At 47.2% G+C, this 142,924-nt stretch overlaps 2 protein-coding genes and 1 non-coding gene across 8 annotated transcripts in view; 2 read left to right on the top strand and 1 right to left on the bottom strand.

Moving 5' to 3' along the window:
- The window catches only part of HMGN3 (high mobility group nucleosomal binding domain 3), a 7,063-nt gene extending 6,283 nt beyond the window's left edge, over positions 1-780 (top strand). For all 4 annotated transcript variants that reach the window (XM_029047336.2, XM_039914854.1, XM_039914853.1 and 1 more), the window contains one exon: positions 296-780. In XM_029047336.2, coding sequence (XP_028903169.1) covers positions 296-309 — 14 coding nt within the window. In that variant the 3' untranslated portion in view covers positions 310-780. The remainder of the gene's footprint in view (positions 1-295) is intronic.
- Positions 781-26,342: 25,562 nt separating this feature from the next.
- On the top strand, positions 26,343-128,575 carry LOC100079646 (pleckstrin homology domain interacting protein). Of its 3 annotated transcripts, none has more exons than XM_029046921.1 (40): positions 26,343-26,594; positions 26,747-26,805; positions 26,932-26,961; positions 27,084-27,143; positions 40,930-41,080; positions 41,195-41,293; positions 54,204-54,364; positions 57,655-57,876; positions 59,815-59,915; positions 67,952-68,022; positions 69,262-69,362; positions 69,456-69,496; positions 70,782-70,880; positions 74,305-74,458; positions 74,805-74,939; positions 86,850-86,978; positions 91,054-91,279; positions 92,378-92,515; positions 93,613-93,796; positions 95,694-95,811; positions 98,149-98,289; positions 98,916-98,992; positions 99,631-99,862; positions 101,697-101,816; positions 104,710-104,817; positions 106,078-106,202; positions 106,403-106,485; positions 108,207-108,318; positions 108,518-108,579; positions 109,442-109,597; positions 111,877-111,997; positions 114,163-114,288; positions 116,571-116,640; positions 117,350-117,400; positions 117,981-118,130; positions 119,491-119,643; positions 120,490-120,653; positions 121,148-121,434; positions 122,191-122,385; positions 122,996-128,575. In XM_029046921.1, exons 1-40 carry the CDS (start codon positions 26,474-26,476, stop codon positions 123,688-123,690), a joined length of 5,628 nt encoding a protein of 1,875 aa, XP_028902754.1. In that variant the 5' UTR covers positions 26,343-26,473; the 3' UTR covers positions 123,691-128,575. The 3 variants fall into 3 exon arrangements, with proteins under 3 accessions (XP_028902754.1, XP_028902753.1, XP_028902752.1); XM_029046920.1 differs by having other exon boundaries at positions 99,631-99,898; positions 122,999-128,575; XM_029046919.1 differs by having other exon boundaries at positions 99,631-99,898.
- Positions 127,711-130,745, bottom strand: LOC100079537. The gene is made up of 2 exons (XR_003753606.1): positions 130,480-130,745; positions 127,711-128,013 (listed from the first exon to the last, which is right to left on the bottom strand). It is a non-coding gene; the product is annotated as an uncharacterized LOC100079537 (transcript).
- Between the last annotated feature and the right edge of the window lie 12,179 nt (positions 130,746-142,924).

Here is a 142,924-nt window from a genome sequence, read left to right as displayed (position 1 = left end):
AATCCCCATTTTACAGACGAGGGAATTTAGAAGTGAAGCGACCCGCCCGAGGTCCCCCAGCAGACACGTGGCGGGAGCCGGGATTAGAACCCAGGTCCTTCTGACGCCCAGGCCCGGGTTTTATCCCGCTAGGCCACGCTGATTCCACGGAGTCGGTCTCCCCACGGGGTGAAACCGAAGAAACGCCTCCTCCAGAGGAACGTCGCTGCTTCGGAAGGCGGCGGGGGTCGCGGGAGAGAAGGAATCGTCGAGTCTTAACCACCTGCCTTGGTTTTTCTCCCTTCCCATCCCTCAGGCACCGAAGACTGACTCCGGCGGGAGCCCGAGGCAAAGAGATCGAGGCAAAGAAATGGACGCGGAAATCTCGGGTGGATTTTGTGTACCTCCCGGATGACTTTTCAAAGCTATTTTTCTCGAGTGTTTTGTAAATGCTGATTTTTTTAGGACCGACAGTAGCGGATGTAGAAATGTCAAGGAGTGAACGTCTCCCCTCTCGCGATCGTGCTCTTGGAAAAGCCCAATTCCCCACATCCTGTCGGTGTGTGTGACTAGCGATGGGATATCAGAAGGGATGGGCAAAACCGGCCCCAAATCCCACCGTTCGCATTTAATAGCGTTTTTACCGGGCGGATTGGAGTTTTTCCAGAGCGGTGATAATCGGTGGTGCTTTTGTACTTAGATTTTCTGTGGTCTTAATGAGACGTGGACAGTTGTGGCCGCCCGCTGATTATTTTAGGTTCTCCTCGTGGTTTAAAATAAAGGTTTTCTTGCCCGCAAAACTCCAAGACTCAGCACCGTCTCTGAATTTTGGGGAGTCTGTTGCCGTTTTCTTCGGAGCAGGCCGCCACTCTCAGTCTTCTGAGCCCGGATATTCCCGGTAATGAGCCAATTGTTCGCGCTTCAAAATGGCAACCTGTGAGGCAAAATATCCTCCGGGAAAGTGGCCCGAGAACAACACGGGAATCGATTGGAATGCAGAAAAATCAATGAAAAATCCAATTAATAAAGTCTTCCCAAATCCCGATAATAATAGTTATGGTACTCATCAAGCGCTTACTATGTGCCAAGCACTGGTCTAAGCGCTGGGGTAGATACGAGATAATCAGGCTGGACCCAACCCCTTTCCCTCATGGGGCTCACGCTCTTCGGCGTGGCCTATTGGCGAGAGCGGGGGCTTGGGAGTCAGAGGTCGTGGGTTCTGATCCCGGCCCTGCCGCTTGTCAGCTGGGTGACTTTGGGCGAGTCACTTCACTTCTCTGTGCCTCAGTTGCCCTCTCTGTATAATGGCGATGAAGACTGTGAGCCCCATGCGGGACAACCCGATTACCCTATATCTACCCCAGTGCTTAGAGAAGCAGCGTGGCTCAGTGGAAAGAGCACGGGCTTTGGAGTCAGAGGTCATGGGTTCGAATCCCGGCTCGGCCACTTGTCAGCCGTGTGTCTTCGGGCGAGTCGCTTCACTTCTCGGTGCCTCAGTGACCTCATCTGTAAAATGGGGATGAAGACCGTGAGCCCCACGTGGGACAACCCGATTCCCCTGTGTCTACCCCAGCGCTTAGAACAGTGCTCGGCACGTAGTGAGCGCTTAACAAATACCGACATTATTATTATTATTATTATTATTATTAGAACAGTGCTTGACATATGGTAAACACATGCCGTTATTTTTTTTTCATCCCCATTTTACAGATGAGGGAACCGAGGCCCAGAGAGGTGAGGTGACTCGCCCAAGGTCACACAACAGGCAAGGGGCAAAGCCAGAAGTAGAACCCGGGTCCTTCCGCCTCCCAGGCCCGTGCTCCGCCCACCAGGCCGTGAGGTAACCGAGGCACGGAGATGTGAACCGACCTGCCCAGGGTCACGCAGCAGACAAGTGGCAGAGCCGGGATTAGAACCCAGATCTTTCCGACTCCCAGGCCCGGGGCTTCTACCCACGAGGCCGCCCTGAGGACCGTGGCCAGAGGCCAAACCGGGGTGCGGGGGAGTGGAATACGTCGAACTCCGGAAGAGAGAAGAAAGGAACAGCGCGCCCCGGTCGTGGTCTCCTGCGAAGAGGGCCGAGTTTTCTCTGAGAAGCGCTGTCGGTTCCGGACGGAACTGGCTTAGAACGGGACGTTTGGCATTAGCCACGGGCCAGTGGAAGTCACGGGGGCGGGCGGGGCGGACCCCGACCGGCTAAAGGAAGGCTTTCGAAGGCTCTAATCCTTTCTCCCAGATTCGACGTCGCCGAGAAAAGTTACACCGGGGGGCCGTCGGGTTAGCCGACGGGTCGGCTACCGCCGGGCTGGCCTCGGCCTGCCCCTCTAGCCCGGAGAATTGCAATTCCTCCTTGTGGGCAGGGAATGGGTCTGCTTACTGTTTTCCTGTCCTCTCCCGAGCGCTCAGTGTAGTGCTCCGCACCGGTAAGCGCTCAAGTGAATACCATCGAATGAATGAATCGATGAACGAAAGAACGCAGGCGGTGATTCTCCTCTCGGACTCTCAACCTCCGGCCGCTTCTCTGCTGCGTGAGCTTGGGCAAGTCGCTCGGCTTCTCTGTGCCTCAGTTACCTCATCTGGAAAAAGGGGATCGAGGTGACGATCCCCGGGAGGGACGGACCGTGTCCGACCCCATTCGCTTGTGTCCACCCCGGTGCTCAATACGGTGCCTGGCACGTAGTAAGCGCTTAACAAATACCATCATCATCGTTATTATTATTATTGTTAGGGACGGATCAACCGCATCTCCAACTTTCCCTCTACTTCCCTAAATTTCCCTCTAACGGTACAGCACGGACCGCTCGGTCATGACTCTGCCCCGGATCCCCTCTCCAAACCGGCTCCACCCCTCGTCTGCTGTGTGACCTCAGGCAAGGCACTTCACTTCTCTGTACCTCATTTATCTCATCTGTAAAATGGGGATTAAGATGACGAGCCTCGTGCGGAAAAGGGACTGCGTTCAGCCTGACTGGCTGCTATCGACCCCAGCGCTTAGTCCAGTGCTTGGTACACAGTAAGCGCTTAACAGATACCTTAAAAATAAACAAAAAACAAAAAATCTCTATCGATTATTATCATTATAGTAATTGTTAAGCCCTTACAATTGTCAAGCCCTGGGGTAGATACAAGTTAATCAGGTCAGACACGGTCCCTGTTCCACACGGTGCTCAGAGTTTAAATAGGGAGGAGGGAGGAGAGGAGCAGCGTGGCTCAGTGGAAAGAGCCCGGGCTTGGGAGCCAGAGGTCATGGGTTCGACTCCCCGATCTGCCACTCGGCAGCTGTGTGACTGTGGGCGAGTCGCTTCACTTCTCTGGGCCTCAGTTCCCTCATCTGGAAAATGGGGATGAAGACTGTGAGCCTCACGTGGGACAACCTGATTACCCTGTATCCACCCCCACGCTTAGAACAGTGCTCTGCACGTAGTAAGTGCTCAACAAATACCAACATTTTTATTATTATTATTATCATTATTATTAGGCATCCAATCTTCATTTTACAGAAGAGAAAACTGAGGCACAGGGAAGGTAATAATAATAATAATAATAATAATAATAATAATGTTGGTATTTGTTAAGCACTCACTATGTGCCGAGCACTGTTCTAAGCGCTGGGGTAGACACAGGGGAATCGGGTTGTCTCACGTGGGGCTCACAGTCTTCATCCCCATTTTACAGATGAGGTAACTGAGGCACCGAGAAGTGAAGTGACTTGCCCAAAGTCACACGGCTGACAAGTGGCCGAGCCGGGATTTGAACCCAGGACCTCTGACTCCAAAGCCCGTGCTCTTTCCACCGAGCCACGCCGCTTCTCTAAGGTAAGTGACTCGCCCGAGGTCTTAGAGCATGTAAAGGACAGAAGCGGGAGTATGTACATATTGTATTCGCTTACGCTTCCTTCTCTTACCATCGTCATCCTCGGTGGTTTTTAAGTGCTTTACTGTGTGCAGAGCACTGTATTTAGCACTTGGGAGAGCACAGTGTGACAGAAATGGTAACATTTCCCCGCCCACAACGAGCTTACGGTCTTGGGGGTGGTGGTCAGACATTAATATAAACAACATTTACAGTATATCATTTATAGATACGTAATTTATATCTCTGGAATTTATTTACGCGTTTCCCTCCCCTTCTACCCAGTAAACTCCTTAAGGGCAAGGATCACTGCATTCACTAAGCGCTAAGAACACGGTAGGTTTTCAGTGATCGCTACCGATTCTTTGATTCTTCGTTCTGCGCTTCCCAGGTACTTAGTACAGTGCATCGCACCCAACGGGTGCTCCATAAGTACTCCAAGCAACACAGTTTCTTAGGGGGAGAGTTGCTGGGGAGAGGAGGCTGAGAAAGAAGGCAAGTTTGTATTCATTTCTCATTGCGGTTATTTTCCTTTTCTTGAGGATGTCTGCATGACTATGAGAAGTTATTTTTACTGACTTCAGATTCATAAAAAAATTGGCAGGATTTTTGAGCTTTCCTCCCTCTTGGTAAATGCTCCCCGTTTGCTTCACGCTTTCCCGTTTGCAATGTTGAATCCCCAATCCTATTTCTCTCTCTCGCTGAATGATCATCGGTGGTGTTATCGCCGAGCGCTCACTGTGCGGCAAACGCCGTACTAAGCGCTGCGGAAGATGCAAGATAACCGGGATCTACGGGCTAAAGCAGAGAAGCAGCGTGGCTCAGTGGCAAGAGCCCGGGCTCGGGAGTCGGAGGTCATGGGTTCGAATCCCGGCTCGGCCACTTGTCTGCTGTGTGACTGTGGGCGAGTCACTTCACTTCTCTGTGCCTCAGTTCCCTCATCTGTAAAATGGGGATGAAGACTGTGAGCCTCACGTGGGACGACCCGATTACCCTGTATCTCCCCCAGCGCTTAGAACAGTGCTCTGCCCATAGTGAGCGCTTAACAAATACCAACATTATTATTATTATTATTATTATTATTATTATTATTATTAAAGGCCGTCCACAAACATTTCTGGGCAAATAGCGCCAAGCCTGAATTCGTCCGGGCGAGGGAGCGGAGACGAAGCCGGCCACCTGGAGCCCTGACAGCGGCCGAGAGGGAGCCCCAGCAGCAGAGAAAAATATTAGAGGAGATCGCCTGGCTTCTCGTACAGAGGGTCTATGATGAGGCCCGGACAATTAGGGGAAAAGGAGGGTCTGGAGAGGGGGGGCAAGTCACTTCACTTCTCTGTGCCTCAGTTCCCTCATCTGTCAAATGGGGATTAACTGTGAGCCTCCCGTGGGACAACCTGATGACCCTGTATCTGCCCCAGCGCTTAGAACGGTGCCCCGCACAAAGTAAGCGCTTAACAAATACCGACATTATTACCGAGGGGCAGAGACAGCGTTAAAACAGCGATCCAGTTGGAAGCCGGGAATGGAGAGATCGAAAAGGCCAAGGGCAGAGAGAGGTAGACGTAAGAAGAGGAAGACACGACCACGGGAACAGAAAAACCCCAACACGGGAAGACGGAGAGAGGAATCCGTCGGCACGGACAATCTGGTTCCCGACCCAAAGGCCGAGAGAGACGCGACGCGCGGAAAGTCAATAACGTCGCGGGATTCGTTAAGCGCTGCTAGGGAAGCGGCGTGGTCTGGCGGAAAGGGCGCCGGTCTGGGAATCTAATCCTGGCTTTCCCCCCTGCCTGCTGTATGATCTTGGGCAAGTCCATTTCTCTGTGCCTCAGTTTCCTCATCTGTAAACCGGGGATTCGATACTTAGATGGAGAGCCCCACGAGGGACGGGGATTGTGGCCAACCCGATAAATCCGTATCTACCCCGGCGCTTAAAAGGGCGCTTGACCCAGAGTAAGCGCGTAACAAATAACATTGAAAAATGCTTATGTCCCGAGAGCCGTACTAAGTGCCGGGAGAGAAGATGATCGGTCCCCATAACGTAAAAAAAACGCTTACTGCGTTCCGAGCGCTGTACTAAACGTTGGGATAGATAGAAGAAGATCAGGTCTAAGGCGGAGAGAGAACAGGTACTGCATCCCCATTCTGCAGATGAGGGAATTGGGGCACAGAGAAGCGAAGTGCCTTGCCCGAGGTCACGCAGCAGGTGCACGGCGGAGGCAGGATTAGAACGCAGGTCCCCTGACTCTTAGTCCCGTGCTCTGCCCAGTAGGCCACGCTCCAGCTGGAGTCAACCGGAGAAAGACGCACACCCCCAGATACAGTCAGGCACAGAGACGGAGGGATAAATAGACCGTCGCCGATATAGAGAAAAAGGAGCAAAATGACAGAGAGAAAGACAGGTAGAGGCAGAAAAATCAAGAGAAAACAAGACTCTGCAGAGACCCAGAGAGGCAGACGCTTCAACCTGTTGCTGTCATCAGAATTTCGGTAACGAACAGTTAGGCCAGCGCTGATGTGGACGGCAGGGTCTCGATTGTTATCTTCTTCCCGTTCTCTTTAATGTGGAAAGATTTACTTATCTCCGTTTCATATCACCCCGGGGAGCTATTACACCGGGTTAAAGCGATCCGGTTAAAAGGGGTAAATTGAACGCCTCCGGCCCCTCCTCCAAACCGTCCTCCGCTTCTCCTCCGCTCGCATCCCCGCTCTCCACCTCACCGGCTACAAACCCAAGCGGACGGTGGCTTGGGCGACGGCCATAACCTCTCCCCCGAGCACTGGCCTTTCATGCAATCAGAGAGACATCTGTAGTCGCCCCCTGAGAATGCGCACGAGCGGGTGTGCGCGCGCTCGTGTCCGTGAAATGCGCCTGGGTGCCTCTGACCCGGTGGCTCCACCGCTTGCCTGCTGGGTGACCTTGGGCGAGTCACTTGGCTTCCCCTGTGCCGCAGCTTTCCAGGCTACGCAACGGGGATCGAGAAGCAGCGTGGCTCGGTGGAAAGAGCCCGGGCTTGGGAGTCAGAGGTCGTGAGTTCGACTCCCGGCTCTGTCGCTTGTCAGCTGCGGGACCGTGGGCGAGTCACTTCACTTCTCTGGGCCTCAGTGACCTCATCTGGAAAATGAGCCTCACGTGGGACAACCTGATTACCCTGTATCTACTCCAGCGCTTAGGACAGTGCTCGGCCCACAGTGAGCGCTTAACAAATACCAACGTTATTATTATTATTATTATTATTGCCTGCTCTCCCTCCTGCCAAAACTGGGAGCCGCATGCGGGACCCTAGGATATTGTATCTACCCAAGAGAGCGGTGCTTAGAGCGGTGCTTGACACATAGTAAGCCGTCAAAGGGGACCCTAAAAAAAAAATCGTGGGTGAAACTGTGTCTGTGTGTGTTGGTGGGGTGGGGGGGGGGCGAGGAAGGTTTGAATGGTTTGAGTTTGCACGTGTGAGCGTATCACTTCACCGGCCACTGAAACAGCTCCGGTGACATCCCTCATCCTTCACTCAGGACCTTAGATTCAATCAATCAATCAATCAATCAATCAGTGGGCTTTAATGAGCAACGACTACGTGCGGAGCGCTGTATTAAACGCTTGTACAACAGCGTTGGCAGGCGTGTTCCCTAAGGGAGAGGTGAACGAACCCAAGTAATGTTAATAATAATGATATCTGTTAAGCGCTTACTATAATGATAATGGTATTTGTTAAGCGCCTACCGTGTTCATTCAATTGCATTTATTGAGCGCTTACTGTGTGCGGAGCACTGTACTAGCGCTTGGAAAGTACAATTCGGCAACGGATAGAGACAATCCCTACCCAACAGAGGGCTCACAGTCTAGGAGGGGCGAGACAGACAACAAAACAAGTAGACAGGCATCGATAGCATCAATATAAATAGAATTATAGATATATACACATCATTAAATAAAGCAAATAGAATGATAAATATGCACATAAATACACAAGTGCTTTGCTAAGAGCTGGGGTAGATACAAACAAGGAAATCAGGTTGTCCCACGTGGGGCTCACAGCCTCAGTCCCCATTTTACAGATGAGGTCACTGAGGCACAGAGGAAGTGAAGTGACTGGCCCAAAGTCACACCCCCGACAAAGGGCAGAGCCGGGATTAGAACCCACGTCCTGTGACTCCCACGTCTGGGCTCTTTCCGCTAAGCCACGCTGCTTCTGAATGTACTTGTCGGCTGTGTGACTGTGGGCAGGTCATCTCAACTGTATATATTTTCGTTACCCTATTTATTTTGTTAATGAATTGTACATCGCCTTGATTCTATTTAGTTGCCATTGTTTTCACGAGATGTTCTTCCCCTTGACGCTTAGTGCCATTGTTCTTGTCTGTCCGCCTCCCCCGATTAGACCGTAAGCCCGTCAAACGGCAGGGACTGTGTCTATCTGTTGCCGACCTGTTCATCCCAAGCGCTTAGTACAGTGCTCTGCACATAGTAAGCGCTCAATAAATACTATTGAATGAATGAATGAATGAACTTTTCGGTGCCTCAGTGACCTCATCTGTAAAATGGGGATGAAGACTGGGCGCCTCCCGTGGGACGACCGGATGACCCTGTATCTCCCCCAGCGCTTAGAACAGTGCTCTGCACCTAGTAAGCACTTCACAAAAACCAACATTACAGCGTGGCTCAGTGGAAAGAGCCCGGGCTCTGGAGTCAGAGGTCATGAGTTCGACTCCCGGCTCGGCCACTCGTCGGCTGTGTGACTGTGGGCGAGTCACTTCACTTCTCTGGGCCTCAGTGACCTCATCTGTAAAATGGGGATTAACCGCGAGCCTCCCGTGGGACGACCTCATTACCCTGTATCTACCCCAGCGCTTAGAACGGTGCTCTGCACGGAGTAAGCGCTTAATAAAAACCAACATTACTTTATACCCTTGGAAGGATCTCCGGTGATCTCCAAGCACCCTCTCCGACTCTTCCACTTGTGGATTCCCCTCAGAGGCTGGACTTTTCTCCCTCTCTCTCCCCCCCGCATAACCCCTCCTGCGTCCGCGGTTCAGCAGCAGCCCGGCCTAGCGGATGGAGCGCGGGCCTGGGGGGCAGAGGACCTGTGTCCTAATCTCGGCTCCTCCGCCTCCTTGCCGTGCGTGACCTGGGGTAAGTCCCTTAACTTCTCTGTGCCTCTGTTTCCTCGTCTGTGAAACGGTGAGTCGACGCTTGTAATGAGATGTACATCACCCTGATTCTATTTATTTGCCATTGTTTTCATGGGATGTTCTTCTCCTGGACTCTATTTATTGCTATTGTTTTTGGCCCTCTGTCTCCCCCAGTTAAACTGTAAACCCGTCAAAGGGCAGGGACCGTCTCTAGCTGTTGCCAATTTGTCCATTCCAAGCGCTTAGTACCGTGCTCTGCACATAGTAAGCGCTCAATAAATACTAATGAACTTGAACCCTCCCTTAGACGTGGGCCCCGTGGTACACGGGGACCGTATCTACCGCCTTGCTCTCGGCACATAGCAAGTGCTTAAAAACACTATTTGTTATTATTATTTTTATTATTAGAATCCACCATCTCTTTCTTCTACTATCCTGCACGTATCATTGCTGCCACCTAAAGGTATCCGGGCGACTACAGCTCCTCATTTCTTCCTCAACACGGCTCCTCCGCCCCGATGCTTTATCTGTAAAACTGGGGGAGAAATCAAGTGATTTTATAATGTTGGTATTTGTTAAGCGCTTACTAGGTGCAGAGCACTGTTCTAAGCCCTGGGGTAGATACAGGGTCATCAGGTTGTCCCACATGAGGCTCCCAGGCTTCATCCCCATTTTACAGATGAGGCCCAGATAAGTGGAGTGACTTGCCCACAGTCACCCAGCTGAGTGGCAGAGCTGGAATTCGAACCCATGACCTCTGACTCCCAAGCCCGGGCTTCTTCCACTGAGCCACGCTGCTTCTCTAACTCCCACCATCCCATCGACTACCTCTCCTCCATTCTCTCCTTCGGTCGTATTTACCGACCTCCTTTTCGCCCCCGTTCAGCCTCACCCCGACCCCCGGCTCGGCTTTCTCAGTAACTCTGCCAAAGTGCATCGGGACTATCTCGTAGCGACCGCTAAGGGGAAAGACCCCCCAGAAGACCCTGCCCGACCCAGCCAAATCCAAGGAAACGAGAGCGAGAGAGGTGAGATCGAGGGAGGGCGGGCGGGTTGGCGTTAGAGGAGCGAGGCGCGTGGGCCGCGACGGAGAAGGAGAGGAGGGAGGCGAGGGGATGGGGGGCTTCAAAGCCACGGCTGAGGAGTTTCTGTTCGCTGCAGAGGTGGGTGGGCAACCCCTGGAGCTGCTCGGGGAGTCGGGGAGACGCGGCCCCACTGCTTTTTTGTAGAAAACTCCTCCGGGCCGCAGAGCGGAGCGTGGACCGGAGCCGGGAAGAGACGGGAGGCAGGGAGGCCGGAGAGGAGGCTGACGCGGGAGAGGAGGAACGCTCGGATTAACGTGGATGGATGGAGATGGAAGGATGGATTTTAGGGATGGCGTGAAGGCTGAAGGTTCTCCTCAGCGGGACCCCGTTCACCTTCCCCCGTGTTATTCATTCATTCAATAGTATTTATTGAGCGCTTACTATGGGCAGAGCGCTGTCCTAAGCGATTGGAATTTACAAATTGGTAACAGATACAGTCCCTGCCCTTTGACGGGCTTACGGTTATCTACTAGAGGTCACGGGTTTGAATCCCAGTTCTGCCACTCGTCAGCTGGGTGACTGTGGGCAAGTCACTTCCCTTCTCCGGGCCTCAGTTCCCTCATCTGGAAAATGGGGATTAACTGTGAGCCTCACATGGGACCACCTGATGACCCTGTATCTACCCCAGCGCTTAGAACGGTGCTCTGCACATAGTAAGCGCTCAATAAGTACTAATGAATGACTCACCGGAGCCCAGAGGCTCAGGAATGGAGTTGGACGAAGGGGAGAAGCTCTCGACCGGCCTCGTGGCTGCAGCCTGGGAGTCAGAAGGACCTGGGTTCTAATCCTGCCTCTGCCACGATTGGGATAACGATAAAAATGAAAATGATATTTGTAAAGCGCTTACTGTGTGCTATGCACTGGATAATCAGGTCCCACATGGGGCTCACAGTAGAAGTAGGAGGGAGAACGGGTACTGAATCCCCATTTTGCAGATGAGGGAACTCAGGTAACCTTGTCTTCTCCGTGCCTCAGTTTTCCCAAGGGGGAGATGGGGATTATGACTGTGAATCCCATGCGGGACAGGGACTGTGTCCAACCTGATGAGCTTATACCTACCCCAGTGCTTAGTACAGTGCCTGGCACACAGTAAGCGCTTAACAAATACCCCAGTAAAAAATTAAAAAAAACTGAGGTCGGGGACTGACTCTATCTGTTGCCAATTTGTCCATTCCAAGCATTTAGTACAGTGCTCTGCACATAGTAAGCGCTCAATAAATACCGTTGAATGAATGAATGAGTTATCAAAATTCACTAAAATCATCTACCGTTCTTATGATTTATACCGATTCATTAAACTAAGTCTCTCGGAACAACTTAATTTCTTTCTATCTGTGTTGTACAAGTCAGATAAATGTTTCCTTCCAAGGACGGAGATATTTTACACAACACTGAGAATCCCTACGTACAAACACGAAACTTGATTTAAGGTTATTGCATAAGAAATAACCGTGAACATCTTTCAAGGCTTATTTGTCACAAAGATGAGGCTTTGCTAAAAGGAAGTAAGACTCTCAAAAGCCATTTATTATCCCCAGACGACTGACAAATCACATCCACTCCCCAAAATCAGATGTAGCGGCAGAGCCGTGCACGGCAGAGGAGCAACGGAGTCCTCCCCGTGAGCCCGAAGCCTCTTGAATCGCCATATATTTCATCCGGTCCACCGCAGGTGAATGAAGCAGCGTGGCTCAGTGGAAAGAGCCCGGGCTTTGGAGTCAGAGGTCATGGGTTCGAATTCCGGCTCTGCCACTTGTCAGCTGTGGGACTGTGGCCGAGTCACTTCACTTCTCTGTGCCTCAATTCCCTCATCTGTAAAATGGGGATTAAGACGGTGAGCCCCACGTGGGACAACCCGATTCCCCTGTGTCTACCCCAGCGCTTAGAACAGTGCTCTGCACATAGTAAGCGCTAAACAAATACCAACATTATTATATCGGACCGAAGAAACGCGTACCGAGGAACGGGGCGAGGTCCAGCGGATAGAACACGGGCCTAGGAGGCAGAGGTCCCGGGTTCCGATCCCGCTCTGCCCCTCGCCCGCTGTGTGTGGCCTTGGGCGAGTCACTTCGGTTCTCCGGGTCTCGGTTTCCTCAACTGTAAAATGGGATTGCAATACTCAAGACTGTGAGCCCCACGTGGGACAGGGCATCTGACACGATTATCTCGAATCTACCCCGGGGCTTAGAAGAGTGCTTGTCCACATAGTAAGTGCTTAAGAAATTCCATTTAAAAAAAAAAAGGAAAAAAAAGATTGTGGTTGATGATGATAATAATAACGATTATGGTACTTGTTAAGCACTTACTATGTGTCAAGCACTATTCTAAGGGTGGATGGAATTTAATCAGGTTGGCCACAGGCCCCGTGGGAATGTTACTCAAACGGGAAAGTCACTCAATTCAAACTCTTCATCTTATCGGAGATCTGACGTAGACTTTAGCGTTTTTCAGGCGTCGTGCTAGAATCGATTTGCTCTTTAGCTTCCAGTACCTCAAAAACCTCTACCTTTCAGGTCTGCGTTCCATTTCAAAAGTCACCCCAGTGGTATTAAACGGACAAGAATCGGAACGCGGCCGAAGTCCACGCATTTTTGTAAAGAATGGTTCGGTGCGCGACGATTAAGCCCGGGAGTTAAATCTTTTTTCTTAAATTCTTCTGGACAATTAGGGAACTTTCCATCTTGCGAAACCTAACCGTCACACTGCTTCGAGAACTTAAACTGAAGACCTTTTTATGAAATTGATACGTATAAATTACGCGAAGCAAGGCCAAGCTCGAATCAAACAGCAGAAGCCTTTTATTCTGAGAAAATGATTCCATTTTTTTTAAGACCTGCAAAGTTTGTGAGCAGGGACGTTTAAAAAAGCGAGTGAAAGAGGAGGCCGAATTAAAGGGAATATCTGGAATGGAAGGGGGGTGGTCAAAAACGCTGAATGGGTAACTTACGGGAAACGGAGAATATACCAAAAGCGAGGTGGCTTGGGAGGGGGAGGAGGGAGGGTCAGGACACAGCCGAGCTACCCCTCACAATTCCCGGCCCTGTGGGATTTTCCCAAGCAGCGTGGTCAAGTGAAAAGAGGTCACGCCTGGGAGTCGGGAGCCCTGGGTTCTAATTCCCGCTCTTCCCGTCTCCGTCCCTCCCTTTCCGCTCCTGTGGAAGGGGGATTCAACACCTGTTCTTCCTCCCGCTTAGACCGTGAGGCCCATGTGGGACAGGGACCGTGTCTGACTTGATTGCATTATAGCCGATACAGTGCTTGGCACATTGTGGGTGCTTGACAAATGACATAATTATTCCCTTCCTCTGGACTGTAAATGATAATAATATTAATCATGGCATTTATTAAGCTCTTCCTAAGCGCCAGGCACTCTACTAAGCGCTGGGGTGGATACGAGAAAATCAGGTTGGATGCAGTCTCTGTCCCCCTTGGGGCTCCCAGTCTCAATTTCCATTTTATAGATGAGGGAACCGGAGCCCAGAAAAGTGAAGTGACTTGCCCAAGGTCACACAGCAGACAAGTGGCGGAGCCGGGATTAGAACCCAGAGCCTCTGACTTCCAGGCCGGGACTTTTTCCGCTATGGGTATGTCTCGGAGCCACGGAGAGGGCTTGTTCCGACTGGATTATCTCGTATCTACCCCTGCGCTTTGTACGGTGCTTGACACATCGAAAGCACTTAATAAATACCACAGTTTTTATCAGTGTTTATGCTGGGTGAGTAGTAAATCAATTAATCAATCACTCAGTGGCATTTATTGAGCCCTTATTGTGCGCAGGACACTGTACTGAGCTTTTGGGAGCGTACAGTACAACAGAATAAGTAGACACGTTCCCCGCCCGCAACCAATTTACAGTTTCGACCGGCTTAACGGTCTAGTAAAGAGCGATTCTCTTAATATTTTGGGATGGGGCTGGAGCGGCGGACAAGACGGAGCCTCCGTTGCTTTTGCGTCCGTTTTCAAGACCGAAATCGGGTCCTCATTCTTTCCTTTAAAATGGATCAAGGTCAAATTCTTTGCGCCTGGCCAAAAATGAAATCCAAATTCGTTTATTTGTTTCCCTAATCTCTTCCCAGTCATTCCTTGGATGCCAGCTGTTCTTTCTGACCCTCCGGTCCTTTAACGGTCCTTCTCATGACCGCCTTGGGCTTCCCGGTCTTCCCGGGCCGGGTCCCCCGATCCAAAAGGTCCCACGGACGTCTCAACCTTGGCCTCTCCGACTCGTTCATTCATTCGCTCAGTCGTATTATGGAGCGCTTACTGGGTGCAGAGCACTGTACTAAGCGCTTGGGAGAGTACAGTAGGACAATAGAACAGGCACGTTCCCTGCCCACAATGAGTTTGCAGTCTGGGGGTGAGACAGACATTAATAAAAAAAAAAATACATTATAAATACTTAAATGCTGTGGGGCGGGGAGCGGGGGTGAATAAAGGGAGCAAATCAGGGTGACGCAGAAAGGGGCGGGAGAAGAGGAAAGGAGGGCTCGGTCCTCTTGGAGGACAGGCGCCTTCGATTCGGCTTGGAAGGGGAGAGAGAATAATAATGTTAATAATGTTGGTATTTATTAAGCGCTTACTATGTGCAGAGCACTGTTCTAAGCGCTGGGATATACAGGGTAATCAGGTCGCCCCACATGAGGCTCACAGACTTAATCCCCATTTTACAGATGAGGTCACTGAGGCACAGCGAAGTTAAGTGACATGCCCACAGTCACACAGCTGACAAGTGGCAGAGCCGGGAATCGAACTCATGACCTCTGACTCCCAAGCCCATGCTCTTTCCACTGAGCCACGCTGCTTCTCTAATATCTGTCCCTTCTAGAGTGTGAGACCGTCGTGGGCAGGGATCGTCTCTGAGGTAATCGGGGCACAGAGAGGTGAAGTGGCTTGTCCCAGGTCACACAGCAGACGAGTGGTGCAGCCGGGATTAAAACCCAGGTCCTCTGACTCCCAGGCCCGGGATCTCTCTACTAGGCCATGCCGCACCTCCCTCACTTCCTTCCCTTTCTTCACGCCAACGGAACAGAATCCTGCTGTTCCCCTAACACTAGCAAGTAAAACAAGAAAAGCTGAAAGGATTGCGACGAATTTCAACGTGCCACTTCTCGACTATAAAAGCCAATCAGTCGATGGCTCGATCCTATTTACTGAGCACTTACTATGTGCAGAGACCTGTTCTAAGCGCTTAGGAGAGCACAAGAGAATTAACAGAAACATTTCCTGCCCATAATGAGCTAAGTCAAGACTGATTGTGTTTTTCCAGTTCGCCAAAAAATCCAATTTTCCAAAGCAAATTATAGACCTGAGGTCATTACCCAGGCTTTTTTAAAAAAAAAAATTTTGAATTTTGGGGGAATTATCCTAATTTTCTCCTCTGCAGCCCTGGAAGCTTGCCCTGCAAGTGTGACAGAGAACAGGCTTGTGGAGAAGGAGGGGAAATCCGCAGGAAGAAGACAATTCCAAAGAAAAATCCTGGGTGAATACCAATAGGTCCGAACAGCCCGAAAGTAGAGAAAGCCACAATTCAGAGCTAGAGGACGGGGGAGAAATCAGAGCGTTGGGGCACAACAAAAAATGGAGGAATAAAGAAGGGAGTTTCTGTTTCCTCTGGGGAGAGATGAGTTTTAATTAGTGCAGAGAGTCATGCTTCCTTCCAGACCACCTGCTTTAAAATGTCTTGTGAAAGTGATGGATCTGTGGTATTTATTGAGCTCTTACTCTGTGTCTGTTAAGTGCTAATTCTGTGTCAAGCACTGTTCTAAGCGCTGGGGTAGGTACAAGCTAATTAGGTTGGACAGAGTCCCCGCCCTGCATGGGACTCACTGTCTAAATAAGAGGGAGACCAGGCACTGAATTCCCATTTTAGAGTTGAGGAAACTGAGGCCCAGAGAAGTTTAGGGCCTTGCCCAAGGTCATAAGGGAGGCATCTGGCAGGGCTGGGATTAGAACCCAGGTCCTTCGACTTTCCGCTAGGCCTCTAGCTTACAGACTGGAGGAGGAGATAGATAGTAAAATTACGAATGGATTTCTTTTCCCTTCTGGTATTTATCTTTCAGTAATTGATTTATTTCTATTAATGTCTGTCTCTCCCTCTAGACTGTAAGCTCGTTGCGGGCAGAGAACGTGTCCGCTTATCGTTATATTGTACCCTCCCAAGCACAGTGCCGAGTCGTTTCCGATCCGTAGCGACCCTACGGGTCTATTTTCTCCGGAACGTCCCGTCTTCTGCCACGATCCATAACCTTGCTAACGGCTCTTCCGTTATCGTTACGGTTTCTACCCAGCCTGCTGCCGGTCTGCCTCTTCCCCGTTTTCCCCGGACTTTTCCTAGCATTAGCGCCTTCTCCAGAGGATCAGTCCTCCTCATTATGTCTGCACACAGTCAGCGCTCCACAAATACCGTCGACTGACTGACCGACCAAAAGCCTGCTCTCGCACAAAGCAGAAATTCATTCAATCGTATTTATTGAGCGCTTACTATGTGCAGAGCACTGTACTGAGCGCTTGGATTGGACAATTCGGCAACAGGTGGAGACGATCCCTGCCCAACGACGGGCTGGATCTGACTTTAGCGTCTGTCTTCCCGGCTAGACCCTAAGCTCCTTGAGGGCAGGGATCTACTAACTCTGTTGTACTCTCCCAAGTGCTCAGTACAGCGCTCTGCACAGAGTGCTCACTACATACTATCCGATATTATCAATATGAAAATATTGATTAAAATATTTTCAATCCCCCATGTCTCCATTTGAACTTTATTGGATCGTTTGGGGAGGGATGGTCGAAGCGATTTAAAAGTACTACTTAATGTACTTTATGCAAGAGACTCTAAAGGAGTGAATGGGATGTTTATTATCCTCCCACCCTGAGGCTTAGCACTTGTATATTTTTACATATATATATATAAAGTATATAAGTATATATATTTCATGTATATCTAGAGTACAGATATACATATATATATTTTCTGTCTCTCTCTACATATATATTCTCTCTATACGTACACTCTAGCTTTATATACTGTAATTGCAAGGCACTTATTTATTCCCTTATCCATTTCATCGTTCGTTTTCCTCCTGACAGTAAATGATTCATTCGTTCATTCATTCGACCGTATTTATTGAGCGCTCACTGTGTCCTGAGCACTGTACTAAGCGCTTGGAAAGTCCAATTCAGCAATAGAGACAATCCCTGCCCACAACGGGCTCCCGGTCTAGAAGGGGGGGAGACAGACATCAAAACTAGGAAACAGGCGTCGATAGCATCAATATAAATAAATAGAATTCTAGCTATCTACACATCAAACCAAGCAAACGGGCATTAATGTAAATAAATAAAATTATAGATAGGGACATATAGAGAGAGGTGCTGAGGGGCGGGGGGACGGGTTAGAGCAAAGGGAGAGGGTCGGGGCGACGGAGAAGGAGCTGAGGAAAAGGGGGGGCTCAGGCTGGGAAGGCCTCTTGGAGGAGGTGAACCTTCAGTAGGGCTTTGAAGGGGGGAAGTGTGATCGTTTGACGGATTTGACGGATTTCCCCCGATTAGACCGTAAGCCCGTCAAACGGCAGGGACCGTCTCTATCTGTTGCCGACTTGTTCATCCCAAGCGCTTAGTACAGTGCTCTGCATATAGTAAGCGCTCAATAAATACTATTGAATGAATGAATGAATGAATTTGAGGAAGGAGGGCGTTCCAGGCCAGGGGAATTATTTTGTGTCCGTCTCCCTCGCTGTAAGTAAGAACCTTGGGGGTAGGAAGTGAGGTTCCCCAGAGCTTTAATAGAGTGCTGTGCAAGCGGTTGGCCTTCAAAAAATATTTTTGATTGATTGTTGTCAGGTTGGCTAGAGTGGGTTAGTCAGCTCTCCTCATTCCAGTCCCGCGCTCTTTTCCACTGGGCTTCGCTACCTCTTCATCTCTGCTTGCCCCATTAAACCGAAAGGAATTTCAGCTCTCTTCCCTTGAAGCAAATCTGATTTAATCACGTAACCCAAAATAATATCATAACACACTGCGCTGATTTTTAAGATCACTGTTTCAAGCGCAACTGGGTTAAAAAAACAACAACTAAACTCCTTACAGACCTCTCAACATTTCAGGAGAAATATAAAAATAACATTGCAGACCACGTCCAAAAGGTTTTTTAGAGGGGAGTTAAAAGAATGGGAATAAGTGGCCCTTTTTTGACATTATTACTACTACCACTACTACTGATGATGATGATGATGGCATTTGTGAAGCACTTACTATGTGCCCAAGCACTGTTCTAAGCGCTGGTAGTGTGGTACTTTTTTTGTTTGGAATCTAAGTGCTGGGATGCTTAAATGGAGAGGTAGACCTAAAATTACCAATCGTTTTTAAAGTTCCCTCATTACCAAAAATGCAAATATGGCCCGCTTATTCTGAATATTTTCATATGCTGTTTTGCTTTTTCGACAGAGGTATTTGGCATCTGCATGCATTACTCAAATACAAAATAAACATTTCTAAACGGAAAACTCACCAGTACTTTGAAAAAGTCTTCATTTTTCTTTTAAAGGTATTGGTTAAGTGTTTCCTATGGGCCATGCACTGTGCTAAGCGCTGGGGTAGGTACATGATAATAGGGTGATTTAGATCAAATTAGTTGAGCAAGTATTACTGAAAAATGCATCGTCTTAAGCATTATTAAAAATTATGAGTGCCTTAAAGATTTTAAATCAAAGGTATAAGGTACCACAATGGCCCAGTAAATGGCTAATTTCTTCAAGCTTCATCGCCCAGTTTGAAGCTGGCTAAAACTATCGACTGTAGCAACTGAAACGGTCCAGCGGAAAGAACGCGGGACCGGGAGTCAGAAGACCCTGATTCGAATTACGACCTGCTGTGTGGCCCAGGATCAATCACTTAACCTCTCTGGGCCTCACCTTCCTCATCTGTAAGATGAGAAGGAGTCAGATGTGAGCCTCATGTAGAACAGGGTCTGGGTTCCAGTCTGTAACCTTGCATCTACCTCAGCTCATAATAAGTGCTGAGTAAATGCCATTATCATTAGATCATTAATATTAATAATATATAATAATATATCCACACGGTGTAATATGAATGATATTAATGTAATGTAATGTAATGTTGGTATTTGTTAAGCGCTTACTATGTGCCGAGCACCGTTCTAAGCGCTGGGGTAGACACAGGGGAATCAGGTTGTCCCACGTGGGGCTCACGGTCTTCATCCCCATTTTACAGATGAGGGAACTGAGGCACCGAGAAGTTAAGTGACTTGCCCAAAGTCACACAGCTGGCAAGTGGCAGAGCTGGGGTTCGAACCCATGACCTCTGACTCCAAAGCCCGTGCTCTTTCCAGTGAGCCACGCTGCTTCTCTGATATTAGTAACAAGGGGTCTAAGACGAGGTAAATAACATAATAATATAGTCATACTATGTAATTAACAACTAAGTTCAGCATGGGCAGGGAATGTGTCTAGTGTTTGGCACATAGTAAGCGCTTACCAAATGCCGTTATTGTTATTTATCGTTATATTGTAGTAATAATAATGACGGTATTTATTAAGCACTTATTATGTGCCAGGCACTGTACTAAGCCCTGGGGCGGTTACAGGCAAACTGAGTTGGACCCAGTCCCCGTCCCGTGTGGGGCTCCCAGTCTCAATCCCCCTTTTACAGATGAGGCAACTGAGGCCCAGAGAAGTGAAGTGGCTTCCCCAAGACCACACAGCAGACGGAGCGGCGGAGCCGGGATTAGAACCCATGACCTCTGACTCCCAGGCCCGGGCTCTACCCGCTGCACCACGCTGCTTCTCTAAACTCCCCAGCGCCTGTCCTCTCCCAAACGCTTAGTACGGTCCTTTGCACACAGTAGGCGCTCAATAAATCCGACCAAAGGAACGAATAACACTAATTCCGCCTACGTGCCGCTTCGACACGTCTTCCTTACACGATGAGGCCACGCCGACAGAGGAGACATCAACCTACTGATCGATAGCATTTCCCGAGCGCCGTCCCAATGCCATCCATTCATGCAGTCTTATTTATTTAGAGAAGGCAGCGTGGCGCAGTGGAAAGAGCACGGGCTTTGGAGTCGGGGCTCATGAGTTCGAATCCCAGCTCTGCCACTTGTCGGCTGTGTGACTGTGGGAGAGTCACTTCACTTCTCTGTGCTTCAGTTCCCTCATCTGTAAAACGGGGACTAAGACTGTGAGCCCCACGTGGGACAACCTGATTCCCCTGTGTTCACCCCAGCGCTTAGAACAGTGCTCTGCACATAGTAAGCGCTTAACAAATACCAACATCATTATTATTATTATTGAGCGCGTACCATGCGCAAAGCTCTGCACCGAGCGCTCGGGAAGTAAACTTCAGCAACAAAGGGAGACGATCCCACACCGGGCTGCCCACGAGGGACTTACAATCTAGAGGACTAAGGAACAGGGAATGGCGCAAGGAGATTTGGTGGAGGAAGGAATAGTTGTACACGTGCAGGAAGGGTACGCAGCACGCCCGGCCGAGGTGTGAGGCCGCTTGGCAACGCTGCCTGACTTTGTATCGTACCGCGCAGCGTCGGGTCCTGGCGACACTATGAAGTTTTGACCCCGGAGGATGTAAAAAATTCTGCCCGAAGCGGTGGCCCTAACGACGACGAAAGGAATCCGTAGGGAAAAATAGCAGCCGTGGCGGTCGCTTCACGCCATCTACCCCCAAGCTATTAATGCCTACGGAATCGACGCTTACTCTAATTCCGTTTTCTCCCAACGCGACGTTCCCTAAGAAGACGACCCCGCCGTTCCAGAACTCCTTGTTATTCTGGGGGGATTTGAAGAAGGGATATTTTGTATCAATAAAGAGTCGTTACCCTGGTAACAACTACCGGAACGTCTTAGCGGGCTAGGAAGACACGGTCGCAGACGACCGCTGCATCCCGTTCCTCGCTCGCCTCCCTCCTCCGGCCCAAAAGCTTCATTTTTCCCCCTCCGACGACTAATTCTGGAGGTCTCGCAGGGGAGCGACCCCATTGCGTTCGTGGGTCTGCAGAAGCAGCGTGGCTTAGTGGAAAGAGCCCGGGCTGGGGGGTCAGGGGTCATGGGTTCTAATCCCGGCTCCGCCACGCGTCTGCTGTGTGACCTTGGGTAAGTCACTTCACTTCCCTGGGCCTCAGTTCCCTCATCTGTAAAATGGGGATGAAGACGGTGAGCCCCACGTGGGGCAACCCGATGACCTTGTATCCAGTGCTTAGAAGACTGCTTGGCACAGAGTAAGCACTTAGCAAACACCATCATCATACGTTTCTTATTATTAGAGGCAGTACTTTCGCCTGGAATCTGAAACAAGAATCGTTTCTACAAAGTGACTTTTGACTGAGTTTTTCCTCGGTTTAGGGAACCGTCGCCGTTCGGAACTGTTCTCGCCGGTGAAAACGTTGCCGTGATTTTCCCCCACTGCCCCCCACGCTTCCCGGGCTTAAGGCCCCCGTCGTCTTCAGGAAGATATACGGATTTGGAGGCGGCGAAGCAGAGGTGCGTCTTGGGCGCGTTTCACAGCAGACCCTCTGGTCGCGGCCGCTGGCATGATTCAGTTCACTTCCAGGTAGACTCAGAACTTAAATAACCCTCAGTCGCTGGTATTTACTGAGCGCTTACTGTGCGCAGAGCACTTGCGCTAAGCTCTTGGGAAAGGACATATTGGTGGACACAACCTTGTTAGGGAGAAGTCACTTAACTTCTCTGTGCCTCAGTGACCTCATCTGTAAAATGGGGATGAAGACTGTGAGCCCCACGTGGGACGACCTGATTCCCCTGTGCCAACCCCTGCGCTTAGAATAGTGCTCGGCACATAGTAAGCGCTTAACAAATACCAACATTATTATTATTATTATTGTTACCTCTAGACTGTAAGCTCCTTGTGGGCCGGGAACGTCTCTATCAGCTGTTTGCATTGTACTCGAGTGCTTGGAATGGTGCTTGGCACACAGTAAGCGCTTAACAATTACCGTCATCATTATCATTACTCTCCCAAGCGCTTAGTACAGTGCTCTGAACACAGTAAGGGCTCGATAAATACGACTGAATGAATGAACGAATGAATAATTTACTGTCAGGAGGAAAACGAATGATGAAATGGATTAGGGAATGAATAAGTGTCTTGCAATTAGAGTATATAAATCTAGATATATAGAGAGAGCGCTCAATAAATAACACTGATTGATCTCTCACCCTTCCAACTTGGACTGTGTAAACCCCATAAAAAACCCCTCCGAAACACCTGATTATCTTGAAGCAGTGTGGCTCAGTGGAAAGAGTCCGGCCTTGGGAGTCAGAGGGCATGGATTCGAATCCCAGCTCTGCCACTTGGCAGCTGTGTGACTGTGGGCAAGTCACTTCACTTCTCTGTACCTCAGTTACCTCATCTGTAAAATGGGGATTAGCTGTGAGCCTCACGTGGGACAACTTGATTACCCCGTATCTACCCCAGCGCTTAGGACAGTGCTCTGCACATAGTCAGCGCTTAACAAATACAACACATATATATACCCCAGCACTAATGGGCGTGCTTAGAGAAGCAGCGTGGCTCAGTGGAAAGAGCACGGGCTTTAATAATAATAATGTTGGTATTTGTTAAGCGCTTACTATGTGCCGAGCACTGTTCTAAGCGCTGGGGTAGACATAGGGGAATCAGGTTGTCCCACATGGGGCTCACAGTCTTAATCCCCATTTTACAGATGAGGGAACTGAGGCACAGAGAAGTTAAGTGACTTGCCCACAGTCACACAGCCGACAAGTGGCAGAGCTGGGATTCGAACTCATGAGCCCTGACTCCAAAGCCCATGCTCTTTCCACTGAGCCACGCTGCTTCTCAGCATGGGCTTTGGAGTCAGAGGTCATGGGTTCGAATCCCGGATCGGCCACTTGTCAGCTGGGTGACTTTGGGCGAGTCACTTAACTTCTCGGTGCCTCAGTTCCCTCATCTGTAAAATGGGGATTAAGACTGTGAGCCCCAAGTGGGACAACCTGATTCCCCTGTGTCTACCCCAGCGCTTAGAACAGTGCTCGGCACATAGTAAGTGCTTAACAAATACCAACATTATTATTATTATTGACACGGAGTAAACTTAACAACTACCCTAATAATTCTTCAAAATTGTTAAGGCACTTACTATGGTATCAATCACATTTGCCCAACCTGGCGAGGGCTTGGTTAGCTCTTCTCTACATCCCCTCCAAATCCCGTCTTCCTGCACATTCCTAGTATTCATTCATGTCCACCAGCTGTTATATTGTGCTCTCCCAAGCGCTTAGTACAGCCCTCTGGACTATAAGCTCGTTGTGGGCAGGGAAGGTGTCTGTTTACTGTCCTACTATACTCTCCCAAGAGCTTAGTACAGTGCTTTGCACATAGGGTTCAAAATATATGATTGAAGGAATGAATGAAAGTAATGATAATGTTGGTATTTGTTAAGCGCTTACTATGTGCAGAGCACTGTTCTAAGCGCTGGGGTAGATACAGGGTCATCGGGTCGTCCCACGTGAGGCTCACAGTTAATCCCCATTTTACAGATGAGGGAACTGAGGCACAGAGAAGTGAAGCGACTCGCCCACAGTCACACAGCTGACAAGTGGCAGAGCCTGGAGTCGAACCAGTGACCTCTCACTCCGAAGCCCAGGCTCTTTCCACTGAGCCACGCTGCTTCCGTTCAGTACCATTGATGATGTTGATCGACCAGTGGTATTTATGAAACACTACGTGCAGAGTGTTTATGACAACAAAATTAGCCGACACATTCCTTGCCCATCCCCGTCTCACAGTCTAGAGGGATGATTTATTCCTTCCCGGCGATAATGCAAGAAGCAGTGAGGCCTAGTGGAAGGAGCCCGGGTTCGGGGGACAGAGGGCTTGGGTTCTAATCCTGCCTCTGTGTGTGTCTGCAATGTGACCTTGGGCAGGTCACTTTGGCTCCCCCACCACCAGACTGCAAGCTCTTTGTGAGAGGAATGTGTCTGTTTCTTGTAGTCTTCTAAACGCTTAATACATTGCTCTGCACACAATAAAACCTCGATAAATAAGATTGAATGTCTTTTTATTGTAGTTTTGCACGTGCTTAGTACAGTGCTCTGTCCACAGGAAGCCCTCAATAGATTGAACGCATGTCTGTCCTCTCCTAAGCGCTTAGTACAGTGCTCTGCCCAGAGTAAGCCCTCAGTAAATACGATTGAATGTGTATGTCCTCTCCCAAGCGCTCAGTACAGTCCCCTGCCCACAGGGTGTCAAGAACGACGATTGAATATCTGTCCTTTCCCAAGCGCTTAGTACGGCGCCCTGCCCACAGGAAACCCTCAATAAAGACGACTGAACGTCTGTCCTCTCCCAAGCGCTTAGCACAGTGTCCTGCCCACAGGTTGCCCTTGAGACGACTGAATGAACGTGTCTGTCCTCTCCCAAGTGCTTACTACAGTGTCCTGCCCACAGGAAGCCCTCGAGAAAGACGACTGAATGTCTGTCCTCTCGTAAGCGCTTAGTACAGTGCCCTGCCCGGCCCGCAGAAACTGGTGACTTAGCGCTTAGAAGAGCGCTTGGCAGAGAGTAAGCGCTTAGGAGATACTATCGTTATTAGGGGCGGTGAGGGAAAGAGACGGGCGGGCTGCGGCCCTGAGGGGAGACCGGGGTTTGGCTCGCCTCAGGCCTCGGGCGGCCGTATCCGGGGGAGGCCCCAGACAATGCCAACGTCGCCCTCACGGCATAACGGATCGGGGTGCGGGACCCCCTCATTTGCCCCCCAGGATGGCCCGTCCTGTCCAGTCTTGCCCTGACGAGGCCTCTCAATGGAGACGAGGCCGCGAGCCTCCTCGGAGTCACCACGGCGCAACGGACCAGGGTGTGGGATCCCCTCAGAGGCCCCCTAGGACGGCCCATCCCGTCACGTCTCGCCCTGTCCCGTTTTGCCCCGTCGAGGCCGCGCGCCTCCTCGCCGTCGCCACGGCGCAACGGAGCGGGGTGCGGGATCCCCTCAGAGGCGCCCAAGATGGCCCGTCCTGTCCTATCCTGCCGTGACGGGGCCTCTCGATGGAGATGAGGCCGCGCGGCTCCTCGCCGCCGCCACGGCACAACGGATCGGGGTGCGGATCAGGGGTGGGGGATGCCCTCAGTCGCCCCCCAGGACGGCTCGTCCTGTCCCGTCTTGCCCTGACAAGGCCTCTCAACGGAGATGAGGAAGCCAGCCCCCTCGGCGTCACCACGGCGCAACGGATCGGGGTGCGGGATCCGCTCAGAGGCCCCCTAGGACGGCCCATCCCGTCACGTCTCGCCCTGTCCCGTTTTGCCCCGACGAGGCCTCTCGACGGAGCCGAGGCCGGGCGCCTCCTCGCCGCCGCCACGGCCCAACGGATCGGGGTGCGGGATCCCCTCAGAGTCCCCTCAGTTGCCCCCCCCAGGACGGCCCGTCCCGTCTTGCCCTGACAGGCCTCTCAATGGAAACGAGGCCGGGCGCCTCCTCGCCGCCGCCACGGCCCAACGGATCGGGGTGCGAATTCGGAGTGCGGGACCCCCTCAGCGTCCCGTCCCGTCCCGCCCTGACGAGGCCTCTCGATGGAGACGAGGCCGGGCGCCTCCTCGCCGCCGCCACGGCCCAACGGACCCCCTCAGTTGCCCCCCAGGACGGCCCCTCCCGTGGAGGCCTCTCAATGGAGATGAGCCTCCTGGCCGCCTCCATGGCCCGACGGCTCGGGGTGCGAATTCGGGGTGCGGGACCCCCTCGGTCGCCCCCCAGGACGGTGGGTTCTGTCCCGCCGAGGCCTCTCAGTGGAGACGAGGCCGCGCGCCTCTTTGGCGTCGCCACGGCCCAAGGGATGGGGGGGCGGGACCCCCCTCAGTCGCCCCCCAGGGCGGCCCGTCCTGTCTTGTCCTGTGCCATTGAGGCCTCTCAAAGGAGCCGAGGCCTAGCGCCTCCTGCCCGCCGCCATGGCTCCCCGGCGGGGGGTGCGAGACCCCCTCAGTTGCCCCCTTTTCTTGCCCCGTCCCGCCTTGCCCCTCCGAGGCCTCTCAATGGAGACGAGGCCGCGCGCCTCGGGGCCGCCGCCGTATCACCGCGTGCGTCAGATCCCTCCGCCGGGACCCCTCCAGCCCCGGATCCCCCCCGTCCGGGACCCCCAAATCGGTCCCCCTCCCTCCCTCCCGCCCCTCCGGGCCCCTCCCCCCCTCCCCCGGGCACCGGCGGGCAGCGACGGCCGGGGAAAGCGGGCGGTTGTGGGGGGACTCTTTTCTCCGGCGGAGGGATCGGGCGGCGGCGGCGGCGCAGGCGGAGGGAGGGGAGAGGAGGAGGAGGAGGAGGAGGGGGGCCGTTGCCGCCGCTGCTGCCGGTCCTGCCTGGGAGTTGTTGTTGGCGCCTCCTTCTCCTTTTCCTCCTCCTTCTTTTTCCGCCGCCGCTGCCGAGCGGGCGGCCGAATCCGATGGTGGAGCCCAGGCCGCGGGCGCCGCCGCCCACCGCCCCCAGGCCCGGGGCGGCCCCGGCCCGGCCTCCCCGCGCCGACATGGCCTGCGACAGGAAAGGCCTGACGGAGCTGCGGGCCGGTAAGGGCGGCCGCCCCCGGCCCCTCCGGGGGTCCCTCTCCCCACCCCGGGGGCGGGCTGTGTGGGATGGCGGGGCGGGGGGGGGGGGATGTCCTCGGCCCGACGTCCTGTGTCATGTCTGTCTCCTTTTCCTCCCCCCAACCCCCGGCCAGAGCTGTACTTCCTCATCGCGCGGTTCCTGGAGGACGGTCCCTGTCAGCAGGCGGCTCAGGTAAGACCCGGAGATGGGGGGGGAGGGGGGAGGATGAAGACGGGGGGGCGGGGGTGAAGATGGGGGGGGGCGGTGAAGATGGAAGGGGGGGGATTTGGATTTTGCCCACCCTCCTTGCCTTTGCAGGTGCTGATCCGGGAGGTGGCCGAGAAGGAGGTGAGGAAGGGGGGGGCGCGAAGAAACCGGGGGGTCGGGAGGATGACGGTGATGACCTCGGTCCTGATTTTGGGGGGGGGGGGTCCCCCCGTCCCCCCACCTTGTCCCTCTCTCCCCCGCAGCTGCTGCCCCGCCGCACGGACTGGACGGGCAAGGACCATCCCCGCACCTACCAGAACCTGGTGAGCGCCCCCGCCCCCCCAAAAAAACAAAAGGGGAGGGGGACCCAAAAACCACAATTAAAAAAACTTTTTTTTTCCTCCCCCCTCTCCCCCCGTGTCGGGTGAAAATTGAATTTCCCGCAATTTCGGAGAGGCTGCATCCACCCGGCCCGCTGCGAAGGGAAGGGAAGGGAAAAAAAAAAAAACCCCACAAAACCCCGGGCCGGCCCCCGGCGGGCGGGAAAAGGGCCGGTCGCCGCAGGGGGGGACGACGACGACACCTCCCGAAACCGCGCTTTGGGGGCGTCTAGTAGAGTGCTGGGAAACGTCATGAACGTGGGACCGCGGGGGAGGGACCGGGGCGCGCCCCCGACGGCGAGAGCGCGCCCGCGCGCGCCCCCGAGGCGGGCGGGAGCCGCCGCCGCCGCCGCCGCCGCGGCTCCTTCGCTCCCATCCGTCGGTTCGGGCGGATTTCTGCGGCGCCCACCCTGCGCTAAGCGCCCCGGAGAGCAGGAGAGGGCGACGGGGTCGGCGCCAGCCCCCCTCTCCTCGCCCCAATAGCCCCCCCCCGGGGGCATAATCATAATTGCGGTGTTTAAGCCCTTACTATGCGCTAAGCGCTCGGGGAGGTACGGTATATTAGGTTGGACCCAGTCCCCGTGCCCACGTGGGGCTCACAGATTCAGCCCCCCATTTTACAGACGAGGGAACTGAGGCCCAGGGAAGTGAAGCGACCGGCCCGAGGGCACCCAGCGGACAATAATAATGATAATGACGCGCGTAATCTGACCGAGAAATTTGTCGTGCCCGCCTCCGAGAGCTCGACGGTGGCCTTTTTGGGGGGCGAATTCATTAATTGATGGCACTTGTTGAGCGCTTACTATGTGCAAAGCGTCGTTGTAAGCGCTGGGAGGGATATAAGGTAATCAGGCTGTCCCACGCGGGGCGCACGGTCTTAATCCCCATTTTCATTCAGTCGTATTTATGGAGCGCTTACTATGTGCCGAGCACCGAACTTTACAGATGAGCCAACGGAGGGAGAGAGAAGTGAAGTGACTTGCACAAAGTTACACAGCTGACAAGTGGCTGAGGCGGGATTAGAACCCAAATCCTCTGACTCCCAAACCCGGGCTCTTCCCGCTGAGCCACGCCGAGCATCTCCCCCCAGGGAAGGCAGAGTGAGACGCTGCACCCTGCGATAAAGGCGCTTCCTCTTCCCAGCCAGGGCCCCGGCGGGGTTCAGAGCGGGGTGGCGGACGGTGGCGGGGGCGCGCCCAGGTGGGATGCCCCACTCGGATGCCACTGGGCATCCGTGCCTGGCACTGGGAGGGAGCTTGGGCGGATTCTCGGCCGGTGGAGGGCCGGTTTCCCGCCATGGAGCGTCTTGGGGTTTACATCTGAAGCCGTGGCCCCTCACCCTCCCGACCTTTGGTTGAGAAGGATTTGACCGAGAACTCTGTCGTGCCCGCCTCCGAGAGCTCGACGGTGGCCTTTTTGGAGGGGAATTAATTAATGATGGCATTTAAGTGTTTACTCTGTGCCTAACACTGTTCTAAGCGCTGATTGATGGTATCGGTTAGGCGCTTCCTGTGTACCAAGCACCGTCCTAAGCGCTGGGGGAGATACGAGGCCACTAGGTTGTCCCACACGGCGCTCACAGTCTTCATCCCCAATTTACAGAAGAGGTCACTGAGGTCCAGGGAAATGACTTGCCTAAAGATCGGTGGTGGAAGTGGGATTAGAACCCATGACCTCTGACTCCCAAGCCCGGGCTCTTTCACTCAGCCACGAATTAAAAGTCCGTTTTAGATTCGGCTCGGAGGTTCCAGGTTTCACGTCTGCATCATGGGGTGAAGCGCCGGTTGGGAGCAGGTAGGGCGGTGGTGCGATGAAAACGTTTCACGGGATGCTCCTGCTGATCTTTCCGTTTCCGCCGATTTGCGTCTTAAGCGGGTGCGGGCAAATGGTTACACGAGGCCCCTTTGACTTTTAGATCCAGTTACGGTGGGTTCGAGACGCTACTTTTGGGAAACCGTTCCGAGGTTTCAGCTGGTTCGGAGCGGATCGGCCCCGCCGCTCAAGGGGTTGGGCCGGTGATGGCCAAGAAGACCCTCTTGCGCTAGCCGCTCTCTTGGGTCTAGGTCAGATACCGATTCCCGCCTATAGGGATGAATGATGAGCGGGGCCAATTTGGGTTAGTGGTGGAAATCCCGGTCCCTGGGGTGAAATTTATGGGGACTAAGAAGAGTATTTATTTCCTCTAATGGTTTGTTTGCTAGGCCTTCAGGGCCCGCTCGGTTCATCCAACCCCTTGCGGGGAAATGACCGAAAGAGGTTACAAGGAGAAGTGAGGAAGGGACAAAGTTAGGATAAGTGATACCTCCGTGATCGAATACCCGTAAGTAGGTTCGTCAGATGGGAAATTTTGTTTCACAGATTCTTCACCATAACGTTACTGGCACCTTTCAGATTTGTAAAGCGGTTTGCAGTTAACGGTGCCATTACCCCAGAAAAATCCACTGCTCAGAAGTTTCTGGTTTTTTGAATTTCATGAAATTCACATTCATCTGGCACGGAAAACCTTTTCAGGTAGAATGCCAGTTTGACCTGAACATTTAATTCACTGAAGTCTTCCTTGTTCTAAATCAATCTGTAATATTGAGTGCTTACTGTGCGCAGAGCCCTGTACTAAACACTTGGGAAAGTTCAACAGGAATGGTAAACGCCACCCCTGCCCGTATGGAGTACCTAGTACAGTCTCTTTCCCATATAGTGGGTACTCTTCACTAGGCAGTTTTGTGCCTGATTATCGAGGTATTTATTTTTTTCCCCACAAAGGGACCGAAAAGCAGGAGGAGGGAGGGGATTTTGATTGGGAAAAACTAGGGTTTTGAGGATCAGATGGGAATTGAAATGCCAAGAGAACGATGTTCGGCCAAAGCGCCTGTCTCCGGATAGAACGTGAGGCGACGGAGGAAGAAGTGGCCGTGTGCGAGATGGGTGGAGGTGCACGAACTGGTCGTGCGTGAGATTGGGCGAGGTGTAGAAACTGCGATGTGAGTTTTCCGTGAATGGCAAGCTTCCTCAGGAACTCCTTCTAGTGTCCACGTTCTAGGAGAGCAGCACGCGCTCGATGCTAGGACGGCCTTTGAAAAAGGCCAGCTCTAGAGCTGACTATTCTGCAAGCTTTAAAGAGGACCATCTTGGTTTTCTTGGCATTTTGATGTGCTCAGAGGACAAGGAACGCATAGGGATGCCTAAAATCCACGTGTCGGACGGTGGTTAGCGGCGGGCGAACGTGTGTGGACGAGTAACGTTCCCCTTGGCCCAGGTCTTGCTACTTCATCCGAGGAAACGAGTCGGATTAGGCAAATAGAGTAATTCTAATAATTGCAGATGTTCCATAGTTAGGCCTGAATTATGTACATGTTGAGGGGGGAAAGGTCACACTTCAGGCTGGGCAGTTTTTACAGGATCTGGAGTCATAATGGCATTGCCCGTCACCCAGATTGAGAGAACTTGTTTTAGGATGTCATCCAGTATGGTTTTGAACAGGCTTGTTTATTTGCTTACATGAATGTTAAAAATCCTGCCTTAAAGCCTATTTTATGCTCATTTTGAACAAGTGAATATGAAATTTGAGGTCAGAGAAGTCGATGGCAAATTCCAGTTTTTTGGGTTTTTTTTTTTTTTGAGCTCTTCTAATGGAATGTGGAAACGCCAAGAATATTATAGCATTTGAAAAGGAGCACAATACGCAGAGCAGGTTCCTTTTATAGGCATAATTGAGGGCAGTTAGGCTTTGCATATTGTTTTTTAAAAAAGGATGGGAGGGTGATGGTTATAGAAACGGGAAAATTTGTCCGTGCTTTTGGTGAAAGAATTTAAAATAGCATTTTATCGTTCACAATTAGTGTTTGATTTGGACAGCAAAACTGGATGGCTTAAATACCATCCTCTGGTTCTTGTCATTTAGCCTTTAACTTTCAAATACATCTTGAAAGCTTTTGAGCTCCCTAGCTTCTCTATTATTTTCTTTTAATATGTTTGTTCTTAGCCAATTAAACAATTTCCTTCAGAGCATCAACTGTAGTATTAAAGTATTTCAAGGTAGTTCTTTTTATGGAGCCATTGAGGGTTTTGAAAAGATTCCCCTGCTATTGTTAATATTAATTACTGGACTTATATCTAAGTTCTTTGTTTCATCATTTGCAAAAAGCCTTACATCCCCCCCCAAAACCAGCACCATGCACTTTGAGCCAGAATATTTATTTTTATAACTTGGTCAAAATCTCAACCTCATTTGAGGCCTGAAGTGTTAGTTGTTCATTTGCAATAAAAGGAAGGGTCCAGAGAAAGTTCTCTGCGGAAAGTGAGAGATTAAGAAGTTTATCTGATATTTCTGAACATAAAATGATTTGGGTCTGTGGAGTCATTTCAAATTATGAAGACAGTTACTGTGGCCCTTTCTCACCACGCACCATCTCTCCAAAGTTGAATGAAATTTTTTCCACCTGCCTTTGACGGATTTGAAGTAGAGGGAAGAGCTCCAGTGTGTAGGATTCGTGGATAAATTAGAAATTTCTTTTCCATCTAAGGTTCATTTATACATAAGATAATTTTTCAGGTTTTTCTTTTGCAGAGGTTTTTTGTTTTGAAAATGAACCTGGAGATCTAAGGAAAAAAATGTCAAATTCAGAAATAAAATTCTGAAAAGTCATTTAAACAGTTGCGAGATTCCAGGCAAGCGTGAAACATTTTTGGGCCACTTGGCAATCAGGATTTTAATGAAAGCAGATGATTAATGGACTCAGTTTCTTCATTCTCTATTACTAGCGATATGACATTTTGTCTTTGGCATAGCTTCCGTTTGGGCAGTTTTCTATCTGTTCATTGGTGGTGTCAATGAAGAATGTTAGGCTTGAATTTTAATATGATTTTCAAATAAATCTGGGCCTGTTAGTCTTACCTTCTTGCCCCAGTTACGAAGTGGCCTATGTTGAGAGTGGGACTAGTAAAACGGGAGATGAATTGAGACACTTTGTACTTTAATTCAAGATTATTCCTCTGATTCATCTGAAACAAAGACTTGGTTTTCAGTAAGTCTTTTAAATGATTAGAACGAAAAGGGCTGATTTTGGAATTTAGGGATTGCCTGCAATTAGTGTTGTGAAGTGGCATGTGGGGGAAAAAAATGACTAAACAATATAGCAATTTCATAACACCGTAATTATTATAATTTATGATTATTAAATCATGACAACTCTGAGCTTTTTAGTAAGAGAGTCGAGAAGTTCCTCCTTTTCAAAAGGTTTAATAATTCACCCTCCACAAATCTTGCTAAAGAACAAAGAATTCTGATCCACAGCATTTCAGGAAGCATCCTGAAAATCAAAGGTGAGGTGAAGATGAAGACCCGAAGGAAAGTTTCCAACCTCAAATGAGAGACGTGATAGTTAGAAATCTTCCAGAAAAGTCTGGCCGACAAACATAATAGAAACTCTGCATGCCTGTTTTTATCGAATGATTTTCAACAATTTGCTGGAGGGCTGGCACCCTTTTTTTTTCTTTTGGTAATCTCAAAAGCTTTTACCAACAAGTGACAATTTTTTGCTTGTCTAAAACAAGTTGGTTGTTGTAGTCTCTTCTCTGACCAGCGATTCAAGTAATAAAGTTACAAAAGCTAATAAAGTCGGATGAGCTTTTGGGAACATCTCAAAGGTTTTATTTTGTTTTTTTTTAAATCTAGAACTTTTTTTTTAAAAACCAACAACAAAACTATATTCATTTCACTTCACTTTCTGCCACTGGACCAATTACTTGGTAAGTTAATATTTTTTTGTCACCTTTCTCCCCCGCCCCACACATTTGTGACTGTACATGGAAATAACCTCGATTTAAAGTTGTCAGTCACAAAGATGAAAAATGATAATTACACTTCATTCCTGGAAGTAAAAGCGGATCTCTAAGAGGAGGCTGTTTCCTTGACTCCACTCCAGGGTTATGCAAATCAGATAAAGTGTAGGTATTCTTATGTAAATTTGGAAAAGTAACTTGATTCTATCCAGGAGTATCCGATTGTTTTAACATTTTTAAAGGAGAATTCACATCGAGGTATTCGGGTCTCTCTTTTTTATTTTTTCCCCCGCCCCAGGGGAATCAAGTATTAGGTACAGATGACTAAAAAAGATATTTGATGTAGTAAATGAGAAATTTCCAGGCATTTTTTTTTCTTTCCAGGAAAATCTTTATTGTCTTCAGTTTACTAGAAGAACTATCATTTGGTCGGGAAATGATAAATTACGAGGTTGACTTCTGGTTGTGTTCTTACAGCTTTTTCTAATCCAAACTCAGGCAGAGATGTGGAGAGATTAAGGGAATTGCTGATAATGCTTACTGCTTGAAGCCCGTAGCCCCAAATTGTGTCAGAAATCACATGATTAGGTATTCTTGAAGATTTTCAGGTAGCTAAATTATTTAGCCTGTGGCTGCTGGTGAAATTTAATGGCACATGAAGTGATTTAGTGAATTTTGGAAACGTTTTGCTCGTTGGTTATTTATTCTTGGAATAAATTAGGGGGCCACCCTGAAAGAAAAGGTGACTGGCTTATTGAAACATTGTAGGAAATGTATTTGTCACTGCGAATGTGTAGGAGACTAGATAATCTTTTAGTGTCATTTGAGATTAGAAATCTGGGAATTCTCTTGATAATATCTGTAAAGAATCAGTGTGATGCAGAGTGATTTAGTGGAAAGAACGTGGGCCTGGGAGTCGGAGGATCTGGGTTCTAATCCCTGCTTGCTCTGGCCTGCTGGGTGGCCTTGGGAGAGTCACTTAACTTGTCTGTGCCTCAGTTTCCTCATCTATAAAATGGAGGTTCACTATCTGCCTTTGCCCTCCTACTTTGACCGTGAGCCTGATGAGGAACCGGGATTGTGCTCCATATGATTTATCTCATTCATTCATTCAATCCTATTTATTGAGCGCTTACTGTGTGCCAAGCACCTACCCCAGGGCTCAAGTACTCTACTCGACACATAGAAAGCATTTAACAGGTATCGTTGTGATGATGATGATGATTATAAACCGTGGATTGCAAGGGTCCTCTTTCCTTTTTGCCTATCTAATGTCGAAGTCTCCTGCTCTTGCAATAGAGCATGAAAACTGGTAAAGTTGGGATTTGGGGGGAACAGAAAAAGGAAACTCGGCTAGGTCTTGCCTCGAGGCCGAGCCTCGAGGCGTCCTTTCTTGCCTTATGTAGTTGCTCCCAAGCGAGGTCTTGTTACCCCCAAACGGGTGGTTATTGAAGAGGGAGCCCTGTTATGTTGTCCTGACCCTTTAGTTCTTTCTCTGGCCAGCAACTGAGGGGACTAACACCCTTTCAGTTTTTTGTGGGCAGCGGACGTGCCTACCGGCTCCGTTGTATCGGTCTCTCCCAGCTGCTTAGTACGGTGCTCTGCCCGCAGTAAGCGCCCAGTAAATGCGCTTGATAAATTAATGGAGTTCTCTGTTGGGGAGGAGTTGTGCCTTGCGAGGTCCAAGGGGTTGCAGATTTCACACAAGAAGGTTTTGGATTTCTGCCTTGGGTAGCAGTCACGCCAAAGCCTGGAGAAAGTGCTCGCTTTGGTCCTTGTTCTTTATTAAAGCTCAAAATGTGGAACTACATTCTTAACTGTTAAGGGTTCTTAGTCCACAAGTTCGACTCATGATGAAGTCCCGTTAACTGTCTATTTTAAGGGGAAATTGTCTACCGTCCAAAATCTCCATGTTCTTTTTTTCTTTTATCTAGTTACGTACTCATCATTAGAAATCGAATGAGCAGGACAGGAACGAGCACCTTTATTACACGTCAAGGTTGTTGTGCTTTGGTTGGTGGGAAAGATCGCAGAGCTTTTGTTAACAATAACATAATAATAATTGTGGCTTACTGTGTGCCAACCACTGTTCTTAGCACTGAGGTAGATACAAGTTAATCAGGTTGGACACAGCCCTTATCCCACATGGGTCTCACGGTCTTAATCTCCATTTCCCAGATGAGAGAACCGAGGCCCAGGGAAGTTAACTTTACTGTAGTTGTTAGCCTTTGCTTATAGAAGTGCCCAATCTACCGCGAGATGAGTTTGAGCATAGTTTACATCAAGCATCAGTCTGCAACCATTTTCTGCCCTAGCATATGAGGTGCTTGTTTACAACCAAATATCTGGAACAGGTTTACCAACTCTCTTCTCCCAAGCGCTTAAGGACAGTGCTCTGCACCCAAAGACTCAAGAAATTGCATTGACGGAGTGAACGTTTCAGGGGCAGAAGGTCAAACAGTTTTAAATCTATTTTAATTCTAAGGTGATTTTAGGAAAAAAAAGTAAAAATTAGCCACATGCCATCCAGTTTGTTTTAGGACAAATTTTTATAAAATTTAAATGAGGCTTTTGTTTTCAAACTCAGGGTAGGAAAAATTACTGGTAAAACTAAGAGGGCTTCCTCTATAGGAAGTCTGATGTAGAGAGATTGGCCTCTAGAGATCTTTGCTTCTAAATTGACTTGTTTTATATTTTTATTTTTAGATTTCTTGTCTTGGTCACATTTTCCTTTTTCTCAGTGATGGAGAAAGTTTGTCAGTATGCTTTTTTCAATTTGGCTAAATCTTTAGGAATTGTTACTGGCTCCCGAAAGTGGCGATCTGTATCAAAATCAAAGATTTAGTTTTGCGACGGGGAGTTTTGAAAAGTAACATATCTTACTTAGGTTTCCTTTATATGCTGCTGAGAGGAATTTAAATTGGCTAGCTTTTAAAAATTCTGTTACAGTTCTGTGTGGTTGGCCTTTTTCTCTGAACCAGTTCCTAAAGCTTAATAGTATTCTGAGGTCAAGATGGGAATTTTTTTTGAAAAGCCATTTAAATGCTTCCATCAATGAGTTTTAAGTTAGATGATGTATCCTGGTTCATGCGAGCAGCTCACTGATTCACAATAGACGGGGCCAATATTAGATTTCTTAAATGACAGTGATATAGGTAGTGGGGAGATCACACCACACCATGGGTAGAAAGCGGGCCTAGGAGTCAGTCCTGGGTTCTAATCCCTGCTCTGCCACTTGTGTGCTCTGTCAGTCCGTATTTCTTGAGCGATTACTGTGTGCAGAGCACTGTACTATGCGCTTAGGAGAGTACAGCATAACAATTAACAGACTCGCTCCCCACCCACAACGAGGGCAAGTCAGTTCACTTCTCCGTGCCTCCGTTATCTCCTCTGAAAAATGGGGATTAAGATGGTGATCCCCTTGTGGTACAGTGGACTGTGTCCAACCTGAATACTTTGTATCCACCCCAGCGCTTAGAACAGTGCCTGGCACATAGTAAGCACTTAGATACTGTTAAAAAAACAAAACACAAAAAACCTCAGAGAAGGCTTACATGGAGTAGTGAGTACTGAACTTGACTTTGGATTTTACTTAGTTTTTATTCCATGCTTTGCCCTGAAGCATTGAGAAACCGGGTGAACTGACGTAATTTCGCTTTGTCTGTAAAGAAGGAAAATGTTTGCCATATAGGGGAAATTTTTGGAGGCCTGTGGAAGACAAGAAAAATGGGGAAAAAAGTAAATCAAATATTTTGAGTTGGTGCAGCTTAATATTTTTTGGTATATTTCAAAAACAACAAGCTAAGTCATTTAGAGAGCATGTCACCTTCATAAGTTGAGTAATAGGTTTGAGGCTTCTCCCTGAAGTGAGAATTGGTCAGTTGGTTTTGTTAGAGACAAAATGCTATTTGTTTTTGAACTCAAAAGTGTACACAGAGGCAAGATTTTAAACCCAGTGAGGAGGTCTATTACCATTTTAGAGATAAGGAGAAATGAATATCTGAAGAGACAGGATGTTTTGTACATAGGAATATTCTGGAAAAAAAAAATCCTCAAACTATTATGCTCTCTCAGCTACAGAGTAGTCTGCACCATGTAGATGCCCAATAAATATTGTTGGTTGTTTGACTGAAACTCAGTTGAAGGAAGGGGAAAAGGAGACTGGCAAGTTGGAAAGGATTTAAAAGAGTGATATTGCAAAACTTAGAATCAATATTAGATTGGAAAGTGAGACAAAGTGTAGAGTTTTTTTTTTAAAAAAGGTTTTGTGTGAGATAAGTATGAGTAGTTGTTTTTGAAGATCATGCTTTTTACCCCGAGTCTATTCACGTGTATGGATGGGGCTGAAAAGAGTCATCAGCTCGTGACTCACAATCCCCACTGCGTACAGAGATTGGGCTCTTCTGCTTCAGTGTTTGCCAGTTGCCATACCTGCTGCTGCTTTCATATCTGCTGCTCGGCTTCTCGGTCTCCCCGGAATTTCTCCTCCAGGAGCGGCCACTGCCGGCTGGCCGGTCCGCTTGGCACTGGAGCGTCCAGTCCTCCCCTGCTCCCTTCCAATGCCTGGGATTCTGCATCCCCGGGTTTTTAAAACACGTGCCTCGCCCATCCCGGTGCGTGACTCTCTTTAGTTCACGCTTCCTCCGTCCGACGCCGCTCATCTCGCTCTCCTCCGTTCCCTTGGACGAACCCTGGCACGTCGCCCTGCGCGTCGCTGGTGACGTGACGGCTCCTGAGGATCTCGCCCGTGATTCCGTCCCAGCGGTGATCGTGCGGCGATGACGATTACGCGACGATAACCCTCGTGGTTCTGGTTAAGCGCAGACTGAGTGCCAAGCCCAGGGCTAGCGACGGGGCAGTTGGAGTGGAAACGATCCCTGCCCCACACAGGCTCCCAGTTTGAGACGGTGGGAGAATGGGGATTTAATCCCTATTTTAAAGATGAGGAAACTGAGGCGCGGAGAAGTTACGGGACTCGGCCAAGGCCATCCAGCAGGCGAGTGGCGGAGTCGGGATCGGAATCTAGCTCTTCTGACTCGGTTGTGTGCCCTTGGTCGGATTTGGCCGATCGATGAGATCTGAGAGCTGATGGGCCTTCCCTTTGCGGACCTTGAGTGTGCTGTGTAGCGTGATGTCCCGTTGACATCAGATTAGGTCGGTCTCCTATTGGAGTTGCTGGCCTCGATTTTTATTTTCTACTTCTCTGCATCATTGGATAATGAACCGCGAATGTGGTGGAATTAAATTACAGCATTAAGCTCCCTGTTGTCAGATGGATTCTGGGGTTGGGTGTAACGTTGCCCTGCCGTGTCACTGTTTATGTGGTTTTGGGTTCTCCGTCGGTCCGTATTTATTTAAAGGAAGAGCTTTTCCTCGAATGTGAATTTTCAGAAAATCTACAGGGGATGGGAGTGGGATGTTTCACACTTCCTTTCTGGGAACAATTGATTGTTTAGCTCAGGTTCGGAAGATTAATTTTTTGCGGTTAATTTCTCACCGCAGATTAATGTCGCTCTCACCACTGGAAATCAGAGTTCATATTCATTTAAGGTAGCAGAAGAAAGGGATCTCAAACAACCACACAATAGACTGTTTTTGCACAGAACGGAAGTTTGAAAGTCTTGTATAAAGGAACCAGAAAAGTGATTAATTAGGGGGAAGCAGAGTATTAGGATCAATAAAGCCAAGTTCACTAGACTCGGAGAGAAAAAAGGAATATTTAGTGAACACCAAACGTGAACAACAACAACTATGAAAGTTGTTCCAGTTTACGTTTTATTTTGGGCCTCTGTGTTAAAGATACCAATTAAATCTTTCCTTTCTAGTCATGCTTTTAGGACCTTTGGCTGGGCCCTAAAATTTGCAGAATTTGTTGATGCATGTTTGGGTGTAAGTATGTGCTACGTAAACTTAAAAAATAGGGTAGATTTTTCAACTAAGGTGACGTCAGTGTCCTCAGAGCAGGAGACTAGACCGTGTATCTATGTATACATCTATATATGTGTGCCTGTATATTTATATTCTTGTGGGTTGCTTAAACTCTCTAGTTTAGTCAGGGATGTTTGTCGGTAAATGGGTATTTTTGGAATCTTCTTATATGTACAGAGCATTCAGTGAGGGCATTAAAGCATTAGCTTTTGAGTTTCACGTCCGATAGCCAGGCAGCCAGAAGTCAAGCGTATGCCGTGAGTAAGATCAGAAGAATAAGTCCTTTTCCTGTGGTAACAAAAACGTAAGATGGTGAGTTAATCTTTGCGCTGAAAATCCGGAGTTCTTCGGTTACGTAGTTCACTCCTCATACTGGAAATTACTCCAGAACCAAATGTGATAACAGCATGTCTGCAAGACAGGAGCACATTTTGATGAACAATAGGGCCTACTCCCCCCTAATTGGGAACAGCGAGATGTATGAACCATATCCAGCTTCCTTAAAATGTCAGTCAGACCTTCTGCAGTTCAGTAAAACACGGCAAGCTTCCACTGTAAGATGTAATGTGGGGGGGGGGGGGTTGAAGTCAGAAGAATCACCCTGTCATTACCACTCTCAGATAGATCTAGTTCAGTAGGTTTCGCGGCAGAAAAAATGCACTTGTTGAGGGAAGAATGAAGTGTTTTTTTTCCTTCTAATTTGACTTCAGATTCTCAGGCTCGCAGCAGTTGTTTACACATTGAAATACCTCATTAATTGGCATTGAAAGTAATAGATTTCTTGATGAGATTTTTTTGCAATCTGTTTAGAATGATTTGAAGGTTTTTGGATAAAAGGGCTAAACTCTTCGGGTACTCAGTAGACCTAGTAATCCTAATCTTCACGTACCTGCTTTGTGCAGAATTCTCTAGTAGACACCATCATTTAAGCCAGTAAAATAACTCATTTTTGCTTTTCCCTTTTGAACGCCGTTTGAAGCTCGTTTATTACTAGAGTCAAACGAGGGACATCCTTAATTTAGACGGTCGTTTTTAGTTATGCTCCTATTGTACAATTAATACGTGCTCTCTTAACCCAGTCCTTTTGGTTTTCCTCGGCTTTTTCCCCCAGAGGCAGAGATTTAAGATGAAACGGATAATTATATAATTTACTTTGTCAAAATAACCTGTGGCTTTAAAATTTCACTAGATGAAAATTTTAAGTAAAAACGAATGGAGTCGTATAGTACCGCAATCTTTACAGTTGCCCTCTCATTCAAATTTATACTGTCTATGGTATAATTACTGTATTTACATACATCATACCTCCGTGATCGAATACCCGTAAATAGGTTCGTCAAATGGAAAATTTTGTTGCACAGATTTTCACAGTAACGTTACTGACACCTTTCAGATTTGTAAATTATTTTGCATTTCATGGTGCCTTTACCCCTGAAAAATCCACCGCTCATTTTACTACCAGAAGTTTCTGGTTTTCAAACAGAAGTCAACCTCGTGATTTATCATTTCCCACACCAAACGATAGTTATTCTAGTAAACTGTAGATAATACTGAAATTCCTGGAAAGAAAAAAACAAACAAAAAAAAGACTGTAAATTTCTCATTTACTACATCAAATATTTTTTCTAGTAAAGTGTACCTAATACTTGATTCTTCTGGGGGTGGGAAAAAAATAAGACCAGAATACCTTGATGTGAATCCTCCTTTAAAAATGCTTAAAAATGTCAGAGATGTTTTATTTGAAGATCAAGCTGGGCGTTGGGTGTGCTCATTCGAGCTATTCTCCAGGCCCTTTAAGATTATTGGGAAAACGAGCGATTTCACAAAACATAAACATGTAAAGTGTGTCAAGCAGCTATTGTTGAATCGACAGAAAGACTAACCAGGGCCAATAGTTGGCCTTCAAAATGTCGTCCCCAAAAAGGTCTAAACTTTTTTTTTTTAAGAGGGAATTGCACCAGCAATGTGGTTCACCGTCCTCTGAGCGATTTTGTTTATCATGTTTGTCTGTTTGGTATAACAGGTGAAGTATTACAGACATTTGGCACCCGATCACTTGCTGCAAATATGCCATCGACTAGGACCGCTTCTGGAGCAAGAAATTCCTCAGAGCGTCCCCGGAGTGCAAACGTTATTAGGAGCGGGAAGACAGTCCTTGCTTCGCACAAATAAAAGTACGGCAACTTTACAAGTGGGCCTGAAGACCCTTTTCACTCTTTTTGGGCGCGTGTGGCTAATACGTAACTACGTCTGTGCGCGTGTCTTGATCTCTTTAATTCTCCCAACAGGCTGCAAGCATGTCGTATGGAAGGGATCGGCTCTCGCCGCCTTACACTGCGGAAGGCCTCCGGAGTCTCCAGTTAATTATGGGAGCCCGCCCAGTATAGGTAAGTCCATTTGTTGACTTGGGTCATCGTGGGGGAAAACAGAAGTCGCCGGTGCCGGTTGAACAGAGATGGTCGTCGTGTTCCGGGAGGTTCCGAAGCTTCCTGGCTTGCCTAAGGTTTTCGGGGAGCCGTATCTCAAGTATTGTCAGTGCTTAGTACAGTGCCTGGCACCTAGTAAGTGCTTCACAAATACCATAGCTATTAGTCGTATCCCACCAACAATTTGTGGACATTTAAGGCGTGGTCTCATTAATCGCTCGTGGGACATTCTTTGGGTATTTCACATTTTCTCTTTTAAGAGACTCTGAGTGATGATGAACAAAATCCAGATAGACCAAAATCTGTCTCGAAGTTCTCGGTGATAAAAATGAATCTAATAACTTGAAATGCATGTTGTTGTGTATTTTTTTTGGGGGGGAAACTAGTTTTGCTCCCCATTCAGAGCAAAATGATGCTGTGAGCTCATTTAGAGCAGGAAATGTGTCTGTTTATTGTTAAAATGTACTCTCCCTAGCATTTAGAACAGTGATCTGCACACAGTAAGCGCTCAATCAATACGATTGACTGGTGCTACCTGGCTCTCTTTTTGAGTGAAATGCAGTTGGGACTCCTATTTATTCATTCATTCATTCAATAGTATTTATTGAGCGCTTACTATGTGCAGAGCACTGTACTAAGCGCTTGGGATGAACAAGTCGGCAACAGATAGAGACAGTCCCTGCCGTTTGATGGGCTTACAGTCTAATCGGGGGAGACGGACAGACAAGAACAATGGCAATAAACAGCGTCAAGGGGAAGAACATCTCGTAAAAACAATGGCAACTAAATGCAACACATGTCCTACTGTAGTTTCAGGCAAACCCTCCCCCCCCCCCAAAAAAAAACCAACTAAAAACCAGAAACCACTAATAGTTGTGTAATATTTAAAATGCAGATGACTTCAGTAACAGTTTGTGTTGCTTTTAATGCATAGAAAAACCTTTTCCCGATGCTTGCTCTAGAAGGGAGATGTGGTTTGTCTTGAGCCAAATCCACAAGCAAGAATTGGAGAATATTTGTCTAAAGCTGAGTAGAAATGGACCAGTAGAGAAGCTCTTGGTTGTCTTTCACCATTCAGCTACTCCCTTTTTCCCCCCCTTCTTTCTCCATTAATTTCTCCTCTAGTAGGAAACTCACAGTCGAAGTTTTTTTCCCCCTGTCCATAAGTATTGTTTGAGCTAGTTCTGCATGGTTTGGTTTTATTTTTTCTTTGAAAGAAATCTAAGTAGTCTTGCAAGAACATTGTAGACATGTAGGGAACCAAATTATAGTGTTCTAGTTAGGCAATCTTCTATGCCTGTCTACAGTAAATATTTGTTTTTTAATTGCATTTCACTGGGCATCTGCTTATAGGACAAAACTCTCCATAGCTACCCTTAAATAGCGTGAGTGAGTCACTATTATGAATGCCTTTCAGGATTGTGGGTTCTTTAGATCTCCCTAAAAAGTGGCAGTGTGTTTGGTTTTTTGGGCTTTGAAAACAACTCCAAAAAACTACCTTCGATTAGGTAGTCATATGAACAGATCCATCAGCCTTCTTGCCAGTATTGTCTGCCTACATTGTGGGGCAATGTGGCATTTTAGGCCGTTGATGCAGTGTCAGAAGGTTACGTGAACATATGTAGGCTAGGATTTTATTTCTTTTTACTCGTTTGGCATTTTCAACTTGTTTCCCACCTCAGGGTCTTATCATCATTGCCATTCCAAATATAATGGTATTCCCGGAATGCCACTGATCTCAGAAAAATATTGGGGGTGGTCGGGTGGGGGAGGACTAGAAAATTTTTTAAAAATTTCAGTTGGGTACCTTAAATAATGTCTAAACATGATTTCAGCACAGTGCCCTACTAAGAGAAACTTGGTTAAAGGACTGCAAAAGATTATAAAGGGTTTTCTGTTTTTGGTTGTTTGACTTCTAGAGGCCAATATAAATATACATATAGTAAATCTAATGTTGTAAGAATACAAGCCTGTTGCCTGTGTAACTATCTCATCACCACTGACAATACCCCCAGCCTTCCTGTCTCCGAAACCCACAGCCAAAGTGTGAGCATTAAGTTCTTGATCTCTTTCCATTGTCAAATTCAGTCTGTCACTAAATCCTGTCAATTTTCCCCTCTCAAACATTTCGCGAATGCACCCCTTCACCCCCTCCAAATGGCCACCACCCGAGTCCTCGTCTTATCCTAGCTTAACTACTCTAGCTGTCTCACTGGCCTCTCTGCCTTTAATCCCCCCCCCCCCCCCCAGTTCTTTACTTCTTTCCCCACATCAGTTTTCCACAAGATCGTTTCACACACCTCCCCGCTCTCCAAGAACCTTCAATCGTTGCTCATTCGTCTCTGATTAAAGCAGAAGCTCCTGGCTTTTGACTTGAAGGCACCCTATCATTCCCTTCCTCCTACACTCATCCGCTTTCTTCTTCCAGGACAACCCAGCTCCCATTCATCATAACCGTCAAGCTAACCCAACTACTGTCTGTGCCTTAGTCTCGCATCTCCCGCCTCCGCCCTCTTGCGCCGTCTTTTCTCCTTCTTGGAACTCCCTGCCCTTTGAGATCCACAAAATCACTGCTCTCTCGGACATTCGAATCAATCAGTGGTATTTCAAAGGCCTTCTGAAGTCATATCTTCCCCCAGGAGGCCTTGAACCTCTCCCCATTACTGGCTCCCCAACTACCCCCTTAGCACCTGGGCTTTTTTACACTTAAGGACTCACACATCATCCGTTTTTCTTTCCTTCCTTTTTGAATGTTAGGTAGTTTGGGGTGGCACCTTGCTAGATGGTAAATTCCCGAGGGCAGGGATCAGTCTTCGAACTCTGTCAAAGCCTTAGTTCAGTGTTTTAAACACAGTAGGTGCTCAATAAATCACATTGATTCATGGGTTGAAAAACATAAAGATGCATTATTCTCTCCAGCTTTTTAGACCTACTGTCTTTTTAGACCTACTGTGGCGTAGAATACATTCAGTTCTTCCATAATTTGTGTTTTCACTCTATATCTGGGAAGGAAGTTTGTTGGGGGGAAAGAAATTCTTTCGATGTTGTGTTAATCTAGGATGAAATGTGTTAGATGCTTTTTTTTCATGGTATTTAAGTGCTTACTATGTGCCAGGCACTGTACTAAGTGCTGGAGTAGTTGCAAACTAATCAGGTTGGACACACTCCGTGTCGTACATGTGGCTCACAGTCTTAATCCCCATTTTACAAATGAGGTAACTGAGGCCCAGAGAAGTCAAGGGACTTGCCAGAGGTCACACAGTGGACAAGTGGAAGAGCCAGGATTAGAACCCGGGTCTTTCTGTCTCCCAGGCCCGGGCTACTTTCACTAAGCCACGCTGTGTTGTTAGAAGAATCGGTTATGCACCCATCAAGGTGTATGTGTTATAATGCACATTTTTCTTAATGTAGGGCTTACTAGGGATGTAACCCTCACTTTTATAGGAAGAGCACTATACTGAATTGACATGTAGTGTTCAGCAAAAAATTGGGAGAAATCTCCGTCGCTCTTGATTTCCAGGGGTCCTTTGAAGTTTTCATTTGTATCTAAGGATGGCAGATGGTTTCCCAGTAACTTTTGAGACTGTGAAAGCTAAGGTTTGGGTTTAGTATGCAGGGTTATTTGCTGAGAATTCTCAGGGAAATCAAGAATCGGCTTCTATCCGTTCATGTTCCAAAGATAGCTTTTATTTAATCGCACTCAGTTTTTGAATTTGATGGCATTCAGCTCAGTCGGTGGTATTTTTTGAGAGCTTATTGTGTGCCGAGCACTCTACTGAATGCTTGGTAGAGTACAATACAGTAGAGGTGGTAGACATGATCGCTGCCCTCAAAGAAATTACAAACTAGCGGGGAAGAGAAAACATCAAAATGACGGATAGGGAAAGCGGCAGAGTAGAAGGAGATGTCTGTTGATTGTTCTGTTGTCCTCTCTCAAGCGTGTAGTACAGTGATTTACACACAGTAAGCACTCAATAAATACGATTGAATGAATGTACATTAGTGCTGTGGGGCAGGGGGTGGGTTGAATATCAAAGTGCTAAAGGAGTGATCAGAAGAGAAGGGTCTAAATCTTTTCTCCCTTGGCTGCTAATACCACCTGTCCTCCTTCGCCAGCCTCAGCCCCCCCCAGTTTTGGAGCTCTGGTTCTGGTGGGTAAGGTAAAGAAAGGATAGTCGTGCTGTGGTGATGTTGGTGCTCTGTTGCCTTAAAGCTCTGAAGGGGAAAAGGGAATCTAAAGGAGTAGATTTGAAATGGGAAGGGTGGAAGGAGTAGGGGAGGGTTGGATAGGAGGGAGGGGGAGTGAGTTCGAGTTAGAGGAGGAGGGCCCAGGAAAAACTGAAAGCCGTGGGACCCTGAAACTGGGAGGGGTGGGGAGGAGACGGGGCCGAGAAGAGGTGTGGTCAGGTTTTGCTATTCACGGCAAGGCAGAAAAAACTGTCAAAAACATAACCTCTCATTCCAGTCCCCAAAAAACCAGAATTACTTTCAAATTCCGGGCCATACTCTTCTTTCTGGGATTGCATTCTAATCATTTTATTGACTGAGAATAAAGTTAGTTCTCGTTCCAATGCGGGATCGTGTTTTCGAAGAACTCGGCCTTCCGGAGAGCTCACCTTCTCTAGTGCGCTCACCTTGACCTTCTGCCGTTTCATCGGGTTCTATTCGAACAGATGTGCGGACAATCTAATAGAGACATTTAATCGGAATATCCTATTGAACGGCTACCTGTTTCTCCCTTAGGTTTTCTTAATTAGGATTTTCTGGTTTCGGTGGGAATGTAATCAGGCACTCTGTGGGCAGGTCCTGCTGTGACCGAAACCGACCAGGAAGTTTTTCTGCGTGACCCAGTTGACAAGTTGTATTGAAATCCTTGTCTCGGTCAGTGCTGTTTATGGAGCTTTTACTGTGTGCAGAGCGATGTGCTGAGCGCTTGGGAGAGTACAGTGCAGCAGAGTTGGCAGGCACATTCTCTGCCCCTAACTAGTTTACAGTCCAGAGAATACCTGCACAGATTGTTTTAGGAAGGTATGTTATGTCCTGGAAAAATGAGAGAACCGGATTAGAGGTGGGGGAGGAGTGGGTGGCACTAATGGAAACAGTGTGTATTTTGGGTTGGATTATAAGCAAGGTTTGGTCAAATATATTTTTCTGGGGAGGCTTCTTTTCACGCCAGGAAAAATGTTTGGAATTTTCTTTTGGTAACCGGCCACCGTAGTCAGCTTTTGTGGGGATTTTTTTTTTTTTTTTTTGGGAGATGGGGAGGTTGTGGGGCTGGCGTGATTTTTGTTACGCCTCAGAACAGTGATTAATCTTAAGTAACCCCGAAGTTACCTTGGTATGCCAACAGGAACGTATTCCAACAGCTGTGATGTGTGTTTAGCTATTTGTGTCATTTATGGATACCAGAAGAGTCATTTTGATTCACTCGTTGGTATTTATTGAGCATTTACCATGTGTAGTGGAGTGAACTTAGCTCGGGGGAAAAATACAATAGAGAATAAATCAGCAACAGCCCCAATGTTCGTAATCTAAGAGGGCTGGGTTGGCAGCCATGCATAAAGAAAGATGTAATTAATAACAACAGCAGAATAACACTAGACAAGGACATCGATAACTAAGAAGAGCAACAGAAGATTTCAGAAAAGGGAGCGGGATCCACCATTCAGGAAGACTCCAGAGTCTTAGCAGTTATATAACAGCCAGTCAGTCAATCAGTGGTATTTATCGAGCACTTACTGGGGGCAGAACGTTGTACAAAGCATTTGGGAGGGCGCAATACAAAAGAGTCGGTTTAGTTGATTCCTGCCCACAAGGAGCTTACGGGCTAGAGGGTTAGACAGACGTGAAAATAAATTCCAAATGGACAAAAGGGCTTTGGGTCTTGGGGCGGGATGAGAATCAAAGGACTTAAGGAGAACAGACCCAAATGTAGTCGCAGGAGGAAGGGCTCAGTCAGGGAAGGCTTTGTGGATGCGATGTGATTTTAGTTGGATTTTGAAGGTGGGGAGAGAGGTGATCAGTTTGCTGTGAAGAGGGAGGGCGTTCCAAATCAGAAAGAGAAGCCGGACAAGGGATCGGTGGTGAGGAAGCCAGTAATAATAATAATTGTGGTATTGGTTAAGCCCTTACTGTGTACGAGGTATGGCGTAGTGGATAGGGCAACGGCCTGGGAGTCAGAGGGTCATGGGTTCTAATCCTGGCTCTGCCACTTCTCTGCTGTGTGGCTTTGGGCAAGTCACTTCTTTGTGCCTCAGGTTCCCTCATCTGTAAAATGGAGATGAGGACTGAGCGCCACGCGGACAGGGACTAGATCCAACCCAATTTGCTTGCGTCCTTTCCAGAATTTAGCACAGTGCCTGGCAAACAGTAACTGCTTAACAAATACCACAATTATCATCATTATTATTATTATTAATAACAATAATAATAAGTACTGTACTAAGCGTTGGGGTAGATACACGATAATCGTGTTGGAGTCGGGCCCTGTCCCAATAGGGCTGACAGTCTTAAGCCCCATTTTCCAGATGAGGGAACTGAGGCACAGAGAAGTGACTTGCCCAAGTGGGTGAGAGGTTGGTGGTGAGATAGACGAGATTGAGGTACAGTGAGTAGGTTGACAGTGGTGAAGTGTGCAGGCTGGGTTGTGTAGTAAAGGTGTGAGGTGATGTAGGATAGGGCAAGGTAATCGAGTGCTTTAAAGCCAAGGGTAAGGTGTCTGATGCGGAGGTGGGTGGACAACCACTGGAGGTTCTTGAGAAGTGGGGAAACGTGGACTGAATGTTTTTGTAGAAAAATGATCAGGGCAGCGGAGTGAAGTGTGGACTGGAGAGGGGAGAGACAGGCGACAAGGGAGGTCAGCAAGGAAGCTGATACAGTAATCAAGGGGGGATGGGAGAAGTGTTTGGATGGAGAGGAAAGGGTGGATTTTAGCCGCGTGAAGGTTGAACTTGACAGGGATTTAGTGACTGGAATACGTGAATTGACAGGAAGAGTAGTCAAGGATACTGCCAAGGTTACGGGCTTGTGAGAAAGGGAGGATGCAGGTGCTGTCTCCAGGGGTGGGAAAGTCGGGGAGGACAGGCTTTGCCGGGGGAAGATAGGGAGTTCTGTTTTGGATGTGTTAAGTTTGAGGTGTCTGCTGGCCATCTGAGTAGAGCTGTCCTGAAGGCAGAAGATGGTAGAAGACTGTGAGCTCATCTCTAGACTGTGAATTCACTGTGGGCATAGAATGTGTCTCTGGCTGTATTGCCCTCTCCCAAGCGCTTAGCGTACAGTGCTCCGCATGCAGTAAGCGCTCGATAAATACGATTGAAGGGAGGAAATGCGAGACTGCAGAGAAGAGAGAGAACAGGGCTGGAGATGTAGGTTTGAGATAGAGTTGGTAGTCGAAGCCTTTGGGAGCGAATGATTTCTCCAAGGGAGAGGGTGAAGATGGAGAAAAGAGGGGACTCAGAACTGAATCCTGAAGGACACTGACAGTTAGGGGGTAGGAAAAGGGGAGGAGGAGCCCAAGAAAGAGTTTAGCGGGCAGAGGAAGAGGAAATCTGCCGGCTACTTTCTCTACGCCGTGGTTTCAAGAGAAGATGTCTTTGGAGGAAGCCAGTCATTACGTGAACTCCTCCTGGGCCGAGGGCAGCGTCCCTGAAGCACGAGGGGTCTCGTGGCAGAGATAAGGCGTGATTCCCGCTCTTGGACATTCGCGACGATCGGGTCTGACAAGTGGACGCTAATAATGAAACCAAATAAATTAATAACAATTCTCCCTCACTCTTGGACTCTTAGGGGACAGGGATCAAATCTGGTGGAATGATCTTGTTTCTGCCTCAGTGCTTGGTCCCTAGTAAATGTTGAGGAAATAGCCGTCATTATTAGTATGAAACAGATTAAGAGGAAAGTAAGCGATTAAACCAGGTAAACGGATATACACGGCAACTGATGACTAGTCTGTTCTTCCCGGAGAATCACCCTCAGTGACACAGGGTGAGTTTAGGAGAGGACTGAATAGCTTTTTTAAGTTTTCCTCCTAGAAACGAGGACAGACAGCCCACCTTTGTAAGCAAACGTTGTGGCACTTTATATATTGGCCCCCAAATACACTTTATTATATCAGTGCCTGTCTCCCCCGTAGACCGTGAGTTCCTTGTGAGCAGAGAACGTGTTTGCCAACACTTTGGTATTGCACTCTCCCACGTGCTGAGTCCAGCGCTCTGCACACTGTTAGCGCTCGATACGTGCCATCGATTGTTATGTAGACGTTCTTAGGTCAATAGCGAGTGTGGGGAAAAGCCTGGGTCTGGGAGTCGAGAGGTTTCTGGTTTTAGTCTCAGTTCTGCCCCTGGACTGCTCTGTGTATGGCCTTAGGCAAGTCACTCATAATAATAAGGATGGTATTTGTTAAGCGCTTACTATGTTCCGGGCACTGTTCTAAGCGCTGGGCCTCCATTTCCTCGTCTGTAAATGGGGATAAAATACCTGCTGTGTATTTTGGGACAGGACTGTGACCTGATTTCTTTATCTACCTCAGTGCTTAGCATGTTTCCTTTTTCACATAATGATGATCATGGACTTTTTAAAGTGTTTACTGTCATTTGTGTGATTTCTCTTCAACCTTGGCGTCGTAACATTTGGCCCTAGCGTAGTTAGAGGATCGCTGCTTTGATATAAATACCTCTTATTTTCTAAAAAAAACTTTTGGTTAAAACGTCCAGACCCTTGGATAATATTAAGAGCCAGTCAGAATGTCCATCGATGACCCCGAATTGAGCTTGATTTTTGAACGCCCATCGCATTATTATCCCTGCAAGAAAAATGAAGGCTGGTACCGTGTCATTATTTGTAATATGTTTCTTGTTTTAGGCAGTAATGAACACAGCGTGTCTCCCAACTCTGATACATTTTACTTCCTCAAGCATTTAGGACAGGGCTCCGCACACAATAAGCGCTCAGTAAATACGACGGATTGGTCTCTCTTTATTCTCTCTCTCGGGGCATTCGACTGGTTCCACAGCTTCAAGCCACCACCTCTGTGCATCCTGCTCCCAAATTTTATCTCACTAGCCCCAAACTCTACCCCCGACCTGGAGTCTTGCATTTTCCCCTTGCCTTTAAGAGTTCTTTCATAAATGGCACTCTCCTTTTTTTCTTTTATGATATTTGCTAAGCGCTTACTAGGTGCCAGACACTGTATTAAGCACTTGGGTAGATAGAAGCTAATCAGGTCTCGTCCAGTCCGTGTCCCACATGGGGCTCATGGTTTTAGTCCCCATTTTACAGATGAGGGAACTGAGGCCCAGGGAAGCGAAGTGACTTGCCCGAGGTCACACGGCAGACAAGTGGAGGAGCGGGGATTAGAACCCAGGTCTTTATGACTCCCGGGCCCGTGGCATATCCACTAGGAACACGGTTTCTCCTCTCTCCCACTCGCTCTCCTCCACCTAACCATCTCATCCCACCCCAGGGTGTTGAGAAAGTTTGTCTTTCCAAAACCTGCCCATCGCCGTGGAATTGTCCCTGATTCCTCACTCTGTTTCATCTTTCACATTCAGTCTGTTGTTGCATCCTGTTAGTGTTTTTCCATCACAACAGCAGCCAGGCTTAGGGGACAGAGCCCAGGCTTGGGCGTCAGAAGGACCTGGGTTCTAATCCTGGCTCCGCCACTTGTCTGCTGTGCGACTTTGGGCAAGTCACTTTGCTTCTCTTGCCTCAGTTCCCCCTTCTGTAAAATGGGGATTGAGTCTGTGAGCCCCATGTGGGACAGGGACTGTGTCCAACCTGATTACTTGGATCTTCCCCAGTGCTTAGAACAGTGCTTGGCACACAGTAAGCACTTAACAAGTACCATAATTATCTGCCCTTTTCTCTCCATCCCAATGACCACTTTTCAGTTCCAGTAGGTACGCCTATTTTTTTTTTTTCTCGACTGCTTTTTTTCTTTCACTGCTCTCCCAGCCTCCAGCCTCACCGGTCTCTCCGGTCTGTACTTCACTCTGCTCCGCGATTATCTTTCCGAAATATCTCCTATGCACAGGTCCCGAAGTTTTTCAAGAGTTTGGGACCTGTGCGTAGGAGATATTTCGGAAAGATAATATCCTGAAAAACTTCCGACGGTTCCTCCTTCCCCTTAGCGTCACGGAGAGACTCCTAAGCTCAGTGGAAAGAGCCCGGGCTTTGGAGTCAGAGGTCATGGGTTCGAATCCCGGCTCTGCCACTTGTCAGCTGTGTGACTGTGAGCAAGTCACTTCACTTCTCTGGGCCTCAGTTCCCTCATCTGTAAAATGGGGATTAAGACCGTGAGCCCCACGTGGGACAACCTGATTCCCCTGTGTCCACCCCAGCGCTTAGAACAGTGCTCTGCACATAGTAAGCGCTTAACAAGTACCAACATTATTATTATTATTATTATTATTGTTACTCCCTCAGCGTGCTTCCTTCTCAACTGTCTGCTCGCTTCGATTTTAGCTCAGGTGCCACTTTTCGGCCCGCCCAAGATTCTCCTCCAGGGGCTTGGTTCTTGGTGGGGTTTCTAGAAATGCTGTCGATTGAGTGATTGTGAATCGACGGACCGCTTTGAGCCTGTGCAGCAACAAGTCTGTTGGGCCGCTGTGTTTTCGGGGAGAGGAGCGAAGAGGAGGGAGAACTCGGAAGAGGAAAAGACTCCCTAAGGGGTCGGGGTCTCACAAGAAGGTAGAGGGAATTTATTGCTCCTAAACAAGAACCAGATGCGGGGGTGAAACAAAGACACCTTTCTAGAGATTTACATCTCGAGCACTTCCTGCCTACCCAGGTAAAGCTAGCCATGTGCCTTCTCTGTTTTTGCTTATGGTTTGCCTCATCCCCCCTGTGACTTTTTGTCCGGGGTTGGGGAGAAAACCTCTTAAGGTCTGTTTGCCCTACTTGGTTAAATCGGTAGCTCTCAAGTGTTTTCTCAGAGGAATTTTAAACTAGGGGTAGGCGGTTTGTAACTTGAATGTTGGTTTTCCCCATTTTTGCTCTTTTCCATTTTCTGTAATTAAACATGTGTATGTGTAAGGGGGGAAAGGGAAGGGGTGAGGTGTGTAATGATCCTGACTTGTTAATTAGAACCCCATTAGAGAGCTATTTTGAGTATTCCTCAGATTTCTTTTAGCACCTCAGTTATTTTTTAATGGCCTTTGTTAAGTGCTTACAGTGTGTCAGTCTTTGTACTAAGCGCTGGGGTAGATACAAGACAAGGTGGACACAATCCCTGTCCCGCGTGGGGCTCGCAGTTTTAATCCTCAGTTTACAAGATGAGGTACCCGAGGCCAGAGAAATGAAGTGACTTGCCCAGGGTCACCCAGTTGACAACAAGCGGATTAGAACCCAGATCTCTCCGACTCTAAGGCCCGTGCTCTGTTGGCTCCGTTCTTATGATTAAGACCTAGAAACGTGCAGGAGAGCCGGTGGATCAGTCTGGGTGAGAGCCTTCGCCGGGGCAGGACCGAGACCATCCTGCCACCAATTCCTGAGGCGGCAGCAAGTTGGCTGCCAACTTGGAAATTTGATCATAATGGAATATGTCCAATCGGGAGTGCTTGGACCACGTGTTAAAAGTGAGCCTAATAGGCTAATTAAGTATTTATCTTGCCTCCAGACCGAGAGAAAGTCAGTTTCAGTCGGAAATATAAATGAGTGACCGTGCTCCAGAAAGAAAAAATAGTGGATATTTATATGCACACCCTCTGTCCTTCATGATTGGAGGTAGCTGTATTGACAGTGAGTCGATATCTGTGTGTGGACATGGTCGAAAAGACGGCCTAATCGGCGGTTCTACACTGCGCAAGTACAAGGATTGTCTTCTGTCCCGAACAGTTATATCTGCTGTCGGCATTGGTTGGCAGAGTTTTTAATTCTCCGTCTCAGGGTCATCTTCTCAAAGTCACCCCAATTTCATCTGTTGCATGCCAGCTGTGTCTTTCGCTTGCCATTGTCTCTCGGTATTTCATAGTTTGTGCTGATTCATTTGAGATTATCCTTCCAGGAACCTTGGTCTGTCTATCAGTGGCATTTACTGAGTGCTTACTATTTGCAGAGCACCGTCATTTTCTTCTGTCCCTCTCTACCTGATTTCTCTTCTTCGTACACGCCCCCTGTGTCCCACAGAGAAGCAACGTGGCTTAGTGAATAGAGCACGGGCCTGGGAGTCAGGAGGACCTGGGTTCAGATTCCGGCTCTGACACGTGTCTGCTGTATCATCTTGGGCAAGTCACTTGACTTCTCTGTGTCCGTTCCCTCTTCTATAAAATGGGGATGAAGACAGCGAGCCCTTATTTAGGACAGGGACTGTGTCCAACCCAATTAGCTTGTCTCTACCCCTACTCTTAGGACAGTGCCTGGCACATAAGTAATAAATGCTTAACAAATGCCGCTATTATTATTATTATTATTGCCCTAATAGACCTTTATTTGTTCCCACAAAGAAATGGAGGCTTCAGAGCTAGTTCCTTGAAGTGAATCACCCAAATGGGGCTAGACAGAGTTTCACTGGATCGACTGATCACATAGCGAGGGGATTCGTTGATCTTTGGATGGGTTTCCCATGTAGGGATGTATTTTTCTCTTTAATCTCACTGGAAAGTTTGCGATGAGAATTCTGCAAATATGTAGTATCTTAGAACCGGCGTTTGCCAGATTCCGAAAATCAGATGACTCTTTTAACTACCTTGATAATTGGATGATCCGACAGAGGGAACCAGTCCATGATGTGGTTAAAAATAGAACCCGAATTGCCTTTGCCGTAGTAACTAATTCATTCTGAGTCGGTTTTTTGCCTCCAGTGAACACAGTCAGACTCTAGTTGTAAATCGAAGGACTGACAGAGCCCCCTCCCCACCCCTTCCTCTCTTTGTAGCGGATACTCTGTTCTCAAGGAGACTGAATGGAAAGTACCGTCTGGAGCGACTTGTCCCAACGGCAGTCTATCAGCATATGAAAATGCACAAGAGGATCCTTGGGCATTTATCTTCGGTCTACTGTGTAACTTTTGATCGCACCGGCAGGCGAATCTTTACCGTAAGTACCTTTGAATTCATTTATTCAGAGAGCGGAGTACTCCCGCGTTATGTTTAGTTGTAACCTAGCTCGGGTGATAGAGAAACCAGAGTTATTTTTTTTAATCACAGTTAACGCTGAAGAAGTGGAGATTGGGAAAAGCAGTTCAGAGTTGGGCAAGGACACTGAGCTGAACCAAGATAGAACCCAAAATAATCTTTGAAAGGGCTATCGTTCGAACAGCAGCAGCGTCAACCGCGTTGTATTTAAGGGCTGAGAGCCATACTAAACAAGGATAGTATGTGATCCTTTTTTTAAAAATGTGGTTTAAGTGCTTACTATGTGCCAGGCCCTGTGATCCTGGTCTCCGATTGCAGACTGATACGCCTGGCATCTTGTCTGAGATTTTAAAGCAGTTTTCATTTCAGACCTGCAGATTTTGCTTTCAGTAGACGTAGCAATATTTCGGGAGCAGTCGATGGTCCTAGAGCGCTTACCGTGTAAAATCTCATAGTCTTACCCCCACATTTTACAGATGTTCTTTCTACTGACCCCAACCACGTGGAGGTAATTTGGCTATCTTCCCTCCCCACCCCCTCCAGCCAACCCTGCATTAGATTGTTTCTTGAAGGCAGGGACTGTCTTTGGTCCTCTCTCCAATGCTCAGTTCCTGCGTTTTGCACACGCTAGTTTCTCAATTATTGGTATTTATCGAGCCCTTACTTGGAGAGTACTATGTAGCAGAGCTGGTAGACAGGTTCCCTGCTCACAAGGAACTGGTTATAAAACTTTTTCAGGCAATGACAATGAGTTCCATCTAGATCTAAAGACTTGCTACTTTCTTCCTGCATTTCATTATTGTAACACCGTTTCTAGTCAGTCATTAATATTTATTGAGCTCCTTGTGCATCACCGAGCTTCGGGAAAAGCACAGTAGTAAACGGTAACGTCCTCACCCACAAGGAGCTTTACGGATTATAAGGGGAGACCGACATTAAAAGGAATCGTAGCTAAATATGTACAGAAATGCTGTAGGCCCGAGAGTGGGGTGAATATCAGAAACGTAAGGGGAGTTGATACAAGGGTTTAGCTAAGCAGAGTGGGGAAATAAGGTTTTAGTGGGGAAGACCTCTTGGAGGAGATGGGATTTCAGTAGGGCTTTGACGATGGGGGAGAGAGGTGGTCTGTTGGATAACGTTCAATCAGTGGTGTCTATTGAGTGCTTAATGCGGGCGGAGCACTCTGCCGAGTGCTTGGGAGAATACGATGCAAGGTGATTACTCCGACAGCGGCTTCCAGACACCACCGGACTTGTCCTTGAAGAGTTAGAGGGTTTGCCTTCCCCTAAAGGGCAGCCGAACTAGAACGAGGTCAAGCTCTGCCTCTCCCGTGATCCCACGGGACAGGACGTGGGTTCTTGTTTCCGCCCCGACGCACTGCTGTGCGGAACCTACGAGGCCCAGGAGGTCCGATTTGCTAAGCAGTGTGTCGAGCCCAGATCTGCCGAGGGTATCGCGTAAGGTCCGTGGAAGTTGGAGAGCCGTCTTAATGTTGCTGCCTGCACTATCCATAATTGATTTAACCGGCAAGATAGTAACAGTTGGTCGCTCTGTGACATTCCAAACTAGTTATCCAGAAAAGGAACGATCAGCAATGATGCTCTCAATCAAATAACGTAATAAAAAAAAAAGTAGGCTCTTTCTACTGCGCACTTGAGGGAGGTGTTAGTAATAATAATAACATTCATCAAAGACATCCTGTGGGCAGAGCGTTTGTATTTAAACCCTGGGAGAGAATACCCAAGTTGGAATTAGAAACTGTCGGGGGGAGGGGGAAGAGGCTCACAATGCTGGTAAAATCTTTCTGAAACGGTTTCAAAATTAAGAATGAAATAATCAGGAAACTCACGAAATCCAGCTGTGTTTATAATCCATTATTGAAGCAACAAGTATTTGTATGGGGGATTTAACTGGGCTCTCCCTTTTTGAGAGTCAGTCAATCAGTCGGTGGCATTTGAGGGTGTATTGTGCACAGAGCACAGAGCGCTTGGGAGAGTCCAGTATAACAGAGTTGGTATATACGCTTCCTGCCCACAAGGAGCTGAAAGTCTGGAGGAGGAGACCGGCATGAATGTAAATAAAATACAGTTTATATGTACATATCTTTAAATTATGTATCGTAAATTATTCACATTTGTGTCCGTCTCCCCCCTAGCCTGTCAGCTCATTAAGGGCAGGGAATATGTCCGCTAGTTCTGTTGTATTGTACCCTCCCAGCCGCTTAGTACAGAGCTCTGCACGTAGAAAGCACTCGGTAAATGCCTTCGATCAATACTGTGGGGCGGACAACTCAGGGCTGCTCCTCAACTCCCCTGCATCAACCTCCAGGGTCTCTCCCTCTCTCCTCCAAGAGCCATCTCTAATCATTTCCTGGATCTTTACCGATGGGGCCTGGCAGAGCTCTGATGGATCTCGGGAACAGGGCAGTAAATAGTTCACAGGGGCGCGGAAGAGATAGGGGGACTCTCCAGATGGGGAGAGAGGCTTACATGAGAAGGGATTACCTCACTCGAGAGATCTTAATCTCACCACCGGTGAAGAGTAGTTGTCTTGGCTGCCACGTCGATCCAGGCCGGAGTTGTCATTTTCGCAGAAACCGAAGAGGGGAAAAGGGAGGGGACACGAAGATGAGAAGAGAGTCCCGAGTAGAAGCGGAACCTAGATGATTTATTGGGAAGAGCACGGGCCTGGGAATCGGAGGACCTGGGTGCTAATCCCGGCTCCACCACTTGTCTGCTCGGTGACCTTGGGCAGGTCACTTCACTTCTCCAGGCCTCATCTGTAAAATTGGGTTTGATTGTGAGCCCCATGTGGGACAGACTCTGTGTCCAACCTGATTTGCGTGTATCCACCCCAGCGCTTAGAACAGTGCTCGGCACAGAGTAGGTGCTTAACAAATACCACTATTATTATTATTATGAGCCAGGGCAGTACAAGCTGCAAGAATATTGAGGAAGAGGGAGGTACTGGTAGAATATAAATCTTTCCCTCAGTCTCCAAAATACAGCTTACTTTTTTGTGGTCTTTAAGTAAGATAAACTTGTATCGTCTGGTACGGTGACCTCTACATTGGGCTGGTTGGCCTTATGTGGAGGTATCACATTCTTCCTCCCACTCCCCGCTTCAAGGCCTTCTTACAAAGAGAAGCAGCTCTTGAGAGGTTGTTCCTTAAGCATAGTGGCTAATTACCTTTGATTAACCCAAACTGTAATATTCATCTGGCGAACACTCAACACGGTTTCCTGTTTTTAGGGTTCTGACGATTGCCTGGTGAAAATCTGGGCCACGGACGACGGTAGGTTACTGGCTACCTTAAGAGGACATGCGGCGGAAATCTCCGACATGGCTGTGAACTATGAGAACACCATGATCGCCGCCGGGAGTTGTGATAAAATGATCCGCGTTTGGTGTCTGCGAACGTGTGCGCCGCTAGCTGTTCTTCAAGGGCACAGTGCGTCCATAACGTCGCTTCAGGTAACTGTTTTAAGCCCGCCATGGGATGGGCCCTTAGCATCTCTCTGCCGGGCCATTTCCCTCTCTTTACCTTTTTAATGGCTGACACGGATACCCATTGGGAAATGAAGGCTACAGTCTTTCACAGTTTATCTATCCCCAGTGCTCCGTTCTTCCTTTTGGAGAGAGTCTCTCTCCAAGTTTTTTTTCACTTTTCTTGAGCTGATTTATTTTCTCGTGTGTGGGAGGGGTTGGTCGTCATCTGGCTTTTTCCTCCAATTTTTTTCTTTTCATATTCCCCAAACTCCCCCATCACCCCTCCGATACTTCTTTTGCTCCTCGTCAGCTAAGAATCTCTAAGCAGTAGCTGCGTATCCTCCGTCTTTTACTTTAGTTTTATTTTTTCCCCTCCCTGTCTGTTTCTCCCTTTCTCCTCATCTTTCTGGACCTTCTACTTCCCTTCTTCCTTCTCCTTCTCGCCTACGCTACCTTTCCGTGTCTTCTCCGGGGCTTTTCTCAGTGAGATTTTAATACCCCTGGAGTCCCTCCCCACCTCCATTTTTATGTGGGCATTTTGTTCCGTTGGCTTCTCGTTCTCTCATCCCTGCCTCCGTATTCAGTCATGGAGGGGTGGGATGCTTCTCACTTCTCCAGAGCTAGCTCTCACTCCCTCTTTCTCCCCCAAGGCCTCTGCTCTCGAAAGATAGTTCTCCCTCCCCCAGGCTCCCATGTACAACTCTCCCAGGAAATCCCTCCCTCCCCTCCCCTGGGCTCCTCTCCCTGACCCTGCCCTAGTAATAATAATGATAATTACGATGTTTGTGAAGCGCTTACCATGTGTCAGCCTCTGTAAACTAAAAGCTAGGGTGGAGACAAGTAAATCAGGTTGGGCACAGTCCCTGCCCCACATGGGGCTCACAGTCTCCGTCCCCATTTTACAGGTGAGGGAAATGAGGCCCAGAGAAGTCCAACCCACTTCATGCTCCTCTTTGTCTGTGGTTCACAGCCCTCGGCTCCTTTTCCCAGAGGACTCTTCTAATCCATTCCCTTCCTTTCTTTGGGTTCCTCTCTTCCTTCTTCTGCCCCCTCCCCGCAGCCTCCCTCCACACTCCTGGGCGGGATCCCGCTGGTCCCAGAGGCAGACGGAGCTTTGTAGCAGGGGTCTTAGAAGGGTGATGGGAGAGTTGACCCCCCCCCCCCCCCCCCCAGTTTGTCCGTCGAGCCTTCTCACACGTGTCAGTAGAGGTCTAGGACTCTCCGCGGGACCTCTTGGGGCCGAAGAGCCGGTCCTGGGCATCGGCCTTGGCTGCCCAGGATCTGGAATGCCTGCTGGCTCTGCTGTGACACGGGCGTTTCGGGGGGCTTTGCCACCCCTTATCCCCCTTTTCCGCCACAGCTGCGTTTTGAGCAGCTGTTCTGTAGCACAGCTCGGAAAGGGGTGCCCACCCTCCTTTATTCGGTAAAAGCTGAGAACATATTTCTTCCTTCTGTCTCTTTCCAGCATTGGGGATCATCTCGTTCCAGGCTTTATGCTTCTTCCTCTCCACTCTTGTTTTCTTTAGTTTACTCTTCCCACCTCTCTTATCCTTTTTGGTTTGCATGTGTCCCCTAGCCTCTGGACTGTTTACTTTTTCCTTTTCCCTTTTCCTCCTCCTTCTCCTCTTCCTCCTCCTCCTTCTCTTCCTTCTCCTCCTCCGTCTCCTCCTCCTTTCTTTTTATTTGCCTAACTTGCCCGCGGGGGAAAGATGCAGTTTTTTCCCCTCATTTGTTCACACCTTGGTAAACACAGTTGGTTGTATGTTAGATTTCACACGAAGAGTGTACTAAATGAGGTTACGCAGTTTTATTTTCTGGATGGCACTAATATGTCGGCGAATGTATAGGGCCATTTGGTTTGTAATATTTGTTAACATTTGAGTATTTTAGCAAAGACTTTTTTTTCCCTTTCTTGTGTTGCAGTTTTCTCCACTGTGCAGCGGCTCCAAGAGATATCTATCTTCTACTGGGGCAGATGGCACCATATGTTTTTGGCTGTGGGATGCTGGAACCCTTAAAATAAAGTCAGTTGTTGTTTTATTTTATGTAGAATAAAAATGGGTTTATTTTGTACAGTTGGGATTTCCACGGACTGTATGGCTCATAAACTTTTCTAATTATGGTCAGGTTTTTTTGGGGGGGGGCATTTGGTTACATTTCCCGAACCCACAACAGTATTTGACTAGATTTGACAGAAGACTGCACGTGGCAAATGACAGAGTAGGAAAAAAATGGTTTCTTCTGCAATCTGAGGGAGATGGTCTGGAGGTACAGATTTTGGCATCGTGGGCGTACCTGAAGGGTGAACGCCATTCTCTTCAACCAGTTTGTGTCTTTCTTATTTTCATAATAGTCGTAATTTGAGTGCCCTACCCTTCCCATTATATATCCTCCCCAAAGGGAGGATGGATATATGCACTCTATTGCCTTAACTGCCATATCTTTGTGGACGGCCCTCAAGTTTATTTTGCTTATCCTGACCTCTCCCCTGGCCCCACTGTCTGCTGGCTCACATTTCTTCTTTCCCATGGCTCAGTATGCCTAAAACTGAACTCCTCATCTTCCCTCCCAAATCCTCTCCTTCCCTGCCTCACAGTGGACACCACCACCGCCATCTTTCATATCCCTGGCAATAGTCTTGACTGCTTTCTCTCGTTGGCTCTCTCGCTCCGTCTCTCTCTTTTTCTCGTGCTCTGTCTTGCACTCTCACTCTCTCCCCTTCCCTCCCGGATTCAGTCTGTCGCTGAATTGATGTCGGTTTTCCTCCATAACATTTCCTCCCCCGACCTACTACAGCTTCTCGGGAAGACTCATCTGAGAACTTTTGCAAATGCCTTAGTGAAGTAGCTGAAGCTGCCCGAAGAGGCTAATTTTTCTAAAGGTTGGAAATCGGCTCCTTAGCACCAAAGCACCGTCTGAATTCCAACCAGCTAGGTTGCACACGCATAACAAGGAATAATCTGGAGAATATTCTTGGGAGGGAGTAAACGATTTCAACTCTATATAGCTCTGTTAGTCGGTTTTCGTGTTGTCTGATTTTAGGCTTCGCCGCCGAGGAACATGTTATTTTTCTTAAAGCTCTCTTGCTCATTTTAACCGAAAACTGTTTTGTAACATGCATCACATGTTTCATGCCTCAATCTCAAGCACATCCTCTGAGTATGAATCACCAGATTTCATAGCGATGCCGTTGTCTGTCAAATGGTGCTAAATTGAATAAGTGAATGAAGAGGGCTTTAGATGCAAGTTAGAAAGTTGCAGTAACTCATCAAGGATGCATTTGGAAGGGAACTATTTTTAGAAGGCAACTTATGACTGATTGAATAATAAAGCAGTCCTTTGAGGAAGTCGCTTTGGTTGAAGTGTTCTTAGTTATTCTTGTAATGGTATTTATCATCTACTTGCCAAGAGCTCCTTAATATCCCATTTGGGGTTTACAGTCTAAGAGGGAGAATGAGGAAATCACGGCACGGGAAGAATAAATGACATGCGCTTGGGCCAGTAGAGTATACTAGGGTTGGCAGATGTGTTCCCTGGCCACGAGGAGCTAGAACCTACGTCTTCTGACTCTTTTCCATGTTCTTTCCACTATGAGTTCTGTTATATTGTACTCTTCCAAGTGCTCAGTACAATGCTCTGCACCTAAGTGCTCAATAAATACCAGCGATCGATAATAATGTATTAATAATGTTGGTATTTGTTAAGCGCTTACTATGTGCAGAGCACTGTTCTAAGCGCTGGGGTAAACACAGGGGAATCAGGTCGTCCCACGTGGGGCTCACAGTCTTCATCCCTATTTTACAGATGAGGGAACTGAGGCACAGAGAAGTTAAGTGACTTGCCCACAGTCACACAGCTGACAGGTGGCAGAGCTGGGATTCGAACTCATGAGCCCTGACTCCAAAGCCCATGCTCTTTCCACTGCGCCACGATCGACTGATGGATCAAACAAGCAAAAGTATTGATTATTGGCATTTTCAGTGTGCACAGCACTCTGCTAAGTGCTCGGGAGAGTACAACAGAACAGAGTTCCAGAGGAGGAAATCAGGTCCTGCTACCTCCCACTGGAAGAGATTACTTGCCTTTGAAAAAGCTAACTTTATTTGCGGGATGTCCTTTGCTTTTTGTTTTAAAAAAAATTTCCTTGTGCTTTTTCTAAGAAAAACTGCTCTTTAAGTCCCCTTTGGAAATATCAAGCGAGAGCCACACAGCATATCAATTGCCCGGCGCTTCGTCACGGATCCGGCCTCGGCCTGCTTTGCCGTGTGACGCTCTAAACGCGAAACCCTTGCTTCCCACAGATCCCCCTGTTTTAAAGAAATAATTCATTCAGGATGAATCGATTTTGCGAAGTTGGTTAGCCACAGTCCCTCCTCTCCCCTCTCCACCCCGGCTCCGGCAGCGGTGTCACCGGGGTACTGTCGTTTGGATGAGCCGGGGGGATTGGACCAGATAGTTTGACTGCTCTCTTCTTGGAAAGCAGAGAGAGGAGAGACAGATTCTGTGTTTTTCTGGGCAGCCACTGTTAGCAGATTGTCGAGAACCGGTGCTCCGTTTGATTCGTTCATTCAGCTGTATTCATTGAGTGCTTATTGTGTGCAGAGAACTGTGCTGAGCGCTTGGAAAGTACAATTGGGTAACAGATAGAGACAATCCCTACCCAACAGCGGGCTCTCAGTCTAGAAGGGGGCACACAAGTTCGATGACCTCAGATGGTCTGGTATGTCAGATAATAGTTACGGAAGTCATTAGGTACTTCTGGTAGTTATGGAAGTCATTAAGTACTTTGGGTTAAGAACTGTTATAAGATGATCAGAGAGTCCCAGTCCCTCATGAGCCTCAGAGTCTAAAGCGGAGGAGGAATAGGCATTGAATCCCCGTTTTGCAGACGAGGAGACTGAGGCACAGAGAAGTGCCTCGCCCGGGGTCACCCAGCAGGCAAGCGGCAGCACCGGGACTAGAACTTGGGTCTCCTGAGTCCCAGGCTCATGCTCTCAACTAGACCACGTTATGTGTAGACGGCCTTTCATTCGTTCATTTATTCAATAGGATTTATTGAGCGCTTACTATGTGCAGGGCACTGTACTAAGCGCTTGGCCTTTCCTGAATGTCACCTGCCTGCAGCAAGGAGGTGTAACTGGGGTGGCTCACTGCCCCATCTCCGTTGTCGTGGTGGCTGGGCATGGACCCTGCCGCCTCTAGGTTCTGAGACATCAACCCGTCGATGGATCAGTGGTACTTATTGAGTGCTTACTATGTGCAGAGCACTGTTCTAAGCACTTGGGAGAGTACAGTAGAAGCAGCGTGGCTCAGTGGAAAGAGCCCGGGCTTTGGAACTAGAGGTCATGGGTTCGAATCCCGGCTCGGCCACTTGTCAGCTGTGTGACTGTGGGCAAGTCCCTTCACTTCTCGGTGCCTCAGTGACCTCATCTGTAAAATGGGGATGAAGACTGTGAGCCCCACGTGGGACAACCTGATTCCCCTGTGTCTACCCCAGCGCTTAGAACAGTGCTCTGCACATAGTAAGCTATTATTACAGTACAACAGTTAGCTGAAGCAGCTAACTACTCGGAGAAGCAGTATGGTGTAGCGGATAGAGCACGGGCCTGGGAGTCAGAAGGTCATGGCTTGAATTCAGGGAAGCAGCGTGGCTCAGTGGAAAGAGCACGGGCTTTGGAGTCAGAGGTCATGGGTTCGAATCCCGGCTCGGCCACTTGTCAGCTGTGTGACTTTGGGCAAGTCACTTCACTTCTCGGTGCCTCAGTTCCCTCATCTGTAAAATGGGGATGAAGACTGTGAGCCCCATGTGGGGCAACCTGATTCCCCTGTGTCTACCCCAGCGCTTAGAACAGTGCTCGGCACAGAGTAAGCGCTTAACAAATATCAACATTATTATTATTATTATTATTATTATTATTATTATTTCCGCCTCCACCGCTTCGCCGCTGTGTGACCGTGGGCGAGTCATTTTACTTCTCTGGGCCTCAGTTACCTCGTCTGTAAAATGGGAATTGAGACCGTGAGCCCCACGTGGGATGGACCGTGGCCAACCCGGTTTGCTTCTATCCACCCCAATGCTTAGTACAGTGCCTGGCACGTAGTAGGCGCTCACCGAATATTCCACCACAATTATTATTACGTCCCCTGCTCGTAACGAGCTTACAGTGTAGATGAGGAGACAAACATTAATAGGAATAATTTCTAATAAATCATTTAAAGAGCGACGTAAGTGACGCGGGGTGGAGTTGAGTATCAAATGTCCAAAGGTCGGTCCCAGAGCGAACTGCATGGATGACACACAAAGGAGAGCGAGCTGAGGAGAAGAGAGCTTAGTCGGGAAAGGCCTCTTGGAGAAGACTTGACCTTAGATGCAGAGATAAATGTAGTAAGTGAAACAGCTGTTCCGCTTAAACATTTCCTTGAATGAACGCCGTTAAGGCTTCCGAGCGGATACGCTTCCATCTCCCGTGGCCTCATAAGATCTGCACCTTTGTCCGAAGGATCTTAGGGAGTCGGTCGATTGTCGCGCTCTTACTGTGCGCGGAGCCCTGTACTAAGCGCTTGGGAGAATAGAAGAATAAACAGGGACATGCCCACGACGAGCTTCCGGGCCGGCTTACGTCTGGCTCTCCCCGTCTCCAACCAGGAGTTCAGAACGTTATTCTCCCGGCCTCGGTGGGGGCTTTGAAGTGAAGGAGAAGATTCGATCCAAGATGGTCCTCTAAAGGCACAGTGGACAGCCATTTGAATTGTAGGGTGGAAACCGATATGATGATGTTGACGGTATTAAGCGCTTACTCTGTGCCAGGCACTATACTCAATGCTGGGGTGGGTACAAGCAGGTCGAGTTGGACACGGTCCCTGCCCCCATTTGGGGCTCGCATTCTCAATCCCCATTTTACAGATGAGGTAACAGGCCCAGAGAAGTGAAGTGACTTACCCAAGATCACACAGCAGACAAGTGGCGGAGCCGGGATTAGACAGCACACTGAGAGATGGTGGGGTAAGCCGGGGAGAACCAGTGCAGTGTCTCTGCCGTTTTCTGAATCGAACGTACATTCAGTGAGCCTCTAGGATTTTATAACCCTTATATTTTTACTCCTGGAAGCTTCAAAATTTAATTAACTCATTTAACACTGGGAAATCAGCTTCTTTGTCCTGCTCTCTGGGTTGTCGGCGGTGTTGGTCGTCTAAGCGGGCGGGTGAAGCTTACTGAGTTCGTGTTTATAAGGTGCATTTGAGCGCCTTAGGTGACAAGCTCTCGGGGTGTCTGCTCTTAATTACTGTCTCCCAGAAATATTGACATCTCATTTTCAGTTCATTTTCTTCTGGCTAGCAGTTGAGGAGAAATGTGCACTTAAGCTCATTCGGACCAGAAAGAGGAAAAAGCCATTATCGTGAAGAAATTTTAGCGTTGTGGTTCTGCTGACCTTTTATTTTCCCACTTTACTACCTAATTTGAGCCTTTACAATGAGTCGAAATGATCGGAATGCCCATTTTGCATGTGGCATCGCATTTGACGCTTGAGAGTATACAGAAAAATAAATGGGTCACAGTCCATGCCCTCGTGGGAAATTGTGACTTCCCTTCAAGTGGATAAAAGTGAATAGTGATAGTAGTGATAAAAATTGATAATAGTGAATAAAAGTGGAGGAAGACAGATTTCGAAGCACTAACAATTTTAAACAGGTTCAAATTCAGACATTTAGGGTCAGAAAGGGAGTTCTCTGAGGTAAAGTCCTTTAGGGCAAAACTGCCCCGTCCCTTAATATTTATGGTACTTGTTAAGCTCATACTATGTGCCAAATAGTCATCATAAGCCCTGGGGTCCACACAAGTGTTTGGCACATAGTAAGCGCTTAACAAATACCATCGTTATTATCATTAGACATTCCCTCTAAACCAGTGATTACTCAGCTTTGAAAAAGGCTGTGGGCATGAAATCTTGTCAGAGGATTTGGAAAATTTAGGTATATTTTGTCCACTGATTTCCCTTATCCACATGCTTGTTGATTACTTCAAAGAATTGCAGCAGAATAGCAAGGTGGGAATTCCCCTTATAGATACCATATCATCCTGTCCCTACAAGTTATAGGGCCTGAGGGTTCGCATCCTAAACTCGAGTAGAGAATCTACCAATCCGCTAAAGAGAAAGTGAGGGCGCCCATGAAATCTTCTGGAATCTTCTTATAAAATAGGGCTTATATTGGAAATATTCATATTAATGTGTGTCTCCTCCTCCAGACAGTTCACTTCTTGTGGACAGGGAATGTGTCTGCCAACTCTGTCATATTGTACTTTTCCCAAGTCCGCTCAGTACACTGCTCTGCACGCAGTAATAGCTTAACAAATACGTTTGAAGTACGCTTGCTCTTCTTTTGAGAGGCTCTTAGAAGCGACAGGCGATGCGCTTTTGGCAGGAGTTGTGCAAGGTTTTCTGCTAAATCCCTTCGGAAATCTCGGGTGGGTGCCTCGGGTCACGTATTTGCGTCGGCCAGTGCGTCGTTGATTTAATAGTCTGTGACCCCAGCATAGCAGTAAATTTGAAGCGAGAGCACACGGAGCGATTGCGTCCGATCTTCCGTTCAGCTGACTCGGTTTCACCGCAGAGCCTAAGCGCACCTCCTCTGGGTGGGAGTTGAGTAGAAAATGCATGGCTACTAGTTTTATGGTGAACTGAAGTGGGGAAATATTCAAATCAGAAGGGCAGAAGATAAAACATTTTAAAGACCCAATGACACAATTTCAGATCACACGCTAGTGGCCACCGTTTAGGAGTCGGCAGCATCGTGTCGGCCAGGGCAGTTAGAAATGGGATTTTTTTTTAGGATTGACCATTGGGTGACTTGTAAGCTCGTTGTGGGCAGGGAATGTGTCTCTTTATTGTTGTAGTGGACTCTCAAGCGCTTAGTACAGTGCTCTGTACACAGTAAGTGCTCAGTAAATACGATTGAATGAACGAATGAAGTGATCTAAATAGTGACAGGTAAAAAGAAAATGGGGCCGGGACCCCTAGAATAGCAAGTGAGAAGCAGCGTGGCTCAGTGGAAAGAGCACGGGCTTTGGAGTCAGGGCTCATGAGTTCGAATCCCAGCTCTGCCACTTGTCGGCTGTGTGACTGTGGGCAAGTCACTTAACTTCTCTGTGCCTCAGTTCCCTCATCTGTAAAATGGGGATGAAGACTGTGAGCCCCACGTGGGACAACCTGATTCCCCTGTGTCTACCCCAGCGCTTAGAACAGTGCTCGGCACATAGTAAGCGCTTAACAAATACCAACATTATTATTAAGTGAGTCTGCCAGAGATAGGATGGCGAGGACCACGCGTCGATCTTTTCTACCAATTTACTAAGCTTATGAGATTTTCCTACTAGTTCTCCCATTAGCACAGCTTATCACACTCTCTTGAAAGAGCTTTGTGCAAACTTGGAAGATTTACTCTCCCGCTTCCGGTTCACTTACAGGCTAAAACCAGGAGACCCAGTATTGATCTCTGGAAAACCTCACTGTTTGTACTTCGCCACCTTGAAAAATCATGTCTGATCCGATCTGCCAGCTCTCTTTTACTCCCTCAGGCGCTTAGTACAGTAGTCTGCACATGGTAGGCACTCAGTAAGTCACCATCAGGACTTATTTTGGACCCTTTCAAGGACAGATGAACGTGTAGGGGTCTAAAGATAACTGGGGATAAAAACTAGTATGTGTGTATAAATATATTCGTTTTATCGCCAGTTTAAAAAAGTGATTTAGAATCATCATCGCAGAGTAACTCTGTGTTTCAGGTGCCAGTGACCTTGGGGTTGTTCTTGGTGTGCGAGCTTCTGCTAAGATATACTGTGTAATCAGAAATTCCAACAAACAGCTGTATGTAGAATTTCTACAAGATCCTATCATGAAGCATAATGACTCTAAATTGTTTATTGATGAGTGGCCATCTGTTACTTCATATTTAATTTTGCCGGTCTGCTTATATTTGAGGTACACACACGTTTTTGGTGGTGCCAAGCCCTAAATATTTTTAATTGTGGATTTTTTTGGGTTTTTTTTTTGTCGTTCCATAGTCCAAGACCGACGAAATTTACAGAACGTCCTCGACCTGGAGTTCAAATGATCTGTTCATCGTTTAGTGCCGGTAGGATGTCTTTCCCTCAATATTTATTCTAAGTCTTATTTAGAATTTTGTTTTGTAATCCATTTTTAATTGGGTAGAATAAAATAAAGTGGAGAGTGTATTTCTATGGAATTGGCACGCAAATGTTAACGTGTTTTTTCTGCATAAGCAAATGAGGGGGGACATGATGACCATGGTTGTTTCACTGGAAAGTCAGCTTAGTTGAATTGATTTTTGGAGTCTTCTCAGAAAGACCAGGATTCTTTGGGGGGAAAAACCCAAGAAATTGGAAGCTCACCGTTTTTATTAAAGGGGAAAATGAGCATCTTGAGAAGAAATCTCCCCCTCTAGACTGTATGCTCATTGTGGGCAGGAAATGCCTCTCTTATATTGTTTTATTGTACTCTCCCAGTACTTAGTACAGTTTTCCTGCACACACTAAGCGCACAGTAAATACGATCGACTGACAAATCAGGAAAAACACAAGAGTACACTTTCAACCCTCTGGCTTTTGAAAGTAATATATAGTCAAGTGTCAAGCACGTTTTTGGTGGAAGTCCGTTTATGTGGCCCTGCAACAAATAATGTACAACCAGGTTTTTCCTGGCCATTTAAGGGGTATCCGGGCACGCCACTTCCGTATTTTTACCGAGAAAACTCTAAGGACACACTACCAGAACGATTGCAGGTGGAGGTGGGGCGTCCTGGGAGAGATGTGTCCATGGTCTCTCTACGGGTCGAAGACGACCCGACAGCATGGACAAGACAAGACAAAGCACGCTGCCAGATACGAGTTGTGGAACCAAGTCCGCAACCTGGCTGTAGTGATGATATATGTCTTTTTTTATTTGTGGGTGGGTCTGCAGAGGAGACAGAAGGTCTCCAGAGATGACACCAGGTCTTGAAAGAATTTGTCGCCTCTCAGGGAAACTGGTAAATCAGAGGACTTAGGTGGATAATTTAGCTTGAATCGTGTGTGCTCGGCGGTGCCAAGTCATTTAGTACGTTCATTTTAGAGCAGTTGGGCGTAACTAACAAGTAAACTTTCCAATATCTAGCAAAATAAAGTCTGTCACCTCACTCGCTTTCTCGTTCAGTTTGCTTTATGTATAAGTAAATATTCCTCACGAAAACAGTTTTACGTGTAAAAGAAGCTTCACTTTTGAATGTGGTTTATGGAGGAGGTTATTTGTCGGGAATTTTTTTTTTAGCCTATGCTCATCTAAAATGTCAGCATATTTCTGACGCTTTCTTTTTCAGGTGGAATGTTTCTGGCCACAGGAAGTACCGATCATGTCATTAGAGTGTATTTCTTTGGATCGGGTCAGCCGGAAAAAATATCAGAGTTGGAGTTCCACGCGGTTAGTGTTACTGTAAAAGAATATCATCGTTTAATTAATGTTGTTGGCGGTTTTGATTCATTTCGGCTTTTTTTTTTTTTTTAATTTACCCAGGACAAAGTCGATAGCATCCAGTTTTCCAATACTAGTAACAGGTAAGTAGATCATCTTTTATACGTTCTTCACTTTAGAACCAGGGCTTTTTTACTGATTTAATCTCAAGTCCTCTGTCTGTCGTTCTCGGCGGGGACTCCATCACTAGTCTCCTTCCTGGTCCTCTGCCTTTTAACCTCTCCGTCGTTCAGTATATAGTAAATGTAGCCGCTCATATCTTAAAGAGGAGCAGCCTGGTCTAATGGATAGAGCCCGGGCTTGGGAGTCAGAAGGACGTGGCTTCTGATCCCGGCTCTGCCCCTCATCTGCTGTGCGACCTCAGGCAAGTCACTTCACTTCTCTGTTGCCTCAGTTCCCTCGCATGTAAAATGGGGATTAAGACCGTGAACCCGACCTGGGACAGGGACCGCATCCAACCCAATTTGCTTGTTCACCCCAGCGCTTCGTACGGTACCTGGTACTAAACTCTGGGGTAGATCTCAGGTTTCTGCCACATAGTAAGCCCTTAGCAAATACCGTTATTATTATTAATACAAGGTAATCGGGTTGGACACAGTCCCCGCCTCACTTGGCTCTCAGTCTTAATCCCAATTTTACAGATGAGGAAACCAAGGCCTCGAGAAGTGAAGTGACTTGCCCACGGTCACAGAGCAGACAAGTGGCGCAGCCGGAATTAGAGCCCAGATCCTTTTGACTCTATCTGTCAAGCCACGCTGCTTCTCATGTTACGAAGCAACTCCATTACTGCTGAATAGCCACATACCTGCTATGTGGAGAGCTGAATTGGCGTATGGGGAGGATAAAACAAGCAACGAAGCAAACCTTAGACGCTATGGCCAGCTGGGAAAGGGCAACATGAGAGAGGCAGGCAATCGCAGATGGGAAGGCCGTCTCGGAACTTGTTCTGCCCTTCCGAAAGCTCCCGTTCTAGGACGTAAATGAACGCGACACAAAATTTGTACCGGGCATGTGGGTAGCCGCTGTATTCAGTCGTATTTATCGAGCGCTTACTGAGCGCAAAGCACTGTACCAAGCGCAGATGGAATCTCACAGCCAGAGACAGTCTCCTTCGAGTTTATAACGTGGAAGGGATCGTCCTCTGCTAAAAAGCTCGTCTTCAAACCTTCAGGACTACTTGCTTGTCTCTGGAGAGCCTACCCCCTCTCCGTATATAAGAACACACAGGTGCCCATGTTACTTGATAGCTGTAGTTCAGATTCATACAGGTGGCTCGTGTGCGTCAGAAAATGCCGGGTAATTAGGAAATGGAGGTGAAATTTCCATTCGGAGTTTGTGGCGAGACGTTTACCATTTCTCCTCTTCCAGGTTTGTAAGCGGAAGCCGCGATGGAACAGCCCGTATCTGGCAATTTAAGCGGAGAGAGTGGAAGAGCATCTTATTAGATATGGCTACTCGCCCGTCAGGGTAAGCGATCCCATTTCCAGTTATTCTTAATAAGGATGATGATGATATCTGTGGAATTGGTTAGAAGCTCACTCTGTGCTAAGCGCCGTGCAGAGCAAGGGGGTGGGTACAAGATCATCAGGTCTCACATGGGCCCCACGGTCTTGAGGGGACTGAGGCCCAGAGGAAGTGCAATGACTCACCCAAGGTCACGCAGCAGACAAGTTGCCGAGCCAGGATTAGAACCCAGGTCCTCTGACTCCCAGGCCCGGGATCTTTCCGCTAGGCCAAGTTGCTTCCCACATCGTTGTTTCAAGTCATTGATCGGAGGAAGGGAATTGCATTATAAGTTGGATTGGCTTTGATTTCCATATGGATGATCACTCTAGTGGAGCAACTGGGGGCGATAAAACAATCATGGAAAACACGGGCATCTGCTAAATGTGTTTTGACTTAAAATCTGTGGAAGCGAACGTGCTGCGATTGCTTTTCGTATTTTGTAAGTTTAAAGATCTGTGCTTGATATAATTACCATCGTATTATCTCCCCAAGGAAAGGGGAGAGAGAGTCCCTCTTTTTCAAGCATGGAAACCTGTTTGTAGTGGTGCAGCTGGACAGATGGAATAAATACGTTAGCATCAAAAGATGTTGGTATCGTCACTTATCTACTGTCTTCATTATTATAACACCTTCAAAATACGCTTCCCTTCTGTACCGGTATTAGCCGTCTTTTGTTTTAGATCCTCATGTGAAAGGTGAGCCTAGACTGTGAGCCCGTTGTGGGTAGGGGATTGTCTCTATCTGTTGCCGAATTGTACTTTCCAAGCGCTCAGTACAGTGCTCTGCACACAATAAGCGCTCAGGAAATACAGTTGAACGAAAGGTGCTATGCTAATTTGACACAGCAAGCGCGTCACTAAACTTGTTTCAGAGACAGTGCCGGGCAGCATAGATTGATCAGTCAGTCAGTCCATGCTATTTATTAAGTGCTTACTATGTGCAGAACATCACACTGAAGGCGTGGGAGAGTGCAGTTCAACAGCATCGGTAGGCACTTTCTCTGTCCACAAGGAGCTTCCGGTCTAGATAATTACGAAAACCGTCTAAACTCAAGCCAACTTCATTACAGACATACCTTGATGATTGAAAAAAGACCCGTCTTTGTGTCGCTTCCTAACGAGCCAAAAGTTAGACACAGAGAAAGACTAAGCTAAGCGCAGGCGGGGTTTGGGTTCTACGGACTCTATCGCAGTGTCCGCAAGTGGGAATCCAAGTTTTAGAGATGGAGTAACTGAGGCCCAGAGAAGCGACGTGACTTGCCCAAGGTCACCCGGCAGGCAAATGGCAGAGCCGGGGTTAGAATCCAGGTCCTTTTGACTTCCCCGGCTGGGGCTCTGTCCACTAGGTCCCGCTGCTTCTCTTCTGATCCTGCCTCGCGTTGACACCCATGCGCTGCCGTTAAGGGTTTGAATTTTGCCAAGGGGACTTAGGTCGGGAGCCCTGCCAGGTTAAATCTTTTAGTCTTGAAAAAGTGTCTTGAATTTTCTAGCTCCATCAGGGACTAGGAAGCGCATGCTGATTCACCTTGGGGTTTTACCGAAAGAGAAACAGCACCGTATCTTGGTTTTGCTCTCTTAAAAGTACCTCACCTGATAGTTTTGACTATTCTCTGGCATTCTCCATCCATCTCTAATTTTCTTATTTGAAATGGGGAAATGTACGCGCAGGCAACGGAAAGCTCTCTTTCCTTCTTTCTTCATCCTTCGTGGCCTTTCGAAGCCCTTCCAGGCCAATCCATCTTCTCCTTTTGAGGCTATTGAGAAAATAATTTTCCGCTACAGTATTTTTTTTTCCTTTGCAAGCATGAACAAGATGTTTGGTTTTTTTCTTCAGTAACCACAGTTACGTTTTTGTAAATGAGGGAACCTTAATTTTAAAGCACCAGGTCTCCCCACGCCTGTTAATGGGCCCGTTCCTCTTGATCTTGTTCCTGTTGTAATTTTTCAACTTGTCTGCTTCTCTCTCTCACTGGTTTCTAGCGGGAAGCAACCGTGTCCTACAAATGCCTTGAAATTGCACCCTGCACATTGAAGGTGCCTAATAAATACCGATAACTATCTTTTCTCTTCCTTAATCGCTTCCTGACTTTACGGCCTAAAAGCAGTTAAAATGGAGGCAAGTAGAATAAAATGGATTCATTTCAAAGAATGCATGATTTCTCTGGCATTAAAGGAAGCTGAGGAATTACTCTCCCCTGGAGCTATTGCTCTGTTTTCATTGTTCCCCACTCCCTTCAGTCCCCTTTCTTCATTATTCATTCAGTAACCATGTAGGATGAGCACCTACTACATGCAGAGTTACTTTGCTTGGCCTTCGGAGGAACTGTAAAAAGGAGGCAAAAGATGAAATCTGCATCCTCAAGCGCACTGTAGAATGGGGGAGAAAGGTAGAAATGGTGAATATATAGGAATTAAGAGAGTAGGTACACATAATAAGCACAAGTGAGTGAATTAAACAAGTAATACCAGAGTTATTTGCCTAATTGCCCCCTCTTTGCACGCTTCTCTCAGCTCAAACAGAGGGGCGGGACTCATGTCATATAAGAATTAGGTTCAGCAGTAAGAGGACTAGGATGGGAAACAGGAGAAGCAGAAAGGGAGGAGGAAAGGAGGGGAGAAGGAAGAAAAAATGAATAAGGCCCTGGGGTGTGAGTGTCTCGTTCCCATCTCCCTCTGCAAATAGACATTCCGGGAATCAGTTCCCCCACCGTCTCTTCCTCTTATCCTCGAAGTCATTTCAAAGGAAAAGACTTTCTATCCCTGGCAGGAGATAGTTGTTAGAAGATCTGCTTGGATCTGCTTGCGAAGCAGCGTGGCTTAGTGGAAGGAGCCCAAGCTTGGGTGACGAGAGAGTAAGGGAGCGGTTGGTGGGAGGGAGTCTGATGATGAAGAACCATAGAGATGGGGTGGGGGTTTTTGTTGTATGTGAGAAATTCTGGCGGAGGGAAAAGATGTAGCGGTTCCGACTGAAGGTTGTTTTTGTGGATTGGGCGGTAAATCTTTGGGTAGAGTAGACTGCATATATACGTTGCAGCAAGGATCATCAACCGCTGGGAATTCTGCTGCTCGGATGATCTTCCTTCGTGTTGACCGCTAGTATTTTTTTCCTGTGATTTAAAGAGGGCCACGTGTAGCCGGAAGATTTCTGGCGTGCAGAAATTAAGAAACTATGTCCGGGCTTGTGTAGCAAATCAGTGACAAGGCCAGGGCGGGTTTTCTCGGTCTTAGGCCAAGCCGGTTCACAACTTCCCCTGATTATTTACCAAAGATACAGATCCTATTATAGCGATCGACACTTTTGGTAGAGGATCAAGTGCAGCCGAGAGGCGTGCCGGATTTCTCCAACGCGCGGTCCTTTTTCAAACCACTGTTTTCCTTATTTCCAGACAAACCCTGCAAGGAATAGAAGACAAAATCACGAAGCTAAAAGTCACTATGGTAGCATGGGACCGTCATGACAACACTGTTATAACTGCAGTTAATAATATGACTCTGAAAGTCTGGAATTCTTACACTGGCCAGCTTATTCATATCCTCATGGTAAGAAGATCCCCCAGTTTCCAGATGTGAGGAACAGAATACTCACCCAGTGGGCTGTTGTGGTCGTCGGCTTTCCGCAACGAGCAAAGGCTTTTTTGTTTTTTGTTTTTTAAGGAACCTTCCATCTTGTCTCAGATCCCCTTTTCCCTTCCCATTTAAACTTAAAAGAGTCAAGTCCGGATTTCAATTCCAAGCCAATGGTCGATTGGGAAAAATAACCATTGCCGATTCAGGTCAGGGACTGTAGCGCGGCGTTGGATGACAGCGGTCGCGTTTATGTTCTGCACGTAGGTGACCCTTTCAGTTTACGAAATCTTTTTTAAAAATCGACAACAATCTCTTTCAGGGACACGAAGACGAAGTGTTTGTTCTGGAGCCCCACCCGTTCGATCCTCGAGTTCTGTTTTCTGCCGGCCACGATGGAAACGTCATCGTGTGGGACCTTGCAAGAGGAATGAAAATCCGCTCGTATTTCAACATGGTAATTATCATCTCTCTGTGTGCCGTGTGTGCGTTTACCGATTTCAGAACTTCCCGACCGGTCTAGGTGCCAGCGTCCAGGTTGGCAAATGCGCTGGCAATTTCAAACGCTCCATAGTCATTACACGACTTATTTGTTTGCACTTTCAGACTCGCCACCCGATAGATTTTCTTGATTATTTCTGTCTATTATTTCTGCCTGTGTGCTTTTGCCTTTTCCGTGCCTCTGAAGAGCGATACACGTCTATTTTTATACGGCCGTGAAATAACGTTTTATGCTTACCCCCGTGAGGGGGGGGATAAAAAAAAGGAGTCAGGCCAAAGCACTCGACTCAACCCCCAGGTAGTCACTCACCTACCGGTGACTGTTCATTGTAGACACCAGTGAGTGACTTCACGGGCAGAGATGAGTCGGTGAGTTACGACATGACTGAAGGGAAAAAGTCACTCTTCGATGCAGGGAAAGCTCACCTGAGTGAGAAGAAGAAAACTAATTAAGAGTGGCCGGTCAAGCGTAGACAGGACATTAAAGGCGAGCAAAAAGGAATCTGAGAGGCACCTCCAAAGTAGTGCCAGAGCTGCTAATAGAAGGTTTTCCCCCTAAACCGGATGGGGAATCGGAGTGACCATCGACAGCGCTGGATGGGATTGGGGGTGAAATAGAGCGGAGAAGCTCCGTCAGTTTAGGCTGGTCCTGACTGAGGCAGATGGTAGAGAGGGTCCAACTCCCAGATAGTCTTTTCTCCCAGAGAGGCCACTGGGATTGGGTCCAAAGCTGGTGAACCACCGTAGGATGTTGTGGTTCACTCCCAAGCGCTTAGTACAGAGCTCTGCACACAGTAATCATCTATTGATTGATTTGGATCATTCAGTCGTCGTCAGTCGTATTTATTGAGCGCTTACTGTGTGCGAAGCACTGTCCTGAGCGCTTGGAAAGTACAATTTAGCAACAAATAGAAACACTCCCTGCCCACAGTGGGCTCACAGCTTGTCCTGGTCAACAAGTTACCCTGACGTTTTGTTTTTTTTAATGGACGTCGTTGAGCACTTCCCATGTGCCAGGCACTGTGCTAAACCGTGGGTTGGATACAGGCTAATCAGGTTGGATACAAACTCTGTCCCACAAGGGGCCATTTCACAGATGAGGGAAGCTTTACAGAGAAGGGAAGCGACTTGCCCAAGGTCACACAGCGGATGAGCGGTGGAGCCGAGATTAGAACCCAGGACCACTTCCTGACTCCCAGGCCCGGGCTGTCTCCACTAGGCCCCGCCGCTTCCCTAACTGGACGACTGGTCGGGAACCAGCTGTCATTTGTGAAGGAACCCGGCTGCGGCGTTGCAGTCCTCTGGGGAGGGTTGAACTAATTCTTTCCGACGGCCGCTGAGCTGGAAGACAGGGGGCTCACTATCGAAACCCCATCTTGAAGATGGGATCATGGGAACTTTAGCCCCGTCTCTCCCCGACAAATTGGAAGAAAACCTAATTCAGCAGGATCAGCGGGCAGTTAGACCCATACAGACAGTTGGAAGAGAAGAACATGGCTTCTGTAAGGAGAAATCGTGCCTTCTATTCCACTGGTGTTAGTTAAAACAGGAAACAGTTGGATAGAGAGGGACTCTGGTAAGATTCCACAGCAGAGACCTCTTTTTTTTAATTTAAAGAAATGGAGTAATTGTGGATTAGAGGGAGAGTGTTTCCTTGGATAGAAAATCGGCAGAGAGAGGAAACGGAAATGTCTCCACTTCTCAGGGTGGGGAAGTATCGTGGGCGAGACCTTACCGAGGTGAGGTTGGTTGGTTTGCTGGCGCTGCTTAGCGGAATGAGAAACGATATGGAAGGAGGAGGAAACGGGATCATTTGCATCTGCACCAGCTTCTCGGGGGTGAAATGCTGAAATCCTGGAATTACTATTGACCCTTCACATTACTGGTTAACCATGTGATGGCTGATTATGATTATGGTATCTGATCATTCATTCAATCGTATTTATTGAGCTCTTACTGTGTGCAGAGCACTGTACTAAGCGCTCGGCACTACTATGTGTCAAGCACAGTTCTAAGTGTCAGAGGAGATACAAGATAATGAAGGTGGATCCAGTGTCTCTCCCACATGGGGCAGACAGTCTAAGGAGGAGAGATATTGAAGTTGCCATTTTACAGATGGGGACGTTGAGCCGCTGAGAAGACAAACGACTTGCTCAAGGTGACACAGCGGGCAAGTGGCAGGATTAGAGCCCCAGCCCTCTGACTTCCAGGTCAGCGCTCCCCTCCCCAGGGCCATGCTGCTGCTCGCTGATTGAATATCATCAGCAAGCTTAGAGAAAGCAGAAGGCACGTAGAAAACCATGGTGTGCCCATTGCTGGAATACTGCCCGGTAAAGTGGGGGCATCGTAGGACTGGAGAAGTTACAGAGACGGACCACTCATTCAGTCGTATTTATTGAGCGCTTACTGTGTGCAGAGGACCGTATAAAGCGCTTGGGAAAGTACAGTCCAACAATCAACAGACACTTTCCCTGCCCACAACGGGCTTACAGTCTAAAAGACAGAACCGTCAGAGATCCGGGATCAGCTCAAATCAATCAGTGGAATATATCGAACACTTACTGTGTGCAGGGCACTGTACTAAGCGCTTGGGAGATTTCAGTGCAATAGAGTTGGTATTCAGGTTCCCCTTTCACAAGGAGCTCTTAGTGGCTGGCGGGCGGGGAACTCCTGAAGAAGGATTGAGTGAAAAGATGTGCGATCTGCAATCGGGAAAACCGGAGGCTTAGAGGGCATTTAAGTCTGCAAGGTCATGATAATAATAATAAAAGTGCTTACTGTGAGTTAAATAACTTTCTAAATGCAGGGATAGATAACAGGCTAATGAGGTTGGAGATGGTCCCTGTCCCACATGGGGCTCCCAGTCTCAATCCCAATTTACAGATGAGGTAACTGAGGCCCAGAGCAGTGAAGTGACTTGCCCAAGCGCACACAGCAGACCAGTGGCGCAGTCGGGGTTAGAACCCACGTTCTTCTTACTCCCAGGCCAGTGCTCTGTCCACTGGGCCGTGGTCATGAGGAGCGGCAACGGGGTAAAATGCAGTCAACGATGAAACCTCTGAACATCAGAACTTAGGGGCATCAATTGAAGTTTGAAGATGGTAGGCTCAAAACAAACAAAAGAAAACCCGTCTGCCCTGTGGAGGGGAAAGATTTGGAACAGTTACCGCAAGAAGATGTACGGGTCAAAGAGAAATAAAGCTCAAGAGGATTTTAAATGAATTTGTGAGCTAAGGATCCAGAATGGTTTAGGTGGGAAAAGCTGAAGATATCACCTTAACCATAAGGATGAATGTCAGACATTTATGTTAGTAAACAATAATAATCATGGTATTAGTGAAGCGTTTATCGTGTGCCAAGCACCATTTTAAACAATGAGGTAGGTGCAAGATAATCAGGTTAGACAGTCCCATTGAGGCTCACAGTCTCAGCAGGACGGGGAACGGATATTGAACCCCCGTTTTACAGCTAAGGTGGAAACTGAGGCACAGGGAAATAACTGTTCTGAGCACGGGGGTGGGTACAAGGTAATTGAATTGGACACAGTCCCTGTCCCACACTGGGATCACAGTCCTAATTCCCCATTTTATAGATGTAACTGAGACCCAGAGAAGTGAAGTGACTTTCCCAGGGTCACACAGCTGACAAGTGGCGGAACCGGATGTAGAACCCAGATTCTCTGACTTCCAGGCCTGGGCTCTTTCCCCCGGGCCACGCTGCTTCTCACCAGTGTTTGAGAAATAATTCTGGGCTGGGTGACCCACTGGTCTGATCCAGTGACAGCATATTGTACTTTTTATTAAGAATATTCATAAAATGATCTTCAGAGTAGCAAGGGCACAATTATTTGTTCATGATATTATACTCTTCTGCACAATCTCCTAGAGTAGCCCCTTTATTCCCAAGTAATTTTAACTAGGACATTGATTTTTAAATTTCCCTTCACTTCTTTAGTTTTGAGGCAGAACTTAAGGAAAATGAAATGTCTCAATATTCTCCAGGAAAAACCAGGGCCCCAGTTTCAAGTCATGAAGTAATATGTATTAACTTCTAGATTAGGTTTTCCCCTTGAGATTTTTACCTTTAATATCATGTGCTTTCTGTTATTTGCTCATCCGGATGACATAAAGCAATTTTAGCTAAATATTAAACTCATATGGTTTGCATCCACAAGGAGCTTCAAGCTTTGATCGCCAGACTTAACATCCCTCCGAAAAGTCTTCGGCTCTTAAAAACATATCGCTCCTGAACAAGATTTGAGGTCCGGTCACTGCTTTAACTCAATTGTCAGTGCCCAGTTTCTCCCAGCAAACAAAATGAGGAGGTTCATTTGGTTTTTATTGGTCATAGGTGTGAACAGAGTTGTTTAATTCATTAGCTCAGATCAACTGAGAACAACCTGGAAATTGCATTGCCTGAAGTATATTTTCAAATTCCCACTTGAAAAATCAGATAGATCGTAAGTACAACAGCAGTGCAGAATGATTATGGGAAAGGTCCTGTAGAATATTGTACATTCCAAGCGCTTAGTACAGTGCTCTGCACATAATAAGCTCTCAGTACGATTGAATGAATGAATATTGGCCCACAGAGGTGCAGGGAGTGAAAATATTTCAGGGAGAGTACAATATAACGGACACGTACTCTGCACGATGAGCTTACAGTTCAGAGGGGGAGACAGATACTAATACAAATAAATAAAATTACAGATCTGGTTACAAGTGTTGTGGGGTTGCAGGGGGGATGAATAAAGGGAGCGAGTCAGGGCGACGCAGAAGGGAGAGGGATAAGGGGAAAGGAGGGCTTAGTCAGGGTAGGCTTCTTGGAGGAGGTGTGCCTTCAGGAGTAAAGCTTTGAAGGTGGGGAGAGTAATTGTCTGACAGATATGAGGAGGGAGGGCGTTCCACCGTCCTAACTCTGGGGTAGATACAAGTTACTTAGGTTAGACACATGGGGTTCACTGTCTAAGAAGGAGGGAGAACAGGCACTGAATCCCCATTTTCAGGTGAGGAAACTGAGGCACAGAGAAGTGAAGTGACTTGCCCAGGTTCCCACAGCAGGCAAGTGGCGGAACCGGGATTAGAACCCAGGCCATCTGCCTCCCAGGTCTGTGCTTTAGTCCATCATTCCATCAAGTTGGTAGACACGTTCCCTGCCCACAACGAGTTTAAAGTCTAGAGGGGGAGACGAGGCTTAATATATATAAGTATGATGTAAATAAAAAAAATACAGATATGTATGTAAGTGCAGTGGGGCTGAAAGCAGGGGGAGAATAAAGGGAGCGAGTCAGGGCGACGCAGAAGGGAGTGGGAGAAGAAGAAAGGAAAGGAAGGCTTAGTCAGGGAAGGCCTCTTGGAGGAGGTGCTTTCGGTAAGGCTCTGAAGGCGGGGGAGTGTAATTGTCTGTCGGATTTGAGGAGGGAGGGCGTTCCAGGCCAGAGGCGGGACGTGAGGCAAGGGTTGGTGGCGAGATAGGTGAGATTGAGGCACAGTGAGAAGGTTGGCATTAGAGGAGCCAAGTGTGTGGGCTGGGCTGTAGTAGAAGAGTAGCGAGGTGAGGTAGGAGGGGGCAAGGGGATGGACTGTTTGAGAGCTAAGGATGAGGAGTCTTTGTTTGATGCGGAGGTGGATGGGTAGCCACTGGTGCTTCTTGTGGGGCGAGGAAACGTGGTCTGAACGTTGTTGTCGAAAAATGATCCGGGTAGCAGAGTGAAGTATGCAGTGTGTTTTGGTTAGAAGGCCTACAGAAAATTACCGAATATTCTCCAGACCCCCACTTCTCTCTGGATAGATGTGGGTTGGAAGAGACAGTTACGTGCATGAGTTAAGCATCAGTCCAGCTTCGGGGCCTACTGAATAGAACACGGGCCTGGGAATTGGAAGGACCTGGGTTCTAATCCCCGCTCCGCCACTCGTCTGCCGGGTGACCTTGGGCAGATCACCTCGTTTCTCTGCGCCTCAGTTTTCTCATCTGTAAAATGGGGATCGAGACGGTGAGCCCCATATGGGACAGAGACTGTGTCCGACCTCACTAGCTTGTATCCGCCCCAGCATTTAATCGAGTTCCCTGCACACAGTAAGTGCTTAACAGATACCATCCAAAAGGAGACAAAAGAAAAAAGAAACTATAACACCTATTTTCTTTGACATGGGGTTTGTCCCCCCGCATGCGTTATAGGAGAAATGGAGCGTTTCCAGGTCTATTTTTTGTTTTTACATTGAATTGACTACATTGCATCCAGAGTCCCACCTGCAGCATTCTACCAGTGATTTTTTTCAACTCCTCCTGTGTTGTCTGTGTAAAGCGTGGTTCGGAATGAAATCATTCCCGTGTTGATTTGGGAAATCTTTAAGGAATCTGAAAACGTCTACTGCTATGGGTTTAATGAAAGCTGGTATTGCTTTAGCTCACGGATGAATTCCAAATAACCTTTGATTTGTTGAAAAAATATATTTTGATTTAAATTTCTACAATTGTTCATTTAATGCTTCTTTTACTTAAGAGATGATTTTACAAATGTTCCAGTGTCCACTAATCCAGAACACTAAGTTTCTCCCTGCAACGTGCCAATCAAGCCGAGGCTGCCAATCACCACTCAGAAATTTTTTACCTGCACACTTCTGACATGGTCATGTTCTCCAGTGTGTCCTCTGCTTTAATTTCAAGTGGATGCTACCGCCCTTCTCTAAAGAATGGAGAAAACAAACGAGCCAAAAAAAAAAAAGAAAAGAAAAGAAAAAGAATTACAGGCACATCCTATGGGGTTTTTTGTCTTACCGCAGTTCAGGATGGCAAGATCCTCTTCCTAAACTATACCCAGGCAATCCGCTTTAGTCTCCGGGTGAGATAGACCTCCGATACCTTAGTTCTTCATCCTTTTTGGAGGGCAAGAACATCTCCTCACACCTCGTGGACGGGAATCTCAACTCGTAGGGCGCCTCTTCTCGACTTCCGAGGTAGATCAGATTCACTCACTCAGCCAAGCAGTTCTCTCCTGACGTAAGCCGGCTTTGAGGTACGAGGCCAGAGAGCAACATGGCTTCTCCAGTTTACCGGATCCTGCGAGGGGGTCCATTCCCGCTAATCATTCTTCTCGGAGGTAGAAGACGCCACGGTCTCAAAGACTACGTAGCTATGGAGGGTTCTGTTACGTGGGTAAACAAATAGATGAATTCAGCCTCCCGGATGATTTCACAAGATCTTAAATCTGAACGTGAGCCACCGGGTCATTTTTCAGAAGAGCGGACTGCTCTCTCTCTCCTCAGTTTGATGACGAGACTGCTTTTGTAAATAAGCTCTTTAGCCGGTTTAGGCCTTAGGCAAATATAGATTTTAATTTTCTGGGGGGGGGTAAATTTTGCTAGATCCTTGTCCTTGCAAAAATTAGCTGGCATCTTAATGGTTTAGCCCTGAACTAGATGGAGGAATTAATTAGAATTAATTATCAATTAATTAGAGAACCTCTTCTCCAATCGATTCTGAAAAGCTTGAATGGACTTTTTGCTTATGTGTTTTTTTCCTCCTTTCTCTTCTTGGCCTGCAGGCTGAGGGTTCATTTGTGTACAATGTGGCTGGTCTCCCTATTTAGAGCTTTTTTAACTGTGCATTTGGCTAGCGCGATAGTCGTTTAGTTGTTTCGAAAAGGCAGCTAGGCATTCTTCCGGACTGAGGATACCATATTCTGATTCAGTTTTAGGCTTCAACTCTAGTTTTTTGCGACACCTATCCCCGATTCTAGCAACAAATCGTTCTTCTCAGGTTTGCCGACGTGTATTCCTCATTGTCCGAGACGTTTCCGAACTCATGATTTTCTTAATAAGTGACTGCTTCCCTCTTGGGATCGAAGCGAATTGTCAGGACTCTTCCTCAAAGCGGCAAGAGTAGAAGACAGAATCAGTACTTTTTTGGAAAACAGTTCAAAAGGTCCTCCACTTTCTGAACAGGAATTTACCAGAAATAATGATTAAAGCCGTAGAAGTAGGAAAGCAAAGCTAGTTGTTAATATAAAGGCCCTCTGTTATCTTCACAGGAAGTTGATTAGTTTTCCCACTGCTTTCTCTTGTGGCTTGGCTTTTTTTTTTTCCTTTGGCTTCTGCATTCTCTTCATGGGTGACAATTATTTTGATCACGTGCTTGCCATCCTTGTGCTGAGAATTCCTAATCCGCCTTCCTGAAGTCTGTTCAGTTGTTCACCTCCACTTGTTCTCTGAACTCTCCCTGTCCTCTGACAGCTGCAAAAGGCAGAACACTAGGTGCTCCCTACGTATTTCCATATCCCTCCTGTCCTCGAACTTCCAACTTAGTGTCATATTTGCTTCTGAATATTCCCAGATAAGCCCTTACACTATGGTATTGTAGCAGTTTCAAAAGGTTTACTTTCACCTGAATGGCTATTACCCCCAAGATGGCTAAGTTGTCGCCCTCGTTAACACATTTTTGAAAATGCCTCCGTGCGACTTAATGCTCTAGAACCTGAATCGTATATCTTTACTGTTTCTTCCTGTCGTCTCTCCCCTTTAAGCCGCGCTGTTGCTTTTCTGTACTTGTTTTGCTTTTCCTTTTATGTAGACCTCCACCTCTCGTCTTTTAACTTCCTCTTCACCTTTTGAGGACTTTAATCAATCAGCCATATGTACGGAGTGCTCACCGTGTCCAGAGCGCTTGAAAAATTCTCTTTCTCTGAGTCCCTTTGTTATGCATAATGCCCTTTTCACGGCCCTTTCAAGTTTTATGTTCAGCCACCTCTTCTTAATTAAAGGAGATAAAATGCTAAAAATCATCCATGTTGAAGAATATTTGATCTTGTAATCCCACAATTTCCGACCGCGTTGCCCGTTTTGAATCCTTAGACTTGGCTTGTGACATTGGGTCATAAACCTCGGTGAAAATCTTTTTGTTTTCGGTTCCTTTTACCTGTTGTATAGTGCATTGATTAGCCTTCGAGTTAGGTAAGTCAAGGGATTTTTACCATCAGTATCTAATAATGTCTTCCCTACCAATGTGGTAGTGTTTTTGTTCATTTCCCTCCGGCACTGATTTTTATCCTCCGTGGCGTTCTTATCAGTTTTAGGAGAGACACAGTGAAATTTGTTTTTAAGAAATAAATACATCCTTTCCTGTCTGGTTGATTTATTAATCTCAGCATCAACCAGAGAACCAACTCCCCTTCTGTCATCCACTCCAGTTGTTTTCAGGTATGGAGTAATAGAAATCTTACCAGTACCACACCAATTTTTATTTTCAGGGACATACACTCTAGAGGTATGTCATATAAAAAGGATTTTCATGTTGGAAGAGAGGCTGCTGAAAACCTGTAGGGGTAGCTAGGCGATTGCCTGTCATTAATTTCATGAATTATTTAGTTAACGAATACAGATTCCTAGTGCTGGGTTTAGATGAGCAGACACTTCTGCAGAATTTTCCTGTGGAGTTCTTTCCAGAGAACTTAGAAACCCAGTTGTGTTTTTCAGGTTGTTGCTAACTTACGTGACTCGAATAAAGTCATTTTAATTCATCTCCCTAGACCCTATTAGAATGCTTCAATGGCCAGTTTTGGAGGCCTGAAGGAAATTCACCGTGGTTTAAGGCCTAAAAATCTCAAGAAGAAATCACATTCCCCCACCCCCAAGTCTTTGAGCTTACGAGGTCTTAAAGTTTCAGAAATTTTATATTGGTTGATTCACTAATTTAATTGTACATCATATCGTAGACATCAAGATTCTCCAGAGTAGGACAGTTTTCACTTTTCTGAATGAGTGAATGGGTGTACTAAAATAAACCTATTCTATCAGACTTTCATTTGATTTTCATACAAAATATTCTTACAAGGAGAATTTCCTTGTACATCTTACCAAGTTTGGGGCAACTCTTCTTCCCATTGCCATTGTGGATATTTAGATGTGCCGGAGAAGCAGAACTAATCTTACTTAAAAAAAAAAATTCAGGAAGCTTTGTGATAGTTTAACTAACAAAATATTTTTCAGCTTCCTCGCTATGGCTTTCCTTAAACAAAAGCCAGTATTGCAGTCATTCATTCATTCGGTCGTATTTATTGAGCGCTGACTGTGTGCAAAACCGTATCAGAATCTGTATTAAAGTAAAATTGTAGGAATGCTTTAGACATAAAGAGGATGATATCTTTGCTGAGGTGAAATTTTACTAATAACAAAAACACCCAGAGACAGATATTAATTTAATCGATTCCAAGAATTGGGTAGATAATCCTCCCTCAGTTAGAAAATGGTGAAAGCCCCGAAGATCTTCTTATCTGGTACTTAATGAGCAGTGTAGTTAGCGCTGTCTTCCTTGTGTTTCTGGAGGGATGGTCTTATTTTAAAGATTTAGCGTTTCTTCTCGGCAGTTTATGTGTGACAGTGATGACTTCTAAACCAGCACCATCCTTAATTCCCATCCTATTCCTCCAGCCTTTCTCTTAATAGAGAAGTTATCCTCCTCCGTTTCTTCCTTCATTTCATCATCCCTTGTTTCTTGAAAGTGTACCAGCAACTACAGGGGAACATGCAGTTTTTCTCTGAGTGTGACTGTTTCCTTAAAGCAGTTCCAATTTCTATTTCCAACATCACTGCCATCAGAAAGCACCTTTGAGCCATTAAGGTTTCTTCTCTTCCCCAAGTCACAGAACAGGCCGACTCCCTTCTCGGAGTGAGTGGCATACGTTAGGGTTATTTCTGGATAAAAATGAGCCTTCTTTGATTAAAGTCCTCTCTTCTTTTGTGAGGTGGTCCCAGGGTGAGGCTTTATTTAGAGATTTGCCATGCCCCTATGTGGAGTTCTTTCCGCATGTGCATTCAATGAAAGCTTGTCATCTCTCCTCAGCTAATGCAGCGGACAACCTTAGGTTAGACCCGTCACACTGAAGAGCTATAAAGTTTTCATAGTTCCCATTATGCCGCTGGGATGCTGCTATTAAAAAAAAAAAAATCCATTCGTTCTGGATCAGTGGATACCGGAACAGAGAGAAGGTAATTCTTACCTGATAAAGTGTTTGTGTTCCGATTCTGCTAATCCAGAAATCCACCCACATTTGTTGGAAATCATCATTAGTTGCTGTGGGTTAGGGAGTGACTGCCCTGTTAAACTTATTTTCTGTAGTTTAGTCCCTAGATATGCCGTGGATAGGGCAGAATTTTTGCCTCTTTCAGAACTCTGCTACAGAAGTTTCCGGCGGGGAACGTAGTCTGAAGAAGCACTGAGGGCACAAAAATTCAGAGTGGTGATTGGCCACCTCTGTTTGATTGACAGGTTGCAGGGAGAAAACCATTCGTTCTGGATTAATGGAACTGGAAAACAGAAAACAATTATCAGGTAAAACCTCCTTTTCTCACTTTGAAAAATCACATTTTAAAACCTGAGTTATACCACCACCAAAATATTACCAAAACACCATTAGTAGAATCTTGGGACGTGAACTCTTGTGCCTGAAAGGTATAGGCAGAGGGCAAAAATGTTCACAGTAATTTCGTTTTCACAAGTTGGCAGCCTTGACCGAAAGGCAAGCGATGAAGCTGATTGAATTCAGAAGCAGAAACTTGAATTTTTCATAACGGGGTTATAATTGGTCAGAATCCTACGGGTGGGGGAAAGCTTGTATTTTATTGCCTGTGCTTGGTATGTTCTGAGTGTAAAATGCTTTTGTTTTCCAGCGCTATCAATCTAACTTTCCTGAATATTCATTTTTTTGTCAAAAAAAAAAAAGCATGTCAAACAGTGAACAGTTAGCTTGATTGGCAACTCATGCACTTATGTACAGTTTATTGATTTATATATAACGGAGAGTCGAAACAACTTCAGGGTTAATAGTTTGAAGAGACCATTTGTTGATAATTATTGGATAAATATATTTCAGATTGAAGGCCAAGGACACGGAGCAGTGTTTGACTGCAAGTGCTCTCCTGATGGTCAGCATTTTGCATGTACAGACTCTCATGGTCATCTTTTAATTTTTGGCTTTGGCTCCAGTAGCAAGTATGACAAGGTACTGTGCACAAGCGAACGGATCCGTTCTTTGATTTTCCTTCATGCATGTCTCTGATTTTTTTGCCGTAGTAGTCACACCTCCCTGTCCCTGGAGAATGGTATTCCAGAAAATCCCTACAGTCGGGCTAGTTGGTGGGGGTCAGCTCGTTGGGACAATGGGACACCCAGGGTTTCAGGGAAACAGATGCAGAGGAATAACCTTCTCCACCGAGCGAGCCTTTCAGCCGTCTTTCAGGGAAAGCTCATTTTGTGGTAGACGGGGGGAGGCCGATGCTTTGGAAAAACAGAGATTTCTGCCCTCTTAAAAACGAATAGATGAGCCATTGAGACCCAGGCGTCTCCACCCAAAGCAGACCTCCAGGCCGAAAGATCCGTCGGCTGGGATCCGAACCTAAGTGGGCCCCAGGCATTTAACGTCCAAAACAGAACCGGAAGCGTTTGATTTTTTGAGCTTTGATTTTAGCTCAGCAGGATAGTGAATTCATAATTATCTGTGAAGCAGCCACGTTGACAACCCAAGGCATCCGTGAGACCCTAAACACTCGCCCACTTATTCCTTTTATCGCCTGGGCACGTGGTGAGGGCTCTCTTCAGATGAACTAGCAGAATGACAGAGAACTCTCGTAGGGGTTCATTTTAGCATTCTTCCAAGACCCCACAATTTAAAACTCATTGTTAAATATTCCTGGCGTTGCCTTCTGTCTCAACAGACATATTTGGGGTGTTCTTTGCCAGTTCATTTTCAGTATAATATCTGCTCCTATTTTCCGACACCTTTAGGATATATAAATTATTAAAGACACAAATACCTCAAACATTTCCGCTAAACATCTGGGGAAGTGTGAGCGCCTGAGATCCTGACAGAAATTTTGAGGTGGAATAGAGCCACATAAATTTTAAATGAATGGATCCCCGAAACAGTTTTGAATTTATGGTGATTTCAGTGATCCAAGTCAACTTTGTGTGACATATCCAAAATTTGACGCGTAGAAGAGAAGATACCTTAAACTCGGAAATCTATTCAGCCGGGGTGCGATACTGTCAATTACACAACTAGGAATTAACTCACATCAATTTAAATGCCTCTGTAATCTCCTATCAGAGCTCGCTTAAAGTCTCATCGTACAACTTTCTAATCTTAAACCGTTCGTAAAATCCTAATATATGATGGTTCTTTTAAATGGTGATTTTAATTTTTTTAATTAGCAACCATCACTCCCATAAAGAGATTTCTTAGTCTCTAAATGATGAAAAGAAATCATGGCTTACGTAGCATCAGTGAAAATTAATTAATGCTGTCGAATTTAGACAAAGTCTCCCATTGTCTCAAATTACTCCACAGCCGCGGCGCCTATTTGTCCGATTTAATACTGGACGATCTGAATTTTCAGCTGGTTTTATTTTTAAAGATGGTTGTCCTTTGATGCCCATCTGTGGTACTTGCGCCACAGTGAATGTGAGCGGTTGTCTTTTTCTTGGTTTCGAAGGTTCGCCTTGCAAGTCAGCTCAGCGAAAGTCACTTCCTCTCAAAGAAATGGATGATGAATTTCTCAGCTTTTTTGAATTCACCTAGAATTCACTGTGCCCTTCCTAATCCGGCATCCCTTGGATTTCCTGGCCCGACCCTTCTCCCTTCACCTCAGCCTTTCCCAGTCAGTCAGTCAGTCGTATTTACTGAGCCCTTACTGTGTGCAGAGCACTGTACTGAGCGCTCGGGGAGTGCACTAGAACACGTTCCTGCCCACAAAGAACTTACCGTCTAGAGGGGGAGATGTCTTCTGGCCTAAGAAAGGCAGAGGAGTGGCAAAAATCCGCCTTGGCGGCCTAGAGGAAGTGATTTCCGCTGGGCCCTCGTGGAACCGGGAAACAGATAAAAAGACAGCCGGTCGCTGTCCTGTTCAACAGACCTTACCCCAGTGCTTAACACGTAGCAGGCGCTTAAAAAGCCCCGTTATAATGTGAAAGCAGATAGGTGAAACATTCTGCAGGGTGCGGAGGCATTTCTCTCCCAGTACTTGGGGATTTAAAAAAAAATTTAGAAAGATCACCAGGAATGGACAGAAGTACAAGTACTGGGTTGTTGTCCCAAAATAAATACCCTGGTGGGTTTTCTCCCTGTGTTTTTTAGTCCTTGTTATTTACGCTTTCCATTGCTCCTGCAGTTACTATTATTTGCTAAGCGATGGCTTGTAAGCTGTAAGCCCTTTGAGGCGTAGAGATTATTTGCAAGGAAGAACTATTTAAAAATATACGTGTGCTGGAGGAGAGGGGTAGTTTGGGAAAGGGGTATCTCGTGTTCTTGGGTGCTCTAAATTGGCTAACCTGTCCACTTCAGAAAAGTAGGCCCTCTGGGAGGAGTGTGAGTTCTTTCAGACCTCTAGGGGCCCGTTATGTGGCATTGTAGCAATATGTAGTTATTCACTTAGGGGTATTGTGGAAAATTCCGAATTTTCAGCAAAATGATGCTAAGTTAATCCTCTTTCCAATTTTGTCTTAAAAATTAATGTCAGTAATGGGAGGGGCTAGAACGAGGTGAGAATGAGGTTCCAGGGATAGATAGTATGCGTGTGTTGTTGGTTTTTAAAAATATTTTTAATCATTTGAAATAATTTACTACACAGCTGATGATTTTTGAAACATGGCTGGAGCGGTGGAACCAGAACATGGAAAATATTGTAGTTGTCAAAATACTAGTTACTAGTTTTTTTTAATTGCTCCCGCTATTATTATCCACTCCACTATTATCCCAGGGTGGTATCGGGCCTGGGACAGAGAATCCCAACAAATTAGAAGAATTGAGGAACTATTTCCATCACGTGACATTCCATACACAGCAGGGGCCACCACCCTGAAGCGGGAGTGTCGCTTAAGCTTTATCATCAATGGGATTTATTGAGGGCTAACTCCGTGCAGAGCACTGTACGGGGCGCTTGGGAGAGCACGATGGGACAGAGTTGGTAGACGTGTTCCCTGCCAACAACGGGCTTACAGTCTACAAGCCTGCAGGGTAATAATCCCTAGATAGCTTTGTAACTGACTGGGGAATATATTTAATCAGTTTTGGCATTTATTAAGCACTTAGTATTTGCTAAGCCTTGGAGTTGATAAAAACAGAACGTTAGCTAAGCACCTGGGAGAGTACAGTATAGCAGAGTTGCTAGGCGCATTCCCTGCTCCCCTATTGTCTCGGGTGACTTATATTTTAGGAGAATGTAAATGTTTATTCTTTACCAGAGTAACAACTTCACAAGAAAGTTGTCCCAGTTAACAGTGAGTAAGGAATACCTCTCACTATTGGGAGGAATTGACCTCCCAATTATTTTTGCCTTGCTGACACTCGTTTTAACAACGTCAGTCGAAGCATTCGAAAATGTTATTTGAAATTTCAGATTTTGTCACCTGTACGAATGCTTTCGAGTTGCTTATTCTCGAAATATATTCTAGATCTTCAGGGTAACTTGAGTGGGCGTGTGCTGAGTGCTGCGCGGGCAACCAATATGGGGTATAAAGGGAATTGTAGGAAATAGTGGATCATTCACATAGCTCTTTGGATTCCTTTGTTTGAGAAGCAGCGTGGCCTAATGGAAAGAGCCCGGTTTGGAAGTCAGAGGTCATGGGTTCTATTGCCAGTTTGGCCACTTATAAGCTGTGGGACTTTGGGCAAGGCACTTAACTTCTCTGTTCCTCAGTTACCTCATCTATAAAATGGGGATTAAGACTGTGGGACAACCTGATAACCTTCTATCTACCCCAGTGCTTAGAATGGTGCTTGGGGTAGAAATACCAAATGCCATCATTATTATTACTTGAACGTTCCTTTGGACATGAAATGATATCCTGCCTGACATTTATCAATGATGAATTACCCTCTAGACCGTGAGCTTGTTATGGGCAGGGTTGTGTCCGTTTATTTTTATATCGTACTCTCCCAAGCGCTTAGTACAGTGCTTTGCACACAGTAAGTGCTCAATAAACACGATTGAATGTATATCCTGGTCAAATGTCTCTTAATACTTTGGGAATGTCCTAAATTATCGAGGCCTAATAATTTGCTGGCTTTTTCTCTTTCACAGATAGCAGACCAGATGTTTTTTCATAGCGATTACCGGCCTCTCATCCGCGACGCCAACAACTTCGTCTTGGACGAACAAACGCAGCAAGCGCCCCATCTCATGCCTCCGCCATTTTTAGTGGACGTCGATGGGAACCCTCATCCGTCAAGATTCCAGAGGTTGGTTCCAGGTCGGGAGAACTGCCGTGAGGAGCAACTCATTCCTCAGATGGGAGTGACTTCTTCAGGTGTGTGTGTGTGTGTGTGAAAAAGACTGTTTGTCACCATAAAGCAGCTTGATTAATCGCTGTGTTTCTCCGGCAGTTGGCTTTATTCCATATCCTACAACCTGGCCATGTTGATGAACTGAGCCAACGTGGGGTATTTCTAAATCAGAAATTGTTTCTAAATCAGAAATGTTTGTCCAGTTAATAACAGTAATTGTGGTATTTGTTAAGCGCTTACCAGCTGCCATACACTGTTCTGAGCACTGGAGTAGATCCAAGGTAATCGGGTCGGATACAGTCCCTGTCCCCCATGGGGCTCCCCGTCTCAATCCTCAATTTACAGACGAGGTAACTGAGGCCCAGAGAAGTGAAGTGACTCGCCCGAGGTCACACAACAGCAGGGCCAGGATTAGAACCCTGACTCCCAGGCCCGGGCTCTTTCCGCCAGGCCACGCTGCTTCGCTAGATCATGCTGCATTCTTAAACTTCTGAGTTCCCGTGGATAGTTTTCACCTCAGTTACACGTCGTCATTATTATTTAAGCCCCGTTTCACACGGGATCCGTGTAGGCGCCCTTCCAGCCCGCTGGGAGCTTATATGCTTTTTGAGAGGCAACGGCCACTGGAAAAAAATAAACCTCAGCGCTTCAGATTCACAATTGGATGGTCAAAGTGCCAAAATAAGATCAAATGAAGCCATCAGGGACCCTAGCGTTATAATGTACTGACCATTTAAAAGTGAGCACATATCATCATCACTGCACTAGTGGTAATTAATAATAATGATCGTTGTACTAACAACATTAGGAGATTAACATTAGAACGAGAGATTTGGGAGCTTCCCCCTGGGAGGGGGCTGCGACCACAGTGGCCCCTAGGAATTCCAGGGAATTCCAGAAAGCCTCCTGAGGGAAGGAGGAGGAGCAAAGAGTCAGGCTGCCGATCTAGGGGGGGGAAGGGGTAAATTCTGATGCCTCTCTCCGCCGCTTCCCTCCCGCCAACCCTGGACCTTCTCTCCTGTACAGATGACGTCGTTGGATTTTTTTTTAATGCACTTAGGAAGTATCTCCATTTAAATAGAACAAAAAAAGTAAATTTTTTGTTGGTTCATTTATCGTAGGACTCAACCAAGTTTTGAGTCAACAAGCAAACCAGGAAGTGAGCCCCCTGGACAGCATGATTCAGCGGCTTCAGCAAGAGCAAGACCTTAGACGTTCCGGCGAAGCCGGGACCAGCAGCGCCGGCCGCGTGGGCCGAGGTAAGCGGCGACCTTCCCTCAGATCGAAACGGCCAAGAGACCCGGGAGGGCTCTTGCACGGTTTTTTAAAAGCAAAAACGAAAAGAGAGTGATGTCTGTTCCGCCTTCATCTGGGTAAAAATCAGGATTTAAAAACGTTTCAGGTTTTTATCATCGCCTCCGTCGTGATGATTAATGCCTAACAACTGACCCTTGCCTTGGTGGACACACGGATCGGAGAGTCTTCGAGTCTTCCCTTTTGTTCACTCCCTACCATTTTGTTACTTAGATTGGAGGTTTTTCAAATGCATTTGGCTCGTCAGGCTTCTTCTAGACTGTGAACCCGTTGTTGGGTAGGGATCGTCTCTATCTGTTGCCAAATTGTACTTTCCAAGCGCTTAGTCCAGTGCTCTGCACACGGTAAGCGCTCGATAAATACGATTAAATGAACAAACGCAGATTTCACTAAGCTGGTGGACGCCCAAGTGATTCAGTGTTTTAATCCTCAAGATTAGCAGATCTGTTCCCCAAATATCCCCTCTCTTTCTGGGCGATCCCATCCCTTCTACCCCAGAGTCAGACTTATTTTTGATGACTTTGGAGTGTTTTCTACCTCTTGAGCACCAAGTGGGAAATTTGTGTCTGTGAGAGCCTTTCCCTACTCCAAATTCCCTCCTTTTAGAGCTCTGGTTCCCGGGTCCATAAAACAAGTCAAACCATCCCAAAGTCAAACTGCATTGTGTTCCCCCTGTAGAGTCTAAGCTCTTCATGGGCAGGGATCATGTCTACCAACTGTATTCTTTCATAAACGCACACAGCCCCGAATAAGTACCATCGGTTGTGCCTAGTGGAAAGAGCATGGGCGTCGGAGGACCCGGGTTCTAATCCCGGCTCCACCACGTACCTGCTGTGTGACTTTGGACAAGTCACTTCACTTCTCTGGGCCTCAGTTCCCTCACCGGTAAAATGGGGATTTCATGCCGTGGGACCCACGGGGATTAGCTTACATCTCCCCCAGCGCTTAGGACAGCGCCTGACGCATAGCAAACGGTCAAAACTCCCACCATTATTATGATTCTGAGGAGATTTTCTTTTTCACGTGAATTTTGTGGCGGCAGGCTCTGCGAGCTCTACCTCAGAAGTCCACTCCCCGCCCAACATAGGTCTGCGGCGCAGCGGCCAGATCGAAGGCGTCCGGCAGATGCACAGCAACGCGCCGCGGAGCGAGATGGCCACCGAGAGGGACCTCGTGGCCTGGAGCCGCCGGGTCGTCGTGCCCGAGCTGTCGACTGGGGCCTCCAGGTGAGGAAGCGCTCGCTACGTTGCCGGAGCGCTTAGTACGGTGCAGAGCACACGGGACGCGCTCAGCAAATGCGGTTGAATGAAAGGCAGGAAAGATCCCTTCCCTGAAGGCCTGCAGTTCATTGCCCTGATGGCTGATTTTGAAAGAATTACCCCAATTAGCCTTTTGGAATGACCCCCCCTCACCCGCAAGATCTGTGAACATATTCTGGTTTCCCTGAAGTGATAGAAACTCCCAGGATAAATCAGTGTGACGAACACAGTCTCGTCATTCCTAAGGTGGGTGGGGCGAATAATATTTTCCCGAATAAACTGAAGAAAGTGAAGAAGGTGTTTTTGGAGCAATGCGTTTTATGAGTATTGTGAGAGACAGTGGGTTAAACTGGTTTAAAAACGCTGCTTTTTCTACTGTCGTAATCAGGCATGTGGTGACGGGGGATCTCGTCTGTAAAACGGGGTTAGAGACTGTGAGCTCCACGTGGGACAGGGACTGTGTCCAACCCGATTTGCTTGGATCCATCTCGGTGCTTAGTAGAGTGCCTGGCGCCTAGTAGGCGCGTAACAAATACCACGATTATTATTATTGTTATTATGATTCCCAGCCCCGGCTCTCCATCCGCAGACCCCACATAAATTGTAATGTGTAGAAGCAGATGGCCGCATACGCTTGTACTGATTACCTTGGATCTACCCAAGCACTTAGCACAGTGCCCGGCACCCAGTAACAAACACCACAGCGACTCGTTGCTACGCTGATTCTCTCTTTGCCCGTGTAAGACTTTGATTTCAGTCCAATCAGAGGCAGCTCAGAAACTTGCTTTCTAATTTCCTCAAGCCATTCAGTCAGATGGGGACACGGGATCTCGTGTTGTAGAAGGGGCGCGTATACAGTGAGCGATCCGCACATGGAAGGTGTTCGCCTCCGGGCCACACCCTCCCTCCTCACCGGCCCCGCCATCTCTTAGCTCCTTTAACTTGGCTCTGAGGCTCAGCCAGAGATCTCCCGCAGCCCAGCATCCCTCGCAGCGACTCTGCAGAGCCGGGAGCCCTGCTCGCTCGGTGCTGGTAGTGGGCGGGCAATGGAGGTGATGGTAGGGCTGGACCTGGAGGCGGGGGAGGGGGTCTAAGATGGCCCTGACCTCTTTGGCGCGCTGGTCCTCCCCCCCAGGAGCCGGGAGAGACAGTACCCCGTGCCCCGGACCCCCAGCCCTTTGAGAACAGCTAGGATCCTGTAGGCCTCAGCGCCTGGTGGAGAGCCGGGACCGTTGGCGGAGCCAAGAGGTAGAGCCAACCACGATTTTATGCGAAGCAGCGTGGCTTAGGAGCGTAAGCCTGGGTGTCAGAAGGAACTGGGTTCTAATCCCAGCTCCTGCACTTGTCTGCTGTGTGACCTTGGGCAAGTCGCTTCACTTCTCGGGGCCTCAGCTCATCTGGAAAATGGGGATAAGGACTGTGAGCCCCATGGGAGACGGGGACTGTGCCTGACCTAACTACCTTGTATCTACCCCAGCACTTAGAACAGTGCTTGTCACATAGTAAGCGCTTAAATGCTATCGTTATTGTAGTTATTATTCCAAGCCGGGGTTAGCCTTTTCCCCGTCCCCCACAGTCCGCATCCCCATGGAATTGGGGCTTAGGAAGTGTTCGTGTCGAAAAGTCACCCTGTTAAAAAAAACAAAACCAGACACGGGAGAGTTAAATGCTAAATGGAAATAACCGTGCGGTGGAATAATTAACTGTCGGATTCATTTTCATCGATAGATTTTCAATAATGTTGGAATTGAAAAATACGTAGCTCGGAAAGAAGGTGTAATTGCTTAAAATCTTAACGGTTTTGTCTAAAGGCAAGCGGCAAAATGCTTGGTGCTGATGATTTCTGTTTTCAATACATTTTTAGTAGGCAGGAAGAGTGGAGAACAGCAAAGGGAGAAGAAGAAATAAAGAGTTATAGGTCAGAGGAGAAAAGAAAACACTTTTCAATTCCTAAAGAGAATAAGATACCTATTTTTTCAAAGGTAAGTAGTGATTGCTGAAAGTGTCTTTACCACAGCCAGTGTATTTGCCCCAGTTTGCTGGTGGAAAGCTTTTTTCTTTAAAAAAGTTTAGGTGTCTGAGTCGATCAATCAGTAGTATTTATTGAGCACTAACTGTGTGCAGAGCACGTTAAGGAGAGTACAGAAGAATTAGTACACAGGATCCCTGCGTTCAAAGAGAGTACAGTCTTGCCAGGGAGAAGGATCCTAAAGTAATTTATAGTTAGGAGGAAGGAAAAAAAAGGCGATATCTACAGGAGTTAGTGCTTAAGTAACGGTGTGTTTGTAAATGCTATGACAGGTTGAGAGTTCTTATCTCTCTCCGTGCTCCTGGATTCTCTTTCTCCTTCTCTAACCGCTCTTTCTTGGTCATCTTCCGTGACTGGACTTCCTCTCCCCCAACCCCGTACCTATGTATCACCCACACGGTTCAGTTCTGAGATGATCCAGCGGCCTCGGAGGAGAGTCGGCTTGTCTTTGTAGGCAGGGGACGTGTCTGCTGACTCTGTTTTATTGTGGTTTCCCAAGCGCGTAGCACCGTGCTCGACACACAGTGTGCACTCAGTAACTACGACCGAGTGGTCGATCCCTGAGCCGGCCACTGCGGTGGGTAGCAGAACTCTTCTGCCTTGAAGGGAGGAGAATCAAGAGCGCAGTCATCAAAGAACGGAGACTCTGCATGCAGGTCGTAGCATCTTAGTTCTGCACTTGCGTTCAGGACTTGGGCGCTGGCGTTCGATTTGCTGAGAACCTGAGAACTTTTTGTTCATTGTCACCTGGATTTCAGAATGAAGTAGTGGATCTCGGCTCTGGGCAAGTCGCTTAACTTCTCTGGGCCTCAGTTCCCTCCTCTGCCAACTGGGGATTAAGACTCCGAGCCCCCTGTGGGACAGGGACTGTGTCCAACCCGATTTGCTTGTACCTATCCCGGTGCTTTAGTAAAGTGCTGGCATATAGTAAGCGCTTAACAAATACTGCTGTTATCATTATTGTTATCAAGTGTGTAGGGGAGGTGTCATTTCCATCTCACTCCCTTTCTGCCTCAAAGTATTTTAAATCATCAGCCTCTTGGCTGAACTCCTGGCCTCTTGTTCTCTCCTCACTCTAGTTCATGTTTTTCTGTCTGGATCATTTTTCTCAAAAATGGTTTCATCCTTGTTTTCCCCAGTCTTCAAGAACCTCCAGTGGTTGCCCATCCACTTCTGCATCAAACCGTTGGTTTTATAGCACTCAGTCACCTTACCCTCTCCTCCCTTACCTTGCTGATTTCCCATTATAACCCAGCCCCCTCACTTTGCTGTTCTAACACCGACCTTCTCACTGGACCTCTAACTCATCCGTCTCGCCGCCCACCCCTTGCCCGTGTCTTCCCTCCGGCCTGGACTCCCTACCCCCCCTTCATTTGTATAGTACAGGCCACCACGCTCCCCACCTTCAGAGTCTTGTTAAAATGACGTCTTCTCCAAGAGGCCTGTCTTCCCTCAAGTCCTACTCCCTCTTCCTCTTGTATCTCTTGTGTACTTGAATTCGTACCCTTTAAGCACTTGATATTCACCCCACTCTCAGTCCCAGAGCACTTGGGTGTGTGTCCACCATTCATTTTCATGTCTCTCTTCCCCTCTAGACCATAAGCTTTCATGGACAGGGAGCGGTTCTACCGACCCTGTTGTATTTTACTCTCCCAAGCACTTAGTACAGTGCTCTGCACACAGTAATCATTCAGAGAATACCACTGGTTCATCCTGGATTTATCATTCTTTATCATTTTGCTGGAAAGCAAGTGCGCTGATGAATGTGATGGCAACAAGAGAAAATTGACAATTAGGCCATTCTTTTTTGTGGTGTTTTATTGCTATTTTGAAAAGACTGCCAAAGACCGTTTCTTTAATCTTCCTAAAATGTGGTTTCCTGAAATTTTGCCGGCTAAGTCATTTCCTTTTTTTAAAAGGAAAATACACTACATCAGTATGTGAGTGTCTTTTTGTTCACCTACCTATCCCAAAACTTCAATCATTTTCTCTTTCTATTCTGGGCAAAATTTTCATCCTCATCATTTCCACTATATAAATTTGACAGTCGGTGTATACATCCCGCTACGTTACAGTGATACCAAACTAAAGTTGATGAAAGAGAAATAATCCTTGTCCACCAAGAGCAGGCAGTCCAGTTTGGACAACACGGATAAGAGAGCTATAGGGAGATGAGAATTGTGAGTGGTGCCCACGCCAAGAAATCAAAACTTCCAGTCGGTGTTTTTTATTTGGTTAGCGCTACGCCAAAAGGCATTTTCTATAAATACGCTCTGTGCATTTCTCTTAGAATCATTCTCATGATAACTTACTGGATGCCGGAGATTTAAAAAAGCAGCAGGCAAATCAGCATAACTACCGAACCAGGTCCGCTTTGGAAGAGACTGCGAGACCCTCAGAAGAATTGGAAAACGGCAACAGCTCATCAGATGTAAGAACGGGCCGCTGTGGGATTTTTGAACAGCGCTTACGTTTGTGTGCGATTATCTGTACGGCATGTATGTTTTGCTGCCCAAAAGTGCACGGCAGTCCATTTTGGTGCCTTGATAATTTCTCTTTAGAATAGGCTTTGCCTGTTGAAATCAGTGGTGATCCGGGAAAGCGAGATGGAGGAGAATCAATAGATTGTGTCTGGAAGGACAGACCCCAGGAGAAGTTTGGGGAGTGCATCTTGGAAAAGAGATTGTCCCAAAGTGGGGAGGAAGCAGTGAAGGGATTGGAGGAGCTCTTTTTTTGAGATGGGGAGTCTCTAGAGGTGGAAAAGAGTCCAGTCCGGGGCCCTTATCTGTGAGATAAAGCATGTCCGCTGATGGTAATGGTAAGCACTTGAGGAATCGTATTGCTTTTTTGCAAAAGAAATCTCCCGTGCCTTCTAATTGCATTTTAAGGGTGATTTAGTACTCTTGAATAAAATAATGAGAAACCAATACGAGGGCATAGTAGCGAGCCTTTGCAAAATTAGTTTTATATTAAGTCGTGACTGCATATAAAGGTAATGAGATAATTATCAATTGGCTGCCGTGAGAGTAAAGTATGAATGAATTGCCTTTTTATTAGGAAGGCGAAGTAATCGCGGGCAGTGGCGGCACATCAGAAGATGAAGAAAGAGCATGGCACAGTGACGGCAGTTCGAGGTAAGCGGAATTCTACCTAGAAGGCAAAGATTTTTGATTGAATTTTTTGCCGTTGGTACATGCAGAAATCTCAATTAGAGGAAAAGAGCACATTCTATTTAAATTGTTCTAAAAATTCTCACAGTGTGTGAATCAGGAGGCCTGGGTTTTCATCCCGGCTCTGGGTTGGCCTGATGTGTGACCCTCGGGCACATCATCGAACCTCTCTGGGCCTCTGATTCAGTCAGTCGTATTTATTGAGTGCTCACCGTGTGTGGACACTGAACTAAGCGCTTGGGAGAGTACAGTATAACAATAAACCCACATAACTAGCTTCCAATCTAGATGCATTTTACAGCCGACTAGTGACAGAGCTGGGATTAGAACCCGGGTCCTGCTGACTCCCAGGCCCCTGCTCTATCCACTAGGCTTCCCGTGGCTCAGGGATTCTTTGCCGTTTTCTTTGCCCTGCCCACTGATCACGAGTTTTTTTTTTTTTTACTACTTTTTAATGTACCTTTCTCATGTGTGAAAAAAATGTTTAGACTTTTAGCATGTATATATGTATAAATAATTGTCCTTTGGTCAATCTCCATAAGTTCCACTGAGTTCATCGCCGCAATAGCTGTTTGGTGATTCCTTTTTGTCCTTCTCTTCAGTGACTACTCCAGCGATTACTCCGACTGGACGGCAGATGCCGGAATCAACCTACAGCCACCAAAGAAAGTCCCCAAACATAAAATCAAGAAAGCCGAAAGCAGTTCGGAGGATGAAGAAGAGTCTGACAAGCAGAAGCAGAAACAGATTAAAAAGGAAAGGAAAAAGGGGAACGAAGAGAGAGATGAACCAACGTCGCCAAAGAAAAAGAAGCCCAAAGAGAGAAAACAAAAGGTTGTATTTCATGAAGTCCGTCAGCGGTATTGGCAGGTGATCAGTTTGTTTTGCTCCTCTAGACTGGGAGCTCCTCGTGGACGGGGAGCATTTCTACCAACTCTGTTGTTGTTATACACTCCCAAGCGCTTAATACAGTGCTCTGCACACAGTCAACCCTGTATAATTACCATTGTTTTAGGGGAACATTCTAAGGTATCTTGGGAAGAGTCGGGTCCTTTCTAGAATGGTTGCCATTCGAACTCCCGGCAGGCTTTGTGAGGAACAGTCTCTCTTGCCCAAGTATTTTTCCCTACCTCACTTCTGTCTATGTCCTGGTCCTCCGCCATTTTCCTTACATGAAATTTATTTTCAGCTACTTAGTACACCTTTCAGTACAGTGTACAGTATTTAGTAAGTGCTTAGTACGGTGCCCTGCACATAGTGAGTGCTCAGTGGATACAATTAGTTGGATTGATTGGTGTTCGGTCGGTCAGGTCTGTTGTTTACAGTGTCCTGAGAGATTGAAGGTGGGCTCCTGTGGGGTCTTCCTTGCCTATTAGCAAAGCTGCCGTTGATACGAATCGAGCCATTAGGCAGAAACTGAACGTTGAACCTGCCCGATCATTTCTCTGTCGACCAGTGTACGTGGGAATGGTTACAATTAGATGAAAACATCGGCCTCATCGCGTGGGGAGGCCCAGTTGGTTTTCACAAGCCTCTGGCGGGATTTTTCTCCCAAGATCGAATCTGCCCTGCCTCAGTGGGATTACTGGACACTCAGAATAAGGGGTCCTCATGTCAGGGGTCAGTGGAGAGCTCATTCCATATGCTTGGTCGTTGCGTTTCTTGAAACCAGATTCCTTGGGTCGTGAAGCAGAAGCTTCTTGAGGACAGGGATCCATGCCTAGTAATTCTGTGAACTCTCCAAAGCACTTAGTATGCTGCATAAGTTGGGGTCCAGTAAGTGCTGATGATTAGTTATGACAGACTTATATTGTGGAAGAACGTTGCATAACGCTTCTATTGTGTCATTTTCTCTCCCCTTCTAGTTTGTAAGCTCAGTACGGGCAGGGAACGTGACTGCTGATTGTTGTGCTCTCCTAAGCGTTCAGTACGTTCTGCACGTAGTAAGTGGTTCATAAATGCCACTGATTGATCGATAATCCAATCGTGTAATGAAAATCTGGAATCTTCTTGTCAAAATAGCCCTGTTCAAATGCTAGAAACCTAAATATTTCTTTCACACCTGAGAAAGGTACATAAAAAGTAGTAATAAAAAAAAAAGGGCTATCGATAAAATTTACCTTCTGTGAAAGTAAAAGTCTCTGGCATTTGATTTCAGTACTTTCTGAAAATAGATCAGAGATGCCACCAGCGCAACATTCCCCTGCTTGTCGGAAGTTTCCGTATTATAATCACCGTGCTACCTCAAAGGCTATTTCAATTTTTCTTGAACTCTTAGGGACGGTCACCCTCCTGGCCATTTCTGCCTACTTCCTCACTATGTGGCATCAGTTTCTACCCACACAGCCAGTTCTAGCAAGCGAATCAATCAGTGGTATTTATCAATCAGTGGTATCTATTGAGCACTTACCGTGTGCAGAGGACCATACTGAGCACATGGGAGGGTCCAACAGAACAGAACTGGTGGACACATTCGCAGCCCACGGTGAGCTTACCGTCTAGAGACAAGTGCCTGCTAGAGGAAGGGAAGAATCACAATTTTTTTTGTGTGTGTGTGAGACTTTTTTTGTGTGTGTGATTTGGAGGCCGAGAAGATTGTTCCCGAATAAGATGAGAAGTTGTTCATGTTGATTGTTTCTCACATTTGCATTTTATGAATTGTGTTTAGAGATTGCCTGTAGGCGAACTGACTGAGAATGGTTTGACGTTGGAAGAATGGTTGCCTTCAGCGTGGATTACGGATACCATCCCTCGTCGATGTCCTTTTGTGCCCCAGATGGGTGATGAGGTAATGTGTGTGTGTGTATATTTGTGTAAAAGGACAGGAAAGCAAGCAAATGTATATATGTATAAATGAGTATACATATATATATATATATATATTACACATTTGCTTGCTTGCCTGTCCCTTTTCTAGAATGGCTTTTTAAGCAAAAATGTCAAAGTTTCTGTTTTAAAATTAAAAAAACGCCTCTCGGAATGTTGAAATTCCTTGTCCACTGGATATCTGAAAACACTGAACCTTAATTTGTCTCTTTTGGTCCGTTGCCCAAATCCGAACCGTATTCGTTCTTACTTTTGAGTTTGCTTTCTGAGTAAAGTATCCGAGCATATATCCTGTGGGCGTACTCAGGATTTCTTTTTAGGTGTATCAGCGATAACATTTCAGATTCCATTTCCTGGTTGTACTTCATTTTAAATCAGCATACCTTAAGTTAATATCTCAAACAGTGTTACGATTATGATAAATATCAAAATGCTTTTATTCCATTCCTAGCGTCACCGTGTCTTACATACAATAAATATACGTGTTTACACATACTTACATGTTTTATATACAGTGAATGAAATTGTTCACCTTTTCTGTGCCCCAGTTTCCTCATCTTTAAAATGGGGATTGATTCCCTGTTCTCCCTCCTACTTCCTCCTACTTAGACTGTGAGTGTTGCGTGGGATGGGCACCGTGTCCAATTTGCTTGACTTGTGTCTTCCCCAGAACTTAGCGCAGTGCCAGGTACTTAGAGAGCGCTTAAATACCAAAACAATAATGATAATAATTCGTCTACACTCCACGAGACAGGGATTGTTTACCCAGCGAAAGACAAATCCAGTCCAGTGCTTCCCAACTAGAGTGTGCTGCATCTCAGCATAGCAATAAACCGGCTTTTAATCTGGGTCGGTTAGGCAGACGGCTGGTGAGCCTCACCTGTGGGCAGGGCGGGAATGTGGTCTAAGAAGAGCAGTCGATAAATTCTGTTTTCCCGTTATAAAATACGGGGCTCCACACGAACAGCCAGTGGACCACGGCACCCTTCTGGTGTACCTTAGGGGATTTCAGACAATATACCAGACACATTCCCTGCCCACAGGGAGCTTACAGTCTAGAGGCACAGGTCCTCGATTCGGCCGTAGGGCTGATGATGTTGCTTGGGGCATTGGGAGTTAATATGGGAAGGCTTGTCGGAGGAGGCGGAGCTTGAGTAGGATCTGGTGGGTTTGGGGGGAGTGAGGAAATTGCGGATCAGAGGAACAGCGTGAGCTGAGGGGAGGGGATAGTTGAGTCAAGAGCCAGGTAGAGTTAGAAGCTTAGGTTGGGAGGAGTGAAGAAGGCAAGCTGAGGAGAGGCGCGTGAAGAGCTCCGGTATGTAAGACGGATCCCTCTGATTCCTCTGGATAAAGTGGGAAATGGCAATCCCGTGGGGGTTTTTGAGGCCGGTAAAGATGTGTGCTGAGCGATATTCCACTACAGCAGCAGCGTGTAGTGTAGATTTAGTACACTGCCGTGCACAAAGTAAGCGCTCAGTAAATACGATTGAACGAATGAATTGGAGGGGAAAGCTCGAGGCAGGGAGATGTAGGGGGAAGGTTGATGCTGTGTGATGAGGTGGCTCCGAGAGGACAAGAGCTCATTCCACGTAGGAGAATGAAGCTGGAGGGGAGTCGACATGAAGCCGAAGAGCAGTCGAAGAGGTGGGAGGATAACCAAGTCAGAATGTTCACCAAAACCGAAGTCCGATAAGTGGTTTCAGGGAACGTAATTCTAGAGCCACATCGCTTCCTTTCATTTAAAGTCTTCGGATGTTTTCTGGCTAACTGACGAAACGAAAGGAGAGGAGATGAAGGCGAGCGAAGCAGAGCAAGTTGGGAGTGTGGATATGAAAGAAGTAGAATTACCATTATTAACAGTTTCTTCTTTAAGCACTATTAGTTTAAGCATTGTCTTGGCCCGGACCCGGGGAAATTCCAGTGAGGGAGTATGAAAACACCCTCTCTGCAGTTTGGAGCTTACAGTCTAAGGGAGGCAATGTGGGAACAGCATAAGAAAACATTTAGTTCACATCTGTAATGGAGATAAATGAGCGCTTGCTGGCTTAAGATGCTCTAATCGCAACCGACAATCAAAAAGTAGCACGCTTCCTTGCTTGACTCACAGCCGTTGTGACAGAGCTTTGCATTCACCGGTGGTAGGGAATGAGCCGAGGAAAAATGACGGGGAGGGTCACCGGTTCTCTCCAGATCCGGGGGCTCCGATCCGGGGAGAAGGGATACCCATCTTAGTTTTTTGCCTACCGAAGCCGTTGCCGGGCTGTGACAGGGAGGATGAGAACGCGGCTCTACTTTTCCTCTTCAGGTGACTCCCAAGGAAGCTTGTTCATCACAGAACGTGAACCTTGTGCAACCTTACAAGTGCTGTGAAGAAGGCAGTGTTGCTTGGCCTCCTTGCTTTGCCCTTCAGCCAGAGTTGACATCCCCCAGATAGTGGGAGGGAAAGAGAGGCCTCTTCTATGAGGAGGGATGAGTTTGGAGAGAAGGGGAGTAACAAGAAGTAGCCCCACCCCCCAAAAGGAGATCTTAGGTCCTTACTTTCGACAAGCAGTTCACTACCTGCATATATTTGGGTTGTTATTAGGCAAATCCCACAACACCAGGATAGGTGGCCAACCCCAGGGAGCTGTTATTTCTGAACTGCTCTGGCAAAAAGTCGAAGAAGGGTTCAGAAGAATCCCTGGGAGAGGAGTGGATAAGATCGGGACGAATCCCCAGGAGAGGGGTTGATGACGGAGGCAGAGAGATGTCGTGTCTGCAAGCGTTTGTGAGTGTCAGATCAGAGGCTGACCACTAGGCCGGAAAGCTAAGTGCACGGAAACCCTATTTACCCTCTTTCTGTTTTCCTCCCGTAGGTTTATTATTTCCGGCAAGGTCACGAAGCGTATGTGGAAATGGCTCGGAAAAACAAAATATACAGTATCAACCCCAAGAAACAGCCCTGGCATAAAATGGAATTGCGGGTATGACCATTTTTCTGATTCTAATAGGGTAGGTCAGGGAAAGAACCCCAGCCTTAGGGCAAGGGGAGTCGGAGAGGGGAAACAGCCACGTGCGAAAGATTCACGGTCTCGGGTAAGAGGAACCGTGGAAGGAAAAGAAGCCATTTTCCGTGAGGTGCCCAAGATTAGTGGTTCTCAAATGTGACCGACAACAGAATCCCCAGAGTAATAAACGGTTTTTGAAATCTTTCTAAAACTATAAAACTCTTCATTTCACTTCCCGGACCTCTACCTGAGGATTCCGATCGGTGAGGAGACGTCCGTTGTCCAAATACAGGATGGTCCGGGGCCTAGGTGGAGCAGGAGCCAGGAGAATCAGGGAAAGCTGTGCGGGGGGGAAGAGGAACCGCCGTCATTTCTGCAGTGTTCTCTCTCTGTAGGCGTCGTTCCTCCCGCTTGTTTTCTTCCCTTCCCCAGTTGTCTCGAGCTCTCCAAGCCCTTAAGGCCCGGCCTTCCTTTCTCCAGCTGCTGCCTCTCCCCCCTCTTCTGCTGTGCTGGGTCATTTAACGGCAGTAGCAGGGTAGCTTCTTGTCTTTCCCCTTGGCCTCTCTGCTTTAGCTCTCGCTGAAAAGGAAGCAGGGGAAGGAGCGGGGCCTGGTGGAAAGATAAATGGCCTGGGAGTCAGAGGACCGGAATTCCAAACCCGGTTCCGCCACTTGTTGGCTGTGCGTCCTTGGGCAAGTCGCTTCACTTCTGTGTGCTTCAGTTTCCTCAGCTGTAAAACGGGGATTAAATCCTACTCCCCCCGAGTTAGACCGTGAGCGTCTGAGACAGGCCCCTAGCTGACCCGATTATCTTGTGCTTGGTATGTGCGTAACAGATTCCACGATTGTTATTTTTCTTGGCAAAGTTCAACTGTACTGCCCTACCCTGCGGGGCCTCATTGGTCTGTGTCTGAAGAGAGCTACTCCCTTCACCTCTCTTCCCTTCTTCTCGAACCCCACTCTCGGGGGTTCAATTTCTGGTGGAGGTCCTGTCACCAGCTCTACCCGTTACCAATCAGACTTAGAGAAGAATATGGTGGAAGGGTGTTTTAACTGACTGCATGTGTCTGTGGACAAGGGTGTGCGGGAAGGGCAAGGAAAAGCTGTGAAAAGTCAAAAATCCCGTAAAAATTTTGAGAAATCAGGGTGCGTACGAGGTACGCTCGGGTTTTCCTACATTCTTATTTGCCCAGATATCATCAACCTAAAACCATTTTATCGTTTTCTTAACTCTCAGGAGCAGGAATTGATGAAAATTGTTGGCATCAAGTATGAAGTGGGATTACCTACTCTGTGCTGCCTTAAACTTGCATTTCTAGATCCAGATACTGGTAAACTCACTGGAGGATCATTCACCATGAAGTAAGGAGTTTGGTTTTATGTTTCTGAGGAAAAAAAATTGTTTAAATAACAAAGAGCTTAATCTTTGGGGGAGAAAAGGCACAATTTTCCCAATTTAAAATCTTTAAAAGAAGTAGCATGAATGATACGATAAAGGGTATTTTCAGTCTTTAGACTTTTTGCTCTGTCAGTTTTTATTGTGTGTTTTCTATTAATTTTAGGTATCACGATATGCCAGATGTTATTGATTTCCTAGTCTTACGGCAGCAGTTTGATGATGCGAAACACAGGCGGTGGAATATAGGTGAGTGGTTGGAATTATCAAAAGTATAATGAAATTCAATGTTCTTGTGACATCTTGTTGGTTAGTATTTGTTTTACTCGTGACCCCTTTATTAAAAATTAGTGACATTTAGCTACTGTCTTCAAAAATGGAAAAGTTACTTTATTTCGGAAGTAATGACATCAGTTAGCAGTGAGAAAAGTCAACAGTTCAGGAAAGTTCTTCCATAGGACCAGTTGAAAGGGTTTGTTTAGGGTTTGAAGGTGAAAACCAAGCTTCTAGGAAAGCACTTGACTTTTGTCAAATTGACTTGACAGTCTAGGTTGGGAGATGGACACGAGAATTTATTACAAATTTGCACACAAGTGCTGTGAAGCTAAGGGTAGGGTGAATATCAAGTGCTTAAACGGAAGAAAGTCAAGCGCGTAGGCGACACAGAAAGGAGAGGGAATAGGAGAAACGAAGAGTTAATCAGGAGCAAAATAGGATCTGGGCGATTTCACTCTTTGACAGCTCAGATCGATCATTTGGGGTTGTTTAAATTGCCCTTTCACTTGACAGTTGCCCATATCTAACCTCTCTTTAGCAAATTACTTGGCAGTTTGGATTTGCAACATTGCCGGTTTTCCGCGGATGCCAGTTCTTGGTACATAAGCACCTGAAATTCTTATTAATGTTTATCCCCCAAATGGATAAAAATGTTTTTTTTTTAAATGATGTGTTTTAAAATTGAATGCAGATACGGTTTTATCAATCACTTGAAAAGTTTTTGAGAAGCTTTTAGGGTAAAAATACAATTTGGCATAGTAGAATGTGTAATGTAGCAGAAATGCCTTCTGAGTAAATCATAAGATGTTAGCTTCCTAATGGCTAATCTTTGATCATTATTACCAGTTCCTCAGACCGTTGCTAATTAAGGCAGGAAGAGGGAGATTTTGACCATATTTTGCTTTTCCCGTGAGAGACTGCGGTTGTCCAAGATCCGTGTAGGGGTTTATATTACGTCTAGCCTTCGTTAAAGCTACCTTGGGCCTGGAGTTAGTTATGAAAAGTTAGAGCCCTGGGATACCCCGAGGCTCTTGGCTCGAGTTAAGGAGGGCAAAACCTGTCTTTGTGGAGAGGCGCTTTGCAGTAGGAAAGAAATCTAAGACGGCCGATTAGGCGTAAGGCCAGAGCAGTCAGGATATTTCCATTCTGGATTTGGAAGAGATTATTTGGGGGAGTCGGGTGAAAGAGGCTCAATGAAACCTTCCTGGTTTACTGAGAAGCAGCGTGGCTTAGTGGAAAGAACACTGGCTTGGGAGTCAGAGGTCGTGGGTTCGTATCTCGGCTCCGCCACTTTTGTGCTGTGACCTTGGGCAAGTCACGTAACTTCTCTGTGCCTCAGTTACCTCATCTGGAAAATGGGGGTTAAAACTGTGAGCCCCACGTGGGACAATCTGATTACCTTGTACCTATCCCAGTGCTTTGAACACTACTTGGCACATAGTAAGTGCTTAACAAATGCCATTATTACTTTACTGATCTGCTCCATATCGTCTTCAGACTGTGTCAAATCAAACTCAAACCAGATTGTCCCTTCTCGAACTTTCTGGGCTTATGTCTTGAACTGTGGCGGACCCATACCCCCTTCAGGGATGAATGAGGTCATTAAGACTTTTTTAAACAACGTGTACGTGTAGCCTTGGGAGATTACACAATAACATTTTATATTTATAAGATTGTTTTGTGATCTTATCCAGGTGATCGCTTCAGGTCAGTGATAGATGATGCCTGGTGGTTTGGAACAATTGAAAGCCAGGAACCTCTTCAACCCGAATACCCTGACAGTTTGTTTCAGTGCTACAATGTCTGGTGAGCAAATATTTGTTGTCCTTTGAATGTCTTTCCTTTTAAAATATTGTTCTCTCAAAATAAAAATGATGAATAGGTGACTATACTTGTTCAATACAGTTATAAATCTCTATATATTGGCACCTGTTTTTTTGTGGGTTTTTTTGAGTGGGGGGGTGGTGTTTGGAAGGATAACTGTAATGTTTTATCTTCCTTTAAGCTGGGACAATGGAGATACAGAAAAGATGAGTCCTTGGGATATGGAACTTATACCCAATAATGGTATGTGGATTTTATAGTAAACTTCATATGTGCAGAGAGAAAATTAAGTGACTCTATAAAGTTACAAGATTATAAAAGAGGTTGTGAATTTAATGGAAATAATACTTATGAAATGAGCCTCCCTCTCTCGCTCTCATTTATACAAGACAAACATTTCCAAGTTTACTCTCTCGTTAAACTCCACACATTATTTCTAACATCTGGATTGAGGTGGAAAGTGAGGGGAGGGTGTGAGGGTGTTAACCGGTTAACCGGACAACCGGCTTCCATCTCAGACCATGACATGCTGTTGTGGAAACCGAGCCTATTGGTAATGACCAATTAGGGCTGTGCCGAGGCTGGGGAGAAATCCAAAGATGCTGATTCTCGTAGACATCATTCCTTGCCTTATTGGGGACTTATGACACGGTCCTCGGGGAAGGCACCGTGGGATAACGACAAGAAAAAACAGCAGTTCACCAACAAAGGAATAAGAAGGAAAGTTCCTTCCGGCTGGCAAGGGTTGGTCGTCGGCCTCCTGTCCGCTCAAGGCGGGACTCCTGCAGGGTACGGCCTTTCCAATCCGCTCTCGTTAAAGTAAATGCATTTCCTCAAGGAAGTACGAAGCAATTCATGAGAGTTTTTTTTGAAGGTACCCGATAAAGACATTGTTGACTAAGTCCTTTAAATGGGACATACCTCTGGGCCTTTGAGAGAAAAACATTCTTTATTCAACCAGAGTCTTTAAAGAGGCATTTCAGTGACTCGTTTGACAGGAAACAGGACTTGAAAAACATCCAGATGATTGCAGGCATGTGAGGGAATTATGTGTCGAAGGTTTCTCCTGGTCTGACGTTCTGTTACTGTTGTTGTTGACTTTCAGCTGTGTTTCCCGAGGAGTTGGGGACCAGTGTTCCTTTAACCGATATCGAGTGCAGAACACTGACCTACAAACCCCTGGATGGAGAATGGGGTTCCAAACCCAGGGATGAAGAGTGTGAGAGAATCACAACGGGGATAAACCAACTCATGACACTAGGTGAGAGTTGTAGGAAATGGTAATCCAAGGTGATTCTACCTTGCTCGGTGTCCAGAAGGATCGGGATTCGGTCCCCAAAAGAACACAGTTCCCTGTTGGGAATGTTACGAGGGAAGGCTAACAAATTAGGTAGCCAAGTAAACACAGTCATTTCGCTTCATTAGACTGAAGACCTTTTCATTTGGGGTGTAACATTTAAAATGCAAACAGGACTCCCAGCAAATTACAGTTTAGTGTCATCTTGGTGTAGTGGAATGAATCTGGGATTGACACACGAGAATGATGATTGAACACATTTACGTCTTTCATAGGCAGTTACCCGTTTTTCTTCCATAAGAGCCACCGTTAATATTGATGGTATTTGTTAAGCACTTACTATATGCCAAGCACTGTTCTAAGCACCGATGTAGATACAGGGTAATCAGGTTGTCCCACGTGGGGCTCACAGTCTTAACCCCCATTTCACAGATGAGGTAACTGAGGCACAGAGAAGTGAAGTGGCTCGCCCAAAGTCACCCAGCTGACAAGTGGCGGAGCTGGGACCTCTGACTTCCAAGCCTGGGCTCTTTCTGCTAAGCCACGCTACTTTTCTAACAAAATGAAGCCATAGATCGATGGGTCATCTAATCCAGCCCTTTTCCTCCAGGCAGGTGACAGGAAAGGTTGCCCACCTATGTGTCCTACGTGCTTTAACCAAAGAGGGGTATTGGTTTGGCTGTAATCTGGAGGTTGTTTGGGCTAAAACCTCCTTTCTCCCCTCTGGTCCCCATCCCTGGATCTCACTTGCACTTTAAAATTTTTTTTTTTTAATTAAATGGCGCTCGTTAACCACCTGCTATGTGCCAGGCATTACACTAAGCCGATCACACCCCGGGAAGTTTCGCGGAATACCCGGGATTATTCTGTTACATCGCTGCTGCCATCCCATGACTCAGTTATAGTCATAGGTGTGTTTAGTTTATCTTAGCTTAGTTTAGCTATAGGGGTGAGAATTATTTGGCTTCTGATGTAAGAGTAATCTTAATGATGATGGTGGCATTTGTTAAGCTCTAACTCGGAGCCAAGCTCTGTGCTCGGTGCTGGGGTCGTCACAGGTAAGTAGAGTCTGAGGGAAGGAGAGAGAACGGTTGTTTTTATCCTGCCATAAATGAGGAAACCGAGGCACAAGAGAAGTTAAACCCCAGGGTCACCCAGCAACAGAGTGACAGATCTGGGACTACATCCCGGGTCTCCTCCCAGCCCTGTTCTTTCCAGTAGGCTGCACTGCCTCTCTTGAAATCCAGCTTTGCTCTCCGCTGGGCCTGACGGTTTTCCGAGTCCTGAACCTCTCCCACTTTCCCTTTTCGTATGGAAAGAGCTAAACTGCGTTTTCCTAAGGCAAAAAGTTTGTCCCCCTTAATAAAATAGAACTTCCATGAGCCATAGTCCCAAATCTTCCCAAGGTGTTTACCTGCCCCTGGGTTTTACCTTTTCCAGCTGGCATTTCTCAGCCTCCCTGAGCTAAATATCCTCAGCTATTCACCCTGCTGGCACTCCTCCCATGTTCCCTCCTGGTGGGAGGGAAAAAAAGCAAACCCCAAAACCCCATTCCTTTCCCCTGCCAGTTTTTCCTTCTTTTGGCCAGGCAGAAAACCTCAAAGCCACAAGACTATAAATGGTACGTACTGCCAATAATCAGTCTTTGTAAAAGACCGATTCTGGGGATTTCAATAGAGTTTGGGTTTTGCGGCTGTGACATCTGTCATAAACAATTTAATGCGTGGTTGGGCAGATGGACACGCGAAGCCTCAGTGAGGCTCCCGATCCATCGATCGGTGGTATTCCTTGAGCGCTCGCTATGTGCAGAGCACTGTATTAAGCGCTTGGGAGACTACGGTACAGCAGAATTAATAGGCCCCATCCCTGCTCATAACGCTTACAGCCTAGAGCTATATTCATAACGTTTATGAATTCTCAGCGACTTCATGTATTCATATTTGTCTTCATATTCATACCGCTCTTATTTGATTGGCACAAAACATTTCACTAAACACAGTGGAAGGTCCCTGGATTTTAACTGCCCTAATCACACAAGTGGGTTTATGGTAACACTGACCGGAGCCTTCAGGTTAATCTGCCAGTAGAAGTGCGGTTCGTGTTTTATAATAGAGAGTTTTAGGGTAGCCGAGCCTCGGAGACATGGATGCGCTTTGGTTAAAAACTAATCCTCTCGGTGTGGTTGAGGTCTTCCTTGGGGAATTACCTAAAAAAAAAATGTTTTTCTTTTGTTTTCGCTTCAGATATCGCTTCTGCATTTGTGGCCCCGGTGGATCTCCAAGCCTATCCCATGTATTGCACTGTTGTAGCATATCCTACTGATCTCAGTACAATTAAACAAAGACTGGAAAGCAGGTTTTACAGGTTAGACCTTAATTATGCACTTCCTAACTCTGCATAAACTGCTAAGTATCCTTTTTAACATTTTGAGCTATAAATAGGTCATCTTGTTGTTTCTACCCATTAACTCTATGTAGTAATCCTACTGTCCACTGGAAAATTGCATGTCGCCTGCCCAGTTCCCTCGTAACTCTGAACTGTGGAAAAGTAAGAGAAACGGTTTACTTTTGGATTTTGCATTCAAAGTAAAATAGTGGTAAATGTGTTATAATTTAACTAGCAACCGACAGAAGGTAAGATATGTTTATATAGATGGTTTTTAAAATGCTTGTTGAAAAATGCTTCTGTCTGATTTTTTCTGGTCCAGTGAACAGGTTAAAAGAGCATAATCAATAATCTACAGATAATATGGTAGCTCTACAGAGCTTCATATCACATTTTCAGCTCTGCCAACTCTAGGCCAAATTCTGAGTTTCTGTCCCCGCAGATACTTTTAAGGAATTTGTAAAAGTTCTTCCCCTGAATAAGAAAGAAATGTATTATTATGCTCGTCCCCTTCCCCCCTCAAATACAGTTTTCTTAAGTGACTTGCAATACTGTGACTGGAGTTGTTCGATGGCAAGGTTTTGCATTCTTAGGAGTTAATTGTTCTGTATTGTTTTAACCAAGAAAATTTTGTATCTGATATCTTGTCTAATGAATTCTGTTAACTGAGAATGTACTCCCTCTTTTGTTTTTCATGATTCACAGGCCCATGCTGAGTGCTTACTGTGTGCAGAGCACTGTTGTAAGCACTTGGGACAGCACAGTACAACAGAGTAGGCAGACATTCCCTGCCCATGAGGAGTTTATAGTCTAGAGGGGAGGCAGACGTATAATTGATAGATATGTACATCAGTGGTTTGGGGGCTGAATAAGTGCCAGAAGTGTCCTTTGGGTTTAAGCGGCTTAGAGTCTTGGGAAATCCAGGAAGATTTGATAGAGGGGGTGGGTGGGATTATAGGAGAACTTCCATTGTGGAGAGAGCTGTGGCGTGTCAGATTTGGAGGAGGGCGTTGTAGGTGGAGAAGGGGAAGAGAGAAGCAGTGTGAGCGGGAAGAAATGGAGATGGGAGAGGCGAGCGAAGTACGTCGGGAAGGTTGGACCTCGGAGGAACAAGGAGAGCGAGCACGGACTTGCGGATAAAGAAAGGAGGCAGTTGGTGGCGAGCTTTGAAGCTAATTGTGAGAGTTTTCTGTTCGATCGCCGGGGGAGGGGGCCGGGACAACCAGCGGGGTGGCTTTGAGGAGAGGAGAGATGTGGGGCTGATGATCCGTGGAGTGGAGACAGCAGGGGCTAGAGGCTGAGAGAGATCAGTGAGCAAATTGGTGCAGTAGCCCAGGAGCCCCGGAAAGACCAGAGCTTGCCCCCGGGTGGTAGTTTAGGTGGAGAGGAAGGCGGGGATCTGGAAGATAGTGGGTTGAAAATGCATACTCTTCTGTCATTTTGCACTGTGTTGAAATAGACTATTAAAAATATAAAATTCCTCCCTTTAAATTTCTTGAAAACGACCTGCATCCCCTCCAAGCAGAGTGCTTGAGATGGTTCTGTGCTCTCCATGGAAGGAGATAACTCCTATCATGATAATTAGCTAATAACCACTCGGTCTGTAGCGTTTTAGTTTTGAACTGATGTAGCAGCGAAGCCTCATGGAGGTTTCGTTGTTTTTCTGTTACTCGGCTGATTTAGTCCTTTATTCTTTGCAGCGAACGCAGCTATTGCGATTCCTGCCCCAGGCATATCCAGTGGATTTTCACAAGCTGTTGTTGATCTGTCGAGGTTTAGCCTGTGGAAATAATTTCGTGCTACTTTGCTTCCCAGGTTGAACTTAACATCCAAAATAATGTTTTCCTTGGCCCACCTTAGCAGACCAAATTGAGGCCACAGACCATCGTGATAAAGTAACACGTGGATATCTCCTCTGCCTGTTCATACCCCTCAGGTGGTTTTCCATCACCTGGTTATTTTAGGAAGATCTGAAAAATAATTTCTGAGGGAGCAAAATCAAGTAACAGAGCTGCTGTGCATTTGCAAGCATCTAGATGTGTTTAATTGAGAGCTGGTAAAACCCTGGAGTTAATGCAGATGGAATGTGCCTAAGAACGTAGCTGGAAATGTAACGGATCGATGTCTTCTGCTTTTCCCCAAAGGCGGGTTTCTTCACTGATGTGGGAAGTACGTTACATAGAGCATAATACACGCACATTTAATGAGCCTGGAAGTCCTATTGTGAAATCTGCCAAATTCGTCACTGATCTCCTCCTCCATTTTGTGAAGTGAGTTGACGAATTGATTTAATGTTTTATTATAACGGTTCAGCTGTGCCAGTTGTAAAGAAATGGGCAAACTCCTGACTAGAGGTACGGCTGTTGATGTAAATACCACTGCCTTCTGTGGGGCCTCCTCAAGGTAAGGAGGAAGCCATGTCCGCTTTGGAAAAGATTAAGGTGGATAAAGCGATGTATTCGTCTGTGGGCCGTGATGGGCTTTTTGCGCCGTTGAATCCTTCCCTCCCAATGCCTCTGCTTCACAGGAGCTGCTGTTTTCCGTCCCCCCGGCAGGGGTTGAAAATGAGCATGACCAGAACGGAACCACCGCCATGTTACCTTCCCGGGCTGTCTGCCCCGGTAAAACTGAGGGAATCGGGCTTGGACGTTAAGTTGGTCCACCTTTTAATGCCGGCCAATAATAATAACTGTGGCTTTTCTTAAACTCTTACTTATATGCCGGCATTGTACTAAGCGGTGGGGGAGATACGAGTTAATCAGGTTGGACACAGACCCCGTCTCACATAGGTGCTCAGTCTTAATCCCCATTTTACACAAGAGGTAACTTAGACACAGAGAAGTTAAGTGATTTGCCCAAGGTCTCAATAAGAAGGAGTGAAAGATGAATTCACTAAATTGTTTCAGTTATTACCTTTTATGTTTTGTGTTCATTGTGCGTATCTTTTTTTAACCATATATTGCATGTAGTTATCAATGGATAGGGCCCCTTTGGAGAATTATTGGACTCCCATTAATTTCGGGAGCTGAAAAGAGGGTTGGAAAATCTGAAAAAGTTTCCATCGGTCTGCAAACAAAATTATGCCCACTTCCCCCTCTGTAAATTGAGGAGAATTCCTGCCCCTACCTACCTCTTTTATCGAGTGCTTCTGAGGAAAAAATAATAGATGTGAAAGGACCCTGAGTTCTTTGGAAGAAAGATTCCATAGTAACTTTTTTTAAATTTAAAACATGTCGATCCTGATATGTGCTCTTCACATTTTTTTCTTGTAATCTGGGGGTAGCACGCTACAAAAACTTGAATCAATTAATGGGATTTAGGGAGTGTCTGCTGTGCTAGAGCATTCTCCTAAAGCACTTGGGAGAGTACTAGAGTTAGACAGGATCCCTGCCCTGAAAGAGTTTAGGCCACAGCTGGGGAAAAGGAGGGAAAAGAGAAAGGTGGAAATGAGCATGAGTAAATTCTTAAGAAATAGGTTATGTAAGATAAGAGAAGGGCTACAGGTGGTTGCTACAGTTTCTTACTTGCGAAAACCCCAAAATACCTTTCTCATTTCAAAAGACCCCAAGGTATATCACGCAGCACATTCGTCGTGCCTTTTTCATGCCTTTATAGGTTTCTTGACAGGTTTGCACCAAGTGCCGTCCTCCCTTGAGGAACAGGGTCCGTGTCCGAGTCCCACCCGTGTACCCTTTGCCAGTGCATTGTTCCGTGCTCTGCACACAGTAGGCACTTAATAAAGGCTGGCGTTACTACTCCGAAAGAGGGTGGAACATGACATTGAGAAGAAATGTAAAAAACCTGAAGGGCCTCCAGGCTAAATCTGCTTTTAAATTATAAAGGAACTTGTCATAGGCAGTCTCTTTAATTTGAAGCCCGCTTGGCAGTGGAAGTTTGGGTGCATGTAGTTAGGGTATCGATTAAGCACTCACTGTTATTAAAAAGCACTGGGAATTAGTGCTTGGGTAAACCCAAGATATTCCCGTCGGACCCACCCTCACCGCCCCAGGGGACAAGGTGGGGAAGCGGTGATCTTGTCCCCATTTTACAAGTGAGGAAACCGTGTCTCAGAGTGGTTAAACGACTTGCCCAAGACCACACAGCAGGGCAGTGGTAGAGCTAGCAACGAGGATTCAGGTCTTTTCTCACTCCCGTACTCTTTCCGTCAGGCCACCGTGCTGTCCGTGCCTGCCGTCTCTTTATGCGGGTCTCAATCAGTCGAACGACATCTCGGAAGCAAATTTATATCTGCTGTGGCACTTTTCTAAGTCTGGGATGAACCGCAGATGATTAATTTTGCCATTGAATGACAAGTCAATTTACTTAGACGTTAGGCTACGACCTTAATATTTCCTGGGTTGGTCGGGATTGACTTACATAACGCGGCTCTGTCAAATGACAGCCGTTCAGTGTCTTCTCAAGCAGTCGTTCAGAAGACCGATTCATACCCGCTCCTAGAGGTACAATTAACGATTCCTGAAAATGTTTTGATAGCTCTGAAAAGCTGCCGTTTTCTTCTCTGTTTCCAATGTCATTATCTCTCGTTGTCTAGAGATCAGACTTGTTACAACATAATTCCGGTCTACAATGCGATGAAGAAGAAAGTACTGTCTGACTCGGAGGTAACCTGATGTTCTTAGTATCAAAAATGCTTTCACTTGTATTTACAAAAATACCTACTAGTGTTTCGGGGAAGAAAACTAATGGGCCTGGGAGCTGAGTCTTCTTCACAAGAGGGTTGTTTTCTGTTACCCATTTGGGCATCAGTTAGTAGAGGTACTTAGTCAATGGTTTGTTTATTGAGTGTTTACTGCATGCAGAGTCCCGTATTAAGCGTTTGAGAGAGGACAGTATAACACATTCCCAGCCCACAAGGAGCTAGAAGTCTAGAGAGAGGGAGGACAACTCCCAGGCTGAGCAGTGGGGAGAGGTCGTGACTCATTTTAACCAGGTTCCAGGATTAGAGGAGAGAGGAGCCTCTAGACCGAGAAAATGGCGGGGGGCCCTGCCAAAACCGGGGCCTGAGCCGGGCCAAGGACTGGACCTGCCATTTTAGCACCTTTTCTGGCCCTTTCCCAGTCTCAACAGGCAGAGCAGATGAGCTACGGCTTCCCAGACGGCTGTAGGGGCGCAGTCAATGCTACCCCCAAACTCTGTGACAATCCCAAGCGGGCGAGGGCTCCCTCTTCCCCGACGGAGCTGGCACCTCTGACTATAGCATAGCATTCCTTAGCGTCTTTCCTGTTGCTCTCCATTCGGGGAATGTGTAAGCTAGGTAGAGACCCATCACCAGCGAATGTTTTATGAAACGCATACATTTTTGCTTCAAAGGAAGAAGAGAAAGATGCTGATATCCCAGGAACCTCCACCAGGAAGAGGAAGGTAATATTTTTTTTTTTTTTTTTTTGACTACTTTGCTTCAAGGATTTTAACTGCAGTCTCTTTTGCCCAACGAGACAGTGGCGTGAAATGAAAAGCTTTCCCGACTGGTCCAGTGCATGTTCACTTAAAAAATATCCAACGCATCTACTAGCGCGGGTGCCCGAAGGCTTTTAGTTTTGGATTCTCTAGTTCGGGCTTTCAGATTTTGTTCTTCGGCCACCTTAAATTTTTTTCCACCTTAAATACTGTTGGAGAAGACCCTGCATTACGGGGTCAGGCCAATGCCTCCAGCCCAATAATTTGATGCCAAGACAACCCTTGAAAATATAATTTGAGGTCATGGGTTCTAATCCCAGGCTCTGCCACTTGTCTGCTGTGTAACCTTGGGCAAGTCTTCTCCATTCCTCAGTTACCTCATCTGTCAGATCGGGATGGAGACTGTGAGTCCCACATGGGGCAGGTTTTGGGTCCAACCTGGCTATCTTGGATCTCCCGCGGCGCTTAGTACAGTGCCGGGTACATAGGCATGTAACAGGTTTGCGCCGCTGCCCGTTTGCTGACGTTCGGACGGCCCTTTCAGGACCACCAACCCCGGAGGAGATTGCGTAACCGAGCTCAGTCCTACGACGTCCAGGCTTGGAAGAGACAATGCCAGGAATTGTTAAACCTCATATTTCAATGTGAAGATTCGGAACCTTTCCGCCAGCCAGTGGACCTCCTTGAATATCCAGTACGTATTTTTCAGAATAAATACGTTTTTCGGTACTGGGTGAACCACCTTCTTTTTTTGGTCAGGACCCACGTTGCATCCTCTTGTTGGGCAGTAAATGTTCCTTATGTCGTCACTACCCCCGAGTCGTCTAGAAATGTCTATCAGTACAGTACTAAACAAGGTGGGTTGTTAAGTCCACAAGTCAAGTGCGTATTACAGTGCTTTGCACACAATAATGCGCCTGAAAGAAAAGTTGAGGAAATCTGACAAGGTTTCTTTTAATGCTGAGCTCTTTTGAAAGGAACTTGAGCTCGGATCAGTCAGTTCCTCGATGGTATTCTTACTTTGGGCCGAGCGCGTACTCTGTGCTGAGCATTCTACCGAGCGCCTGGGAAAGAACAGTACAGTAGAGTTGATAGACGTGTTCTCTGCCCACAAGGGGCTCACAGTCGAGTGAAAGGTTAATTACTTGGTTAATTGGTACGATATTTAGCAAGCGCTGGAGTAGGTACAGCGTGGTCAGATATTTATTAAGCGCTTACTGTGTGCCAAGCACGGTACTAAGCACTGGGGTAGATAGAGGATAATCAGGTCCCACGTGGGACTCGCAGTCCAAGTAGGAGGGAGAACAGGTATTACTAGATCCCTTGATGTCTCTTTGCCTCAGTTACTGCGTCTGTAAAATGGGGATTAAGGCTATGAGCCCCATGTGGGACGTGGACTCTGTCCAACCTGATTAGCTGGTCCTTACCCCAGCGCTTAGGAAAGTGCCTGGTACATAGTAAGCGCTTAACAGATGCTGTTTAAAAAAAAAAAAAACCCATTTTGCAGATGAGGGAACTGAGGCACAGAGGACTGAAATGACTTGCCCAAGCTAAAAAACAGGTAAATGGCAGAGCCGGGATTAGATCTCAGGTCCTCTGACTCCCACGCCCGGGCTCTTTCCGCTAGGCCACGCTCTTTCCCACACAGGTTGACACAGCTATGTTGTAACCTGTTTGCCCTACGTAGTATAAGCCGAAGGAGATTTTGAGAGGATTCTTTCTCTTTTCCTGCTCATCCTTCATCTTAGCCAGAGAACAGGGACTGTCTCAGATCCAGATTATCCTAGATGCACTCTAGCAAGTTAGTGTACAGTAAGCATTTAGTACACCTAGTGTGTAATACTTAGCACTATCTTATATTCTTAGTACGCAGTACTACATATAAAGACTTACGTAGTAAGCACTTAATAAGTACTCTGATTTCTTCTAAAAGTCATGTTTTTTTCCCATTCTCCCAAAAACGGGTTGTTTTTTTTTTCGGCGAGTACCTTTTCGCCTCCATTTTGAGCTTTTACTGTTCCCGACACATAGCATGAATTACTTTCTTCCTAAAGGATTACAGAGACATCATCGACACTCCAATGGATTTCGCTACAGTCCGGGAGACGCTGGAGGCTGGGAATTACGAGTCCCCAATGGAACTGTGTAAAGATGTCAGGCTTATTTTCAGCAATTCCAAAGCGTATACACCCAGCAAAAGATCAAGGGTATGGATTTATCTGTGTTTTTCCCAGCCGTTTACCCGTAAATACCCGGGGACCTGGGGAGAGAAGTAAAGCAAGATAAATTGTCTGTTTCGGGCATTTAAATTTAAAAACAGAATTTAGTGGTTGAAAACAGCTTACCGGTTTGTAGCTTCCTTACCCAGGGACGATTCCCTGGGAGTAACGGGAATAAAGGTTAGGGAAAAATGTCATCACTTGTATTTATCTCTGACATTCGAGAACTTAACTACGCAGCCCTTGCTCGGGGAAGTTTCTGGAAACGGAGTAGGGAATTGGGTATCTGTTACCTACCAGAAGGCCCTTTGGAGAGGAAGTTTAACCCGGATCAGTCATTCAATCGGCGGTGTTTCTTGGACGTTTACCCTGTGCTGAGCACCGAACTAGAGAACAGTAGAGTAGTTGATATTCATGTGCCCTGCCCATAGTCTAGATTCAGCAGGTTGCTGCATTAAGGAGTACTCCAAAGACCTGAAGCAGTTAGCCCCAAATCCCAAGGACCCCCATTTCAAGATATTATTTAGGATAAGAATATTTAGATGGCACTGTGGCTTCTAGCTTAGTACGCTCCTGACCGGAGGAGGTTGAGAGTATGGATTTACCCTCCCTTCAAAATTCAGAAGAGTACGGCTCGACAAGTAGAGTCGTAAAACCCGTAGATTTAATTGCAGAGATCTGTCGCGGAGGGAAGGAAATATATCTGATCCTTTTCCTAAAAGAGATCTCTATCAACAAATGGAACCTTAGCGATTCTTCGCCGTGAAGTTTACCCAGAAGCGGCCCCTCTGACCCGTACTTTTCTTCAACGCCGAGTAATTTCTTCTCTCCTAGATTTACAGCATGAGCTTACGGCTTTCGGCGTTCTTCGAAGAGCACATCAGTTCGGTTTTATCGGATTACAAGTCCGCCCTCCGTTTCCATAAAAGAAACACGATAACGAAGCGGAGGAAGAAAAGAAACAGAAGCAGCTCCGTGTCCAGTAGCGCCGCCTCTAGGTAGGGGATTCTTTTCGTAGAGCCCGAAACGATCTGTGAGTTGAACGTATCTAAACGGTCGAACTTGGTGTGGTGTTTTTTAATGCTTCCTTTACTATTCCCTATATTGCAGAATGATATATTTGACATTCAAGTCCCTATGATGTGGAGGATTTTTAAACTTTAACTAAAGCTATCCTAGTGTAAGTGCTCAAAAATTCAAATAACTGCTAAACGTGTCCAGTAAAATAGCATTATTAGGGTAGTGGTGGCATCATGCTTTCCGTCATATAACTATAGCATCGACAGTGGTCCTTCGCTAAAGATTCACTCCCCGGAGGCTCACGACTACATGAAATCCACTACAAACGTCGCATATTTTTTTTTTTTTTTAACATCTCTCATCCGATGCCAACTTTTTGACTCCTAGAAGTGTCGTGCGTTTTGTACTCACCCCCCGGAGGAGGGTCCGCGCGACCCGTCCCCGTGACCGCTCTCGCGTTGGACTCTTGCAGCCCCGAGAGGAAGAAGAAGCTGTTCAGACCTCAGCCCCGGGCAGAAGCGCCCACCTCTCCTCCGCCCTGCCCGCCGTCCCGCTCCGCGGCCCCGCGGTACCCGGCGGCCCAGACCAACGGACGAGCCGCCGAGTCCAGCCCCGTGGTGCGGACCAGGAGCAGCAGAGGGGGGACGACGGCGGCGGGGGCCACGACGGACCCCCTCCTCACCGAGCAGCCCTCCACTTCGTCGGCCGCCAAGCCGCCGCTTTTGAAACAGAACCCTCCGGCGCCTCCGGGGAAAACAGGTTTCGTTCATTCGTTCCTTCCTTCGACCCTAGTGATCGAATGCCTGCTGTGGGCAGAGCACTGTGCTAGGCGCTCGGGAGAGTGCAGTACAGTAACAAGCGGTGGCGTTCCCTGCCCACAAGAGCTGCCAGTCTAGAGGTTTGCGGGTTACGCCGTAGGGTATTGACGGAGCGCTTGGTACCGGGGGAGTACAGCCTAACGGAGCTGGAAGACACGTTCCCTCCCCACGAGGAGCTTCCAGTCCAGCTGAAAATCAGTACGTCCGTCTGGGGGTGAAATTCTCCCTGGGAAAGACGAGTGTGTTTACCAAGAGCACGGAGTTCGTTAGGCCGGATAATAATAACGATGGTATTTGTTAGGCGCTTACCGTGTGCTGGGTCCGAGGTAATCAGGGGAGGGCACAGTCCCTGTCCCACATGAGGCTCACAGTCTTAATCCCCATTTTCCAGATGAGGTGACCGAGGCCCAGAGAAGTAAAGCGACTCGCCTAAGGTCACCCAGCAGACAGGTGGCAGGGCTGGGATTAGAACCCATGACCTTCTGACTCCCGAGCCCAGGCTCTGTCCACTACGCCGTGCCGCGTCTCGTTTGCAGGCCTGTTGTGTGTACGGTGCAAAAGTCAGAGACTACTCCTATCACGATTATATCAGTGAACTGCGGAGGAGGGGACGTCATCAAGGGGAGAGAGAGAGGATGGATATGAGAATGAATATGTGAGGATTGGCTCATAATACCATGTTTTCCTTTTGTTGCAGCCCCGGAGAACTCTTCAAAACATTCCAGAAGCTTGAATTCTCCGTCGAGCCCTAGCCAAACCAGTTTGGGTCATAACACTAGGAATAACTCTGCAGGAGAAAGTGTGGAGAAGGAGAAGCCAATTAAACGGAAAATGAAAACATCCACGCTCACAAAATCGTCTCTTATCAAATCACCCACAATAGCTCAACAAGGTAAGTGGGGTTTTTTTTCTATTTACTGATATTCGTTAAGCGCTCGATAAAAGCTAATCGAATTCGACAGAGTCCCTGTCCCACCTGGGGCCCAGAGTCTTAATCCCCGTTTTAGAGATGAGGTCACCGGGGCCCAGAGAAGCGAAGTGACTTGCCCAAGGTCCCAGAGCAGATAAGGGATGGAGCTGGGATTGGAACCCATGACTCTCGGGCCTGTGCCTTTCTCCTCGGCCACGCTGCTTCCTCTCTCCCTCTTTCCCTCTCCATCTTTCTCCATGAGGTTGGAAAATTTTCCGTGCGGGGAAGGCACCCAGGTGGTCGGACATCACGGGAGTAGCCACCGTCCGTCTTCTTGCCCTCTTCCCTCCGTAGGTAGGCTGGTCCTCAGTGAGGGTCTGTGGGGATCAGACAATTAAGGCAGAAAGCAGTGGGGTCTGTGTGGTTGTTTTATTTATGCCTCCCCTCCCACCCACCCCCAAGTGCAGACAGGCTCCAGATGGCCTAAAATGGGAAAGTTGCATTGCCTAAGGAGAGTAACGGGGCCACCAGCCTGCAGATCCCTCCTTTAAACGTTTTCTAACACCAATCGCCCGGCATTGTCCCTTCGCAGCAGACTGCAAGAGAAACGCCCTGGCGCCGGGCAGCGTTCAGATCAACGGACACGGAGGGCAACCGACGAAGCTGGTGGTGAAAAGAGGCCCCGGACGGAAACCCAAGGTAGAGGTCAACACCGGCGGCGGGGAGGTCGTGCCCAAGAAGAGGGGACGGAAGCCCAAAAAGCTCCAGTGCGTGAAACAGGACAACCCGGAGCGAGACGCGGCCCCGGCCCGCCGGGACGTGGCCAACGACGAGGGCGCGGCCCCGTCCACCTGTGGTTTCCTCCCGGAAACGAACGCGGTCAAGGAAGACTCGTTGCAGAGGAAGGGCCGCGGGGGAAGAAAGCCCAAGAGAAAGACACAGGCCCGGCCGCCGGACCCGGACCTGGCGGGGACCGCGAGGGTGAAGATGCTCAGAAGAAGTAACAGAAAAAAGATGGATGAACCTCTGGATGAGGAGGAAGGTGGGGCGGGGGGAGAAGGAGGAGGAGGAGGAGGCGGAGGAGGGTCCGAGGAACTGCGAGATTCCGAACCGCACATGAGAACTAGAAACCAGGGTCGAAGGACAGCCTTTTACAACGAAGACGACTCTGAGGAGGAGCAGCGGCAGCTATTGTTCGAAGACACCTCTTTGACTTTTGGAACGTCTAGCAGGGGCCGAGTTCGGAAGTTGACTGAGAAAGCGAAAGCTAATTTAATCGGCTGGTGATGCGTACCGGACGTCGGCTTCAGAGCTCTAAAGCAGGTACAGTTAAGGAATGAGTAGAATTACGGTTTCTACTTCCTTGCTGCTATTGTGGATTAAGAAAGTATGTTCTGATTTGAGAGGGAGTTTGCAAAAAAAAAAAAAACAAACAAAAACTTAAAAGAACACTTCCTTGGAATAAATATATATTTTAAATGTTCGCTATTTATTGCCCTCGATAGGTTACGCATTTCAACAGTCATTTTGTTCCCGGGTCAAAAAAAGTCAAAGCGATTCCAGACCGATTTATGGGCCAGAAAGCTCAACCGCACTCTCGAAGTGCAAAACGTTTCGAATTGTTTTAAAGGGATCGGACTTTTCGTGTCACGATGGAAGTTTATTTTTGACCATGCAAGGTACATTTTTATTGATTCTAGAAGTCGTGTCTCCCAGGAAGACAGATGTGGCAGAGTGACAGGAAATTAAGAATTGTGTTCCCAGTAAGGACGAATCTAAAAATGACCAAACTTTGCCGATCCGAAAAATCTTCGTGTCAGTGCCGGTGGACTTGCTCCATCCGCCCACGAAGCTTAGGACGGGCTTCTGCTTTTTCCCCCCCCCCAGTTCTGTCAAACTTAGAGAAAATGTACTGGCAAAAAAAAAAAAAAAGAAAAGAAAAAAAAGAAAATATATCCACATTGGAAAACGTTTGACTAATGTCTAATTTTTCAGACCTTGATTCTTGTATCAATCACTCAATCTCTGTTGTGCCAAAGACTGAGAATCAGTGCAGTGGAAAACCCACGTTTCTGACTGTCGATACAGCCTACAGTTTTCGATGATGAAAAAGAAAAAGCTGTATATTATTCTAAATAGCAAGTGATTATGATTTGTGCTGAAATGCATCCTCTTTTGGTACTTGGAGTAAAACAAAAAAAAAAATAATCAATGCACTGGTGGGGTCCTTTGACAGAGATGTTTTAGACGAAACGTTTAAAGTGGTTAAAGGATTCAAGGAAATTACAGGAAGGATGGGATTTGATGTTTACTCGGCGATCTGGATTCTTGTCATTTCTAGAACTTTAGACATGTTTAATAGACTAAAATGACTTACAAAGAAATGTATCCGTGTGTAGGTGTGTGTGTATGTGCGCGCGTGTGTGTAGATAAATAAGTGGATATTTATATATGCCCACGCACACACAAACGGACACCTATTCAATATTACCCAGGTATAAATTCTTTTTTCAGGATTTTTTAGCTAGCACTAGGATAAAAAATAATTTAAAAATGTCATACTTTATAGTTTAATTTTAAGGGGAAGATTGGTTATTTTCAATGATTAAAGTTTAAAATAGGCCAAATCACTTTTTATGCAATCATGTTTTATACAGTGGTCTCATTGCACATTGTGTTTTTTCTGCACTTTTTACGGTAACCCTATCACGCTGACATAAGTCAACATACACCCTAAAGAAAAATTCCATGTAATGATTGTGCCTTGTATTCTATTGTTTTTTGCATCTTTAGTAAAATTAAGTTGTCTATTGTAAATGATAACTATATGACTTAGGGGAATGTATTGCTATATGTACTGCTATGGAAAAGAAAGGCAGTTATTTATTTGTTTATGGTACATTTACTGTAGTTATTTTATACCTTAAACCAATTTAAAAATACCATTTTTCTCGTTGGAAACGTTATCGTCCCATCTGGCAAATTCTCAATATTACAGGATGTAGTATTTTCCGAGGAACTATATGGTGCAAAAATGTAACCCAAACTTTCAGACGCTACATTTTGGGGCAGACGGCAAAGGGAGGGAGTTGTGTCACTGCAACGAGCCAGATATCAGAGAGTAAAGGTGTCGAAAGTGAACATTGCCAAATTCAATCGCATAGGCTGTCTCTTCGCACAATCCTGATGATGGCAACTATTAGATATCGTGGATTGGTTACGGGGGGGCGGCGGGTGTTGGGGTGGAAAACCCCCCGGTAACTGAAACATTGGGTGTTTTTAGATGAAATTTGCAGCTGTATTTGTACAAAACCTTCGTGGAAAACTAAGTAAACCCTATTCCCGTTCTCGACTGGATTGCTGGGATCTTGCAGTTGAAAGATAGAAAGGGTTTGGCATTTTCAGGTTTCTTTATTTTAGCCGAGTTTGCAACTTTTTTTAAATTTAAACTCTTCGCAATGCGAAGGTGAGAGATTGGTTGACGGGAAACCGGGGGCAGAGTTTTGTCAAAATGTTGAAATTTACCAGTAATCCATCTAAAGGGCTTTTGTAGCTTTGGAAAGCAACCCATTTTAAAGGTACAGTTTCCTGACGCTACCTGCATGCAAAAAAAGATAGAATACATCTTCTGAGCCCCAGCCTCTGCAAAAATCGGATAGAAATCTACGATAACCGTACGTGAAACATAGAAAGAACCTCCGTGTGGTCTTAGGATCGTTTCAGTGAGCGGGCAGACTCAGAAACTGAAGAGTTAAGTATTTAAGGTCTTACCTGCAACAGGTAAACATGTATCACCCCCTTCGTGCAAACCGTCCGATTCTGGTCTCGTACCCAGAATCATTTAGATCCGATTCTCAGTCGAGTTCCCGTTTAAACTGGTAGCGCCAGATTCATTGAAATGTGGCATTCGTGTCATTTTTGATTCGAAGCCTACGGCCGACGGTTGGCGGCCGTTCAAGTCATCGCCGTATTTTTGTCCGTTTTGTATTCTTCTTTGGCCGTGGGCACCGCGCGGGTGCCGAAACCCCAAAAGGCGAGCGGTTGGTTTTGTTTTTTGTGTCTTAATCTGTGTGAGCAGTGAAAGTGATCTCGTTTGATGGAATCTGAGAAACTAGCTCGCTACAGTCATGTGTAAAGTCATCTATGCGTTCTCAAGTAGAAGAGAAGTCACGGTGTGATATTGCTAGAGGGCCCCGAAAACACGTTTCAAAATCCAATTGCAGTCTCCTACCATCTTGGTAGCAGCGGCTTGCCAACCGTACCTCTGTCGAAGCCGAATCACGGGGAATTGAATTTTCTGCTTAGATGTACGAACCGGGGGTTACCCAGATTTTTTTTCTTCCAAGCTACCGCTCGGTCTTCGGCTTCCGCACGGCCGAAGAAATAACCTTCCCGATTCCCTGACGAGCGGTTCCTCCCTACCCAGAAGTTTTCAGCCCAGGTCGGGGCCGGAAAGGCTACGAGGTGTGCCCGTATACGTTTCGTGGGATCGTTTAGGACGCTTCTCGGCCTGAATTGAAGCCGAGGAAGCGGACCGTGGGAAACGCGGAGCTTGGTTGCCCGGGGCTCGTGCGGCGCCCGGTAACTTGTAGTGGCCTGTTGGGCTTAGAGATGGGCCTTCCCTTGTGGCCGGGGAAAATGAGTTCCAGTTCCACATTCGGTTTGTTCCGGGTCGGCTCCTGGTGCCCACGTGACGATGGTGACTGGGTCCAGACCCGCCCATCCCGCCAACGGATTGCAGTCGCTAGAATTCCTGTTACCCGCCCGTTTGGTTTTTCCTGAACCCTCTTCTCCTTCCCTCCCCACGTCCCCGCTCGGGCTTCAGCTGCGAGCGATGTGGTTTGCCGTGGATGGCAACCTGTCGGAGGGGGAAAGGTTACAATGATTTTCTATTTTTCCTGCAGTCTCTTGTAATTGATGAGTCGCAGGCCCCCCCCGGGCAGTCAGATGGTGGAAGGGCTAACCGTTTTCCTCGGAGTTTCTGTGTATGTTTGTGTCTGTACAATTTATATGCATGATCGTAGGAGAATCTTTTTCTCCGTGGATTTGCCCCAAAAGCCCGGAAGGCCTTTCAAACGGAAACGTCTTTCTCTTGGCATTTTTCTTCCGTTGCTGTGAAGGTGGTTTGGTTCTGTTTATAGATAGTCAAAACGCTGAGGGACCCAAACCCTGAAAATGTTTATTTTGCATCGAAAGAGTAGCATGGTCTGCTATCTTAAGACTAGCTCTGGAGGTCTGGGAATTGAACTCGTACCCATCGCAATAAAATAAAGGTTTATGAGTATAAATTGATGAGAGCGATAATCGTTCGATTTTTTTAATTTTTATTTTTTTTGCTTTTTTGTTTGCTCTGCTTGAATTCTTTTCCATGCAGATAAAAACACATCAGGAAATTAACCCTTGTGGCACAGACCAAATACATAACGATTGGGGGTGGGGGAGGGGGGAGAGGAGAGGGCGAACGGTGAATTTTGACACTTAAAAGATGATGATTCAAAACGGTAGAAGTAAATCTCTCGACACCCGCTTTGTACCCCTGCCTCCAAATCTCCAAAGCACTCGGGCTTTGCGTTCAAAGTTGTGCATGTTGACTTAAACAGGTATGACATACTGTAGAATGAGATAAAAAACACAGTTACATTTTTGAACCATATTAAAACAGCGAACCGAGACAGGTGTCTTACGGATCTTTTAGAAAACGATTAAATCCTGTCACTTGCGACTTTAGACATGTAGAATGTAGCTCAATTTTAAGAAAGCGATCTAGAGGGTTGATTTTAAAACTGACACATTTTCAGAGTGAAAGTTATGCTTATTTTGTACAGAATACAATGTTAAACTCAAATAAATCTGGTGTATGTAATGAATAACATACAGTTTGAAAACAAAATAATTCTTTAGCTTTATCGAGCTTTTTTTCCTCTGGAAACCTGGAGTTCTATTGTGTTAACCTGCAGTATCACACATCAGGATAACAGTGCCCTTTGTTTTTTGTACATATTGATTGGACTTTACTGTTATGTGGACACTTTCTATGTTAGTTTTGATGCATAATTCTTTGAATCCTTTTATACAAATTAGAATGTATGTGTAAGAATTATTGTCACTGCAATGTAGTAACTACAAACTTATTTTTAAATAAATAGAAAACTTGTTTTTCTAAGCTATTTCACAATGCCTCATTTCTGTTTCCTCTTCTTATGTACTGATAAAAGAAAAAGTTGTCTCTCTACGCGTGTTTTTGTCGGCACGGGTCTGCGTATGCGCTCCTAAACCGAGCTTCGTTTCATTCCAAATTTGATTTTCCTCATCTTCTAAAAGTTTTCTTGTGATTCAGTGTCATAGCTGTTTCGGTGAGGATTCCAAATCAAAATATCTGATGGGAATGTGTACCGTTGACTGCATTTTCCACATTTAATTTGTATCAATTTAGTAGTGAAAGCTGTGGATTCGAACTCTTATTTCTTTTTCCTCCAAACAATTTTTTTCATGACAGTAAGGAAGGGAAAAGAGTAGAACGATGGATGAGTGAGTAAACAAGTCCTTAAGTAGTTTGTAAATTGATATGGACGGGAGGGTCGAGGTAGTGGTTGGATTTCAGAAGGACTCCGAAGGCGCGTGGCCTAGTGAATAGAACTGGGAGTCAGAAATACCTGGGTTCTAGTCCTCGCTCTGCCGTGTGAATTTGGGCAGGTCACTTAACTGTGCCTCAGTTACCTCATCTGTAAAACGGGCATTAAGACCGTGAGCCCCACATAGGGCACGGACCGTGTCCAACCCGATTACCTTGCGTCATATCTACTCCAGTGTTCAGAAGACTACCCGCCGCCTAGTAAGTGCTTTAAAAAGGGGGTCGGGGTGAATGTGAGGTTTAGCGGAATTGACGAAGGGAGGCGGTGAATCAGTGAGAGGGTTTCCTCAGGATGTGGGAGAAGTGAATGAAGAGGGAGGGCTGAGTTTTGCTTGCTGTGGAATGCCGTAGGTCCTGGAGGGCTGAGGAGGGGAAAGAGGTGAACGGAAAAACATCTGAGGAATCCGGTCCAGGCCGTGGAGTGACCGGAGTAGCCGTTTGGATGGAGGAGGAGTCGAGGGGGGGTGGTGTAGAGAAAGGACGTATTCAGGTAGGACACGATCCCTGCCCCAACCAGGGTTCACATTAAGGAAAATAGGTATTAAGTCCTATGAGGAAACGGGCACAGAGAAATGACTTGTCCAGATTCACGCAGCTGGCAAGAGTTGGAGTCGACAATTTGGTTTCTTTCTGTTGCCTCTTAAGTGCACGTGCCAAGCATCCGTTCAATCGTATATATAGAGCGCTGGCTGTGTGCCAAGCCCTGTTCTAAGCACTGGGGTAGACACAAGGTAAGCGGGTTGTCCCTCGTGGGGCTCACCGTCTTAATCCTCATTTTACAGGTGAGGTCACGTGCCCAGAGAAGTGAAGTGACTTACCTAAGGTCACACGTCAGACAAACCCACGTCCTTTGGCTCCCAAACCTGAGCTCTTTCCGCTAAGCTGCGCTGCTGCAAATCTTCCCCCAAGGGTGTGGCTCCGAGCGGTGAGAACACACCCCTGGAAAGTTCGCTGCGGGCAAGGAATGTGTCCACCAACCCCGCTGCATTAACGGGGATCCCACCACAAATATAAAGAACTATGTCTGACAAGAGTTACATTGATAGCGTAAATTATAGAGGTTAAAGTCCTCTTATTTCTAGAATAGGATTTAAACCTACATCTCAAGCTTCAAAAACCTCCGTGTTCTCAATCGTAAGGAATGCGTCCACCAACCCCGCTGGATTGTACTCTTCCGAGCGCTTGGTACGGCTGCACAAAGTAAGTGCTCCGTAAAAAGGATTGGTCCCGCGGCTGAAATGCCAGCGCCCCCCCATCCTTCACGGGGCTGCGGAGCCTCGAAGAATCTTTAAGGGGTTACAGGAGGGCAGATCTCCCTAATCGGTATCAGTAAACGACCCACATTTCCTACCAGGACTAGGAAATCCCAGACCTCGAAGCTGGAGTTTTTCAAGGGAGGGAAGGCTGGGGAGGGAGCGGGGAAGGGAGAGAACTGCTTTACTCACCAGCTGCCTTTCTTCCTTCAAGCCTGGACCCCAGATTTCAGCCGTGTCCAACCCCAGCACCTAGTACAGTGCCTGGCCCAGAGTAAGCACTTAAACGCCACAGTCATCATTCCCTCTCACCCCATACTTGCCCTTTGAGTTCGGAAAATCTGATTCCCCTCTCAGTTTTTTTTTTTTTCAAATAGATGAGCAGTCTTTTTCATATTAAAATTCTACGCGTTTAATCTGGGCCAATCAAGACAGGAGGAGGAACCCTGCGGTTTATCTATAGCGGGTGCCCTTTTTCCTTCTCTCTAACCCCTTCAACAGGAAAGTCACCAGCACCCTGGAAGAGGCGTGGAACGTGGCCCTCGTTATCTTCTGCTGAGAGCGGCGGGAGGGTGGAGGGTGAGAGGTGGTCTTCTGTCTCCTCCTCTTGGATCGGCGGGGGCTTCCCCGGGCCAGGCCCACCAGCCTACGGATCTCTTGAACTTCTCGCTGCACGGTTCTCCGCCGCGCTCAGTCACACCGGACGCCTTTGAAGTAAAAAGCAATTTTTTTTTAATTAAATGGTGGCTGTCCAGCGCTTACCACGTGCCAGGCACGGTTCTAAAGCACAAGATAATCACGTGGCACGCCGTCTCTGTCCCACACGGAGCTCACAGTCTAAACCAGATAAAGGAGGATTCGATCCCCTTTTTACAGATGTTGGGAGGGCCCCCGAGAAGTGACTTGCCCGAGGTCACACAGCAGACAAGCGGCAGAGTCGGGGTGAGACTTCACGTCCGCTGCCTCCCGGGTCCCGGCTCTCTGCACCAGGCCGGGCCGCGTCCCGGCAATTAAGCCGGATTGGGCACGGAGCGTGAAGCTTGGCCTCCCGAGCTAGTAGCCTTACTCACCGAAGGGTCTCTGCGGTCTCCGAGGTGTGGTAGAACTGAGGCGGGCTGATGGTCACGGAACCGTCGAGCTTCTCCACGAGGAAGTTAAGGATAGTCTGCATTGGCTGAAACTCGTGGGATATCATGCAGACCTGCAAAATCAAAAAGAACAGGCAAGATGATTTTATCGGTGAAATGATCGGACAATTCTCCCCAAGATTTATGAGCAAAAGCAAACCGAGTCCTGAAAGATGAGGTCTACAGCCTAATAATGTAGTCTGAAAAGTATCGTTCGCTCGTATTGGAGCGCTTACCTTGTCCAGGGCACTGAGCGAAACGCTTGGGAGAGTACAGTGAAAATCTAAACAGACACATTCCCTTCCCACAACGAACTTACGGGGGGGGGGGGGGGCAGATCTGACTACCTAATAATCATAATGGTGGGACCGGTTAAGCGCTTACTATGGGCCGAGCACCGTACGAAGTGTGGGGACCTTAGAAGGCAATCAGATCCCACGTGGTGTTCGCAGTCTAAGTAGGAGAGAGAACAGGTATTGAATTCCCATTCTTGCAGATGAGGGAACTGAGAGAAGTGTACATGGCGGAGGAAGAGAGATTAGAACCCAGGTGTTCTGACTCCCAGGCCCAACCTCTCTCCATTTTTCATTCATTCGATCGTATTTAGAGAAGCAGCGTGGCTCAGTGGAAGGAGCCTGGGCTTCGGAGTCAGAGGTCATGGGTTCCACTCCCGGCTCTGCCACTCGTCAGCTGTGTGACTGTGGGCGAGTCACTTCACTTCTCTGTGCCTCAGTGACCTCATCTGGAAAATGGGGATGAAGACTGTGAGCCCCACCTGGGACAACCTGATTCCCCTGTGTCTACTCCAGCGCTTAGAACAGTGCTCTGCACCTAGTAAGCGCTTAACAAATACCTTTATTATTATTTGAGCTCTTACTGTGGCAGAGCACTGAACTAAGCACTGGGGAGAACAATAAACGGAGACATTCCCCGCGCGTGACGAGTTTACGGTCTAGGGGTCTTACATGCCATGCTGCATCCCCGTAATCCACATAATCCATGAACCAAATCCAAGCTGGGTGTGTTTTATCAAAGCAAGCTCCTCGTTTCTGCTTTACAGTCCTGGGAGCGTTAACTGATAAACACACCTACTAAGCTCACACCTCTAACCGTGGAAATCCCCTCTTTTCCTTGAATCCGGAATAACACAGGCGGACCCCTCTGTTCTCCCTGCAGGGCTAATATTTTAGCTCAGGCTCTGGCCCCGGGGAAGGGGGTGGGAGTTGGTGGCCGGGGCTCCCCCAGTCAACTTAATCAGCCAGTTCGAGGCCTCCTCCTCCACCCCGCAAGCCCTTTCTGGCCGATAACAACACGACCCTTCTCGACTCAGGGTCAGTGTCTGCCTCCTCCTCAGTCACCCCGCGTCCCCCCTTTTCTCGGCCTCTGCTTCGCCCCCTCTATCTCGACCCCATGGTTGCTCTGGTGCACACTGGGGTCTTCTGGAAACAGGCCCAGTTTCTCCAGAGGATGAGGCGGTGGGCTACGAGGAGCAGGGCAGCCAGGGCCAAACTTGCCCCGGGGCAAGATGGTAGGGAGGTAGGGGGGGTTAATCAGTTGTACAGGCAATTAGGCATATCGTGACCGATCTATCTGTAAGTATTTTACGTGTGTCGGCCCCCTTACCGGATAAGCAGAGAAGCAGCGCGGCTCAGTGGAAAGAGCCCGGGCTTGGGAGTCACAGGTCACGGGGTCGAATCCTGGCTCTGCCACTTGTCAGCTGTGTGACTGTGGGCGAGTCACTTCACTTCTCTGGGCCTCAGTTACCTCATCTGTAAAACGGGGATTAAGACTGTGAGCCCCAAGTGGGACAACCTAAGTACCCTGTATTTACCCCAGCGCTTAGAACAGTGCTCTGCACATAGTAAGCACTTAACAAATACCAACATTATTATTATTAAGCCCCTTGTGGACACTGAACTTGTCACTCGCTTAGTATTTCCCAAGCACGAGTGCAGTCTAGTGGATGCTCAACACTCTTGTACTCACCAAAGCGATTAGTACAGCGCTCTGCACACAGTAAGTGTTCAATAAATACAACTGACCGACCGACTCAATAAATACTCTCATTACTATTACTCTACAGACAGGCGAATGGCCCCTTGGACCAAAAATAAATCTCTGAAATCAAGAGGAGACGCTACAGAAACCTCCTAACAACTTTCCCTTCTTGGCTTTTCACCTTACCACAAGAGACGACTGCTATAATTACCTTCAGGTTGCAACGGGCTCTTTCCTCCTGCCTTTTTGATTTTCCCACTTCAAAACCCTTCTCTCTTCTCCTTTACCCTCTCCCAACCTTCTCTTTTCCCTCTCTCCTCCCTACTGATCTCGACGAATTTTTTTAAAACTCCCCGATTTCTGACATATATATGTCTTGCCCCTTAGGCATCACCTTTCCATTTAAAACTTCAGGTTTCGGGAAAGACTTGCCTGTCTTCCCTCCCAGAGTAAAAAGAGCAATACTGTTTCAAATTACTCGAGATGATGAATGGACATACCTCTGCTTCCATGCGATAAGCATTTTCTTCCCTGGTAAAATCCTTGGTCACATTGACATTTTCTTCCTGAAAGAGAAAATACAAGGCATATTTCCAAAATTCCACAATACTCGTCTAAAATTCAGCGCCGGTTTGTACTCATTGTAAATTGCGAACGGTCCCCAGCACGGAAAGGGACTCTTTAATAAAACAAGGTTTTTTGTTTGTTTGTTTTAATAGTATTTGTTAAGCACTTACTATATGTACAGGTTGTTTTTAATCACCGGTGTTAGATACAAGTTTATTAGGTCAGAAAGAGTTCCAGGCTCACATGGGACTCAGGGTCTGAGTAGGAGGGAGAAGAGGCAATAAATCCCTATTTTACAGTTGAGGAAACGGAGGTACGGAGAAATTAAGTGACTTGCCTGAGATCACCCGGCAGGCAACGGGGTGACCTTGGGCACATCACTTTACTTTCCTGGGCCTCAGTTACCGCATCCATAAAATGGAGACCGTGAGCCCCATACAGGACAGGGGTTGTGTCTAACCTGATTATCTTGGATCTCCCCAGTACTTAGTACAGTGTCTGGCAAGTAGCAAGAGCTTAACAAAAATCACTTTAAAAATAAAAAAGAAAGGTCCTTTGACTCCCAGGCCCGTGCTCTTTCCACTGGGCCACGCTGCTTCATTCATTCATGCCATCCTATTTACTGAGCGCTTACTGCCTGCAAAGCACTGACCTAAGCGCCTGGAAGAGTACAATACAACAACAGATAGACACATTCCCCGTCCACAACGAGCTCTGTTTTCTGAGGAGCGGCGAGAAGCCCGGAAAAAGCCGCGAGGGTTTTCTGCCGCATGATTCCTCTGGAGAAACCAGCTCCGCCAACGGCGCCCGGCGTGTTATGAAGCAGCCCCTGGAAGGGCGCACGAAGCCCGGCGTGGACGATGCCTTCCTGGGGCGCATCCCCACTCCTCTCTCGGGGTTCAGGGGCTCGGGTCTCGAGCGGGATCGCCCGCCGTCGCGCAAGACCAAGGATCTTACGCAAACCGCCTACCGGACAGACTTGGGAGTAGAATGAACATTCATTCCGTAGTATTTATTGAGCGCTTACTATGTGCAGAGCACTGAACTAAGCCCTTGGAAGGGACAATTCGGCAACAGTTAGAGACAATCCCTGCCCGGTGACGGGCTCACAGTCTAAACGGGGGAGAGAGACGGCAAAGCAAAAGAGAACGAAACAAAAACAACATCAAGATAAATAGAATCAAGGGGATGGACACCTCATTAACAAAATAAATAGGGTAATAACGTATACAGATATAGGCTCCCGTCAGCGGGAGATTCATCCCCAAAAGAGAAGGCGCATTTTGGGGGGAATAAACAGTCCCCGGGAAGCCCACCGGTGGTCGGAGCTCAAACTTCCAACCTCTGCTCCAATTCCAACACCCACCTCGCTCCTCTAATGGGGCCCTACTCACTCTGCGTCGCTCTCGTCTCTAACTGCGGGCTTGGAACGCCCTCCCGTTCGGATCCAACACGCCACCACGGCTCTCCCCAGCTTCCCAGCCGGACCAGATTCCTATCTCCTCCAGAAAGCCTTCCCTGATCTCTCATCTCCCCACACTCCTCTAGACTGAGCTCGTCCTCTAGTCCGTTCGCTCATTATGGGGAGGGAACGTGCCCGCTGATTCCGCTCTACCGTTCTCTCCCACAGTGCTCTGATATAATAATAATAATATTGTTGGTATTTAAGCGCTTACTATGTGCAGAGCACTGTTCTGAGTGCTGGGGTAGATACAGGGTAATCAGGTTGTCCCACATGAGGTTCACAGTTAATCCCCATTTTACAGATGAGGTACAGAGAAGCGAAGTGACTCGCCTACAGTCACCCAGCTGACAAGTGGCAGAGCGGGGATTCGAACCCATGACATCTGCCTCCCAAGCCCAGGTTCTTAAGCGCTCGACAAATACCATCCGTCGATTTTCCCTCCCTCCTGCATCACCTCTCCGCTTGAGTCCACCCCCACCCAACCCTCCAAAGCACTCTTGTAGCCTTTTTTTCCTCGACTGCCTGCCCGAGCCCGGGCTTGGGCGTCAGAGGTCGTGGGTTCGAATCGCAGCTCTGCCACACTTGTCAGCTGGGTGACTGTGGGCGAGTCACTTCACTTCTCGGCGCCTCAGTCACCTCATCTGTAAAATAGGGATTAAGACTGTGAGCCCCACGTGGGACAACCTGATGACCCTGTATCCACCCCAGTGCTTAGAACAGTGCTCCGCACATAGCGCTTAACAGATACCAACATTATTATTATTACCTCATCTGTAAAATGGGGCTTAACTGTGAGCCTCACGTGGGACAACCTGATTACCCTCTATCTACCCCAGCGCTTAGAACAGCACTTACCCCACCAACATTATTATTATTATTATTACCTGCAGTTTATTTTAATGCCTGTCTTCCCTGGCTACATTGCAACCACCGTGAGGGATAGGAATAGTGCTTCCTAACTCTACTGCATTCTCCCAAGTTCTCAGTTCGGTGCTCTTGCATGGAGTAAGCGCTCCCTTAATACCACTGATTGAGCTCACCTCCTCCAAGAGGCCTTCCCACACTGAGTTGCCCCTTTTCCCCCTGCTCCCTCTCCGCTCCCCCTTCCCCTCCCCTCAGCATTGCGCTCATTTGTCTATATTTTTATTTCCCTATTTATTTTGTTAATGAGGTGTCCATCCCCTTGATTCTATTTATTGTGATTAAGCTGTCTTGTTTTTGTCCGTCTGTCTCCCCCGATTAGACTGTGAGCCCGTCAATAAGGCAGGGACCGTCTCTATCTGTTGCCCATTTGTCCATTCCAAGTGCTTAGTACAGTGCTCTGCACATAGTAAGCGCTCAATAAATGGAATGAATGAATGAATCTGCTCAGAGAGTCCCACTAACCAGTCTGTCCCCGGGCCCTCTCGCCAAGCAGCTCCCCCGATTAATAATAATCATAATAATGTTGGTATCTGTTAAGCGCTTACTACGTGCAGAGCACTGTTCTAAGCGCTGGGGTAGACACGGGGGAATCGGGTCGTCCCACGTGGGGCTCACAGTCTTCATCCCCATTTTACAGATGAGGTCACTGAGGCCCAGAGAAGTGAAGTGACTCGCCCACAGTCACACAGCTGACAAGGGGCAGGGCCGGGATTCAAACCCGTGACCTCTGACTCCAAAGCCCGGGCTCTTTCCACCGAGCCACGCTGCTTCTCCGATTAGACCGTAAGCCCGTCAATGGGCAGGGACCGTCTCTATCTGTTGCCGATTTGTCCAGTCCAAGCGCTTAGTACAGTGCTCTGCACATAGTAAGCGCTCAGTAAATACTACGGAATGAATGAACGGCAGATAAACTCTCCAGTTGCTCCCCCTCCTCCCGAATTCCAAACATAAAGACTTAGCAGAACTTTCCCCACACCCCATTTACTTTACGTAGTTCGGTAGAAATTTTCTTCCCGAACCTAGAAGGCTTAGGGTGGTCGGAGCTTGGGCGAAAACTGCTGGAGTCTCATCTTAAATGCGGACTAGAGTGGGTTGGTCTGGAAAAAATGGACCTATCAATCGGAGGAATCGAATGCGGGGCTCTATACTAAGCGCTTTGGGGGAGCAGTCATGCTTCCCGCCTTCAAGGAGTTTAATAATAATAATGTTGGTATTTGTCAAGCGCTTACTATGTGCAGAGCACTGTTCTAAGCGCCGGGGGAGATACAGGATAATCAGATTGGCCCCCGTGAGGCCCACAGTTAATCCCCATTTTACAGATGAGGGAACTGAGGCACAGGGAAGTGAAGCGACTCGCCCACAGTCACACAGCTGACAAGTGGCAGAGCCGAGATTCGAACCCATGTCCTCTGACTCCCAAGCCCGGCCTCTTTCCACTGAGCAACGCTGCTTCTCTTAGAGTTTAGCAGGCGGCTCCATCAGTAGTATTTACTGGGGACACACGGTGCAGAGAGCACCATCCTGAGTACTATCAATAGTATTTACTGAGCACTTACTATGTGCAGAGCACTGTACTAAGCGCTTGGAATGTACAATTCGGCAACGGATAGAGACAATCCCTGCCCATCGACGGGCTCACCACTTAAACGAGGGAGACAGATGGACAAAAACAAGACAACTTAATAGCAATAAATAGAATCAAGGGGATGGCCACCTCATTAACAAAATTCAATTCATTCAATAGTATTTACTGAGCGCTGACTATGTGCAGAGCACTGCACTAAGCGTTTGGAATGTACAATTCGGCAACAGATAAAGCAGCGTGGCCTAGTGGGGGAGAGCACGGGACTGGGAGTCAGAGGGACCTGGGTTCTAATCCCCGTTCTGCCACTTGCCTGCCGCGTGACCTCATAATAATAATAATGTTGGTATTTGTTAAGCGCTTACTATGTGCCGAGCACTGTTCTAAGCGCTGGGGTAGACACAGGGGAATCAGGGTGTCCCATGTGGGGCTCACGGTCTTAATCCCCATTTTACAGATGAGGGAACTGAGGCACCGAGAAGTGAAGTGACTCGCCCCAAGTCACACAGCTGACGAGTGGAGGAGCCGGGATTCGAACCCATGACCTCTGACTCCAAAGCCCGTGCTCTTTCCACTGAGCCAGTCACTTCACATCTCTGGGCCTCAGTCACCCCATCTGGAAAATGGGGATTAAGTCTGTGAGCCCCACGGGGGACAGGGACTGTGGCCAACCTGATTAGCTCGTCTGTACCCCAGTGCTCGGGACCAGGTTGGACGCAGAGCTCTTAACAAATCTCCTCATTATTACAATGGAATTTAATAAAAACACTTGACCTTTTAGCGCCCGATATTCCGGTCATCCTCAGCCCCACGGCAATTTTGAGAAGCAGCGTGGCATCAGGAAGAAGGCCGGGACCGGCTCTTAGGGTAAACTGAGGGCGGGGAGGGGACACGGGTCAGAGGTCGGGGAGATGGGGAGGGATCATGGAGTAGCCTGAGGATGAGGAGGGGGCGCGGGTCAGAGGTCAGGGAGGTAGGGGGGCCCGGGGGCAGCCCCAGGGCGAGAAGGGGGCAGCGCAGGTCAGAGGTCAGGGGGGTGCGGAGGGGTTATGGAGCAGCCCCAGGGTGAGGAGGGGGTGCGGGTCAGAAGTCAGGGAGGTGGGGTGGGGGTCCCGGGGTCAGAGGTCAGGGAGGTGGAGGGGGGGTCCTAGGGTCAGAGGTCAGGGAGGTGGAGGGGGGGTCCTAGGGTCAGAGGTCAGGGAGGTGGAGGGGTCCTGGGGTCAGAGGTCAGGGAGGGGGAGGAGGGTCCTAAGGTCAGAGGTCAGGGAGGGGGAGGGGGTCCTAGGGTCAGAGAGGTGGAGGGGAGTCCTAGGGTCAGAGGTCAGGGAGGTGGAGTGGATCCTAGGGTCAGGGAGGTGGAGTGGATCCTAGGGTCAGAGGTCAGGCAGGTGGCGTGGATCCTAGGGTCAGAGATCAGGGAGGTGGAGGGGTCCTGGGGTCAGAGGTCAGGGAGGGGGAGGGGGTCCTAGGGTCAGAGAGGTGGAGGGGAGTCCTAGGGTCAGACGTCAGGGAAGGGGGGGCGTCGCGGGGGTCGCTGAGCTCGGGGCCGCGCAAGCGCCGCCGCCGCGCGCCCCCGATCACCCCCCCCCCCGCCGCCGCCTCCATGGCAACCAACCGCCCAGCCCCGCCCCGCGGGGGCTCACGGGAAATGCCCGCCCCCGCCTGCATGTCACGCATGACGTCACCGACGGGCCCCGCCCACCCCCATTAACCCTTCTCTCCACCCCTACCTCATTCATTCATTCATTCCCTCCTTCCTTCATTCAATCATTCCCTCCTTCCTTCATTTTTTCCTTCCTTCCTTCCTTCCTTCCTTCCTTCCTTCCTTCCTTCCTTCCTTCCTTCCTTCCTTCATCATTCCATCCTTCCTATAGTCTTTCTTTCCTTCATTCAATCATTCCTTCCTTCATTCTTTCCTTCATTCAATCATTCCTTCCTTCCATCATTCAATCATTCCATCCTGCCTATATTCTTTCTTTCCTTCATTCAATCATTCCTTCCTTCCATCATTCAATCATTCCTTCCTTCCATCATTCAATCATTCCTTCCTTCCTAGCAGCGTGGCTCAGTGGAAAGAACCCAGGCTTGGGAGTCAAGGGTCATGGGTTCAAATCCTACATCTGCCACTTGTCAGCTGTGTGACTGTGGGCAAGTCACTTCACTTCTCTGGGCCTCAGTTCCCTCATCTGTAAAAGGGGGATTAAGACTGTGAGCCTCATGTGGGACAACCTGATTACCCTGAATCTACCCCAGTGCTTAGAACAGTGCTCTGCACATAGTAAGCACTTAAAAAATACCAACATTATTATTGTTATTCATTCACTCAATTATTCTTTTTCTTTCTTTCTTTCTTTCTTTCTTTCTTTCTTTCTTTCTTTCTTTCTTTCTTTCTTTCTCTCTCTCTTTCTCTCTTTCTCTCTTTCTCTCTTCTTCTCTTTCTCTCTTCCTTTCTTCTTCTCTTTCTTTCTTCCTTTCCTTTCCTTTCCTTTCTTTCTCTTCCCTTCCTTCAGTCAGTCATTCCTTCATTCTTTCATTCATTTAATGATTCCTTCATTCATTCAATGATGATGATGGAGCCCATCGTTTAGACTGTGAACCCGCTGTTGGGCAGGGATTCTCCCTATCTGTTGCCCAATTTTACATTGCAAATGCTTACTAAAGTGCTCTGCACATAGTAAGCACTCGATAAATACGACTGAATGCATGATGGCATGAGAAGCAGCGTGGCTTAGTAGTAAGCGTTCAATAAATACTATCAAATGAATGAATTGAAAGAGCTCGGGCCTGGGAGTCAGAGGATGTGGGTTCTAATCTCGACTCTGCCTCCTGTCAGCTGTGTGACTTTGGGCAAGTCACTTCACTTCTCTGGGCCTCAGTGACCTCATCTGTAAAGTGGGGGTAAAGACCGTGAATCCCACGTGGGACAACCTGATTATCGTGTAACTCATGTGAGACAACCTGATTACTCTGTATCTACCCCAGCGCTTAGAACAGTGCTCTGCACATAGTAAGCGCTTAACAAATACCAACATTATTATTACCCCAGCGCTTAGAACAGTGCCCAAGGTCACCCAACAGGCAATGGCTGTTCTCTTTTTCCTGGAGGAAGTCAGGGAAAGGCAAAACAACTTTGCTGAACAACAGAGCAGAATCAAAAGGACCAAAAAAACCAGAGAGAGAAATCGACGGGAAATGTGTTTTGACAAGAGTAGGCTGGTGTGGAAGAGAAGAGAGAAAGAAAGAGAAACAAAGGCAGAAAGTGTTACCAAAGATGGCTGGGTACAAATACCTAAAACTTCTCCATTGACCAGGGGCCGTGGGAGTCCAAATGTTCCATAAAATGAGACCCCCCCGCCCCATAATAAGGTCTCCGGGCCTCACATCCTGAGAAATTGCTACCGTTCTTACCCTCTTACCCTGTTAGATCACAACCAGTTTTTACCACATTCAAAACATGAAAGCATAAAAGTCAGATTAAAGCAGGGAAAATAAAAGGAAAATGTAAAAACCCACACTTTCCCCCACTGCTTGCTCCCTGAGAAGTGAGGAGGCTGCCGGAGACAGATGGAGGTGGGGAGAAAGAGGGATGGGGGAGGGATGCCAACCAATCAACGGTATTTACTGAGCACTTACTGCGTGCAGAGCACTGTTCCAAGCGCTTGGGAGAGTGTGGAGTTGATAGACACTTTTCCTGCGCACAGTGAGCAATTTCCAGCAAACTACTTCTTATTCCGAGTTTCAACTGTCTGTGCTTACTGCTCAACTTCCAAACCTCCCACCTGACTCCATTTCCTGGCTTTCCCCGATCTCCTCCTCCTTAATTCTAACACCCCACCCCCTTTCCTCCTCCCCTTTACTTTTCCAGAGCCCCCGGCCTTGGCAAAAGGCCAAGACCAATGAACTTCCTCACCAGCTGAGAGCTAGGAGGAGAGTTGGGCTAATGATTCTTAATGATCTCTCATTAGGATGTATTGATCTGTTCCTGGGATGCCTGGGGTGGGGGGAACTAATAGGAGAGTTGGGGGAGGCGAGCGGGGAAGGGAGAGGAAGAGGCAGCGTGGCTCAATGGTAAGAGCCCGGGCTTTGGAGTCAGAGGTCATGAGTTCGAATCCCAGCTCTGCCCCTTGTCAGCTGTGTGACTGTGGGCAAGTAACTTAACTTCTCTGTGCCTCAGTGACCTCATCTGGAAAATGGGGATTAAGACTGTGAGCCCCACGCGGGACATCCTGATTCCCCCGTGTCTACCCCAGCGCTTAGAACGGTGCTCGGCACATAGTAAGCGCTTAACAAATACCAACATTATTATTATTAATAGGAGGAGGATTGGAGGAGGGAAGCAATGCAACCCAGTGGAAATTCCACGGGCCTGGGATTCAATTCCGGCTCTGCCAGGTGTCTGCTGAGGGATCTTAGGCAAGTCACTTAGTTTCTCCGTGCCTCGGTTTCTTCAATTGTAAAATCAATAAATCATGTTTTTTGAGCACTTTACTGTATGCAGAGCACTGTACTAAGTGCTTAGGAGAGGACAATATAACCGAGTTAGTAGACACTCTCCTTGCCCACAGTGAGCTTACAGTCTCCAGAGGGAGACAGACATTAATATCAACAAATAACTGAATTATAGATATGTACCCAAGTGCCGGGGGGCTGAGGGTGGGATAAATGAAGGGGATAAATCCAAGTACTAGGACAATGCAGAAAGGAGTGGGAAAAGAGGAGATGAGGGCTTAGTCAGGGAGGGCTTCGTGGAGGAGCTGTGCCTTCAATAAAGCTTTGAAGGCGGGGAGAGTTGATCGTCTGGCGGATATGAGGAAGGGAGGCGTTTCGGGCCCGGGGCTTGGATCTATCCTAGTGCTTAGAACAGTGCTCGACACCTAGTAAGTGCTTAACGAGTACCATATAAATAAAATTTAAAACAGTGGAAGGAGGGGAGAGGAAGAGAGGGAAGGGAAGCTCTAAAGCCATGCGTAAGCA

Source organism: Ornithorhynchus anatinus, chromosome 19 (assembly GCF_004115215.2).
Source record: "Ornithorhynchus anatinus isolate Pmale09 chromosome 19, mOrnAna1.pri.v4, whole genome shotgun sequence".
Lineage (NCBI taxonomy): Eukaryota > Metazoa > Chordata > Mammalia > Monotremata > Ornithorhynchidae > Ornithorhynchus > Ornithorhynchus anatinus.
This window is presented reverse-complemented; position numbering and strand designations above follow the sequence as displayed.

What these genes read in the sequence shown, in the direction of transcription:
- LOC100079646 (XM_029046919.1), top strand. Translation starts at nt 26,474, where the DNA reads ATGGTGGAGCCCAGGCCGCGGGCGCCGCCGCCCACCGCCCCCAGGCCC. An exon ending in CCTGACGGAGCTGCGGGCCG is followed by an intron (nt 26,595 to 26,746) that starts GTAAGGGCGGCC and finishes ACCCCCGGCCAG; the next exon opens with AGCTGTACTTCCTCATCGCG. An exon ending in TCCGTCAGCGGTATTGGCAG is followed by an intron (nt 99,899 to 101,696) that starts GTGATCAGTTTG and finishes AATTGTGTTTAG; the next exon opens with AGATTGCCTGTAGGCGAACT.